Consider the following 127,763-nt stretch of genomic DNA (forward strand, 5'->3'; position numbering starts at 1 on the left):
GTGATGGGCATTGAGGAGGGCACTTGCTGGGATGAACACTGGGTGTTGTATATAAGTGATGAATCAGGGGCGCCTGGGTGGCTCAGTCGGTTAAGCGTCCGACTTCGGCTCAGGTCATGATCTCACGGTCTGTGAGTTCCAGCCCCGCGTCGGGCTCTGTGCTGACAGCTCAGAGCCTGGAGCCTGTTTCAGATTCTGTGTCTCCCTCTCTCTCTGTCCCTCCCCTGTTCACGCTCTGTTTCTCTCTGTCTCAAAAATAAATAAACGTTAAAAAAAAAAAAAAAAAAAATTTATAAGTGATGAATCACTGGAATCTACCCCTGAAACCAAGAGGACACTTGGTGTACTGTATGGTAGCTAACTTGACAATAAATTATATATATAAAATTAATTAATTAAATAAAATTAAATTAAAAAAAAAAGATTCTCTCTCTCTCTCTCTCTCTCTCTGGCCCTCTCCCCCACTCACTCTATCTGTAAAATAAAAAAGTAAAAGTCAACCAATTTGCCAAAAAATTAAAAATAAGAAAAAAACCTTAAAATTGTTATTTTATTTTATTTTATTTTATTTTATTTTATTTTATTTTATTTTATTTTTGAGAGAGAGAGAGGGCACAAGTGAGTGAGGGGCAGAGAGAGAGAGAGAAAGAGGGAGAAGTGGGGCTCACCTGAGGCAAGGCTCATGTTTACCTGATGCAGGACTCGAATTCACGAACTGTGAGATCATGACCTGAGCCGAAGTCAGATGCCTAATGACTGAATCACCCAGGTGCCCCTAAAAAAATTATTAATAGTAAAAAAGACAACAGTGTTGAGAAGCTGGGGCTAGTGTGTTGAATTGAGAATACGCAGATTATGGCACAAGGCCCCTATTCAGTCAGCAGGTAGCTCCCTCAGTATCCAAGCTCCCCACTCTGGGGACATGAAACCCACAGCTGCGCCATTTTGCTCGAAGGTGCAGGGTCAACCATCCACACAAAGGGCAGTCCTCTGTCCCAGGTCAGGTTCCAGTGGGAGATAGAGAACAGAGTAGCAAGCACTTATTATCTATAAGGTGGCTGGGGCAGAGGTCACTTTTTGTGGACTTAACTCTACATGGTTATGCTTTTAAATTATTTAGTATTTTTTAAATGTTTATTTATTTTGACAGAGAGGACATGAGCTGGGGAGGGGGGGAGAGAGAGAGAGAGAGAAAGGGAGAGAGAGAATCCCAAGCAGGCTCCATGATGTCAGCACAGAGCCCGACGCAGGGCTCTATCCTACGAACTCTGAGGTCATGACCTGAGCCAAAATCAAGAGTTGGATGCTTAACCGACTGAACCATCCAGGTGCTCCTCCACATGCTTATTTTAGAAGGTGTCCTGGAAAAACAAAGCAGGAACTTATGGTGGGAATGCTAAACTTAAGTCCTTATCAAAATATCCAGACTCTGGGTGTGAACAGGGTTATCATGCTGTAAAATGCCTGGGCAGCAACTCAGAAAAACAAAAGTTGCTTTTCTCATCAACAGCCCGTCAAAATCACAGACTCTAGAGGTTAAAGCATACTGTCACAAGACATAGCAACAATCACTGAAACCTAGATGTCTTGCAAAACTTTTCAGAAATTGCATTAGCCATGATGGTTTATCTATTTTTACAAATATTCATAGTTTTTTTAAACTTTTTATTACAGAAAATTCTCAGAATCTCCTTGTACCATCAACAACCATCAGACTTTAGCCATTCTTTTTCCACATCCCTCCATTAAGAACATATGAAGCAACAGAAAAACTATGTGATCTTAAACAAATAAAAAGCACGATTTGTCTCATATAACATAAAGTCTAGACATAGGTTCAGTCCAAGCTGTATAATTACATGATGTCTTCAAAAATTGAGCTCTATTGTTTTGGTCTTCCATCTTTAGAATGTGATTGCAAGATGGCTGGTAGGCCTCCAGAAATCACATCCTTGTTGCAGGAAAGAAGAATGAAGAAGGGTGAAAGGGACCCAAGATTATGCCAACACCTTGGGTTCCCTTTGGAAACCTTTTCCAGAAGCTCCACTCAGCAACTTTCACTGACATCCCTTTGGCTGAGACAAGTCACATGGTCTCTACTTGCTACAAGGGAGTGTGAGAGGTAAGCAATTTGAGCCAGGGACATAGTCATTCTGAACTAGATCAGGGTCCTATAGTCAGGAAGAAGAGGCCTTGGTCCTTTTGCCAACGATTGTTGATCTGCTTCCAGTGCTTTCCCTCCATTGACCACCCAGGTTATTACCTTTTTTTTTTTTTTTTTAACAAATATTTACTTGATAATCCCTTCCTGCTAGTCCCATGGCCATTGTCTTTAGAGAATTAAAAAGTAGTGTTTGCTCTTGAAGAGGTCCTAGTCTGATCTGTAGCAAGAGGCCAATACACAATACCTAAGCTTTAATAAAGGCAGAGTCACACAAACACCTTGTTGAAAGACATAGAAGGAACCCCTGAAAGATATAAAACCAGAAATGATTCAAAGGGGTAGGCTGTAGAGACCAGACTGGAACAGAAAGGTACATAGCTGAAGATTGTTGATACTATTATAAGCTCTTGTGTACTTCTTGCTTTTTTTTTTTTTTTAATTGTGTGCCTACATAGCTTTGATAAAACATAAAAAATAATCCTGAAAAATAATACTGCAGTAAGCATCTTTGTGCATAAAGAATGGTTGCCATTTTTGGTTATGTTTGCATGATGTATTCTTAGAATTTCTGTGTCCAAGATCACAGACACAAATTTGTTTCCAGAAAGTGTGCAGGGTTGCTAAAGAGTTTAATGGGGTGATGTATGTAAACTACCAAACACATAGCGGGCACTCAGTACACATTAGTTAGGAACAAGTAAATCACCCAATGTTTTGTCTGGATTCCAATTCCTTCCCAACAGCTGCCGCAAAGAAGAAGTGTAGCTCTCTTGATGATATTCCTTTGGGTCTTTTGCTAATACAAATACTGCTGCAGTGAGCAGTCTTGTGCCAACGTCAATTCGGGGTTTTGCCAGTCTATATTTGGGATAGTTTCCTAGAAATGGGTAAACGTATATGTCATTTTGCTAGATGTTGCCATGTTCCCTCCATAGGGGTCATACCATTTTGCACCCTCCCTAGTAATGTGTGAGTGAGCCTTTCTCTCAAAGCCTCCTAAGGGAAATTGTTGTCCAACTGTGGGATTTATATTCATCTGCTGGGTGAGAAATGATCTCTCAGTGTAGTTTGAATTTGCATATCTAACTGATACTTGTCATCTCCCCCTGACACTGCCCATTCTAAATTTCCCTCGCCCTCAGCCAGCACCTCAGCTGGCCTAGCTGCTTACCAAGGGGATGATCTAGACCTTCGTCCCTGAGGGGTCTGAGTCCTTGGTGACCTTGCCTTTGGTAGGTTATGGATGCCTCAGTTGCCCATGCAGCGTTACTGCTGAGCACAGAAGCAACGAGATGCATCCTAGGGAATCCCCTGAGGTCTGGACATTCTCCTTTCTGGCCCAATGTCAGCAGTTCTGCCTCTTCATGAAAATCAGAGTTGATTTTACCCTGCCACCAATGTAAACCCATTTTTGCCTTCTGAGCCAGGTGGCAGTTATAGCTTCAGGTTGAAGGAACTCTCCTGTGACTCTTGGTGGAAGGGCTCCTCCCTGGAAACCAGGACTTCTTTCCAGCAGAGCTGAAAGTTGTATGATCTTCTACAAGTGGGTCACTGGAAATGATGGGAAGAGGGGCCTCTCCTCTTTCTATCCTTTGTTTCCTGGACCTCTGTATTCCAACCAACAGAAACAGAGTACCACAGGGGCACCTGGGTGGCTCAGTCGGTTAAGTGTCTGACTTTGGCTCAGGTCATGCTCTCACGGTTTGTGAGTTCGAGCCCCGCGTCGGGCTCTGTGCTTTCAGTTCAGAGCCTGGAGCCTGCTTCAGATTCTGTGTCTCCCTCTCTCTCTGCTCCTCCCCCACTCACGCTCTGTCTCTCAAAAAAATGAACAAACGCTAAAAAAAAAGAAAAGAAACAGAGTACCACATAACAGCCATTAGTTCCAATACATACTGCATATCCTCCAGGACGGCACCCAACCCAGCAAGGTGGCATCCCCACGCTCACTGTGAAAAGTAAGGGAGACGATTCATTCTCAGAAATACCAAATAAAAGCTGTGCTGTCTAATTAACAGTAGGTTTACAACCTATTGGAAATATATATGAACCTCCACTCCCCACCATAATGGAGTCACAAACCCTTGGACGCTTCAGTTCCTGGTTCCTCTTCCCTCTCCCTGTTTTTCAGGCTTAGTTTCTCCGCTTTGCAATCAGCATGTGTCAAAGAACAAAGGAGGGACTGAAAGTCTCTGCATCACCTCAGGAAATGAGGCTGATGAGAAATCAGGGGAGGGACTTGCACGCTAGGAGATAAATTGTCTGCTGTAATTGCCCCAAGTTGCCTGCCCATCAGATACCTGCTCTTGTGAGAACATTGATTAAAGCCTCACTTCACTGTGCTCCGAGTCTCTGCGTCTCTCTAATTGGATCAGTGGGCTTATTTCTTATACCAGAGCCCAACACAGGGCTCGAACTCAAGAAACCATGAGACCATGACCTGAGCCGAAACCAAGAGTCTGACCCTCAACATCTGAGTCACCCAGGCACCCCAGGCTCGGTGGATCTTGTGGGAATGTGTCCGTTGTCACATCTTCATCCAAAAGGAGGCCCTTAGGCTAAGGCAGAGCAAGGCAGAGTGCTTTGTCAGGAAATCAGGTATAGGTCACCTTGCATTGGTGCTGGCAGAGGCCCTATAGGTCTAGAAGGCAAACCCACACCCAGAGCTCATTTAAAATTTTTTTTTTAACATTTATTTATTTTTGAGACAGAGAGAGACAGAGCATGAATGGGGGAGGGGCAGAGAGAGAGGGAGACACAGAATCGGAAGCAGGCTCCGAGCCATCAGCCCAGAGCCCGATGTGGGGCTTGAACTCACGGACCGTGAGATCGTGACCTGAGCCGAAGTCGGACGCCCAACCGACTGAGCCACCCAGGCGCCCTACCCAGAGCTCATTTAAGTTCCTCTAAGGAAGAATCACTTAGAAGTTAGAAGAGATCTGATGTAACCAACTTTTTTGATCTCAAGGGGGTGGAGCCTCACTGGAGACCCTTGGAGGGCAGGAGAGACCCAGCAGAGGCAGTAGCTAGATAGGACTTGGTGAGTGTGAGCCCATGCTGTTGGGCCTGTGCATAGCCTCCAACCCTGCTGCTGTGACTCCTCCACTCATGGTCCACTGCTCCGGCACTAGAGTGGCTAAGGACAGAGGCTGGCTGACACGTGCCAGAGGGAATGATCCTGTCCACCTGATTGTCGAGTGCTTCTTCTGAGGTGGATGCTTCCTAGGGAACATAGATGTGAGACACAAACATCTTGACATTCCACTCCTTTTGCCCTCCCCTAGGTCGTCCTCCTGCCTCTTTCCTGTCTTCTGCTGATGCTTCTTTTGGGCCCCTGACCAGCAAGCCAGTGATTCACCACTGCTCAGAAGTGCGTATCTTTATCTTTGTCAAATCTTACTCCTTATAATGCTTACAGCTGACAGCACTGCTTGGTGTTCTGCCCACTAAGAGGATCTTCCTTCTATACTAGCTTTTAGGGCCATGACTGCTTGGGGCTACAGTGTGGCAACAGTCCGTTTTTGGCCCACATCAACTTACAGGTGAGCCTACCCATATGTGAACCAGATGTGGATGTTTTCTTTCTCTATTGTCTGGGCATAGGGAAGCCCCCATGAGGCCATGAGTTTGAGGGCAGGAGAGACATCAGCGCAACAGATTACTGACATGGGGCTCTGATCCACCTGCTCGTATGACTCACACTCGTATGTGTCTTATAGACTTCCTTAGGCCTGAATGTACCATTTCCATCATACAGTGGGTTGCTACTGTGCCTGTCTGCTCTGGCTATGATTTGATGGATCTAATTAACACCCAGCTCGTGATAGCTCCTCTCTCCTAATCATTTACTGTCCATCCCGTGGCCAGTCTCTACAAGGGCCCAGCAGTCTGTCAGGATCTGCTTTTCAAATATACAGTTCTCTGATGCAGAAGGCATGGCCTAGCTAGAGGGTCTGTGCCATGCATCTCCTGTGGGGCTTGCCAGGGACTCCATCCAGCATCTAATTTCCATGGACACCTCTAACACTATATCCAAGGGGTAAAGCAGCTTATACTGCAACCCGGTCCTAATGCAGAGTCCTCTCTTCCTCTGGGCCTCACTTGAAATTGTTAGACTTCTGACTACCTGATAAATGGATTGGGGCAGTATTCTCAATATGGCATATACTGCCTCCAAATTCCAAAGGACCCATCAAACATGCATATCTCGCTTAGCAATAAGGAATATAAGGTGTAATAATTTGTTCTTTGCCTCAGAAGGGATGGCCCAGCATGTCTCAGACCTAGTCCCCCCTAAAAGCTTCACCTATATAACAGGCCAATGAAACTTTGTAGGGTTTTTCTCACACCCTCTGGCACATATGTGTCTTATTCAGACATTCAGAGTGACACCGTATTCCTGTTTACCAGGTGCAATTAGCATGACCCCATTAATATGGTGGACCAGAGTGATGTTCTGCAGTAAGTCAAGGTGACCAAGGTCTTTGTGACAGAGAAGGAGAGTTATAGTCTTGGGAGCAAGACTGTAAATGAGTACTACTGCTCATTTATTTGTGAACTGCTTTTGGATCTCTTTACTAATGGGGACTGGAAAGAACACACTGACAGAATTGAAGGCAAACGCCAGAGATTGTGCTGATCTATTCCAATAAAGATATTACATCCAGCATAAGAGCTGCATTTGAAGTTATCATTTGTGGTTATCCCATCATCCAACATGAGCCACATGGTTTTTGCAGACCCTAATACAGGTAGAATAAATGGGGGATATAATGGGAACCACCACCCTCTATCCTTTTAGTCTTTAAAAAAAAATTTTTAATGTTTATTTATTTTTAAGAGAGAGAGAAGGAGAGCAGGAGAGGAGAAGGGGCAGAGAGAGAGGGAGACACAGAATCTGAAGCAGGCTCCAGGCTCTGAGCTGTCAGCACAGAGCCTGATGTGGGGCTCAAACTCACAAGCTGTGAGATCATGACCTGAGCCGAAGTCGGACGCTTAACCGACTAAGCCACCCAGGCACCCCATATCCTTTTAGTCTTCAAGGGAGACAATTTCTGAGCCGCCCCCCCCCCCCCCCGCAAATTGCCAACCTACATATTTGGAGACTAAATATATGGTTCTTGTTTTAAGCTACTAATTTTGGGCATGGTTGTCATGTAGCTAAAGCTCCATTCAAAATGCAGGCCAGGAATATAGAAAAGAGATCTGAACGAGGCCTATAGGTTTAGGAGTCATACAATGGTAACTGACATGGATGAGATTGTCCTGGAAATTCATGTGGAGTAGGAACAGCTTGAGGCCCCCGAAGTCAACATTACCAAACTAAGTTCAGTGATTCCTATCTCACAAAATGGCACCGCCATCTACCCAGGCGCCCAAGCTGGAGACCTGAGCCTCTAGCAGCAGACATCATGCATTTCATGATCTGGCCCTGCCAGCCTCCTCTCTCTCCACCAGGCATCCTACACGCTGGCAAAACAGGACTTTGTGATGCTCCTCAACTGCACTGTGCTCTCTTCCCCGCACTGTGCCTCTGCCTATGCGCTTTCTGCCATCTGGAACGCCCTGCCAGCCCCTTCCTCATATCCTTAACCGCCACTTCAACCCCATGTGTCACTACTTCTGGGCAGCCTTCCCTGACCACCCCCAACCACAGTTAGACTCTCCTCCTCTCCTACCTTTCTATGCACAAGCCATAGCACACATTCCTGAGATGATGGCTCTATCTCTGCCAGGCCTTCACATCCTCACCATCTGACTGTGTGGCTCTGAAAGTCAGGGGCTATGCCTTTTATGTCTGTAAGTATCTGTGTTTATGTATAGCCGAGAACGTAGAGTGTCTCCCGGGGAACAAACCAATCTAAGCAGGGTCCTGCGTGGGATGAAGAGATTTCAGAATAGCTGGTCTGAGTGAATGACAAATCTGATGATTTTTTCTCTCTCTTCCTTCTATAGCTTATATAGCAAACACCCTTGGTGGGCTAATGCAACACTCATTCTCAAACCACTTTTCCTTTGTCCCCTAACTATAAAGTCTGGAAAACCTAGTTGTTTTCTCAGATTATTTTATTTAGTGTGACCAATAAAATGAAACAGAAGTCCACTAGAGGCTTCTGGGAAAGCCTTCACTTTTTTTTTAAATGCTTTATTTATTTTTGAGAGTGAGAGAATGCAAGTAGATAAGGGACAGAGAGAGAGGGAGACACAGAATCTGAAGCAGGCTCCAGGCTCTGAGCTGTCAGCACAGAGCCCAACATGGGGTTCAAACCCACGAACTGTGAGATCATGACCTGAACCGAAGACAGATGCCCAACTGACTGAGCCACCCAGGCGCCCCTTGCTTTTCTTATCAAAAGAACACTTGGGCTAGAAGATGGGCTCTTTCTCCCATCTTCCTGCCTGAAATATAGATGTGAAGCTTAAAACTTCATCTTGTACCATGAAGCAACAAGCCAGCATGCTAAAGGTGGCAGAGCCGGAAGCCACGTTGGGTCTGCTGGCATCGTTGAAGCCCTGCCCCAGCCTGCCTCCAGCCCTCTCCTCGTGTGAGATAATTAAGTGACCTGATTGTTTAAGACACTGCTTGTCAGGTGTTCTATTCCAGAGGAGAAAGCATTCCTCACTGAGGCAGAATACACAGAATGGCAGGACTGCCGGAAGAGTGGTCCGAGTCAAGGTCAGGCTGGAACCAGTGTTAAAGATAAACCCATCAAGTAACAAATGCAGAGTTGCTTTTCTTCATTTTTGTTCTTTTCAGCTCTTGGTGCTGTGGGGGAGACTTGGAAACAGTGATGTAGCCTCTGTTCTTAGAGTGTTTACAGTCAAGTGGGAGGAGGTCTGATGAAATACCACACTGAACAGCATGCAGCTGAGAGCTGGATTTTATAAAGCTTGGAGGAGAGGAAGCCCAGTGAAGGGGAAGTGGCTGAGATGGAGAAGTTTCCTGCAGGATGAGGGGCTTCAACGGGGCCTCGGAAGAGGAATGGGATTTGCTGACTTGTCATTAGCCCCTCCGTGATCTCTGCCACGCAGGTGAGCTAAAGGAGATGCCTGCTGGCAAGCCCCCAGTGCACAGTAGAGGCTCATTAAGTCTTAATGCCCTTCTGATTTAGAAAGATATTTTCCTCCCTCTCATGCATTTATTCAACACATATTTATTGAGCCTTTGCTATGGATGGGGAACTGCTCCAGGTGCTACGGATACAAGTGTGAGCGGAACACACACAGTACCTGACCTCAAAGAGCATCAGTTCCAATGAGGGACACAGACGACAAACAAAAGAAAAACGTGGGACTGGAGGGGACAGGATTAACAAACTCAGGACTGGGTCACGTCCTTCCCTTCCTTTAGGCCTCTGCCTTCCCAAATGGACTATACATCCGGTTCCCCTTGTCCAAGCCACTCATTAGACAGCCCTGCTTCCTGGAGTAGGTAGCAGTACTGGCCCAAGGGGACACCTGCTGTGGGTGCTGTGCGGCCTCCGGGCCCAGGCCACCCCCATGTCTCTGCAGCCTGCAAGCCTCTGCCATTCCTCTCTGCCCACCCAGGCTAATGGCCCTGTACCCACCCCCATCTCCCTTTCTGAATCACACACACGGCACATGCCACAGCTTAACTCCATACCCCTCAGTCTTTTGGCCACACGGTGCCCTCGCCCCAGCCCCAGCCCCAGCCCCAGCCAGGACACTCTGGCCTTACCTTTCTGCTGGAAGGCTGAGGAGACATGGCTCTCGCATCCTGAAGAGCCCCTTACTTCCTCCTCTCTCAGGAAGCCCTCCTCACCTGGAGCCAGGTGATCACATAGTTGATCATCCTAACTTGGAAGGCTCTCAAGAGGGGAGGGGCCACTATTGGTAATCACATCTGATCACAAGCAAACCGAGGGATGTGGTCTCCTAACCAGAGCCCGAAGCTGAGGTCTCATGCTCCAGTCATCCTCTTCGTCGGTTACCTCACCATTTCCCAAACTGTGTTCCGTGGAACACCTGAGAGAGTCACAAAACCAAAACAGAAACTAAAAATTCCACATTGGGGGCGCCTGGGTGGCTCAGTCGGTTAAGCGTCCGACTTCAGCTCAGGTCACGATCTCACGGTCTGTGAGTTCGAGCCCCGCATCGGGCTCTGGGCTGATGGCTCAGAGCCTGGAGCCTGCTTCCGATTCTGTGTCTCCCTCTCTCTCTGCCCCTCCCCCATTCATGCTCTGTCTCTCTCTGTCTCAAAAATAAATAAAAACGTTAAAAAAAAAATTAAAAAAAAAATTCCACATTGAAGTGACTTTAGGAGACTCTGAATTAACCCAAGATAAACAGATTTCTTTTCTGTAGGACTTCCCCAAATTAATATGTGTTGGTGAGAGTATAACATGTCATGTCCCTCAAGCCCATTTGACCATGGAATCCTTGTGCAGAGAGCATCCCATGGAAGTAACACACTTGATGCAACACTGTCCTAGACAAATGGAGTTGCTCCCAGAACGTATACTTATCTCTGTCCTACAGTTTAGTATTGCGATATGAGCACCAAGACAGAGATGGGTTTAGACCAGCTCTGCCTCTTTGCAGCTGGGTGCCATTTTGCATCAGGATGCTTTTGGGTTTTTTTTTTGTTTGTTTGTTTCTTTGTTTGTTTCTGTTTTTTGAGAGAGAGACAGCACAAGTGTGGAATGGGCAGAGAGAAAGAGGGAGAGAGAGAGAGAGAGAAAGAGAGAATCCCAAGCAGGCTCTGAACCACCAGTGTAGAACCCCATGCGGAGCTCAAACTCATGAACTGCAAGATCATGATTGGAGCCAAAGTTGGATGCTTAACCACCTGAGCCACCCAGGCTCCCCAGGATGCTTTTGGCTGCAAGTAACAGATATTAGCAGGTATTGTAGTTTATTACTGTCATAGCAAGAACTCCTGAGCTTAGCACTTCCATTACAGCAGTGTCCTCAAGGACCCAGGTATTTTCCATTTCTTCACCCTGCCATCTTCAGCATGCTGCTTGTCTCCTCTGGTGGTCACAGGATGGCCACAGCAGCTCCAAGTACAGTACAGAGAAACAAAGACATTCAGCAAAGAAGGCCGTGTTCTCCCGTGTACGTCATTACCATTTATTCTTTTTGTTGTTGTTTTTTTACCACTCATTCTTAACAAGGAAAAAATTTTCCAGACGCACCCCCCCCCCCCATACCCCTGTCCCTGTAGAAGTCTTCTCCTCAGGTCTCTGTGGCCAGTAGGGTGACCAACCATCCTAGTGTGCCCAGGACTGACAGATTTCCAGGGACCCAGCACTACCAGTACTGAAACAGGGACATTCCTGGGCAGCTTCGAAGTTCATAACTGGGTAGGAATGGACCACATAATTGCCTAAATCAGTCATTGGATAGGGGAATGGAATTGCCATGATTAATTTAGACTAATCAGGATTACCCCCTGAGGCAAGAGAGGGGGGCAGCTTTCCTGAATATGGAATGATGAGCACCCAGGCAAATCCTATGAGGAAGAGGGGAAACGCTGTTGGTTGGCTAGGCAATCAGCAGGGCTGCCTTATCCGTAAAATGAGATACAGTGATAATCTCTGCTTAAGAGGTAGTGGTAGAGACTAGATAAAATGACGTATGACCAGGCCTCCCATAGAGAACCAACAATAGCATCTTTTTAGTAAGCACTAACTGTATGCAAAGCACTGTGCTAAAGGCACCACGTGTGTTGTCACTAGAGCCACAGAACATTCTAGGAGACAGGGATGTAAATCTGATTTTACAGATGTTCCTGAGACACCAGAGGTTAGGTGATTTGCCCAAGGTCATACAGTGAGGAAGTTCTAGAGCCAGGTCTCAAAACCAAGTCTGTCGCACATCACGATGCCCATTTTAATCTCTCTAGCCTCTGCTGCCTTACAGAGTTGTGCATCAAATGCTAATTTCCTTCCCTTTCATCTCCAGCTCTTGGCACAGGGCTCAGCATTTAACAAGCATTTATTCAAAAAAATTTTTTAATGAGTAGGTGGTAGCAGCTGATACTCGTTGCAACCATAGAGTTTACAAAGAACTTTGCTTGAATTTAGGGTTCTCTCCTCCAAATCTGGTCCTCTTCCAGGGCGCCTTTTCCCCGCACATGGCACCAACATCCAACTAGGTGCACAAACCAGAAAACTAAAAGTCATCATCAGCCTTCTTTCTCCCTCCCAGTCATCATCTCCAACCCATTGCCAAGGCTGTCTCTCCAACCTGTACACCTCTCTCAGTCCTCTGTGACCTCGGCCCACATTACCATCACGTGCTCACCTGAACTGCTACAAGAGCTCCCTAACTACCCACGGCACCCAGCTTCTCCCCCAGTCTCTTCTCCGTGCACAGCCAGGGTGCTTGTCTCAGTTTCTGACCTGCTCACCTGCCTAATGCAAACCCTGGATATTCATTCCTTTGGGGATAAAGCTCAAACTCCGTAACACAGCCTGGCCTCTGCCTGCCTCCCTTGCCTCATCTTCTGCTGTCTCTGCTCCCTCTCATAGTCCATAGTCTCCCAACCACCTCCTCCCCTGACCTTCCTGAAGTCCCTCCTTCTTGTGCTTCCTCCTGCCTTGGAATCTTTGCACATGCTGTTTCCTCCATTCTCGCTTACCTCGGACCTTAGCCTGGGTGCTCTCCTTCTGCTGAGACTCCCTGACCACCCTGACCAGGTCAAATCCTCTTGTCAGAGGCTCTTACAGCACTACTTTTCCTTAATGGTCCCTTTGGCCCAACTGTCATTTTACATTTGCTTGTGAGTCAGTTTTCATTTATTTATTTATTTATTTATTTAGAGGGAGAGAGGAAGAGAGAGAATCCCAACCAGGCTCCCCACTGTCAGCACAGAGCCCCACGTGGGGCTCAAACCCATGAACCGCAAGCTCACGACCTGAGCTGAACTCAAGAGCAGTCACCCAACTGACTGAGCTACCCAGTCGTCCTTGTGTTTGTTTTTAAAGTAAGCTCTATGCAGGGCTTGAACTCACAACCCTGAGATCGAGTCACAGGCTGTACTGACTGAGCCATCCAGATGTCCCTGCTTGTCAGTCTGTTTGACTGATGTCTATCCCTCAATTAGCCTGTAAGTTGGGTGTCTGATTTTGTTGACCTCTCTACAGCCTCTCCGATGCCCAGCCATGGACATCACATAGTATGTTTTCAACAAATGTGTGTTTCACTATTAACTGGTTGATTAATCAATTAGGGTTTCACCCAGAATTCTCCGAGCTCCCTCTGGGCAGGGCCCTGCCTTAAAGCTTTTGTGTCACCACCGCCCCCAGCAGCTCACACAAGGCTGGGCCTGGGGAAATTTGTAATGAACACTCTGAGTGATGACGACCACGTGGTTGACAGGGATGGGGCTGCTTGTCAGAAACAACCTGTAAGGGAGTGAAGCATGTGGGACAATAAAGGGGAAAGAGCTGAGGATGGGTGTGGTCTCAGGAAACCCTAGTTTTGGTCTGATGAGGGAAGGAAATAAGGAGCATAAATCAAAGATTGCACGGAGGAGTTGTGCCCTCTCTGGGCAAGGAAGCCAGCAGTTTGTGTGTCCCTTCCAGATGGTGGTCAGTGATTGGGCTGTCCTGCCAACTGGACCCAACACACCAAAGGTGAAAAATGTCCCCTCCTCCCTCCAATCCCTGTGCCCTGAGGTACCCCCTCCCTTCCTCAAACCCTCGTGTTGGTGTCCTTGGGCTGCTGAAACAAAGTACCATCAACTGGGTGGCTTCAAACATCAGAAACGTGTTGTCTCACGGTTCCGGAGTCTAGAAGGCTGAAGTGAGTGCTGGCAGGGTCACGCTCTCCCTGAGGGGTCTAGGGGAGGATCTTGCCCTGACTCGCTCCCAGCTTCTGGTGCTGGTGGCAGTCCTTGGTGTGGATTGACTTGTGACATCATCCCATCTCTGCCTCCATCTTCACATGACCTTCTATCTGTGTGTCTCCGTGTCTAAATTTCCTCCTTCTTATAAGGACCTCAGCTTAATCACATCTGCAAAGATCCTATTTCCAGAGAAGGTCATGTTCTCAGTTATCAGGGATTGGGACTTGAACTTACCTTTGGTTGGGGGCAGGGCGTGGACACAATTCAATACACTACCCCAGAATGCCACAGTTAACCTCTTCCAAACCTCTTTTGAACCTGCCCTTTCTGTCTCTGAGGCCAAAGTCCTTTCCCTGGGAGCTCTCTTCTGACCCCTCAGCCTTTGTCAAAGACAAAGTTATGCTCCTCATGCCCAGGAATATGCCCTGATGAAACCCTTCAATTCACACAGCTGGCAGTTTTGACTGGAGCCAAAGGCTTTCACGCCTTTTCTCATTTAATCCTCACGGCAGCCTTGAGGAGGTTTATTATTATCCCCACTTGACAGATGAGGAAATTGAGACCTGGGGAAGGTAAGTCCTTACACAAAGCCACACAGCAAGGAATGGCAGAACACAGAATTCTTATGCCAGATACCATACCCTTAACCACTGCGCTCTTACTACTGAAACACTTCCTTGGTGAGCTATCCACCAGCTGCCAAGAGGGTTCGAGTAAACCCACCTGGCAACTTAGAAGAGTGTCGTGAAAAAACTAAGGGGATAAGAGAGACTACAAAACTGGGGGCCTGTGTTTGGTCACTAGGAGGACCCAGGAATAAGGAGTCACAGATTGCATTAGGAGATGGAAAACAGATGCATAGGAGAAGTTTGGGGTGACATTTCTTTAGGGAGGAATTTTCCATTGGTGATATTTTAAAATTCATTTGATGATGATCTGGTATAAATTCAGTGATTTTTCTCTGTCCTACTTCTACATGCCCCACTCATGGTTAACATCACTGTGTATCCTGGAGCCTGCCAGTGTTCTGGAAGCCAGTTTGTTTTAAATGATGTTCAGCACTGGTCATGCAAGCATGACTCCACCGTGAACATGATTTCCTCTGAAGGGAAGCCTGACTGTTCGTCACGCAGGTGTGGTGATACTGAACAAGCTATTTTCTTCAGTTGAATGAGGTAACTCTTGCACGTCCGTGATCACTACGGAGACACTCCTCAAGACACGCAGGCCAGCCACAGATCCCACGATGGATATGGATGCAGTCACTCGGAGTGGATTTACAACGACTCACTTTTCATTTAAGCATTTTTGCTGAGGGCCTACTCTGTCTTAGGCTCTATGTTGGGTACTAAGGATAGAGAAATAAGCCAGACTTAGTCTCTCCCTTCAAGGGGATCATGTTTTATTGGGGGAGACAGACAATTAAAACCAATGGGATCAATGCTTTGAGAGAACGCTATCAGTTGAGATTCTTAGTTGTACACACCGTAATCTACGCTTAAGTAGAAGGAGAAGAGAATCGGGCTCAGTGCTACACAGCTGAAGGTCAGGGCCAGCCAAAACGCCCAACCCGTTTTCAAGTGGAAACATCACCATGCTGCCACCTGTTGCTTAGCACCTGTGTGAATGGCTGCCTATTAGAAACCCCTCCATGGGCACCTCCATCACAGATGCTTTTCAGGTGATTCTGTCTAACTGCATGCAGTCATCAATGTCCATTCTGTACTTCTACCTCTGTGTCTTATCAAGGACATCTTATTTTTTTAAGGACTTTTTCTCTCTTTTTTTAATGTTCATTTATTTATTTTGAGAGAGAGAGAGAGAGGGCACGAGAGGGGGAAGGGCAGGGAGAGAGGGAGAGAGAGAGAATCCCAACCAGGCTCCACATCGTCAGTTCAGAGCCTGACGTGGGGCTTGATCCCATAAACCATGAGATCATGACCTGAGCCAAAATCAAGAGTCAGACGCTTAACTGACTGAGCCACCCAGGTGCCCCACAAGGACATCTTCTTAATGGAATCTGAGCTGTAGTGGAATGTGGGAAATGTTTTCCAGACTCTATGCCACAGGAAGGCAATCTAGAAGGGGTCAGGCAATTGGATGTTTGTATCTGGGGTTCAGGAAAGATATGTGGACCAGTGAACTGGGCCATGTCACAGAGGGTTTGCCTGGGTGCAAAGATTGGTGAGGATGGTAACCCAGACCAGGTACAAAGGTGCTTCCACTTCAATTCACCACTGAATTCGCCACTGAAACAGCAAATGAGGTGGTAGAGATAGAGACACAGTGTGAAGGTAGCTCCCTGATGCCTGCCTAACTCATACAGGAGTTAGAAAGTGAGAAATCCACCAGGGAAGGGGAATCCTGGCTGCTGCTGGCTACCGTTTAGTTCATTAGGCTAGAACTCTGCACTCAGGGATCTACTGATTGTCACGTAGGCAATTCTGTTCTGATATGGAGAAGTTCTAAACAATGAAATACTGAAGTGTTTTGCATTAAAACATAAGTGTTGATCAGGGGCGAAATTAAACCAGGGAGAAAGACAGAAAGTCTGTCCTTCTCACCAGCCACTAGGCAGAAAGTGGAAAGCCTTGATTCTAGGTAGGGATATCTGGTCAGGGATGGATCCTTGCTTATAGATCAGGAGCTAAGGAGAGAGACAGCCACTGGTGAGTCTTCTCTCCTGAGGAGGGGTATGAGTGTGGACCCCAAGGATAAGAACCTAGCGGTTGATATAAAATAATTTCCTCCATATCTGCATCACTATTTCTCTCTTGTTATCACAGGATTTCAGCAAAATTTTGTAGAATACTTCTTTAGCATGCTTTGGGAACTACTTGTCCCAAAGATAAATGCACTTATCTAGATTTGATGAAGACTGAATTGAGGAAAGGGAAAATCACACGGATTCAAGATGCATTAGAAATCTCAAGCAGGATAAATACAGAGAAAGACATACATAATAAGCACATTGTGATAAAACTGCTGAAAATCAAAAACTAAGAGAAAATCTTAACAGCAGCCACAGAGATGCATTCCACTACTTTCAAAGGAGTAATAACAAGACCAATAGCTGACTTCTCATCAGAACCAATGGAAGTCAAAAGAGAATCATCTCCAAGATGCTCAGAGAAAATACTTCCTAACCTAGAATTCAACAGCTTCAAAAACATCCTAAAAGAATGAAGGAGAAACAGATATCCTCAAACTAGTACAAGCCAGAAGAATTCAGCAGCAGCAGACCTGCGCAAAAGGAGACACTAAAAGGGTGTTTTCAGGAAGAAAGCAAGGGTTCCAGATCATATACCATATGTCAACAGTAGAAACAGATAAACAAATATATTCATAAGATGGGATATTCACAATATATACATACACAAGAATGTCCAGGGAAACATTGTTCTTAATAGCCAAAATATTAATATCCAAATGACTATCAACATTCATACATGCAGTACTAAACTTCAATAAAAGTCAATAGATTTGTACTCCCATCCAAGATGGAGTCATAAAGGCTAGATTTACCCACCTCCTTGAAATAACAACAACAAAATGGACAAAATGTATGATGTAAAGTTTTCAAGAGGTTGGGTACTACTAGGCAAGGAATGGGATCCTAAGAGAAAGGAAAATTGTGGCAAGCTTTACAATTGCCCGGCTGACAGCCTAGAGAGAGTTTCCAGGCCACCGTGCAGGGAGGAGGAATCCCCGGTGAAGCCTGGAAGTCTCCCTGAGTTGAGTGGATGGAGTTGGGAATCTGAAAAGACCCAGTTGGCTAGAGTTTACAGGGCAGAGTGCCAGAGATGAAAGAGCTGCATAGAGAGAGAATTCTGAAGATTTTCAGAGGGTGTCCCTCAAGTGTTCACTTGAGTTGTGATCAATGCACACACTGGAGCCCTGATTCTGTCACTTTCCATCAGTCAACATTCCTGCTTTGAGCACCTACCGTGAACCGAGCCAGAGTCAGGGCAGATCTCTTCCTGCCATTGAGGGGCGCCCAGTCTAAAGGGGGAAAGAAACCACATGCCCCTAAAGGGCACACACTGCCTGCAGAGTCTCAGCTGAGAGCCAGATTGATGTTCAGAAGCAGATGTGGAGATAAAAGAGTGCCTATTGCTCTGACCTGCCTCTCCCCTCTCTGACCCCAGCACCAGGCAGATGCAGGGACACTGTGATGTGGGAGAGACAAACCAGCTCACCAGGGCCATGCCTGCAGGGTGGGGCCTATGTGAAGCCTACCCTCCCTGGGATGGGGAGAGAACCTCGGGCCAGGAAATGGGAGCTGGTACCCAACCCATCCCTGTTTGGCCTCTGTATCATATGATCTTAGAGGGCCCTGTCCTTTCTGGGTTTCCTCATCTGACCCCGGGGATGCTCTATGAGCAACTTTTGCCCTGAGGGAAGTTGCTGCCAGCTGAGTTTCTGAGCCTCAGTTTCCCTTGTCTATAAAGGGGACAATAATTCCCACCCATCCTTGGGAGAACCTCCCAATTAAGAGATTGTTCTTTTCCTCCAGCCATTGCCAAAAGGGGATAAAGAAGCACCAGGGGTTTGTGCAGAGGTGAGGGGACAGGCAACGGTTGACCGTCTAAGGCAACATGGGGTGAGGCAAGTGCTTTCCTCCAATCCAGCTTCTTTTATCTCTCCCCAACTTATCCACCCCACTGCATCCCAGGCTATTTTGTTAGTTCCCAGAATTCCCACGTTCCTCACTCAGTTCTGCAGTTTCTCCAGTGATGACTTGGGAATGGAGAGTGGCAGCCATCTTGGCAGGAATGGCAGCACCTCCCATTTTCACACCTGTCTCACCAATCTTCACACCGGATGGTGTATTCTGCTTCCAATTCGAACCCATCCTTGTAAGCCCTCAGAGAACAGTCTGGCCACAGCATCTATATGCAGATTTCATTCACACACAGCTCCTTAGAAGTAGAGTGGGCTTCCCTCCCAGCACACCCTCCTGAAGGCCTCCAGAGGGGCCTCATCATCCCATTTTGTAGACAGGAAAACCGAGACCAGAGAGGAAGAATCCGAGTGCTCATCCTGCCATGAGAGAAGAGGAAGTCCAGGAGGGATGTGGTGTGTGGTGAGAACTCTTGCTTTGTGTTTCAGGAGAGAGAACATAGCAGTGCGAATTTCTGTCAGATAGGAGGCTTCCCCTCACGTTCTTGATCCTCCCCAAACCAACCATGCCGCTGCCTCCCCCTCCCTCCTCTCATTCTCCCGTTGACCCACTCTCCCTTCTCTTCCAGGCACTGTCCAGAGTCTAGCCTTGGACACACGGCTTGCCCCACTGCCCTGGGGCCCAGCTCCTGCTCAGGCCTCTAACCCCTTCACCTCCCTGCTCAGGGCTCCTTCCAGGAGACTGCAGCTGAGGCTAAGAAAACAGCATCTCCCTGCAGTCCGCGCGCAGCATGTCCCTACGCTGTTGGGCCACCTCATGGCATCCTTGGCTTGCTTGTGCTCCCCACCTCCAGGCCCCACAGTCTCAAGTGGACTGAGCTCTGGGAAGCTGAGCAGTGAGGGAGGGCTGAGGCCTTGGGCACATCCCCTGCGCCTCCCCACCACCCAGCCTGCTTTCCTGGCCTATCTGCAGTGACCTCACCTCCTGTCCCGGTACCCCCCATCCACGTATCAAGACCCTGGAGCCCAGCCTCCTCCTGAGGCCCCTGCACATTCTAGCTAGCTCCTGCTCTGACTTTCCAGCTTCAACAGCACAGGACCAAGTGTGGCAGTGCTGTCTCCCAGTTATTTTACGCCCAGAGGAGGAGTTCCACCTATTCCTGATCACAAAGCTGGTACTGTCTTCCCAGGGATCTTTCCGCAGAGGGGGGCCGCTTAACAGATACCTCCAGGAGACATGGGATCTCACTAAGGTAAGACTGGCAGGCCTCTGTCCTGTTCAGTGAACAGCTAAAGGGGTTTGGAGGCCCCTAAGAAACATTTCCCATTTTCCCTATGAAGTCTGTACAGTGTACCCAGTGTAGACTGTGTAGACTGAAGAGTGTGTCTGCCTATAGGAGAATGAGCGTGTGGGTCTGTGTGTGCATGTCTGTGTGTGAGAAGGTGTCTCTGTAAGTATGAAAGGGGCGTATATGAGTGGGTGGGAAGGAGAGGAACCCCCCCCCCCGCCCCCTCCCCCACACCCTTCTTAGACCTCTGGGGAGGTGAGGAGAGTAAGGATCGAGCGCCATCTGGTGACCATGAGCTGCACTATAGGCCACCAACCACTTCACCTCTTTTCTCTTGCCCCTCCCACTTCCACAACACAGCTACATAGAACTGATCTCAGATCCTTCTTTGGGGCTCCAACCCACTTGCTCACCACTCCTACCCCCCACCACACTCCTGCAGAGACACAGACTCTGACCCCCTGAATCTCTTTCCTCTCTCCCAGAGAAAGAGCCATTGGAGGGATTCAGGTAGGCAGGGCTCACATCTCAAGCTTGCGGATTACTTAACTTCTGTGAATTTCAAGCTACTTGGCTACAGAATGAAATAATGGAATTTACTCCAAAGAATCATTGGAAAGTTTTATGTAAAATGAAATCATTAAGTTGGAAGGGCTGGGCAGCTACAAGAAGCCATGGGGCTAAGCCTAGTGTTCTCAGATCAGGTGGGACCTGCCTTTTGACTCTGTGCAGACCCCCTCCTCCTACCTGTCTTCCCATTCATCCTCCCGCCCCTCCTCCGACCTTCCCCTCCCCTGGCAGCCCCAAACTGCTATTCCTTCCTTCTTCCCAAGGAGTTCATCTCCTGCTAGGGGCTCCACCCCATACCTGGTTGCAGGTTAGAGTAGCAATGAGCAGCCACCTAGGGCTGTTCGTGGGACCGCAGGGACCCACATTCCACCCCCTAGTCCTCCCTCTGTCCTCACCTCCATGAAGTGTTGAATCCCTCCCTCCCTCAGCCAGCCCAGGGCACAGAGCATCAGCTCTAGAATGATCCCTGCCCAACCTCAACCCTGCAGTCCTTTCTCTACTTTCCAGCAGGATCTTTCTAAAATGCATGTCCAAGTCACTCTCCTACTGAAAACGTTCGCTGCCCCCCTACTGCTCACAGAGTAAAGCCAAACTTCACAGCCTGGCATTCGAGGCTTTCCTTGGTCTGGCTGTACTTCCCTGTCTCTTCATTCCCTGTGTGCTGGTCACTCCCCTTTTCTGTGCCTTTAATGAGCAGTTCCTTCCACCAGGAGTGCTTGGCCCCTTCTGCCCACAGGAAAACAATACCTGTTCATCTCCCAAACCTCACTACTTTTCTTCTCAGGGTTATAATCCTGCCTGGAGCCCCATGGCCAAGCATCCCATGGGGTTGTCAGGTCCCATGACCAGATCTTCCTGACCAGGCTGTTAGACTCTCCAGACCAGGGACAAGCACAATTAGCTCTTGGCTAATGTGGTCTTGGCATAGGGTCTTGCATGCACGAGGAAAGACTTGTGAGCTGTCCACTCAGGTGGTGAGAAGGGATGTGTCACACAAGGGCCTCAAGTGGGATTAAATGTCCTCAAGTGTGGGTTGAGCTGGGGACAGACAACAGATGCAGGGAAGGGGAGTGAGGTCCCTGAAGCGTGCACACAGGCTGTCTGTGCTCCTCCTTTGTTCAAGGGCTGGTAGAAGAGAGACACACATTTGAAGTGGGCGGCGGGGGGGGGGGGGGGGTCACAGGCAGAGGAGCACCTATGTCAACCCACACCAATGCTGGTGTTAGCTGCACACCATTACAAGAGCTGTCCCCTGTCCGTCCCTTGTCAGCCTTGGACCCTATCAGGAACTGACCTGCCTCTACCTGGGCGTCCACTGGTCAGCCTGGGTCCTGTGCTGTGAGAGGATAGAGACACATGGGGGGAACCCAAAGCAGGGGCTGGGCAAGGGAGGGGATTGGACCCCAAGTTCTTAAGGGAAGGCTAGCTGCCTGGAGACCATGGCCCAGAAGAGCAGATACCAAACAGTGACAAGCTGTGGAGCAAGAGAAACAGATACGCTCTGTGGTCCCAAAGGCTGGCACCTGGGACATTGTAGGTGTCACAGGATGGCCCCAATCATCTTCTCCCAGTCCTTCTTTCCTCCATCTCCGAGGAAAGGAAATCCCAGTGTTCAGCCCTTAATATATCAACCGTTACTGATCTGGAAGAGATGAACAGGGAGAGGAAATGGGGGGTGGATGTAGGCGAGAGAGGGGGTGGGTCTAGAGACTTTTGCCTGTCAGATCCTCCTTATGGTCCAATCTGGGGTCTGCCCCTCTCTATCTGTGCAGAGGCAAACACTCTCACAACCAGAAGAGCAGGGAACTAACTCCACAGACACAACCCAGGGTTGCATCTGGTGTAGAGTCAGACTCAGGGGACGATTTATGGGGACACAGATAGGGAAGAAAGGAGGGGGTTCAGAGGCCCAGGCCCTGGCTATATGGGTATTCATGACCAGCAAGCTAGAAGACAGAGGGTTTAGGAGGAGCTCTAGGCTGCCTCCTCCAGGCAGCCTCCTTGATTGCTTCAGCCCCTCAATTCTTTTCTTTCTAGTCCACAATCTCTGCCAGCCAACATGCCCTCTCACTGCTCCATGCCCAGGTCTCCTCATCTGCCACCATATCTCTAAGCCCCTACAGTCTGGCACAGGAGGTCTGTGACTCTCCTGTAAGAGGGGCTAGACACAACGGCTGGAGGCTCCAGTAGCCAAGGAGTTCTAAAGGGCATTTGCCTACCCCAGTTCTGTTCCCCTCATCCCCAAGTACAATATCTGGAAATAGCCCCAAGGGGGAGGGTTGGTAGAAAGAAATAGATTTATTCTCATGTACAAAGCGGTCAGCCCACGGGACCATATACAACAGTTGCACAGAATCCTAGAAAAACGCATCTCTCTAAAGGCAACTCAGAATAGGTAAGGCAGGTGGCCCCCCTCCCCCCACCCCACAACACATACAGAACAAAACAGAGAAGGGAGATGCCAGCAGCCGGGCTGACCCAAGAAGCCCGGCCCTATGGGGGGTCTCCCAAGCCCCAGGGCACGGGTAGATATGGCCTTGAAGAAGATAGGAGCCCTGCCAGTCAGCCCTGTCAGGGCTGAGGCAGCCCTCTCTGGCTGCAGGAATGGGGAAGGGGCTTGGACTAAGTGGGGGGGGGGGGGGACACTCAGGGGGCCACTGAAGGACTCAGGGTTGGCTCTTTGCCCTAGGGTGGCAGGGACATTCCATGGCTTCTCCTGGGACTCCACAGAGCCATGGGGACTTTGATCTAAAAGGCGTCTTAGAAAACAGATTGTCCCATTCTCCTGTCTCACCTAGATAGGGGAAATCACTTGCCCAGGGTCACACAGCCAGGAGAATCATTGACTCAATTGGAGCCTGTCTTCCAGCCCTGGGATCCTTCCTGCCCACCATTCCTATCCTGCTTTCTCCCTGACCCCCCTCTGCCCAGAGCACTGAGCTGCCCCTCTGGCAGCTCCCCGGGTCCCAGTGCCCACCATAAGTATGTGGCGATCCTAAGGGGCACCTTCAGTGGCCCCGTGGCTATTTCTAGTTGTCCAGCAGAGCTAATGACTGTTTCTAAGATCTATTCTCTGCTCATTCAGATGTCCCACCCTCTCCTTGCATGAGGACCCTGGAGAGGGAAGAGGGCACAGATCTAATGGGGCAGGAATGGGGCCCAGGAGAGACCATCCAGGCTGCCTCAGAGGAGTGGCTGGGGAGGATTTGCCAAGATGTGGTCAGAAGTGCAGAGCAGGGCTCGCTGCTCATCAGTCACCCCTGTGCTCTCAGAGGACAAAGGACAAAATCTTGGTGAGGCTGGAAGTCTTGCTTCCATTACACAGACAGGAAAGCTGAGGCCCAGAAAGGTCGGTACTTGCTCAGGGTCACATGGTAAGTCCTGGTCTAGAACCTAGGACCCGTGGCTCTGGTCCCAGGGCACCCGGCCAGGCCAGTGGGGGGCTGTGAGAGGAGGCCTGGGCAGGGAAGGGTCCTGGGGAGGGGGGGCGCTCACTCAGCATCAAGGCTGAAACAGCCATTGACAGGGGCCCCAGTGCCATCCAGCTGAGGCACCTCGTACTCCTCATCCAGGAAGTCCAGCGAGTTGTTGCTCGGGAGGCCGCGGATGGTGAATTTGTGAGACACTTTGGTCCAGTGCTCACGGTTAGAGGCCACACGTTCATATAGCTCTGCCGCCTTGGGGAACAGGTCCTGCAGCAGCCTGGGGGTGCAAACGGACATGGACAGGGTCACAAATCAGACTGTGAGTAGCAAGAAGGATTAGGGCTCTACCACAGGAAGAACTTCCACGAGAGTGTGAGGCAAAGGACTGGACGCTCAAGGAGAACATGAAGCGAAGGGCCCGTTTATGGGCCCACAGGAGATAGCACCTGCATCTGCTATGACTGCCACAGCCAGCCCTGTCCCCCCTACCCCCAGCAGACCCCCTGAGCTCTCTCACTTGTAAATAGGCATCGCGATATGCTCCATAAAGCTGATCTGCAGCTCAGGGATGTAGGCCTTCTCCCGGTCCATCATCTCCATCGGTCTGTTGCCCATGGCTTTCTCCTGCGGGCAGTTGAGTCATCAGGCCTGGTCCCCTCCTCCCTCCATCAGGTACCAGGATGAAGCTAACCCAGCCCCTCCCGGCCCCAGCCCAGGATCCCTCTCCCCACAACCTGACACCAGCAGTCACTCCCCACTTACCAAGTCTCCCTGGGAGAAGAACTCTTTGTAGATCAGCTCCTGAAAGGCCAACACTCTCATCACAACTTGTGTGTGGAATCCGTCCACCTGAGCTCCTCTACAGCCCATTCCCAAACTGGCAAACTGAGGCATCCCTCAGCCCTCCTTCAGGGTCTGTCCGCACCATCCCCAGTTTGACAGGGGGTTGGCCCAGATCGGGAGGAGTGGCTGGGTTCTGGCCCACCTTCCGCCAGCCACTGACTTGCTGTGTGACCCCTGGTGAGTCCATGCCCCTTTCTAATCTCCCCATCTGTCACCCTGAGGTGGTCTAGGTTTCTGTCTCCCCAAAATATAGCCAGGCTGAGCTCAGCACAGAGAGGGTGAGCAAGATGCAGGAGCCACACAGAACTTGGCAGGCTGTGCAGCCTGCACCCTCCCAGGGAGGGGCAACACTTACTGCGATCTTCCTCGTAGTCTTCCAGCCCTTGGTCTGGTCAGAGAGGTCACAGGAGGTCATAAGGAGGCAGAGGAGGAGGCTATGGTGTTGCTTGTTCGTTCGGTCATAACCCACTGTTGGGGAGAGCGTGTGGTCAGGGAGAGGAGGCCCCACCCCCTCTCTCTGAGGGCAAGGTCCCCAGGGCCCACCTATGTGGTCCATGAAATTCGGCACCCTGGGTGGGAGCCGAAGGGTCGGTGCTGCATCTGCCTGGGTTTGGTGGGTTGATGCTGGAGAGAGTAGGTCTCTCTCAGCACATCCCCCTCTTGGTGGTCCTTTCCCAACCCCAAGGTCTGGGGTTAAAGACAGGCACCTTCGGCCATCTTCTGGAGGTCCTTGAAGATGCGGAGGTGGTGGGCCAGATCGGTGGCCAAGATGATGTCCCGCATCAGGTCCAGCATACGCTGATAGTCCTGGGCCAGGGTGGGCAGGGGAGCGAGGAGATGTCAGGGCCTCCTGCCAAACGCCCCCACCCACTCCCTCGGCTCCTTCTCCTGCCTCAGGCCAGCTCTGGGCTCCCACTCCCTCACCCCCAACCCTGGCCCCATCACCTTCCGGGAGAAGTGGTCAAAGATGTTGCAACCATGGGTGTTGAGGATGGCGATGGCCTGAGCGAAGTGGTGCCTCTGTGGGGAGAGGAATGATGGGGGCCCAGCTGGGGCCGGGGGCTCTGCTGACCACTGATACCAAGAGAGGAAGCAGGACCGGTGCAGCCCCAGCCCCCAAGGTGAGCAGAGCAGGCAGAAACGGGGAGTCGGGGGTCCTAGTTCCCTTTCTGGGTTCTGTTTCAGCCCTCTGTGTGACCCCGGGCAAGTCCTCGCAGGCTCTGAGCTTCAGATCCCTCAGCTGTCACATGAAGGGACATGACAAGGCAAGCTCTGAGGACTTCTCAAACCGGAATGATTCTGAAATGATCCATTGGAGTCCTAGACACTAATTCATGCAGCAAACATTTGTTTGCTGACAAAGAAAGGCAGTGATGAGGTGAGGGCAAGGCTCCTGTCTCCAGATGCTGAAGGGCTGTCATTGAGAGAAGGAGCAGGCTGAGCACAGAACGCAGAGGGCAGAAGTGGGGCTGCCACAAGGCCTCGTGGGAGGGAGTGAGCCCCTCATCTCCCAGGGGTATGCAAGCAGGGGCAGTCTCCAGAGGGATGTTGTAGGGGGCAGCAGGGGGCAAGGTGACCTTGTCCCAGGTTTGGCTCCTATTCTGTGCCAGACCCCATGCCAAGTGCAAGGAATTCAGAGAGATCTCAGATTTTGTCCCTGCCCCAAGAGGCTCCCATCCTGGGGTGGGCAGACACAATTCAAACAACCTAAGGCAAAACTGGGTGTGACGGGAGGTGGAGCCATCCCAGGCCTGGTGGAGTGGGGGTGGAACAGGGTGTTCCCAGATATGCCAAGAGAGACATGCTAAATACAAGTTCTTCCTGTGCAAACCTGGGCTCGGGCAGGACCTTCAGGCTGACCCACATCCCCATCCACACCTGCACCCCTCCGAGCCCATCCAGCAAAATGAGCCCGACATGCCCTGGGGTATGGCTACAGCTCTCACAGCCTGTCTGGAGAGCACGGCTTGGGAACAGGAGGAGCTGGGTCATGGTCTAACTAAGTAAGTCATCAGCCTTAAGAGGATGATGGGCACAGGGATATTGGGCAGAATGGTGGTACCTCCATGACAGAGCCCTCGGAGCTGTAGAGAGCAGCCAGCACAGATTTCTGGAAAATCCCGGGAAATCTCCATTACTCCTTACATCCAGATGCAAGTGCCTGCCATATTAGGCTAGGCATTGCCCTGTCCTCCCTGCCCTCACCATTCCCCCATCTCAGAGCCCAGGCAAAGCCTTGGAGAGCCTCCTCCCATCTCCAAACCGGCTCCCGGTCCCACGAGCTCCCATCTCTCCTCAGGCTGGAGGAATGAGACTCCCAGATGCCCTGAGGAGGGTGCCCACTCTGAGGAGGGCAGAATCTTACCGAGGCCACCTGGAAGGAATTGTTTGTGCCTCTGTGGTCCAGGTCATGACACATGCAGGAAATAAACAAGGCGAAGATCTCGATGTCCCTGGTTGGGAGGCAGAGGGGAGAGGGAGATCAGGCCCCTTCCACACATCCAGAGGAAGAATGGCTGCATGAGATGTCCAGGAGCCACCAGACAGGAGCCGGGGACACCCGGGTCCCCTTCTGGGAAAGCAGCCCTGGTTTGGAGTTTGACAGGCTCACTGCTCCATGAGTATGGGACATGTGACTGTGAGCAAGTCCCACCTGGAAAATGGGGCAATGTAGCCTTCCTCAGAACCGTTAAGAGGATCGTGGGAGGTGGTGTATGTAAAGTGCCTGTCATCCTTAGGTGCCTCCCCTATCCCAAAGCAGGGGACTGTAACAGCTGCCAGACTTGGGGGTCAGTGCAGACACTCACTCGAGGTAGTTGGTAAGCTCCAGATTCTTGTAGAGCAGGTAGCAGAAGTGGGAGACAGAAAAGGCATGCATCCAGTTGTGGTAGGGGGGATCCCGGTAGCCCTTCTTCACCATCAAACAGAACCTGGCGGAGGGGAGAGGGCAGCAGAGGGGCCTCAGGCTCTCCTCTTCCAGCAAGCCCTTCAGGCTGTGCCTTGCCCCATTCCTTCCCTTTACTCATGGTCCCAGTGTCTGTGAATTGCCTCTCACTCACGGATCCTCTCCACTCCCACAGACTGGGCCACTCCTAGTCATCCACAGAGACCCCTTCCCAGAATGCTGGGGCAATGGATGTGAGAGTAGAGGACAGAGGGAGGCAAAGACCAGGGCTGCCTGCACGTGGAGGGGAGGGCTGGGGCACACACCGGGCCAGAGTTGGGCAGTCAATTTTGTAGTTATTGATGAAATTCATGTCCTGCAGCATGCTCAGGATGGCCTGGAGAGAGTAGAAGGGAGGATTCAGAGGGACTGTCCGTTTCAAAATGGGTCCCCTGCCTTGCCCCTTCTTGAAGCTTCCAAACTTTTGGAATCTTAGAACTTTAGATCTGAACTGGAGAACCATAAAACGGTAGAGACAAGCATTCTCGGATCCATGAACTTTTAGAAACAGGGGACCGAAGAACTCTTGGAACCAAACTCACACAAAATCTTAGAAAGCTAGGGAGGGAGGCGCCAACCCTGAGGCCACGTGCCCCAGGCATTGTGGGTTCTGGAGCAGCCCTTGGCGATCACCCAGTCCAGCCACGAGCCCTGGGCAGGCCCTGTGGCCCACACCGGCAGACCACATGCCCACTCCATCTCTGAGGGAGGCTCTCTAGCCTTTGGTGATGACTCTGTCTTGCCAGGAAGTTCCTATCCACATCTAACTTAAATCTCTGGCTGTACACCCTCCACCTATGCAGTCAAATGGGGGGAGGGACAGCTCACCATGGAAGTGTCATCCTCGGGCAGAGAGCGAGGGGTATAGATGAAACTGGCAAAGTTGGAGTCAATGGCAGCCACAGGCTGGATCCCATCATGGAGAAGTTTGGTGTATTCATCATCAGAGACCTAGAGGGGAGCAACCAGAGTATTAGAAGATGGCCTCCACCCCCATCCAGTGTCCTCACCCTCAAAATCCCACAGTGGGAGGGAGCGCCCTGGCCCAGAATGCACCCACGGCAGGGCATGGATACTCCAATCCATGGGGTATCACTGGCAGGAGACCACTGTGGTACAGCCCATCTACTGTGCCTCCTCGCCTGTGACACCCCTCGTCTGTGACAGCCTGTCCTCAGCAAAGACAGAGAAACACCACTTCGGGACACCAGCAAACAATGCCAGCCTTTCATAGACACTAACTTGAGGATTCTTTCTTTCAGGGGTAACATCCCAGAGTCTAACCTTAATCCTTCCTATCACAGCTTTGACCCTATCCACAGAGTCTGGGACCTTTTGGTTTGGACACAGGGAAGAGGAAAATGACCACCACACACTCTAAACTAAAGCCCAGGACAGCTTTTCTGAAACAGGGTCTGGGAATGAGACAGATTATCAGCAGACTATGGAGGCGTGCATGACCACTGAATGTAGGCGAGCTGTGGGAAGGGCCCTGAGTAAGCTTCCTAGCCTTCAGTAATTCTCAAGGTGGGAGTCATCACCGGATATGGGGAACACCTGGCCAAACCAAATTCCTCCCCGGGATGGGTCCTGCTGCCAGCCTTGGAGCTGAACCGGAAACTGCTTGGAAGAGGCTGCCCCAGAGGAGAGCAGGAGGCCAGGCATTGCTTTGAATCTATCTTCTTATCTTCAGGAAAGGGTGATCAGAAAACCCAGGCTGGTCCTGGGCCCCCGAGGAACTGGGAGGCAGGGAAGAAATAGGTGGGCTGCAGGGGACCCTGGGATCCTGAGAAGAAGGACAGAAGCTCCGTGCAGGCCTCACCTTCATGTGGTACATCATCATCTCATTGGCTAGGTGGCTGCGATACTGGGCCTCATTCACTTTCTTGTATAGGAGGGACTAGGAGAGAGAGGGAAAGGTGGGGCTCAAACTAGGTGGCTATGAAATCTCAGAATGCCCAGGACTGGGACAAAAGGATCATATAGCGCCCCCCCCCCCCCCCCCCCGCCCCGTTCCTATCCCATGCTGGCTCTAGTTCAAGCTTTCAAGCTCCAGCCAGAGTAGGGACACCCCTCCGACTTTCACCCATACCTTCCCCCCTTGCCCCTCCTCCCCAGGTCCTCTCAGCATTTGATCCGGCACTTTGCACCCCCTCCTGAGCCTGCCCCAGTCTTCAGTCATGGAGCCTGAGTCCCACAGCAGAGACAGAGATGCAAGGAATGGGTTAGCCTCAGGAACCTAGTGGTTGGATTCCTGGCTCAGAGCCAACTCTGGACAATGAGACCCAACATTTCCCAAAAAGAAGCTGATCAGGGGCTTGGGTTGAGGCTGCTTGGCAAAGAGGGTGGGTATTAATGACAATTGGGGTTTCCCCCTGATCCCAGGAGGCTAACTTGGCAAGATAGGAAATAGTATCCCCAATTTTCAGATGGGAATCTGAGGCTAGAGGTGACCAGCAGGAACTGAAGGCTGCACAGCAACCGAGCAACAGAGCTCAGACTCACAGTGCCCGTCTGGACACAGCCAATGTGAAGGTGAACAGAGGGTCCTGCACCGACCCTGCCCTTTCCCCACTCACATGGGCTATGCTGATGCCACAGTAGATGGAGAAGGCGGTTGCCAAGTCCTCGTCGAACTTGCTGAACCATGGTCCGTTAATCTTGTTCACCAGCTCGGCCACACCGATGACCTCTGGGGGCCGGAGAGGGGCTAGGACCGGCTGCTGGATGTGTCCGGCGGCGTCCGCCCTCCCAGGGTGTCCTCAAGGGACGTCCCAGCCAGGGTAGTCCCGTCCTGTCCTTTCTGCTTCCTGACGCTAAGGCGGTGGGGAAGGGTCGCCGACCCTCCGCTCGGCTCCGCCCCATCCTGCTCAGGCCCCGCCCCCGCCCGAGCCCGCCCCACTTCCCGGAGCTGCCCGGAGCTCGCACCCTGGTTCTCGTTCTTGATGGGAAAGCAGAGGATGTTGCGCGTGCGGAAGCCGGTGCTGTCGTCCACACCACGGTAGAAAAGCGGATGCGCGTACGCGTCCGGGATGTTCAGGATCTGGCCGGTGGTTGCCACGTGGCCCGCAATGCCCTGGTCAGCCGGGATGCGGATCTCGTAGCTCTGCCAGGGCAGTGATGGAGTAGAGAGGAAGTCAGCGGCCGGCCACAGAACGGACCATGGACTGTCCCACTTCCTCCTCCTTGGGCGCCTTGTGGACTCCCGGCCCCCAGGACTACGGCCACACACTCCCTCCGCGCGCCCGTGCCTCACCTCGTCATCCACCACGCCCCCGTCGAACACCTTGGCCACCAGCTCATTCTGATCCAGCAGGAACACGGAGCAGCTGTGGGGAGACAGCCACGGTCCACAGGACCCTGACAGCCCTCTCCCACCACCCCCACTTCTCACGACTTTAGGCAAAGCCTAGATTTCTGAAGCCTGAAAGGTGCTATCCGTTATGAGAGACCCTCCTGAGGGCTGGCTGACTCCAGACATTAGTTAATCCCAATGATTTTTTTTCTTGTAGTGCCTACTATGTGCCAGGCACTGTGTTAGGGGCTGGGGACCCAGGGCCAACAAAGTGAGCCCTGCCCCTGCTATCATTGAACGTTATTAGTGAGGGTCACAGGCATGAAATAAAGGATCACACAAAACATGATAGGGTCCCGCAAGAAGGCAGTGGAGGGGAAAAAAGAAGCGAAGAAGGAAGGGGATGAGGACCCAGGACTGGGGCCTCTCTCACCTTACCCTGGGGTAGACTGACTTACATCTCAGCATTGCTGAGGTTTCTGGCCTCTGTGATGATCTCCTGGAGCAGGACAGAGACATCATCTGTGGGAGGGAGAAGTATGGAGGGCATTGGTGAGACCAGGCTAGAATGCCGAGGCCAAGCCCTGCCACCTCTCTTCCCCAAAATGCCAGTCCCCGCTCCCACCCACAGCCAGGCATGGAGGCCAGTTCACTCACCCAGGTGAGTGAAGAGGTTCTTTGCCACTTGGAGAAGAGCCTGGAATGGAGGAGATGAAAATCATAGGGGTTCACATTGCAGAGGTCACACCTTCCATCCCCCTGCTTCCAACAGCTCCAGGGTCTTCTCATGCCCCCTTTAGGGCTCTCTGGACAGGCTGGGGACTGGCACAGTCTAGTTATATCATTTGGCTACCAAGTGAAGGAGTGGAAGTATAGCCCCAGTGAAGGTGCACAGTAATCTTGAATCTCAGATGCTCATTCACCACTGCTCTAGCTGCCCAGATGTTGCTGTAGTACCCAAGTTGAACACTAGAGGACGGTCACATACAGTGCCTGCAGCCAGCGGCGCTGTCCTGAGGACCCACCGACATCCCTCTTTAAGAAGCCTCCAGGGCACTAGGTAACCTTCCTGCCATGGGTCCAGAAAGACATGGGCTTTTCCCTTATGGATGATGCTCTGGGGCTGAGAGCTGGGCGACCCCTTCCCCAGAGTGGCTCCTAGAAGGTCACTCACCTGGCACTCACACTTGAGCTTTTGCTCTTTCTGGAAGGCCAGGGTGCTGGTGAGCACCGTGCTAGTGTAGTGGAAGCAGTGCTGGATCACATGCTCATCCTGGTCCGTGAACCTGGGGCAGAGGGCAGAGGTCACTGGAGAGGCAGTGGACAATGGATTTCTCCCTGTTTCTCCTTACTTCCATTTCTCCAGGAAGCCCACTCAGAGACACAGTAGCTAACCATCACTCCCCTCTACTGGGGCTGTTCCCTGCACAGGCAGCTGGGCCAGCTTCCCCCTCAGACTTGGGGCTCCCTGAGGGGAGGACTCTAATCCTCCTCAGACTATTGTTGATTGAAGCCAGAGCCATGTCTCTATCCTCTGACTTCAGATTTATCCAGACTGAGGCTGGGTCTCTTCTCTCGGACTAGAGACTTGCCCAGGCCAGAGGTGGATACTCTCCTGCTCTTCCCAGGGGCCCTTCTGGCCTCACGAAGTACCCTGTCTTGTCCAGCTCCTGCCACTGTCCTACTCACCCTGAGTCTGCAGGCCCTGATCTGGTGCCTCCATAAATCCTGAGGTGTTTGTGAGGAGGGTAGTGCCCACCTTACTCAGACAGCTAGCTCTCAGCTGAAAAGATAGCCCCAAATCCTTTTTGAGGTTATTCAATCTGGCCACCAAATGACTCATCACTAGGGAGTTTTGTGGGGCCGGATGGACCAAGTTGGGGCAGGACCTGCTCTGGGGAGATGGGTTAGCCTCTCCATGTGGGGGTCTTCGGAGTGAGGGGGAGCAGGGAACACACCTCAAAGATCTTGACCTTCTCTCTGTCCCCAGATTTCCCTGCCTAGGCTTCTTCCCATTTTATGGCTGGTCTCAGTGCTCCTCTGCCAGGATATCCCCCACTCATGCTTGTTGCCCAATGATTTGGGTCTACATCCCCATCCCCACCAGCCTGTGTCTGTCTCCCCACCTTCCCTACCAGCCTGTGTCTGTCTCCCCCTTCCCTACCACGACATTTGAGGCCCCTCAGTCTGGTCCCACTCACCTCTCTCCCCTAATCTATGGGTATCTCTCATACTAAGCCATACTAAGATCCTCCTCATTCTGAGAAAACCTCAGTCTCTTTCACACCTTCACGCTTTTCCCCACACTGTTCTCTCTGCCTAGAATACCTTTCCCACCCTCCTCCTTCTTGGCCCTGAAAATAAACTCCAAGTCTTGAAGGCAGGGACCATGACTGTACCACCCAGTGCAGAGCCTGGTAGCAGGGAGTTATATGGGAGGTGTTTGCTGAATGTTTTAACTATACTCTACCTCTGCCCTGGCCACCAGCCTCATCACACGCCCAGCTCAAGGGACTCTGGAGTCCCCGTTCTCTGGGCTCCAGGCAGCTTGTCTGCAGTCACTGCTCTGAGCTGAACCCCACCTTGGCTCATGCAATCATTCAGCACTCACTCCCTGAAATATGTGGGACCCAGAGATGGCCACAAAGTTGTCACCAAGGCCCCTTCTCATTTCCCTTCTGACACCACCTTTCCTCCAGGTTTAGGGCCATCTCAGAACCCAGTCTCACAGACAGCAGCCCCTAATGAGCCCCTTCCCTCTGTACTCCCCTCCCCAAAGGCCTTTCCGGGGCCACCTGACCAATGCAGGGCTGGATACAGTAGGTGCCCAACTTGTGTTTATTGAATGGTGTAAATGCTCCCACCGCTAGGATACCAACCACAGATGACACAGATCCACATCCTCCCTGCCTCAGTGAGTTCTACTTCATCTCTGTCTTCACTTCCCCAGGCCTGTCCAACTGCCTACAGAGAGCTCTGTGCTGGTGGGTCCTGCTACTCAGGCCTATGACTTTTATATCTCTGCCCCACCTATGCAGACTCTGTCCCTGTGCTTCTGACATCTCTATAGTCCCAATATCCCGGTCTCCACTTTCTGCAGGACCTCCAGGCCCTCAAACCCAGTCTGCTTGCTTGAGCCCCAGGGGCCAAGCTCTTTGTCAGTATCTCTCTGCATCCCAGAATCAGGACCCACCCCTCACCTGCCTGCTTCTCCCTCCCTATATGATCCAGGCACAAACTGCTAGACCATCTGGACCAACTCTGGCAGCATTCACATACTGAACCTGCACCCAGGATAGACATGGCTAATCAATCACAGCATTGTTTCTCACTAAACTAATATTCATTCTCAACCCACTGTTTCAGGCAGCTACCACCAAGTAATGAGTTGGAGTAGAACACCAAATCTATTTGTGATACTACTTTTAGACCCCAATCTGACCTCAGTTCTTGCAAAATGCTTCCTAAGCCTCTTTACCTGACTCTGCCCTGCCCCTCCGTTTCAAATGATTCTTATAGCTTCCCTATCAGTGTCTCTAAAGCCCCTTAGCTTAGCCCAGCCCCCCAGCCTATTCCCTTTAGCCCTTTCCCACAGTGTGATTCATGCTCTGCGGGTCCCAAGGAGTTCACCCATCCCAGAACTTACCACCCCTCCATCAGCCAATTCCCAGCAGAAAAGCCAAAACAGGGTGATGGCAAGTGGGGAAAAGACCAGTACTCTAGCAGTGGATAGCCCAAACTGGGGGAAGTGGGCAGAGAGAAGGGGAACTCATTTGGACCTCAACATGATTTTAAATAAGCCAAAATGGGTGATGGAGAGTCAACAATTACCTGCGCCCCAGCCAGCAGCTGCAAGGGTCTGGCACCTTCACAATCCCATAGTCTCTTGCAGCAACGAACCATTTGACCCACCACTGTTGGGGCAGTATCCCCTGCCTGGTGCCCTTCCCTGTTACCCTAGTAGAGAGCCCTGCCCAGTCTTTCAGCTTCTGATCCACTTCACCCCACCAAGACTCACAAGTCTCCTCCGAGCTTGTTGAAGGCGCAGGCCAAGGCCACCACCTGGTCAGTGGCCCGGCTGATGACAGGAACGCAGAGCATTGCCTGCAGCTCACAGCCCAACATGCTTTGCAGCTGTTGTACATCCTCCTGCAAAGGGGGAGGTGTGTCAGGGCAGGGAAGGAGGGAGGGACTATGCTTCCCTCCCCTAGCCCTCCACCACACTCTGCAACAGGCAGTTCTAAGGGACCTCTGTGAGATGGGAAACCCTAGGACATGGGTATGGGTTGGGAGAAGGTCCCTGGGGCTTGTTTCCCCCATTCTCAGGCTGTCTTGTCCCAGAGACCCTGTCCCTTTGCCTCCTCCCCTGGTCCAGCCAGGCCATGGCTTACAGAGGTGAGATCCTTCAGCTGGATAGACTTCTTATCTTCCACCACCTGGCCCAGGCGTCCTGTCGTCAACTGGAGAGTGAAGAGAGGCTGAGCCAGGGCCTAGTTCTCTCTAAGGTCAGGTGACCTCAGACTCAACCCCCCTCCCAAGTCTGGAAGTTTCCAGACCTTCCAGACACCTTCTTCAGTAAGTCCAAATGGTGGGTAGAGTCAACACTGGGGGGCGGGGGTGGAGGGTGGGGTGGGGTGAGGGTCTGCTCTTGACTAGAATCCCCTTTGGATGACTTTAGGGTCTTCCCTAATTAGGAATGAGAAAAGCAAACCCCAAGGATTCTCATTGATTTCAAAGATCCTGAGAGAGCCAAATCCAGAAATGTTCCAAGAGAAGTGAACTGGCCCCAAGTAAGCTTTCTATAGATTGTAAGAGAGCACTCCTAATGGATCCTGTTCATGAAAGATCGTGACCTCTCATAAGATTTCTTAATAGATCCCAAGATCCAGATAATTCCATCAGATTCCAAGAGATTCTAGTAGAGACCCCAGTCTCTCTGGGCAGATCCCTGGAGTGCGTAGCTGGCCTTAACTGCTCCCACAGAATCCAATACAGAGGACGGTCGCAAGACTCACCGGAAAGCTGGTTTCTTCCTCCAGCACTTTATCTCCGATGACCTGAGCGGCAGAGCGGGGGTGGGGGTGGGGGCAGTTAAAGGGTGGGCAAGGCTGTTCCCCTCGGAGACCTGAGTCCCCCCCCCCCCCCCCCCCCCCGCCCAGCCCCATAGTGGACCTGGGCCCTCACCTTGCAGGAAAGCTGGAGATTATCCTCGGACACCAGCAGGAGGCAGCAGCGGGATGCCTGGGTCTCCTGCTGCAGCTGAAATGCAGGGACCGAGAGGGGCTGACGGCGGATCTAGGGCCACCCCCACTCCCCAGCTCTCGCCTCTCTGAGGCTCCTCAGGTAGAAGGAGGAGAGAGGAGGGGCAGGGCGTCGGAATCTGAATTGAGAAGGAGGGCTCACTGGGACCTAGGTCCCTGGAGGATCACAGGGGGAGAGGCACGGGCACTCACGTATTGGAGGACTTTGAGCTGGAGGGACGAGGCATCCAGGTCGTAGAGTTCCCCTGCAGTGGCGACGCGCCGGTCAGAGAGAAGGCTCACAGACTTCCCCAGAGGTGCTCCACCTGCCCACCCAGCCCATGGACCTCCCTTCCAGTTGCCACCTGGCTCCCCAACCCAGACCGCACCCCCTCCAAGAGGCCCCTCCCTTCCAGGTTAGACCCGCTGGGCGGGGTCCTTACCGCACAGCTGCAGGATCTTTTGGTCCTGGTCGGTGTGAGCCACACCGCCCTTCTGGTCTCCCGCCACCCCCGCCGGGGGGTTCGCCACCCCCGCTGGGGGGTTCCGGACTGCTGCCGAGGCGGCGCCAGGCCCCCGGGGCTGCAGAGCCTGCACCCTTCGCAGGGCCACCAGAGCCTGGGACGAGCAGGGCGGTCAGCGAGTCACTCGTCCCACCCTCACCGCACACACCGCGTTGGCACCCTCGCCCTTGCTCAAACCGTTCTCCCTCCCGGCGAGCCCACCACCCCCATCCCGGTCCCAAACAAGGCAGCCCTCAGCGCTCCACCCTGCCTGTGGGCTCCCACTGCCCCAGGAGCATCCTTCCGCCCTTGAACAGCTAAGTACTGGGTTGTCTCCCCCGCCTGCCCCCAGGCTCTTACAAGACAGGGCAGGGTCAGATTTCTCAGTGTCTCTAGCACTCACGGGAGTAAAATCCCAGGAAAGAGCCTCATTATCGTGAAGGGCATGGTCTTTCCTAAGTATTGACAAGGTGTTTGTGTTGCCTCATCTCACCGGTACCATAAGCAGGTCAGTGCTATCCTTATCCTCATTTTCAGATGTGAAACTGAGGTTCAGAGAGGTTAAGTGACTTGCTCAAGGTCATACAGCCCAAAGATGCTGCACTGCTTGTCCAGCTCCCTGGCCAGATCATCTCCCCACCGGCTATGATGAGGGCCTTCAGCAGCCCCCATCCTACCTCAGCCCTACCCTCACTCACATGCTTCTCCACGGCTTGCAGGCTCCACTCTTCACTGTCACTCAGCTGGCCACAGTGCACCTGGAGGAATATGAGAGGGGGACCAGCTGTGACCTCCCCTAGCCTCCTGTCTCTGCCAGAGTGCCCTCCTCATGCCCAGCACACGCTTGTCCCCACCAACACATACACACTCCAGTCTGTGGGCCTCAATGAGAAGCCCATCCTTCTGACCAAGCAGATAGCTCCTCCTTCCTCCAGGTAGCCTTCTGGGGCTAACCCAAAGAAATAGAACTTTTCTGATCTCTGCCTTTTCAGTCACTGTCCCATCAACAACACAGTCCAGGTGTTTAGTGAGGAAGGGGGTTACCTTGGACCCTCTTCCATCTCTCAGCCCATAGAAACCTTAAGCCCTGATTATGGAATCAGTGGTATTAGTCTCAGCCTCCAGCTCCACCTTTTCTGAGTTGGGGTTTGAGCCACCCCAAAGTCTGAAGTAAGGGAAGAGGTTCAACATTTAGGATGCACCTGCTGTGCCTAAAGAACTTGAGAGGAAGATGGGTGAATGAATGAAAGGAGAAAGAAAGTGCTTGCCTTCCATGTGATTCTCTCACTAGCCCACAAGGCAAGCTTCTACCCTGCATATAAAGCAAGGCCCAGAAAGGTGGCATTGCCTTGGCCAAGGTTACATGGCAGGAAGTGGCAGAGTTGGGACAGCACCACCTACTCCCTCCCCTCCTCTGCCTATACCTTCCCCTCTTTGGATCCACTCTCACCCCTCCCATCCCCCAACCTCCACCAGCCTGTCCCTCTCCAACTTCCCTGTGTCAGTCACCAGGAATATCCTCAGCCCATCTTATCTCTGTGAAGGCCCTTCCCGCCACCCCTGTTTGGGCAGTTTGTAAGAAAAATGAGAGACAGAGACAGAGAGACAATGAGAGAGAGAGAGAGAGAGAGAGAGAGAGAGAGAGAGGTGGTAGTCTGGGGCCCCATTGCAGGCCCTGCCAGCCAGGCTCCCCACCTTGTCACCAGCTTCCTGCGCTGACTCAGGGCAGCTCACCACCTGCAGGGCTCCCCACAGTGCCTGCATGGGGTCCCTCCTTCATCCTCAGCTCCCCACTCGGCAGCCCCTGCCCGCCTTGCCTCTGCTCTAGGTACCCTGCCTGGAGCAGATGGAGAGGAGGAGCCCAGCAGGTTCTCAGAAAGCTCACAGTCTGGCGGGGCGGGGCGGAGTGGGGGATACAATTGGAGGGGTGCAGAACCTCATACCTGAGGAAGTAGGAGAGGGCAGACTGTGTGGGTGAGAACCGAAGGCTTGTGGGAACTCAGAGGGGGAGGGCATCTGGGAGGCTTCCAGAACTGGCACTGAAGTATGAGGAGAAAATGTGGGGCCTGAAGAGGGGGGACACTGCAGGCAGGGGCTGTCCTGGCAGTCCTGGCTGGTAGGTGGGCTGGGGATATGAGGACCAGGGCCGGGGTGGGGTCCATGGTGCTGCAGGGGGAAGAGTCTTGAATGCAAGCCTAAGGAATTGGACTTTAGCTTAATTGTACTGGGGACCCATGGGGCAGACTTTAGCATCTGTGGACCAAAAATGGTATTGAAGGCTAAGCTCTGGATGAAGTGCCATCTATGACTCCCATAGGACAGGGAGTTGAAAGAGACTGAGGGCATGATTTATTTGTGTATGCTTACATAAACATGTTGGTATTTTACTGTGCTATCCTTTTTGTCCTTCTGCCTTGACCCATTTCTCAGGAAAAGGGAAGACTGGGACCCCCCCACCCCACCGCAGGGCTGTGGGCACAACTAGTTCCTGGGTTGGCAATACAGCCTGGTGCCAATCAATACAGAGCTGGTAGACTGAAGGAGAGCTTCAGGAGGGCTGGAGAAAATGAAGGAATCGCAGAGCCCACCCCCACCCACTGGACCCCACCCACCCAGCACACGCTCCTGGGCTGCCTCAGCCCATCCCCACCCAGCATGTGCACAAGCCCACATACACAGTCTCATGAAAACCCTCCGCACTGCCCATACACTCGCTTTGCCATGGAGATACTCAGGCGTGTGTGCACACATGCGCACACAGAGTACAGTCCCAGACTCAAAGACATCCGCACACGCACACTCACAGCATCTACACCATCCATACGTGCACATGCGCACCTGTACACAGGATACTTGGGTCCACACACCCAAGAGCCACGCACACACTTCTGGCCCCCCACTTGCAAACACACAATCACCAACATCCACACGTGGCTTTTTGCTCACCAACAGGAACACACACTTGCAAACTACTCTTTCTTGTTAGTTAGGGAATGTGTCTGGGGTCCAGCGGAACACTCAGGAGTGGGCACTGGGGCTGTGGAGAGGGTTGAGAGCCCAGCACAGCCCCTATAACCCTCACCCACACGAAGTTCAACATGGCTAATTGCATGAACACCTCATCCTCATGTAAGGAGCTGGTGTGACTGGCACAGCTGAAGAGAAGAATGGGCATAAATCACGCATCAAATGCTAGAGACCAAGGGCCGCCCACTCCTGGGACTTATTATCCCAGAACTGAAAAATAGAGCTAAAGACTCTTTCCACACGAAGAATCTGCAATCAAAGCACCTTGAACTACAGGGTGCAGAGGCCCAGCACTCAGCCAGGCAGCCCGGCACCTGGCTGGCATATTCCTCAGAGAGCCCTCCATTGACCGTTTCTCCATCAGGCTCCAATATTGCAGGGCTCCCTGTTTCCTTGCTAGCATTCGCCATCATTTCTAATTCTATCCTTATTTCGCTCACTTGTTTGAGGTCTGTCTCCCAACCCCTCCAGACTGTACGGTCTGTGAAAGCAGGGGTCAGTCACTGCTGTTTGCAGCACCTATAGCACACAATGCCTGGCGGTGCTCAAGAAATATGTCTTCCAGGGGCGCCTGGGTGGCTCAGTCGGTTAAGCGTCCGACTTCGGCTCAGGTCACGATCTCGCGGTCCGGTCCGTGAGTTTGAGCCCCGCGTCAGGCTCTGGGCTGATGGCTCAGAGCCTGGAGCCTGCTTCCGATTCTGTGTCTCCCTCTCTCTCTGCCCCTCCCCCGTTCAGGCTCTGTCTCTCTCTGTCTCAAAAATAATAAAATAAACATTAAAAAAAAATTAAAAAAAAAAAAGAAATATGTCTTCCATTGATGGATGCATGGATGGGTGGATGGAAGGACAGCTGGAAGGACGGGTAAATGGATACCAAGAGCAAACAAAGACTCCTAGAGGGGAATGGGGCTTGTGGAGGAAGTAGCTGGTGAGTCAGCCCTCCCAAAATATCTGCCTTGTGGCACTCCTTTTACCCTTTGTACCCTCTGCCCTGAGGATCTGGTAGCAGTTAGGAGGGCTGTGGCTGCCTGGGCTGCCTCTCGAAGGACGTGAGATCCACATCAGATGTGTATGTGTCGGGGAGAGGGGTGTCCTGGGGAAGTTCATTTCTACCTGAGTTGGAAGGCACAGGCTTGGAGTAGAGGTGGACTGTGAATAATCTAAACACCTGTCAAGAGCTCCTAAAAAAACCACAAACTCTTCACTGCCCAGGGTATTTGAGGAGGTGGGCAGACAGTTGTCAGGAACTCCTCCTAACAGCCAAAGCCCCAGGTAACATCTTGCTCAACAGCACACACTCCACACCTCAGCCTCACCTGGATCGAGCTCTTTTTCCAACCACCCTGCTCCCCACCCTGCCTCGGCTCATGCTGTTCCCTCCTCTTAGGATACCCTTTCTAGTCTTCTCTGCCTGTCAACCTCCCCCCTACTCCCCAAAGCCCCACTCAAATGCTGCCTCCACCACGAGGCACCCCTTGTTGCCCCAGCCTCTACCCCTGGAGCACCTGCTGGCAGCATTTATTCCATTTGGCCAGTTGTAGCCTGAGGCTGTACCTGCCTTCCCCCAGACTGAGCTTCTAGAAGGCAGAAATGGGTCTCACTCCTCTTTCTGCCACCCTCCCTACACCCAGCTGGGATACCTAGAGCAGGGTTTTTGCTAGGGTGAATTAAATTTAATGTGGCCCCTCTGCCTCCCCAGCACACAACACACACATACACACTGGCCTTCCCCCTCCCCGCCCCCCCCCCCCCCCCCAGGAGAAAGCAGAAGCCTGGACTCCCAGCTCAACCTGAGCCAAGGTGAGCAGTGGTCATGGCAGCCATCCTCCTGCCCGCAAGATGAGCAAACTCCAAATGTCCTCCTCTTGCTGGAGTTGCTGCCCTTCTGACCCAGCCCCTCCATAGGAGATCCTTCTCAGGGACCCCCAGACTCTTCTCCCTCCACAGAAGTGGGGAACGAATTACCACCACCTCCCGCTGCCCACCGCTGCACATTGCCCCTGGCCCTGGTCCTCTTCCAAGCCACCAGCTCTGGCACAGATTGGGACCAAAAGAGGGAGGGAAGCGGTGCTGAGAACTCTGTGCCAACAGCAGATCCATCCCCTGCGGGAACAGAAGCTGGGGGTGGGGGAGCAGCTTGCCGGAGAAACCGAGGGGCCGGCAGCTCCCTCAGTCAGGCAGATGGGGCTTCTAGGAGACCAAGCCAAGCACTCCTTCCTTCCTCTCCTCTCCTGCCCCCCACCGCGGCCGCCCCCCCACTCCCACCGCCCTCCCCCGCCAGCAGCTCAGGAAAGGTCAGGCGCCTCAGAAACCTTTAATTCCGTTTTAATGAGCTCTGGAGGAGTCCCACGGGCTCAGGAGGACCCACTCTTCATCTGCCCACGCCCCCTAGTCTGTGCCTTATTGAGGTGGTGCGGTGGAAGCGGACCCCCAATAGTGGCGATTTGGGGGCGCTAAACCTCGGTTTCTAGGACAGGACAATGATTTTGAATGCCCACCTCCCGTATGGGAGAGCAGGAAAGAGAGGCTGAACCAGCCCCACCAGGGTCAGCCAAACCCTGCCGGTGGAGCAGAAACCCGATGAGCTCCGCCAGGGGGCAGCAGAGGGCAGGGGGCGTCTCGGCCTGGGTTCTCTGCCTGACTGCACCCCCCCAACCCCGCCCCCCTGCCCAGGCCTGGCATCCCCACTTCCCACAAAAGCCCCTTCCCCCTCCATCTCCCTCTCCAGGAAGCCCGCCCTGGTCAGCCATGGGGCTGGATGCCTTCCCAGGCAGACCCTCCGGGTGGGCCTCCCTCCCTCCTGCTCTTGAGCTCTGGCCACCGGAATCTGACTGAACTTCTCATACTATCTCTACTTGTCAGGGCCATGTCCATCCATCATTCCTCAGTGTCTTTCAGGCCCTCTGTGGACAAAGCTCTTGGCCCCCAACCCAGCCGGGAGGATGCCAAAGAGGAAGTAAGGTCAGGGTTGCACCAACAGCTCCATGGGGCTGAGAAGTGCAAAAGGGACTTGCACATGTCTCTGGAAGTTGCTGACTGGGCCAGTGACTGCGTCCTGCCCATTCAAGGTAGGGCAGAGTGCTGGGGTGTGGGAGAAGCCAGACTCCTCCTAGACCCCATTTCCTCAACTCCAGCCCAGCTTGCTGTAACACACACACACACACACACACACACACACACACACACCCTAGACAGGCTCCATCCGCTATCCCTCCCTTGGTCTCCACTCCCCCATCCCACCCCACACTGTTCTTACCAAGATGACGGCTGCCACAGCCCCAGCCTCCTTGTCCACCAGCGGCATGACCAGCACTGAGGGGGAGAGGGCAATGAGGTGGTCCTGTGGGGCCAATGAGGCTCAGAGATATGGAGCCAAGCCCCAGGGTGGGGGAGACAAAGACACAGACAGAGAGGCCGGGACAGAGACACAGAAAGACCCAGAGACCCAGAGAGATGGGGGGTCCTGAGGCGGCAACAGAACAACCACAGCAATGTCCCCTGCATGGAAGGAAGCCCCCTCATGTTACAACTCTCCTGTGACCACCCCCAGCAACCCTGAGAGAGCAGGAGGCAGGTAAGGCTGAGCACCCCTATTTTACAGATTGGGAAACTGAGGTCCAGAAAGGGGAAGTGACTTGCCCAAGATCACACAGCAAGTCAGGTCTCCTGACTCCCAGTCTTGTGCACTTTCCACATCGAGACAGAGGACACAGACCTAGAGAGACTGAGACACGAGGCAGAGAGACATGGCGGACAGGGGGTGTGGAGAGGAAGAGAAAGAAAAATAGAGACAGTGACAGAGAAAGCATGACAACAACACAGCCCATCTAGCATGAGACACAAGCACGTGACCACTGCGGCCACTGGCCACTGAGCCCTAGTATGTGCCCGGCCTTTAACATGCGTTATCTCATTTGCTCCTCCTCAAAACACCCCCTCAAGGTAGGTTCTCTCATCCCCATTTTATAGATCAGAAAATCGAGGCTCAGAGAAGTTAGTAGCACAATAGAGAATTAGATGAGGGGATTGCCGAAGACACAGAGCAAGAGGAAAAAGGAGACAGAGAGATGAAGACAGGGATAGAAGACAGATGGGATCTGGGGAGCAGGGGCACGGTCCCTCCCTGCCCCTGCCCAGTTCCCAGTCCTTACCTTGGGTATCAGGAGCCAGTGGGGCCATCAGTCTGGCCAACGGCTTCCCCAGCAGGTCCGAGGGGCCCAGTCCATTGCAGCCCAACCGCTTCCGGGAGATCACAGCCTCTCTGAAAAGAGGATGTATGTGATCCTACCTCTCAGTCCCTGGATCAAAAAGGTGCAGGCCCCAACCTGGGGATACACAGCAGGCTGGACTCTGCACATCTGCAAGGATCTAGACAAGCTGACCGGCCATAGGGCGGACATGAGGAGGACACAAATAAAAGAGATAGGAACCCTGACCTGTCATGTGGAAGAGGCAGGCAGCCACAGTCTGGCCTCTGGTGCCTCTTTGCTGGTGGGTATGTGAAAGTACCCTGGGGCCCCGTGCAGGTCCCCTAGGGCAAGTAAAGCAAGGGCTCAGAGCTTTACTTTAAAAGGCTGCCTCTTTTAAATCCTGCTGTGGCCACTACTTAACCTTGGGCAAGTGGCCTACCTCTCTGAGCCTCCCAGGGAGAAAGAGTGTGGGGAAGAGGAGAACCCTAACCAACTCAATCCTCAGGAAAGCCATTCTATACACCTGAAACTAGTGTTACACTGCATGTCAACCATACTTTAATTAAAAGAAGGGGGGGGGAACATTCTAGAGCAACTTTCAGCACTAAGCACAGGAGGGAGGACTCCAGAGGTAATCGTCGTAACTAAAGTACCCTCCATTCCCTATGTGCCATGCACCATCCAAGCAACTCATAGAGATTGACTCAGAATTCCCAACAATCCTATGAATTAAATATTATCATCATTTCCATTTTCAGGCAGAGACACTAAGGCACTGGGAGTTAGGAACCTATCCAAGATCCCATGGTTAATAAGTGGTAGAGTCAGGATTTGAACCCAGGCAATTGGCACCAGAGCCCATACTCCTAACTGGCTGGTGTGTTTGAACCTTCCTAAAGACCTGAGGGGATGTGAGTTTCCAACGGGATTGGTATGAATGGGTGTAGGTGTGATGGAGGGGCAGCGGGGGGTAGGTGATGTAGGAAGAATGAGTCTCTCTCTGCCCTCACTACACATACCACCCTACCCCCACAACCCGCCTCTAGCTCTTCCTGCTGAATTAAGTGCCTGATTTTTCACCAACTGTCACTCCCTGAGGATTAATTGTCCTGGGTTCCTCATCCCTCATGCTGCCTCCACTTAATTGTGTTTGTAGGAACTGCCTGGCCTGAAGAGAAGAGAAGCCTTGGGAGGCTGGGACTCCAGTGTGTGCATGTGGGGTCACTAAGGGGAGCCAAGCAAAGGCCAGATGAGGAAAAGAGAGGAGGTGGCCTACAAGCCTCCTGATTAGGAGGTCACGGCCTCTAGAGAAATTGAGGACTAAGAGGTTGAGCTTCTTGGTAAAGTTCACGCCACATTCTGAACTGGATCCATTCACTCCTGGCCTCTTGGTTCAAAATCTACAAGACCCAGTGGTGTGTCCCACCTTCTAGCCCTCACACGCTGGGCTATTAGGCTCCGGGAGTGCTAGGCCCCAGCTCTGCCCTGTCCAACTGTGCCAATCACCCCAGGAAGGAATAGGAATCTAGGGTGGCAGGAGGGCAATGCAGCCATGGTCCTGGAGACTAAATTGATAAAGGCGGGGTCTTCATGGAGGCAGGGGCCAGGCCACCTGGAGGCAGGTGACCCTCAGCCAATCCCCTCTTGTCGAACCCACCCAGCCACTTGGCCTCCCACCGTCTGGTTACTAGGCAACCACAAGGTGGCGCTGGTCCCTCCGTTGCTGGTCAGTAAAGGCTGTAGTTTCATCTCTCTGACCCCTGACACCCCTCTTCCCCCAACCCTGCCCCAACCAGGGGCTGGCTGCCTTGGCTTTGCCCTCTACCCCACACCCCAGGAACCTGATGAAGCCTTTCTTCTTTTCTGCACAAAACTCCCTCCTCTGTGCTCATGGCTCCATGACTCTCCAGCCCCAACTCTATGAGCTCCAGACCCCAGATACCCAAAGTCCTCCTGTAAACCTGCCCTGGATGTCCCGAGGTTGTCAAAGGCACCCAGTCCCAACCTGAATTTATTCTCTCCACCACCAAAAAGTGGCACAACCATCCCCTGGGTCCCTTGTGGCTTGTCCACAAACTGTCCCAGCTACCTCCCTCTTCCTCACTTCCCCCATTCAATGAGTGAATCACCTCCCATGCATCTCTCACAACTGTTCCCCATGGAATTAGTATCAAAGAAGGCTTCCTGGAGGAGGTGATGCTGAGTTGGGTCAAGGCAGGCAGGAAGGGATGTGCAAGCAGATGGAACTGCATGTGTAGAGGCTCAGAGGAAAGAAAGAACATGTGTCTGCCGGATGGCCCAACTGCAAGAAGGTTAGTGTGTCTGGACGGCTTGGAGCGAGGCTGGAGAGAGCCCTGAGGAGCTGGGCATGATCCTGAGGGCAGTGGGAGCACCAGGAAGGACTTGAGTTGGGGAAAGTAAAGGTCAGGTTTGCTTTCAGGTGCATCAGTTTAGCTGCTGGGTAAAACTCTCACTACAGAGGGAGAATCTGAGAGACTGGAAACCTCTTGTAAGGGAGGGCCTCTGGTCTCAGTGGTCCCTGGTCAGCAGAGGAGAGGCGGGGCTTGGGCAGATCAACCTTGACTGAGCCCACATCTCTCACTGAACACTGGGGCCTCCCGGGAGGTTAAACCCTCAGAAATCCTTAACCTTGGCACCTTGCTCTGCAACCTGCCTCCCCTGGCCTGGCCACATCCCGAGGTCCCAGGCAGGTCTGTGCCGGGCCATGCTCACCTCAGCCCACCCCCCATGCAAGCCCTTTGCCTCTGCTGCACCCTTCCCAGAACTGTTGTCCCCTGGGAAGTTTTAAAGACACCCACAGACTGGAAGGGGAAGGGGAGGGCCCAGGCTGAGTCTCCTCCACCCAGATGAGGGTGGGTGTTTGTCTACCCTCACACCCCAATGGCTCCTCCCTCAATTTAGGACCCTCTGCCCTGCCTCATCTCCCCTCCTGACGACTCCAGCCTCCTACCTCCACCTGCCAAGCTGATGGTGGGGGTGAGGGGACTTCACGCCAGGGGCCAGCTGTACAGGTTGAAGGCTAATGACTCAGCCCTGGTGCCTGGGTGGTCATGGCTGTCCCAGTGGCGATAAAGACAGATGGGCACAGAGTGAGGAGAGGAACGGGCGTGTACTTTATGACGGTTCTGTTCCTTTAACAATTATTTGTTTAGTGGCAAGAGTGGAGAAAAAGGCTCTCTGTTGGTAGGGTCAAATGGCCTGGAAAGAGCTGAGTGCCCAGGCCCTCTTCTACTCCTCTGAGCCCCTTCTTTGGTGAGGCCCCATCCCCTTTACTGAGCACCCCCCCACCCCACTTCCTAGGGCCTAAATCTCTCTGTGACCTTTCATCTCTCTAGGGGACAAATTATGATTCAGCCCAGAACCTGGACCCTCCCCTCCCCTTCCCTCTCCCAGAATGTGAGACTCCGGAGATGGGAAGAGACTATTTCCTGTGTCCTTTGAGACAAATCAGAGGAACACAGATTCTGTGGTAAAAAAGGACCAGGTCAGCTCTGAGGAAGGAATGTGTCAAGGTTGGGCCCTGGGACCCCCAAATGGTAGCAGAGGGAGACAAGCAGCTGGGGCGGGTGTGGGTGGTGTCTCCGTGGCAGCTGAAAGGCCCCAGACTCTGCCACACTCAGCATTGGGTCGTGAGAGGCTTCAAGGTGGCAGGAGACACAATAAGAAGAGGAAGGTGGCAGGGCTGGGGACTGAAATAGGCTGGGAGGTTGAGGGGGCTCCAACAAGAGAGAGACGAAGACTTCCAGGAGGTTCTCCCCTCCAGTTCTTGGAATTCAGAGCTGGACCAGCCCTCAGACATTGTAGTGTCTTACTGTCTCCCAGGAGTGGACAGGGGCCCAGCGCGATCTCAGGACACCCCCCTGGATCCCAGGTCTCCTGACTCCCAGCTCGTGTTTCTTCTTGTGGAAAGACCCATCCCTGAGGTAGGCCGTCATGGCCAGACACCTTTTCTGGAAATTGGATCTTCCTTAGTGTCAGGGAACTATGGAGCGGGCCTCCTAGAGCGCCTCCAGCTGGGCTGTGGGAGATTAGGGAAATGTGGCCGGTTGAGATGGAGCCACACAGGGAAGGGCTTTGCTAGGGACAAGAGGGCATGAGCCAGCACGAGGGGGGCAGGGAACCCAAAACACTTTGTGAGGATGAAACTGGGCACCTGCGAGCCCACAGGGGTAAGGGGGCAGTGGCAGGAGGGGCCTCCCCATTGTCCCTTGGATGTCTCCCCTGCCTCCCTCATACTACCCTGAGCCCATCCTCTGCCCCTTACCCCCGGGTCCTTATCTGTCTTTATGACCCGACTCTATTCACACCTGCTGCTGTTTGCCAGCCCTGCCAGCCCTCCAGGGTTTCCTGGAGCAGGGCCCCCTCCACTGGGCATCTGCCTCAGCCTTAGCCTGAGGCAGGTGCCCAGTGTGCTGCTGGGGCCAGAACTGCAAAGGTCACCATTGGAAGGACCCTGTACCAAGCCCCATCCATTTTATAGAAAAAGACTGAATGAAGCAAGAAGGGAAGTAATTTTCTCAAGGTCACCCAGATGGGGAAATTGAGACTTGGGGGTGGAGGGCAGCCAGCAACCACTGAGCTCTGACTGTGTACGGGGCACTGTGTATCCATTACATCATGACACCAAAAGACAGGTCCTACTGTTACCTCTGTTTTAGGGATAAGAAAACAGTCTTGGAAGTGGACACAGGGAGGCAGCAATGGGGCCAGGGTAGGATCCAGGCCTATCTGACTCCCATTCCAGTGTTCTTCCCTCTTCCACATACCGAGCTAAGTCTTAGCCCTTGTCTAGGGGGTGGGCTCAACACCAGACACGGAGAGGGCAAGCGTAGCACAGATTTCAGAAGACGGGACTGACCTCAACCTTCACCCCCCATCCTTACCAGATTGAAGGAGCTTTGATCTCTGTGTCCCCTGGGATGTGTACTGCCTCACCCCTCTTGCCCCTTACCAGCCTCTCCTCCTCTGACTTGTCTGATTTCTGAGCCCTGTCTCCCAGCAGGCACTCACCTCCCCATCTCCACTGAACTCTGGGCCAATTGCATTGGAACATTCACTTTTTTTTTTTAATTTTTTTAATGTTTATTTATATCTGAGACAGAGAGAGAGAGAGAGACAGAGCATGAGTGGGGGAGGGGCAGAGAGAGAGGGAGACACAGAATCCAAAGCAGGCTCCAGGCTCTGAGCTGTCAGCACAGAGCCCGATGTGGGGCTCGAACCCACAAACTGTGAGATCGTGACCTGAGCTGGAGTTGGTCACTCAACCGACTGAGCCCCCCAGGCACCCCAAGGAACATTCACTTTTAATTGCCTTTTATTTCTTTTTCTTCTTCCCTTCCCCTTCCCCTCTCCTTTCCCCTTCCCCTCCCCTCCCCCCATCCTCTCCCCTCCCTTCCCTTCCCCTCCCCTCCCCTCTCCTCTTTCCTTTCCTTTCCTTTCCCTCTCCCCCCCCCCCCCCGTCCCCTCCCCTCCCATTCCCTTCCCTTTCCTTCTTGTTACTTTTTCCAAAGGCTTTACTGAGTCTGAAGTGGTTGTGGGGGCAGGGGGTCAGGGGATACTGAAAGAGCTGCTGATGCAAAAGATCTGAGACCTCTCCAAGATGCCTGGACCAAAGACACCCCATCCACCCCACCTCACAGCAGAAAACCTAAGGGGAACGTTTGCAGGCTCAGAAGGGGTGGAGTAAACCCATCATGCTCCCCTCCTGCTTTCTGAGCCCATGATCCTGCAACCCTCTCCCAGGAAGGCCTTCCTGGGCCACTTTGAGGAAACTTCTTGGACGGAGCAAGCTCATATGAAGCAAAGTTCTTAGCAGTAGGTGTGCTGGCTCAGAGGAGAAAGGGGATTATTACAGCATTCTTTTTCCTCAAGATTCCAAAGACCTTCCAGCCCTATTTTACAGTCTTACAGAAGGGACAGTAGAAGCCAGAGAAGGCATGGCCGGCTTGGTTCACACAGTCCTTGAAGGGAGGAGTTATCAGGAGATAACTGAAGGGGAGAGTGTCACTCACCACCCACACCATGGGGGAGCCAAATGGGAGAACAGGAGGTGGGAAAGCTCTTGGGTTGTTGGAGAGGCACCGGCCCCTTCCATGGGGAAGGGCTAGAGAGAGGCCAGCATCCAGGAATCCAGGGTCCCAAGTACCAGGAGGAGCCTCAAAACCACCCACATCCCTAGCCTCAGGAACCTCTGGCATCCCTAAACAGCAATTCTTTCCATGGCTTCTGTGAAAGGAGAGCGTCTCGCCAGTCTCAGCTACCACCTGAAAAAGCCACATTGCTGGACTGCTTGGCCTGTTGGAAAAGCCCTCCTCTTCTAGTAACACCCCCACTGGTGCCCACTGGGCCCTCAGCTCCCAGCCTAGTGCTCCCTGGGCCCATGATGGCCCTGCAGTGCTTACGAGGCAGTGACCATGCCCTCCGTGGCCTGCCTTCCTCTGGACCAGCACTCTTGCCTGTCAACACTTTCTCATCTGACAAGCTCCACTTCCCCTCGCTGTCTCCCAAATGGCCAGGAGCCAGGAGACAGTGTCCCAGGCCTGCCTCTGTCTCACACCAGGTATGTGGCCTTGGACACGTCTCATGATGTTTGCCCATCTGGAAGATAAGGAGGTTGAATTCAATAGGCTCAGAGGTATCAGGGGACCACAGAGCACTGAGCCCGATGTTCCTAAAGTCAGCGATTCCAACATTCTATCATAACAAAAGTAAAACCAGACCTTTAGCACTTCTTATGGATTCAGTTTTAAGGGCTGTGTTAAGCTCATTTAATTCACCCCCAACAACCCCATGAGATAAGTACTATTATTATTGCCATTTACAAACAAGAAAACGGAGGCACAGAGAGGTTGAGTACCTTGCCCTAGGCTATACAGCTAGTAAAAGGGAACTGGGATTTGAACCCAGGCAGTCAGGCTCAGAACCCACAGCAGGACACTGTCTCTGATCTCCTTCTCCCTGCTCTCACATACGGGGTTGACACCGTGTGCTCCCGCAGGTCCAGCATTCTGTGATTCTGTGAGAACTTCCCAGGCAGTTCTCATAGCCTGCTGGGTTCTAACTGATAAACTGCAGCCCTGACCTTCTGAGACTGGGCTCTGAGGAGGCTACAGCAATTTAGAAGAGCTCCCCAGGTTTCTAGAAGAAAACCTACCAGTTGGCCCTTTCCCTGTGCTGTCCACTGCCCCAACACAACATGAGAAAAGACACTGCTTCTCCCCTCTGGGGGGTGTCAGTGACCCAGCCAAGGAACCCCAGCTGGCAGGGAAGCTGAGGTCAAGGTCAGGTGGGGGAGATCAGACTGGATGACTTTGGAAGGTCCCCCAGGCCTGAGATCCTTGACTGTGCTAGAGGCAGTGGGGTGCAAAATAGCTCACCGGACTTTCCCCTCCTGGGGCAGCTCGTGGGGGGGGTCCTCACACACCAGCCGGGACTCCCCATCCAGCAGGTAGGTGTAGACAGTCTCCTAGGACAGAAGGCACTCATGAGACCCTATACAGAGCCCTCCCAGCCGCCCTGTCCCAGCCCAGACATGGATCTGGGTGACAAGGTCACAGACCCTCTAGGAGTGGGATCAAGCATCTGTTTGTTTTTACTCCCCAGGTGATTCTAACATGTAGCCATGGTGGAAAAAGTCCCTTATGAACTTATACCTCGCCCTCTCCTCTTGGAGGGGGTTCTCTGGGCAGGCAGTGACCCGTGACCCTGCAGGCTTTCCTTGTCTATCACCCCAAATCCAAAGTGCTGGGGAAAGAGTCTAAAGGACTGAAGGTGCAGACAAATCTCACCCACCACCCACCTCAGTTTGCTGGGACTCTAGCCTCAGCAAACAACTGAGTGGTCTACTCAGGGCTAAATGCCAAGAGGGGCTCAGAACACCCTGGAAGAGTCCCTCCTACCTCAGAGACACAAATAATTCTACAAGAAACCACACACTGTGACTCAAGCCAGAAGGACTTCCCGGAGGAAGTGACCTTACATCTGTAACTACAGTAAAAATGAAACACATTCTGGGAGTCGGTGAGGCACAAAGAGTGGCTTCTGGGCCAAGTAGCAGGCAGGCAGTGTAAAGAGCACAGAGCATTTATGGAACTGACAGGGGAGGCAGGGGACACAGGAGGTTGTCTTAGGGTCAGCAGGGCCTATAAACATTTGGAGGAGACTGCTGTGAGCCCTGAGAGAGAGGAGCAGGTGCGCATTTTGGAGTGATCACTCCCCAGAGTGAGATCAAAGCTCTCTTCGAAGCTTGTCAACTCTTCAGCTTGTCAGTCTGCCTTCCCCAAGGGCCCAGAGCCATTTTGGCCTCGGTTGTAGGCCATGTCTTGGCAGAAGTGGTTGCCCTCACGGCAACCCCACTGCCCCACGGGTGAAAAATCGACATCCCCTCCAAACAGGACTGGTCACCCCGAGGGATCCGTAACCAGCTCATTCAGCCCAGCCTCACTGAGCGCCCCACCATGCACACTCTGGGTGCGGAGGGAGGGAGACCCAGAGGCCGGTGCTGTCCAGAAGACCCCGAGGGGTACCCACACGCCCAGGTAAGTATCCCGAGGAGCGCTGTTTTCTTGGTGCGGGCAGGCAGGTCTCTCCTCTCTGCTGCGCTACCAGGGAGGGCTTCTGGAGGAGATGACACTGGAGCCAGGCGCTGAAGGCCCACCCGTAGTAAGTGTGCCAGTAAGTGTGGAATCCCTCTCAGCTGAAGTAACGGCCCTTCTGCCACTGTGGGTGTCCACAGTCCTGCCAGCCACTCTTGTTGTTTTTGGCTGCCCCCACCTCCCAGCCCCAGTTCCAGTCCTGCTTCCAGAGAACCTGAACCAGTTCATTGGTGGTATGGGCTGGGGATGATAGGGCCTGAGAAGGGTGACAGGGGCAAGTCACAGGCCAGAACTGGAGGCCCCTTGTCCTCCAGGGTAAGGGTCTAGGCTGGGAGTTTAGGGATGGAGAAATCAGTGGGAGGGAGGCCTCTCCTCATCTATATCCAGCCTCCTTCTTGTCCTCCAATCCTTGCAGCAGCCTGGGAGGGGCCTGAGGGATTTGGCCCAAAGAGGTTAAGAGACCACCCGGCACATAGGGTCACACAGTGAGTCTTCCCCGGGCAGAGAGAGAGGTGGGTACACAAGGGGTGGGGAGCCTGGGAGGACAGATCCTCATCACTTCCGGATGTCCCTCTATCTCCCACCCCCTCACTCTCAGCCCTCTGGGTTAAAATTAGCTGAGTTTATTGGAGAGAAGGAGGGAACCATTTCAGACACATCAGCACCATCTGCATTCGGGGCTGCCTGCCACAATGGGTGCTGATGAGGGAGCCAGGTGCCAGAGGCTCTCCTCACCAAGGAGGAGTATGGAGACCCCTCCCCCAGCGCCCCACCCCTCCCTGGGGGCTGAGCTGACACCTCCATCTCCCTCCCTCCTCTGAGGACTGAGTAGACCGCCCATCTGCCCTTCCCCCCCACCCCCACTCCACTGGGGGTGGGGGGGGGCAGACCAGACCCACCCCTTCCAGTCCCTGCCCCCATTCTCTGGGAGCAGACCAGACCTTCCATCTCACCCCATTTCCTGGGGGCAGAGCAGACCCTCCCATCTTCCCCTACTTCCAGGCAACAGGCCAGATGTCCCCTCCCCATCCCTGCCCCCACTGTCTGGGGGCAGACTGGACCTCTCACCTACCCACCTCTCCCTGGGTGCAGATCCTCCCATCTCCCCCCACTTCCTGGGGACAGGTCAGATGCCCCCCCCCCCATCCCTGCTCCCACTCCCTGGGGACAGACTAGACCTCTTGCCTACCCACCCCTCCCTGGGTGCAGATCACACCTCCCATCTCCCCACCCCTCCTGGGTGTGTGTGGGGGGGGAGGGGAGGGACTGAGACACTCCATGCAATTAAAGCAGGGCTGCCCAAAGTCAGGGCTTCCCTAGCTCATACAGGTCTCTTGGATGAGTTGAGGTAGACGTGTCCCGTTGTCCCAGGAACCTAACTGTCTGAACGACAGCTGTCTCCCAAACCCCCAGCTTTGGAAATACAATTAATCCAGTACAGGGCATCTACACTGGCACAACCACCAGGCACCCTGCCTATGAAGATGTAGCCAGTCACCTCCTCTTACCCCTCCCAGGACAGTCTCAATGGCCACAGAGGGGCCCAGGGCAGCCTTACAGATGCTGACCTGCTAACCTCTCCACCCCCTCCTTTCCAGATGTTTCTCCACCCCAGGCCAGATGTTGCCTCAGTCCTACCCTTCTCTGGGAGGATTTATTTTTGGGCTCAAACACACCACCCACTTCCTACCAATTTCACACTCAATAAAGCTCACTCATTAGCCCTCCTCCAGGGCTCTGAACTTCTAGAAGGTTTGAGAAGGCAGAGCAGAGGAGAGAGAATGGGGATGCTTAGGTGCCAATACCCCTTTGTCCCTGTCATGCTGTGTGACCTTGGGTGAGGTGCCTTCCCTCTCTGGGCCTCTAGTGGTTCATCCATCAAGTAGATTCAGATATGATAGGCTTGCAGGGGTGGAGGTGGGGGTGGAGGATGTCACGTTTTGGCAGAGGCTGACTCTGGCTGGTGTCTAGAGTAGGGGAGAGAGGATTCCAGGCTGTGGGACCCAGTTGAGGCATCTCTTCCTCCTGGAAGTCTTTAGTGCTCCTTTGGCAGGTTCAGACGGTGCTCCCCTTCCCCCCACTAGGCTGACAGCTGAGATAGTGCTGCTCCAGGTCTTCAGGGCAAGTTTACTTGTCCTACAGCCTAAGGTGTGAGCAGTAGCCACTGGAGCCAGGTTGGGGAATGACTGGGGGGCAGCTCAGGAGGGGCACAGTTCCCTTACCAAGGCACTCTGAGCCCAGACAACCAAGGGGACCAGGGCCCAAGCAGCCACCCTCCACCTGCCCCTAATCTGCAATCATCCGTGGTATTGGGGCAGGTGAGAGAGAAGCCTAAAGGTTTCTAGAGGTCACCTTGTCCAGCTTCCTATCTCCAGGCAGGACACTTTAACTTCACACGACTCACTCAATAAAGCTGAGCCTCATTCTAGCACCTCTGGAATGGGATCTGGGATCAAGGAAGTTCTTCTGCATGTCTACCCTCAACCCCTCCAGCTATATATTTTAAAGCCCACTTGACTCCACTATGTTCTAGCTGTTATCCTAGGAGAATCCTTTCCATTGTCTGAGACATGATCTTTCCAATGAAGTTCTAAGTCCCTTTCTGTCTCTGATATTCCAGAATTCCCATGTAAGTTCATTCTTTGGGACTTAGCTTCAGCCCTTCTCTTCCAGAATGCCCTCTCAGAACACTTACCCAAACCCTTCCCTTCCCTGCGAGAATCCTCTGGGCAGGGATCCTGCCTCTTCCTACTCAACTCTGTGTGAGGTACACAGTAAGGAGCTGGGCAAAGATTTGGGAGGTGGGGAAAGTGTGGGGCAAGGCACCTACCACTTTGGGGAGCACAGCTGAAAGGGCCTCCTTGACAGCCCGCTGGAAGCCCGCGATGTGGATGACAGAGCCCAGGCTCAGCAAAGCATCCTGGAAGAGAGAAAAGGGCAGTGAGGGTTTTCTCCAGGCAGGCCAGGGCAGCCCCATCTGCCCAGACAGCTATGAGGACAAAGTCCCAGCTTAAACCAGAGCCCAAGTCTCTCAGACACTTAAATCCCAGGATCTTAAAATCTCAGAATCCAACAAGTCTTATGGCCCTAGAGTATCCAGGTCCACTCATCTTACAGATGGGAAAAGGGGGCTCAGAGAAGGGCCAGGGGCTTAGCATGCTCACAGTGAGTCAAGAGGCCAAGTTTAGATTAGCTCCCAGGCCTCTTGTCCTTTAGCCAAGGACAACTCTGGCATAGTAGGGAAAGCACAATCTTCCATATTAAAACAAAGCAAAACAAGCAAACAAATAAAACCTCAATTTGAATCCTGGGAGCTAGAGAGAGCCCATGGGGTGCATGAGCCCACAAGGTGAGAGAAATACAGTTGGGCCAGCCGCTGGCAAGACAGTGGGGGAAGGAGAAGTCAGCCTTGACTGCCTCACAGCTTTCCCATCCCAGGAACAGGCCTTGTCCTTGGAGAGCCGGAACAGAAGAAAGGTCCACGCTTCTCACTCTATTAACTTGGCCAAGCCACAGGGATCAAAAAGAAAGGTAATGGAACAGGGGATCCAGGGCCAAGGCAGGCTCATGACTCATACCGTCCACTCAGCCATGCCCTCCCCACAAGCCCTTGAAGTTCCTTTCTGTGGATGGCTGGGTCTGTGTTCAAAAAGCAAAATAGTTAACTGTAGGAGGAAGGCGACATGGCTTGGCCCCCATTCATATAAAAATGTTACGAGGTTGAGGGTCTTAGTGAACCACAAACTCAGTCTGAGCCCATAGTGTATGTGTGGCTGGTAATAAATTAAAATGCTGACACTGCAGGCCATATTAATAAAGATCTGTTATCCCAAATAGGGAAGATAACAGTTCTCCCACCTCTATTGGCTGATTAGATCATCCCCAGCGCATTGTGTCCCTCCCAAGTGAGGACAAGATGAGACTCATTCACAGGTGACCCATGTAAGGAGGGAACTAGAAACCAAGTTTTGCATGTGCCTGAGACTGGAGAGTCTGGGGGTGCCCAGCCTACAGCAGAGCAGACCCATGGGTCACAATCTTTGACTCCAAATCTGTCAGGCTGTCCTGAGCAGGGGACAGGACTCCATGGCCCCAGGGACAGCCTGGAGACCCATAGGTTTAAAAGAGGCTGGCCTTGACCCAATGGGATGAAGGACTTTTATCTACGCAGAGCCATGCTACATAGGCATCAGCCACCAGGAGACAAGGAGGAAGTAAGCTGCCTATCCCTAAGGGTGTGAAAGAATGGACGAAGTGCCCATCTTTCAGAGAGGCCACAGATGGGAGTCCTGTACCGGGGTCCAGGCTTCAGCTACAGGTTTCACCCTTGCATGTTCTTGGCTTCGGTTTTCTCCCTCATTCCCATGGCCACCCAGTCCTGTTTCCACGAATGGGCGGCAGGGATGGACTCACTCCCTGAATGCTCACTTGGCATTACTGTCCCCAAACCCCAGCCTCCCTCTGATCCCTCCCACTGCTCAAGAATGAAGACACATCTTGGTCACAGAGATCCATTGCTGCTGTTGGACATCAGAAGCTGCTGATTCCAAACATTATAATCCCCAAATTGGGTTAATTGTCCTTTAACCCTTAGGCACTCCTCATCCCAGTTCACACACTCTCAGCACCACCTATACCCGGCCACACAGCCACAGATTTCCACATCTCTGCAGGAACACCCAACATGCCTTCAGATACCTCCAGGCACACACAAAGGTGCAGCTACTTCCTTATGTGTTCACAGGGCCAGGACTTAGTAACAGCCGCACACACAATATACACGTAAGCTAGCGTGGCCTTTCGAGGTTAATTCTGCAGACTAAAGAAGGGAGAAAGGGCTCATGTCCCAAATAATCCCCAAATTAAGTCTGCCAACCCAGGCTCCTCAGGCTGAGGCTCCCAGGGCAGGACCCCAGAAGGTGGTGCTGATTTAGGTCTGTTCCTGCCTGGAGGTGGGGGGATTAGGAGGTGGAGGGTAGTCGAGCTGAGCCCTGAGGGGCCTTGACCTCCAGTGCAGTTTGATTAAGTATATGCCATAGAAGTTGGAGAAGTGGGGCCAAGCTCTGCTGTGGGGGCAGAAACTGTTCAAAGCCATTATCTTGGGACAGCTAAGTCTTCCCATTTGACAGATGAGGAAACCAAGACTCAAAGAGAAGGAATGTCCCATTGGTGGTCAGCCAGACCATCAGGCAGCACAAGGTCCACAGCACAAGTCTCTGCCTGTCCAGCCCCGGTCTGGCTCCTGCTCTGCACCCGCCCCCCAGCTCCCTTCCCAGGGGGCTTAGAGAGAATAGTCTGTCCTTTGTTCCAATTGGTGGGCACCTCCACCTGCCCTTTACTTGGATTGGGGAATGCCCTGACCTGTCCTTTACTGGAATTGGTGGGTGCCTGTCTGGCCTTTGTTCAGATTGGTCAGCTTTCTATGACTTTTCAGACTAAGGGCAGGATAATGGTGGTGACGGGGGCACAGGAAAGGAAGGTTGGGGCAGCAGCAGAAAGGGGCTTCACATCCTTGGCCATCGTCTTTGGCCAGAGTGGGCAGGAAGCAGACATGGCTGATGAAGCCTGAGGCTCTCTGCCTGGCATCCTTCTGTCCATCTGCCTCCTGGCCCAGCCCTGCCCAGCCTGCCTCAGGAGGGGGGGTGCTGGGAAGACCACTTTCATACCTGACTCTCAAGGGGGCCTTCAAGCTTGCTCAAATGCCACCTCCTCCCTGAATCCTTCCCAGATCTCCAAACAACTTCACCTCCACTGCATCAACTCAGGGAAGGAAATAGCTCAAATTCCAAAGCCCATGATGCAAAGGACTCCGAGAGCAAAGTGGCTGCCTCCGTGAAGGGAGGACAGAATCAGTAGAGCAGCTGAGAATGCACACGCCTCTGTCCAACACGCATGCACACAGCCTCACACAAACAAGCACGCACATAGATAAAAACACAACCATATATATAATGCACACACACGCACACACACACAGAGCCCAGGCTCAGAGTGGAGTGAAGGAGGTCACATTTCCGGCCCTCTCAGTTTTTTTTTTTTTTGAACAAACACCAATATAAATATCAGCATAACAACAATTTCCCAGACCCCAGGGGAGAATTTGTGGTGTGTAGAAAACAGCAGCAATTTCCAGTCCTGTCCCAGATTGACTACAGAAACTCTGTGGCCTTAGCAGGCCCCTTTCTTCTGAGTCTCAGCTTTCTCATTAGTAAAAATGGGTCCTTCCAGCTCTGCACATATAGTTCTATGGTTTTGTAGTTTAACACGTTGTGGATGGATGGGTGGATGGATGGAGTCTCCCTGCTTTCGCTGGCTTCCTACCTGCAACTCTGTGGTTGGAGATAGGGCCAGTCAGCACTGTAGACAGTGCTGCTCTGGGAGCAGGTACCAACCCAGGTACCAAGAAAGGGGAGTCTGTTATGAGTCAGGGCTCTTCCGGAGCGAGTAATGTGGCTAGATCGGCATCTCTATACTTATTTGAGCAGGGGAAGGGTCTAGACTAAATTACTTCTGATTCCTTCTTAGTGCCTAGGATTGTAAAAGCCAGAGACCTTGGCCTTAGCCCTTCTGGTGCTACTTGTGCAGAGACTGATACCCATCCTGAGGGTCAGCATCACTGTCACAAGCTGCCCTCCTCTCTCGTCTTTATGAGTCTCTATGTCTTTTCCCACCACTTTAGACCCTTCTATTGCTCTTCCCACTGCCTGGAACCTAGAGCCTACCTCTCCCTCTGTGGAAGGAAGCCTCACAGTGCCCCTCTTGGTGGCCTACAAGGTAATAGCATCAAACCCAATGGCCAAGTCCCTCCTAAGACTCAAGTTGTATTACTAGGACTGGCCATAAGGACTGACTCATCCAACTCTGCTTGTGCTAGGTATCCTGTGTGGCCTGGTGGGGGTGGGGGGTGTCTCTCTGTGGGCCTCAGTATCCCCTTCTCTGAAGCATGGGTGTTCTTCAAGATCCCCAGGGCCCTGGAGCCCCTCTTTGCCTCTATCCTTCTTTCTTTCCCTCTGGGCTGTGTGTCTCTCTCAGGCCCTGTCTCTCCCAATCTCTCTAAGTGGATCTCTCTTCTCTCCATGCCTCCCTTAGTTGATGCCCATTTCTGTCACAGGCTGCTCTCCTGTCATAGCCCCATGAGGGTCAACATCTTTTCCCACCCCAAGTCTTCTCTCCTCTCAGATGGCTTCTCTTCCCATCTCTCCCCTGCACACTCCAGCCCCCACCCACTCCTCCTGCAAAACCTCCAAGCAGTCCCCCTTGAGAACTTCGGGAGAGAGCACCTGACCCATGATGGGTACCCACAGAATGGGAGGGACCCAGGGAGACAGCCCAAGATGGGGGAAATCAGGGGTGCCAGGGCAGATGCCATCTACATTCTCCTGCTTCCTGACCCCTGTTTTGGTGATCTATATACACAGTCTCTTATTTTCCTGGACAATGGGGCCCTTCTAGGGCAAAGAAGAGTTTGTCCATCTCTGTGCCCAGCACTGACAAGCCAAGCTGCCATATGAGGGTGACCGACAGAACTCCCCAGAGGAAGCCTCCCAGGGGTTCAGAGCATGGAAGCCCCCTTTGGCTGGGCCTCAGACCCCAGCCTGGGCTCCAGCACCCCAACCTGACTCTGCGGCTCCCCACAGCCCTCACAGCGTGCCCAGCCCTGCAGAGTTAAGAGATGTCAAGGAAGAACAAGAGGCAGGCCCTCCTCCCTTCTTCCGCTTCTACCCATGCCTGCCGCCTGCCCAAGAAACCGCCTCTAACAGACACTCATGCCTCAAATACTCACAGAAGAGCTGCACCTTGGATGCTAGGTCTTGCACCCCCAGACCTCCCTTAACAAGCCTGAGCTGGGTCAGGAGCAAGGGAATAGGGAAAAGAGGCTTGGTGATCATTGGGAGACCTGATCAGAAGGATGAGGCAGGACAGAGACCCAGGCCACAGTTGGAATAACACAAATGTCAGAGCCTGGCTTGACTGGGGCGTCGGACTTGGGGAAAGGGATGGCATCTTTTTCAAACACCTGCTGCGAGCTGGCCACCAGTGGCTCTCAAACATCTGTGCCCACCAGCATCCCCTGGAGGGCTGGCTATTGTACAGATCGCTGGCCTCGCCCCCAGAGTTTCTGATACAGTATGTCTGGGATGATGCCAAGTATTTCCATTTCCAACACATTTATAGCTGCGGCTGCAGCTGCTGTTGGCCCAGGGACCGCACTTTGAGACTCAGGGACATACATTATCACTAATCCTCCTGCGAGCCCTGGGAGGGGTTTGTTTTGTTTTACTGCTGAATAGTCAACATACACTATTACATTAGTTTCAGGTGCACAACATTGTGATCTGCCAATTACATACATTACAAAACGCTCATCCCGATAAGTGTAGTCACCATCTGTCACCATACTATGTCAGTACATATTATGGAAGGTGCCTGTTTTGATCATCCTGTTTTGATCATCCTTGCTCAGGTGAGACCCGCCCAGCCTCTGAGGACAGCCTCCCAGTGGCTCCTGCCCCTCTGTCGGGGGGCGGGGGGAATGGAACCCCCTCATGGAAGGTCCCAAAGAAGGGGAGAAGCGGGTTTGCTGGAAGCAGAGGGTGAGGTGGGACTGAGGGGTGGCTTGAGACAAAGGCCACCTGGAGCTCAGGAGCCCAGCCTAGAGTAAAGGCCTGTCCTCCGCCCCTCTCTTCTCACCTTTCTCCGTTGTTTACCCTTTTCCCCTCCCCCTCCCCTGCTCCTCCCCCCCTCCCCCCCACTCTTTGCAGACTCCGGCTGCAGTTGTTACTCCAACAGGGCCGCGTCTCCAGCCTCCGAGCCACACTGGAGACACGTGCACTGTAGAATACACCTGAGCCCAGTCCTGGCGCCCGCACCCCGTGGGCGCTCCACCTCCCGGATGAGCTCGGCCCCCTCCTGCTGGCCCTTCCCCTTCAGTATGCCCAACTAGCTCCTTCTAGGCCCCTCACCGTCAGCTTCTACTCCAGAGCCTGCCTCCCCCAACACGCCCTCCAATTGTCCCAGGCCCCCCTAGATCCCTCAGGGGCTAGGTTTGAGGATGGATGAAGGACAGGAGGATGGAAGGAGTTGGGGAGAGAAGGTAGGCTTGTGTGAACAATCAGCTCTCTGCAGTCTGACTCCCTGGAACCTCTCAGTCTCTAGCACAGGGTCTGGGGTCAGGGAAGGAGGGTTGAAGGGAATAACCAGAGCAGGCAGAGGAAGGGAGGCAAAGCTGAATGTGTGGCGGGGAAGATGGCCCTGGGAGGCAGACATCAGACCAAGGGGGGCCAGGACAGGCTCCTGGATTCCCTACCTTTAACTGCTTCATCCACATGGCAGGGTCAAGAGTGATCTCAATCTTCGTGGCCCACATTCTCCTTGACGCCACAGCCTTCCTCCCCAGCATATCACCAGTGTCCCCCTCATCACAGCTGTCCCAGTCATTCTGATTTTTTTTTTAATGTTTATTTATTTTGAGAGAGAGAAAAAGCACAAGTGTGTGAGCTGCGTAGGGTCAGAGAGAGAGGGAGAGAGAGTCCCAAGCAGGCCCTGCACTATCAGCGCAGAGCTGGTCACGGGGCTCAAATTCGCCAACCGTGAGGTCGTGACCTGAGCTGAAATCAAGAGTCAGAGGCCTAACCTACTGAGCCACCCAGGCACCCTTCTGTCTTGGTCATTATAATTACCTGGTGCCTCTTCATCCTCCTCCACTCCTGGCATAGTGAGGTAATCAAAAGGAAGCAGATGTAAACTCACTGGGAGTCAGTTATGCCATAAGAGAGAAGCCTGGGAAGGAGGAAGGGGTGAGCTCCCTGTCCCCAAGGATGTACTAACAAGGATGGGGGCCATGGGGGAAGGGCTTGGTGAGCTTGGTCCGTCTCCAGCTCTGGGTTCCTTGGCCCTAGATGTCTTCAAACCTTCCTCAGCCTCACCTCTCACACAGTCTTCTTGATGGGTTGGGAGCTGGACAAAGAAAATCCAGGAGCCTCTGAAAGGCAGACACAGTGTCTAGAGCAGAAGAGGAGGATGGAGAGGAGTGACCCACTGGGCCAGTGTCAGAGAAGTTTCTGTCTCTGAGGAAATAATGACCAAAGGATCAACTGGGTACATGAATGGATGGACAAATGAATGAATGAACAAATGAATGAATGAGTGACCCACATCCCTACTCTGGGCCTCTGTCCAGGAACTTTTCATTGTTGCTGCCTTTCTCAGGCAAATCTGACCCTCCCACCGGCCCTCGTGCAGTCCTGCGCTCTCCCCATCCGGGCATGGCATGTGCTGATGCATTGCCACTATTTCCCATCTGGCTCCCCCAGCAGACTGGGAGCTTTTAGAGGCCAGAGGTTGTGTCCTGTTCCTCCCCAAGTCCCCAGCTTCATCCAGCTCATCACAGGTGTCAGGAGATATTTGCTGAGCTACAAAAGGATCAGTTGGACTCCTGAGTGCCCAGACCTGTTGGGCTGTGAGGGGGTACATGCCATCACTGAGTAGATGGTGGACCCCATGCCCTCTGAAGGCTCCCAGGCCGGGAAGATAGCTGAGAGCTCTCAAAGTTCCCCAAGTCTGGCACAGTAACTGTCTTAGAGAAGGAGCCTGAGGAATGAGAGTACCTTGTGTTGACAGCTTTTAGAAACTTTTCTAAGGCAACTCCATGGACCAGAAGGTCCTCTATGCTTCAGGATCATCTCCCAGTGCAGATGAGGCTGGGGACAGCATGTCAGGATGGAGGAGCTCTTCCCCCAAAGGAGCACTATCACTGTCACCTTCTTTCATGACTGAGGTCACTTCCTCCAGGCAGCCTTCCTGGGTGGGTCACTTGTCTTCCTCCCAGGCCTCCTGAGAATTCTTGCAGGACCAGTGCCTAGAGGGCCCTAGGCCTCAAGGAGCCTAATCCCCAGCTTGATGGGGGTAGCCTAGGGCCAGGGGAAGAAAGAAAGCATCTGCCAGGGCCTCACAAGGAGTCAAGAGGTCCATGGCCAAGCTCAGGGCACTTCAAGATACACTAGGCTCCCTCCCTTCTGGCACTGTTTGCCTTTGGGGCCCCCCTAATTCCCGGCTTTGGCCAGGGAATGGGCTGAGCCCCTCTCAGATGTGGGGTGGGGCTGGGTGTCTTTCTCTAGGCCAGAGGCAGGGTTTCTCGTCTCCCCTTCTGTGGCAGACACAGTGCCCAGAGTGGGAGGTAAATCCTGGGCGGCACTAGCCTGGCATATAGGGTTAGTGTGGGCCTGCAGAGGGCAGGGTGCTGGTGGGAGGTAGAGGGAGGGTGAGCCTGGCAGAGCGTCTCCTCTGGGACAAGTCAGAGAGCAGGACACAGAGCCCCTGCCACCACCATCACCATTGAGGCCTGCCTTGGGGCTTTCCCTGACTCTGTCCAAAGCTCCCTCCCTGCCTCTCGGCCTCCCCAGGCTCTCTGTGTCTGTCCCTCTACTTACTGTCTGTCTATTCTCTGGTATGCACTTCTCCCACAGCCTCACTGCTGGTCCCATGACTGTATTTGGCTCAATCTTCGGGGCCTGGCCCATCCCAGCTGTTCCCCAGATCCCAAGGGGGTGGGGCGCGGGGGGGGGGCGTGGTATGAGAAAGACACTGGGACAGAGACAAGTTCAGAGGCAGTGGGACAGACACAAGAGCGAAGAGGGGACCCTGGGGACAGGGCTGGGGAGGCAGGGCTAACAGGGTTATAAAGCCTCCCCAGCCACTGACGGGGAGACCCTGAAGACAAAGTCAGAATTGGAGGGAAGACTGGTGTCAGCCCTTTCCCTCTGCACAGGCTCCTGCCCACCCCCTTCCTTCTCCTGCCCCTGCAGGAATGTGTGAGCACTTTCATTGTTCCTAAAAATAGCTCTTCTTTATTGGGGGTTGGAGTGAGGAATCTTCTGGGCTGGGTTCATCTCAGGCATGCCCCTGCCTCTGGGCTCCCATCTACTGTGTGGGGCCTCTCTGAGTTGCCCTGGCCCTTACCCGTGGTGCTTCATTAAAAGGGAAACCTGACTGTATCCTTCCCTTGCATTAAGACTGCCATGGCTTCTGGGCCCAGGATAGGCTCTGAGCTCCCAGGCCTGTTGGGAGCTATTTGTCGAGTGCTCAGTATCTCATAGTGGGGCCACTGCCTGCTCCTACTGGTTCCCAGGCTCTAACTTCTACCCAACTCTCCAACCTCACTCTCCCCACCCCTAAGTCCCTCCACCTCCAGGCCTCTCTTCCCCCTCCTGTCCTTTGAGGCCTCGCTCAGGTCTGCTGTGCTCACAACTCATCCCTACCGCCAACCCTGCCCCCCTCAGCAGCTCAACAAGGGCTGGGCCTCAGGGGCCCCCAGCGGATGCAGGCTCTGAGGTGCAGCCCTTCTCCAGGGAAGGGGAGACTGGTGGGGAGACAGTGCAAGCTCTGACACCCCTGAGCCCTCCCTGAACCCTGGGCCCTACTGGCCCTTCCATCTCCTGTCCCCAGCTTTAGTTTTCTTTTCTGCACCCTAGGCCTGGAATGTCTCTCTCAATATCAGTCTCCAAGGGGAAGCCCATCCAGTCTCACCTCCTCCCTGCCTCCATTTCTCAGATGGGGAAATTGAGCCTCCGACAGGGGAGACGATGGGCCTGCAAGCTCATGGAAAGGTGGCCACAGGCCACGGGCCTCAGTCACTCTGCCTCGTCTTGCAAGGCCCCAGTCAGCGGGGCTCTAGAGGCAGAAGCAGGCACTTCACACAACCCACCCACCCCGCCCCCGCCCAGGGAAGGCAGGCAGGCTGGCATCCAAAGCTATTTGCCTTTGGAGGGCCCAGGAAGCTAGAAAACAAACATCCGGAGTCTCTGGAACTTCTACTCTCTCTCCTCACATCCCAAGGATCCGGGAGCCACCAAGAGGGTATGCCAGTACGTGCGCAAACACACGCACGCACACTCACACACAGCCCCGGACTGGGTGAACACGTGAGCCCAGAAGATCTCTTGGGATTGTGTGCTTGTGAATCTGTGCAGGTCCTTTAGCGACCCAAAACCCTGAAAAGATGATGAGTCCCTACCCCTGACCTTATATTAATTTTATCTTGGGAAAAAAAAATTAAAATCGCTTTTGTGTGACTTTTCTGATGGCAAATTCTGTATATGCTCATCAAAACTAATCTTTTTTTGTGGTGCCTGGGTGGCTCAGTCAGGTGGCACCTGACTCTTGGTTTCTGCTCAGGTCATGATCTCATGGTTGGGAGTTCGAGCCCCACATTGGGCTCTGCGCTCAGAGCTGAGCCTGCTTGGGATTCTCTCCCTGTCTCTGCCCCTTCCCACCCCCCAAAATAAATAAATAAACTAAAAAAAAAAACTATTTTTTTCTTTCACTTTGTGGGCAGTTTCCACTTTGCCAGTGACCTAAGCAGGTGTGTGGCCTGCCTCTTAGTCGTCCGTCACGCACGTCCCTGTGGCCCAGTAGGTGACCACGGCAGACTATGCCCCGTGGGTCACTAGGAGAATGTCTGTGTGAAAGCACATGGATCTGTGATTCTGTGAGGGAGTGTGTGTGAGCATGACCGTGTGAGCACCCCTGTGTCCACGTCTGTGCCTGAGCCATCTGCGTGCACAGGTGACCGTCGTGGGCTGTGTCCATGCATGTGTGATGTGAGCCTGCATGTGCCAAGGGAGTGTGTGGCTGCTTTTGTCTCTGAATGAGTGTATGACTGAGAGGGTTGGTGTCTGCACAAGTGGGGGGTCTGATTCTCTGCTTCCGTGCACCCCCATCACTGCTTCCACCACTCATGCCAGACCAGGGCTCACATCCCTACCCTGATGCATGTCACCTGTGTGGCACTGGACAAGTCTTTTCCCCTTCCTGGGCTCAGTTTCCCCATCTATCGGATGGCACCTTCTCCCAGAGCTGCTGAGAGGACGGAAATGATACCATAAAAGCCTGCCTATGCTGGCTCCCAGCAGGGGGCGAGGCCACTTCTGCACAAGTCAGACAGGGGTGACCCCAACTCTCTGAGCAATTGCAGCCCTGAGGGGCGTGGAATGGTGGAGGAGGGCGGGCTGGGTTTCAGCATCACCCCACCTCTGTGCAAGGTACAAGGCATGAGGTGAGAGGCAGTGGCCCTGCAGGTGACTGAAAAATAGCAGCTCCCTTTCCTCAGCCCCTGCTCCAGGTGTGCAGCCTGGGACTAAAGGGTCTCTGACTCTGCGTGAGTGGGGTGGCCATGTTTCAGATGAGGCTCTGAGGACACCCACCCCCTTCTTCCCCTGGGGCTCTGTCCCCTTGACCAGCCCTCCAGCTCTGCCTCTCTAAAGCCCCAAAGGGAAGCCATGAGGGGACTGACTGGACCTGACCTGCAGACACCAGCTAGGCTGGCCAGATGCTCAGAGACACCCCCACCCTCAGTCCATCTCCCATTATTGGAGAGGGTGACTGAGACATGGAGATGGTCAGGGAACCTCCCAGGGACACAAGTGAACCCAGTCAGGCCAAGCTCCTGTCTCAAGATCTCTGTAGAACAGACACAGCTGGGGAGACCCAAGCTTTGGACTCTGTTGGCTACTGAATGGGGTCCAAGGGAGCAGGTGGGGGTCCTGAGAGACAGGCACAACTACACCTGGGCCCTTAGCTGCTGGTGTGGACCTCCTGCCCATCCCCACCCGGGTCCAGATCCCCTACTGGTGTGATTAAGCAAATTATAGGGTTTTTTCTTGAGAAAATTGCATCGGCCTAATTGAATGAGGCTGCAGGAGCCTGGGCTGGAGGCTGACAGTGGGTGAGGATGGCAGGAGCTGGGGGGGTGGGGGCAAGATGCAGGGGGCAAGCTGGCAACGCTAAGCAGGGGACAGAAGGAGCAAGGAAGGCGGGGGGGGGGAAGGAGGGCCGTGGGCACAGGAGGACAGGATACCACTCATTCAGCACACCCATTCTGCACACCCGGAAGTGTGGGAGCACTAGGTGCCTGGGCACAGGACATGACGAGTGGTGCTCCCCTAGAGACCACCAAGCGACTGCTTAGTGCCAGGTACTGCATTCATTTAAAAGTGCTGTTTCAATTTTTTAAATGTTTTTACTGATTTTTGAGACAGAGAGAGACAGAGCATGAGCAGGGGAGGGGCAGAGAGAGAGGGAGACACAGAATCCGAAGCAGGGTCCAGGCTCTGAGCTGTCAGCACAGAGCTCCACACGGGGCTCGAACTCACAGACTGTGAGATCATGACCTGAGCTCAAGTCAGACGCTCAACCGACTGAGCCACCCAGGCGCCCCCCCAACAGCTGTATTTTATATGTGAGGGGATTGAGGCTCAAGACATAAAATGACTTTTGCTAAAAGTCAGAGCCAGACAGGACTCTCTGACACCACAGCCCTTGCTCTTAACTGGTACCTGCTCTTCCTGCTGAACTGCTACCATCCTGCCCTGGGAAGCCTTCCTAGGGAGTTCAGAGAACGGAGGGGGCCTCATACCAACTCACACTTGGCCCAGACAGCATTTCGGTCCAGACAGGGCATTTCTCCTCATCTACACTATGATGTCTGTCCTGTCTCCGATGGTCAGCAGCTGAGGCTGGGCTGATCCCACATGGATTCCACACACCCCCATTGCCCACAGCACACTCATGACCCCTTTCACTCCCATGCAGTGTCCTGTTCTGTGTCACACTCATCACCCCAGGATGACACACAGAGACAGGATCACTGTCACTTGCACATGGCATGTCTCACATACTCAGTGATTCAGTCATTCCATGGTTTCTACGTTGTCACACATCACTGAGTGTCACAGGGCCACTCACAGTGAAACTATCACTGTACCCTCACTCAGGGTAGCCCATCCTCAGTGTCAGATACCATGTTCCCAATGCTCCACACTGTCACCCTCATATAGTGTCAAACACACACTTCCAAGCTGGCTCTATGTTGCACTGTCACATTTCAGCATCAACTAGGACCTTCTGACATTAAAAAAAAAATCCACCTTTGGTGAAATGACATCATGTCTGGGATTTGCTTTAAAATACTTCAGCAAAGGGGCGCCTGGGTGGCTCAGTCGGTAGGGCAGCTGACTTCAGCTCAGGTCATGATCTCGCGGTCTGTGAGTTCGAGCCCCACGTCGGGCTCTGTGCTGACAGCTCAGAGCCTGGAGCCTGTTTCAGATTCTGTGTCTCCCTCTCTCTGACCCTCCCCCGTTCATGCTCTGTCTCTCTCTGTCTCAAAAATAAATAAACGTTAAAAAAAAATAAAATACTTCAGCAAAGCAACCTATTGGATGAGAGAAAATATTTGCAAATCGTGTATCTGATTAGGGGGTAATATCCAGAATATATAAAGAAGTCCTACAACTCAACCACAAAATAAACAACCTGATTTAAAAATGGGCAAAGAACTTGAATAGACATTTTCTAAAGAAGACATACAAATGGTGAACAAGCACATGGAAAGATGTTTAACATCACGAATCATTAGGGAAATGCAAATCAAAACCACAGTAAGATATGACCTTTCCCCAGTCTTCCACCTGTTAGGATGGGAAAGAGAAAAGGAAGGAAGGGAGGGAGGGAGGGAGGGAGAGGAGCACCTGGGTGGCTCAGGTGGTTAAGTGTCTGACTCTTGACTGGTTTCAGCTCAGGTCATGATCTTGTGGTTCCTGAGTTTGAGCCCCACACGATGGACTCTGCTCTGCACTGACAGTGCAGAACCTGCTTGGGATTCTCTATCTCCCTTCTCTTCCCCTCCCCCACTCACACTCTATCTCTCTCTCAAAATAAATAAACATTTTTTAAAAAAGAAGAAAGAAAGAGGGGAAAGGAAAGGAAAGGAAAGGAAAGGAAAGGAAAGGAAAGGAAAGAAGTGTTGGGGAGGATGTGGGGAAATTAGAATACTGGTGCACTGTTGGTGGGAACATAAAATGGCATAGCTGTTGTGGAAAACAGTATGGTGGTTCCCAAAAATTAAAAATAAAGATTACCATATGATCCAACAATTCACTTCTGGGTATATATCTAAAAGAACTGAAAGCAGGATCTTGAAGAGATACTTGTATGCCCATGCTCACAGCAGCATTATTCACAATAGCCAAAAGTTGGAAGCAATGCAAGTGTCCATCAATAGATGAATGGATAAACAAAATGTGGCATATAAAAGCAATAGAATATTATTTAGCCTCAAAAGGGAAGGAAATGTTCATACAGCATGGATGAATCTTGAGGATATTATGTTGAGTGAAATACACCAGTCACAAAAAGATAAACACTGTATGATTCCACATATCGGAGGTACCTAGAGTAGCCAAACTCACAGACAGAAAGCAGAAAGATGGATTTCAAGAGCTGGGGGGATAGGGAGTTGTTTAAAGGGTAAAGGTTTCAGTTTTCAAAGTGCAAAAGATCTGGAGAATGGTTGCACATCAACGTGAACATACTTAACACTACTGAAGGATACGCTTAAAAATGGTTAAGATGGTAAATTTTATGGGGCTCCTGCATGGCTCAGTTGGTTGAGTGGCCGACTTCGGTTCAGCTCATGATCTCACGGTTCATGAGTTCGAGCTCCGTGCTGGGCTCCGTGCTGACAGCTCAGAGCCTGGAGCCTGCTTTGGATTCCGTGTCTCCCTCTCTCTCTGCCCCTTCCCTGCTCATGCTGTCTCTCTCTCTCTCTCTCTCTCTCTCTCTCTCTCTCAAACAAAACAAAACTCCAAAAACTTTATTAAAAATATAGTAAACTTTGTTATGTATATTTCAGAATAATTAAAAGCAAAAAAAAAATACTTCAGGAAAAAAAATGAAAAAAAAGGGGGGGTGGGGTGGGGAGGGGTAGATGTATTAAATGTGCCCAAATCTTGGTAACTGTTAGATTTGGGTGATGGGTATATGGCAAGTTTATTGTATTATTCTCCCCACTATTGTGTGTATTTCAAATATTCCATAATTTAAAAAGTTTACTTTCCCTTGACCTCACACCTTTTCCAGTGGCCACGCCCCTTCATATCCCTTAGAGCCAAAGGTCTCCAAAGTGTTGACGATGCTCCGTCTTCACCCCAGACTCAGCACCCCCCCAGGCCTGCTGGCTTCGGGCCCCACCCGGTCACTGACTTGGTTCCCGTCAGGCTGACTAATGCCTGGACCCAGTCCTGCACTGTCTCCCCTGGCTCACTCCTCACTCCACACTCCTCACTCCTCACTCCACACTCTCAGTATCCTCCACCTCCCTGGCCACTCCTCCTCTGTCTCCTTGGTGCTCCTCCTCACCTCCCAGGCCTCTAGCTGATGGAGTCTGCAGGTCTGGGGCCAGGGCTCAGTCCTCACCTCACTCTCCTTGAGCTCTCTCCCTAGGTCATCCTAGCCACACCTACTGCCCCCCAAATATATATCCCCAGCCTGGCCTCTGCTGCCCACTGGACACATTCATCTGGATGTTTGACTTCTGTCCAAAACAGATCTCTTAATTTCTTCCTCCTTGTCCTCTCTCATGCCCCTAACCTTGACCTCCCGCTATTCTTCACTCATCTCAGTAGCGACTCTACTATCCATTACTTGGTTCCTCAAACCAGAGACCGGAAGCCACGGTCCACTTCTCCCTCCAGCTCATCCTCTTATTCATCAGCAAGTTCTGTCATCGCAACCTCCCATCTATCTCCAAAGTTCATCCGTTTCTCTGCGATTCATCCGCATCCCCATAGCCCGGGCACCACTATCTCCTGCCTGGGTGGCTGCTGCGGCCTCCAGTTTGTCTGCTCACCTCCTCTCTGCCCCTCCAACTCACACTCCAACTGGCCCTCCCCCCCCCCCCCCCCCCCCCCCCGCCAAACACTACAGCTAGAGCAATCTCAAAATCATGCGTTAGACTGTGTCACTTCCCTGTCTGAACCCACCGGAGTCTTCCTGGGACTGTGTCATACACAGTGTCGTGTGGTCACGTCTCACATTATCACACATTCAGCCAACAGTGGACTTAGAGTCGCTTAGTGACACTTGATGTCACTCCATGTCACACCCTTGGTTACACACTCAGCCTCACTATAGCATACGCTTGGGGGACACACTTGGTTTCACAATTCAGTGTCAGACACTTGAGCCACAAGGACCACACCTGTTATTGCACAATGTCATTCATCTGTGTTTACATATTTGACCCTTATGGTGTCAGAGCCTCAGCGTCACAGACCTAGTATCACTTAGCGTCATACAATCAATATTACACAGTATCAAAGTGTGCTCGGTGCCACATACATGGTCTCACAGTCTTTGATCAGTGGTGTCACACATTTGGTATCCTTTGGTGTCACGCACTCAGTGTCACACTCAGTGACTCACTCACTGTCCACACGGTATCCCAAGATTCAGGTCACATGCTCGATAACACATAACGTCACAAGATCAGTGTCACATATTCAGTAGAATGCCCACTGCCCCACGATCAGCATCTCAGTGTCACCCTGGGTCCCATAAGCTTCCGCCCACCCCACCCCACTGGGCACAGTCGCCTGAGCTGCTGCCCCATGTCAAGGCTGTTTCCTGTTGTTGTGTTCAGAGTCCTTAGCCACTGCTTGTTCCTTCAAGGATTTCCTGTTGTCAGGGCCCCAGTCAGGCCTGGCCCAGCCTGGGACACACAGCCCAAAGCCCAAGGGCCACCCAGTGGGAACCCTGCGCCTCCTGCCCCCCCATCATTCTGGTTGGGCCCCGTGGGATATTCCCCCCATTCAATCAACCTGGATTCCCCACGTGCCTGGGCTCATGCCCTGTCCACTGAAAGGAGGTGGCCTCTGGGCCCTGCCCCACCCACTCCCAGGATGACCAGGAAGGGGACTCGAGGGCTGTCTGGAAGAGGCTGTCTACACTGGTCTATGAGGCTCAGTCTGAAGCTGCTGGGAGCCGGAAGAGAAGGACAGAAGGTGGAAGAGGAGGACAAAAGCTTAGGGGGTTAGAGAATCAGGGAAGCCTTCCCAGAGGAAGCCAGCTGAGAGCTGGCAAATATGAAGACAAGGAAGAAAATGCATCTGAGGTGGGGGCACCAGACAGGAGCAAACACTTGGAGGTAGGAACCAGGAAGAGACAGGGCTGCCAGAGACGAAGACAAGAACATGGGAGACAGGCAAATTATGCTGTGGGATTTGGAGAAAAACAGACTTCTCTGCTATCCTTCCCCCCCTCCCCCATTCCAGCATTTAGATTCTGGCTCCAAGAGGAGCCTCCGGGCACTCCCTTCCTGGCCCTGCCTTCGGCCCCCGGCCCCGCAGACTGCCCCCCATGGCTGCCAGGCCCCCTCACCTCCCTCCCGCCCCAGGCCAGCCTGCAGGAAGGACACAGGGAGGCCAGCACACGCTCCCCACACGGCCTGAGATAAATATTTCCCAGGAAACGGAACTTGTTCTCTCAGTGTTTACAGCCAAGGACCAGGCAGGGTGGTGGGGGAGGGGCCCGCCTGAGGAACCTTGTTCTGGGGCTCACAGCATCTACCCCCAACACCACCTCAGACCTGCTGCGTGCCTCTGAGCCAGTCTCTGCCTCTCTCTGAGCCTCCATTCCAAGCCTTCAAGGGGGCTGACCTCCCTGGGCCTTGGCCTGCCTAATGCCCAGCACAGTCTGAGCTTATGTCTTTTCTGGGTATAAATCCCTGGTACTTGATGCCTCCTCCTTTAGACTAAGCTTCTCGGATTGCAGGACCCATGCCTGCCCATCTCCACCTGGTCCTTGTTTGGGCGGGGGTGTGGACAAATGGATGGACAGACAGACGGACTGGGTGGCAGCTGAGACCACCTCCCTGGCCCCAAGTCCCTACACAGCCCAAGCCTGTGCGGTCCAACAGGTGGGCACAGGCAGATGGCAGGGCCTCGGGGCCCCTATAGAGGCCGGATGCTATGGCCAACTAGCTGCGGGCAGCTCCCTTGGGGCCATGGGGCATCACTGAGGCCACTTAATCCTGACGTGGAGAACCCAGGAGGAGGCTGGCACACCTGCCAGTTAGGAGCACTCACTCAAGAATTTTAAACAGGCCAGAAAGTGTTGCCTGCTGGAAAGCAGCCCTTCCAGCCGCATCCAGGTGCTCCCTGCCCATTGCCTGGGCTGCACTGACGTGCTGGGCCTTCTCTCACGGAGACCCAGGGCATCCTGCCCACACGGCCTGGCCCCAGCGGCTCCTTCTATGTGTGAAGACTTTCTCAGCTCCCACAGCAATCTTACCTTACAGGATCACCCCAGCTCCTGCCTAGCCCTATGCCTAGTCCTGCCTATCACTAGCCTGCCACACTGGGCCCATTTACTCACCATTGGTGGCCTCAGCCTCACCCCAGACTCTGGGACCACGCATTCCTCAGGCCAGGGCCCAGGGGCAGAGGGGTTTTTGGATCTGGTTTCTCAGCACCAAGCCAGCCTCCCACAGTCCCCTCTGGGGCTGAGTCTTTGTTTCAGGCTCTCCATCTGCTTGTTCCCAGTCCTGGGCTGGACCTTGTTGTCCTCATGTAGTTTTCTCAAAAGCTGGCCACATGGACCTCTCCGACTATCTAGCTGATCTTTGGCTTCATCAGTCCACGGCCTTGACCCGCCCCATCCTTCACAGTTCCAAGGCCACCTCCTCCAGAAAGTCTCCAAGACTCTCCCCAATCCAGCAATTGCCCTTTCTTGGAACTCCTCCAACACTTCACACAGCCATTCTCCTTTAATCAAGAAACATTAATTGGGCACCTACTATGTACGAGGCCTTGCCAGGTCCCATGCGGGCTCAGGAGAGACAAAGGAGACTCAGCCTTGGTTCCTATCCCCCATGTGTTTACAACTAGGTGGGAAAGGATATGCAACCACATGGGCTAACAAGTTACCCAACTAGAGCTCAGGGAAGCTTGGGAGCTGTGAGTGCCCAGGAAAGAGGGGAGACTGACTTGACCTGAGTGGAGGGAGCAATCTGGGAGGACTCTACAGAAGAGGTGACCTCTAACCTGAGGCTTAAAAAGGGAGTAGGCAGAGAAAAAAGGGAAAAGCATTCCAGAGAAAGGGGTCGGTGCAAACAAAGGCAGGGAGGCCAGGAAGAGCTGGTGTCCTGGGGAGTAATAAGCACTGCCAAGTCCGGGAGCAAGGGGTAGCCCTGAGGGGGCCCAGCAGGCAGGGCCGACAATGCCAAGGGGTGTGGCCTCTATTTATCCCATGAGCAGCGACAGAGGAGCCAGTGCTGGGCAGAGCATTAGCGTGCTTAGTGGGGATACCTGCGCCATTGTCTACGTCTGCCTCTCCCCCAGCCTCTGCCCTAGCTACTGCTCCCAAGATCCATCTGGGCCCCGAGAACCAGCACAGAGAGGGCATGGAACCAACGCGCTCAGTTCACTACTTGAACTGCCTCCACCCCAACATCCAGACAGCAATGGCCCTGGCCCTGAAGGAGGATTCCAGGCTGAGTGTGAAGAGCCCTCCCCCAAGCTGGCGGGTTGGCACAGGAGCCAGGGAGCCATCCCAAGAGGGTGTGCTGAACAGATGCCCGCCATAGGGATGGGTGCTGGCAGCCCTGCTCCCCTGGCTGTCAAGCTGCCAGTGCCAGGAGAACGTGCCGTGCCCACAGAACCTCCATTAACCCTGGCCCAGCCCCAAGGTGCACCCTGTCAGCCTAGGCCTGGCTCCAAGGATCTCACCCTTGTGGGAAGCAGGGAGGGAGCCAGCTCCCTCTAAGGACCTGCTGTGGGCCAGGCCCGGGCCAGGCAGCTCACACATACTTTGTAACATGCCCTAGCAGCTCTGCTGTGATTACGTCCAATAATGATGGATCTTCTTATCCCCTTTGACAGGTGAAGAAACTGATGCTCAGGCTGGTTAAGGGACTGGCCCAAGCTCACACTCTTAGAAAGCAGTGAAACTGGGACTTGGACACATGCCCATCTGACCCATAGTCAGTCTGCTAGATGAGGCCTTGTCTCTAGCTTCCACCCTGGCAGGGGGAGGGGGGGTCCTTCTCAGTCACCCCATCCCTCTTCCCTCTTTCCGCCCCGCTGTCCCTGTAGTATGACCATATCCTAGGGTCCCTGCTCTCTCTGGTCCTGTCCTTTTTATGTTGGGGAGTGCCTGGCACTCTCTCCCAGCAGAGCTGAGCATGGGCCTAGGCACTTGGGATGGGGTGCTAACTAAGCCCAGAGATAGAGTAGGCTCTGCCCAGAGGCCAGGCAGACAGCTGCCATCTTCAGGGTGGATGTGAGGCTGGGGGACAGGCCAGAGCTGAGAGCTGAGGGGCTCACAGCCTAAGACCCTCCCTCTGAGGGAGGAGGCAGCAGGACCCAGACAAAGGAAACGGGGAGACAGAACAGAAGCAAAGGGATCCAATGGGTATGATCGGGAGAGGCCTCCTGCTGGGGCTCGGTGGAGCTAGACAGGAGGGGCAGGACTTGCACTTGTAGGGAACTGGGCCCAGGCCTAGGCAAAGAAGGTGGTACACAGAGGTATATATAAATGAGGAGCCTGGGACTGGCTCCTTCCCCTGGGGCCTAGCTCCCAGCACCAAGGCGGGTCTCAGCTTCTCCAAAGCCGTGTCCCCCCATGGCTTCCTGGGAGGATGACAAATCCAGGCTTTCCTGGCAGGTGGCGGTGGCTGCCGAGACACTGCTGGCTCCCAGGAACACCATCTGTCCCAGCTCTGGGTGGGGGGAGCCCCTGCCCCATGGGGAATGCCATGATCATAAATAAATTAATAATGACTTTCTGGGTGCCCCCTCCTCTCTCCCTTTCCCAACTCCCGGCTGTAGGGACATTCTCAGGGCTTGGCCCCCACGTCCCGGCAGTGAGTCCATGCTGAGCCCTGCTGTGCGCCAGGCCATGTGTGAGCGTCTTCTTTCCCATGTTACCGGAGGGCAGGGAGAGAGCAAGTGGCGGGCATGAGACGCATCTGGGATCCACACTCAGATCTGCCCCATTTGCTCACTGTGTGACCTCACTGGGCCTCAGCTTCCTCAAAGGAGAATAATAACAGCTGCTGTTTCACTGGGGGGTCATGAGGATTGAACAAGGAAGTGTGTCTAATTCTTCTGACACAGAGGAGGCTCCCCTTTCTCTCAGCCGGGCCTGGGTACAAGAGAAGGCTCATGCTGGTCTTGCTGCTCGGTCTGACGTTACACACAACCTTCCTCTGTGCCACTCCACCCAGTCTGCAGCCCACCCCATTTCTGCTGCTCAAGGCCCCTCTGAGCGCTGAATACTGCGAGGCACCCCAAAGGCATGGCCGGGGTGTGGATGGCATCCCTCACATCAAAGGAAATGCACTCACCGGGCCCTCACCAGGCACCCTTTGGAAGGAGGTGGGAGACTCAGGAATGAAAGAGGCACAGTCCCCAGGCTAAGGAGCTCACAGTTCAAGGGGGGAAGACCTACAGAGTCACATAATGGAGAAAATAGAGTGCTAATGGCACAGACACCAGAATGCCCCCGTCTGACTAGGCAGGAGAGCTCAGAGGAGGGAGCATGAGGGGCAGGGAGGGCTTCCTGGAGGAGGGGAGGCTAGAGCTGAGCCCAGAAAGATTTGGGAAGCTGAGGGAGAAGAGAGTGGCAGGAGTGGTTCTGGGGAGGCAGGACGGATAAACGGGGGACTGTAGCCTGGTGGGGACTGCAGAGGGAGCAGGAGGATGGGAAGCATCGATTTTTGAGCAGAAAAGTGACAAATTCAGGTATGCGTGTTAGAAAGAGCCTCCTGGCAGCCACATGGAGAGTGGGGCAACTGAAAGCAGTGAGCCAGTGAGCCGTGCAGGGGAAAGATGACCAGTGCCGGACTGGGGCAGGCAGCAGGAGTGGAGAGGACGAGGGGAATTCAGAAAACACCTAGGGCAGAAAATCAACAGGGAATCATTGGGTGAGGGTGGGGAGGCCTAGGGAGGAGTCTGAAATGATTCCCCGGTGACTTGGGAGGAGTATGAATCCTCAATGGGAGAGGACCCCAGGCAGGAATAGGGCAAGGAAGGTGATCTTGGTGTGGGGTGACCCTAGGCTGGTGGGGGCAGGGGTGGGATTCGGCTCCAGCCTCCCAGTCCTCCCAGGGGTGGGGACAATGCTCAGACTGACCCCCAGTCTGTGCCCCCACCCCTCCAAGCCCACCCACGCCTCCCTCCACTGAGCTCTCACCTCCAGTCCGGCATCTCTACTCTCTGGGGGGACTGGCTTCTGTGCAAGTAGGTCCCAGCCGGCTGCAGAGACAAGAAGGCCAGGGGCTGAGGCTTGCCAGGCCTTCTCCCCTTCTTCCCAGCCTACCCCCGCCCACCCAGTCCCCAGCAGGCCCAGGGCTTCCTCTTCCCCACAAGTGGCCCCCTCCAGGAAGCCTCGCGTGATTTCACCCTGCTCTCCCCTCACCCTCCCTTCTTACTCCCTACTTCAGGTGGACACCACTTCTCTGGGAACAGAGTCGAGCTCTTTTGTTCAACCAGGACCTCCTCAGGAGGGGAACAACCACATTTTTACCCTTTCTGATGCCTTCTCCACTTCCGCTTCTCTCCAGGAAACTTCACTACCCTTCTCTAATCCTCAGTTTCCCCATCTGCAAAATGGGGTTTGTCCTATCTAGCTCACACAGCCACGGGGTCGGGCTCCCAGCTGGTGCCCCAACCCTGGCCTGGTGCTCAGTCATCTGGGCTCTAGTCAGACCCCACAGCGCCTCATAATGCTGGCAGACACCAGGGAGCTGCTCAGCTCACTCATTCTCCAGGAGCCTACCACCCAGGTGGCCTCCAGAAACCCCAGCCTCTCGAAGGCACTGCCCAGGGGCTGGCTGCCCCTCCCCACCCCCACCCGACAAGCACACCCAAGCATTGGACAGGCACAGGCGGCGGGATATTCTGAGCCTGGCTTCCTTCCAGTCAGCTGCTGGCCGCCATGCCAGCCTGGCGCGGGCGCAGGGGCTGATTTGATTTGGCAGCTTTGGAAGCGTGTGGTGGGGACGGGAGGGGGAGAGGGATGAGACACCCATCTCTGCTAGGAAATAAACAGCCTTGGGCGCTCAGCGAGCTGGGGGGAGGGCACAGTCTGGCATTGGTGGGGGGGTTCTGCGTCTCCTGCCTGGTGGTCCCCTCTTCTCATCCAGGTTCTGGATGCCTGCCCATGACTGTTGGAATTTATGGCTTTCCTTGGGTCACCATAGGGGTGACAGGAGCTTCACCTGGTATGTGGATACTTGTGGTGTGGCTGTGGCAGGGTGTCTGTTTGTCCCACATGTCCCCGTGTCCTATGGGATCTCCCGACTCAGCCATGCCTGAGTGTCGCCCAGGAAGACTGGGTCTGCGTGTGGAGCGGTGGTCTAGATGTGGCCATCTCCACGGGTGACTATGGTCCGCACGGACTGACTGCAGCCCAGGGTGTGACGAGGTCACCCATGTGTGCGAGTCTACTGTAGGGCATTGGTCCCGGCCTGTTCCTTCCCTCTGTGCGATGACCCTGCTAACCCGGCCATGTCCGGCAGAGGAAATGACAAGGGCTGAGCTAAATACCTCACCCCAAGCCCATCCCTTTTGTCCACAGGCCTCAGCCTTCTTTTCCACCCAGGCCTCCGATGGTCCACCCAACTCTCTCTCCCTCCCGTGACAGGAGGCAGTGCTAGTTATGATTCTCCAAATACCCTCCCGCCTCTCTACCCCTCCCTGGAGAGGCCCCTGCTCTCTGGCTCCCCAGCACCAGCTGCCAGCATGGGGAAGGTAGGCTGGAAAAGGGGAGTCTCAGCAAGGCATTCACAGCTCCCCCATAATCCCACCCAGCCGCAGTGTTTACCACACCCCTGCCTACCCCCCAGGCAGGGAGGTCCAGCTCACCCCTCCTGGGAGTCTGCAGCACCCATTATTATGCTGCTGACACCCTGGGGACCTGGGCTTCACAACCTCCAGTTAGAGAACTGCTGAGTGGGATCGTGGTTATGATTCTCTGACCTCTACGCTGACAGGTCAAGGCTGTGGGGTCAGACGAGGACCCTAGTCCTAAGAGTCGTGCCCCAGACACCAGCCAGGAGGTTAGGGTAGGGTGGAGCCTGCTTTGGGGAAGACACAATGTCTCATCTGTCACGGCCTCCTCATTGTCCCACTGTCCTCTGGGGACCTCAAGGCTCTCCCCACCCAGCCACAGGAAGCTGAGCCCCTCTTGGAGACAGAAGGAAGGGACACTGAAGGAGGGGCTTTAGGACTAGGAGGAGACTCACCCATGACCTTGGGATCACAGTGGAGGAACCTAGGATCGTAGAACCCAGCTGTCATAAAGAGGCTAGTGAGATGGAGACAATATGCAGAGAGGTCCTGGAGGGCTTCCTAGAGGAGGTGTGTGGTGCCTCACAAGAAGAGAACACCAGGTTCCAGAACAGCCTCCTAACTATGAGATATAGGTTTTCACCTGGGACTTATATGTTCTCATGTATGCATTTGCATGTGTCTGTGTGTCCGTGTGGGCATGGGTGTCATCCCAGTCACAGAGTCCTGAGCTCCAGTCTATGTCCCGAGGGAAGGTTCTGCCAAAGGTAGGGGTCAGCTAGGCGGCAGGCACAGTGGCAGACAAGACAGTAGTCTGAGTAAAGAAGAGGGCTAACAACTCAGGGCTGAAAGAGAAGCCCGTTGTGGGTCATGACCTCAGTTCACACCCTAGCCGCCTGACACCGAGGGCAGTGTGCTTCCGTGACGTGGGCCCAGCATAGGACCTTCCCTCTCTGAGCTACTTTCCTCTTCTGAAGAATAAAAGCATGGGACTCGATCTCCTAGGGCCCGTCCAAGTCTAATGATCTTTGGAGGGAGGCTGACACACACACGCAGCCAGCCAGAGATGGAGACTTGCAGGGTGGGGAGAGAGCCCGAGTGAAGGGGCAGGAGAGCCCAGGAGGCTCACTGTGGGTCGGGTGGCTGGGGACCCTATCCTCAGGGCCAAGACAGGATGCGGTAGACAATGGAACCTTGGGGATGACAGGGAGCAGCTGCCGCCACCCTACCTGCCTTCTGGCCTGTGGGAGGAGAAAGATGGAGGAGTGATCGACAAGGGCTCTTCCCCCTAACAGGAGTCCTGCCTCAGCTCCTGTTCCCCAGGTGTTACAGGGGAAAGGGGGAAGCTGCAGACAATGGGGAGCACCCAGGACTGGGACTCAGGAAGCTGGGTTTCAGGTCCTGCTCTGCTGTGCGACCTGGGCCAGCTCCTGGTCTCCCTCACCTGATCTTTGAGCCCACCATGCTGGGACTCCTGCAGCGGCACCAGGCTTCTGAGGAACCCAGTCGGAGCGAGCTCTCTAGAGGACAAAGATACTTCTCTCCTGCCTAGGGGATCCCCCCCACCCAACTCTGGCACAGGTGCTGAGACAAGTGCAGAAGCCAAGAGGCAGCAAGCCGCCCGGCCTGTGCCACAAGGGAGCACCCACCGGTCATCCATCTCCAGGCGACTTGGCCTTGGACCTCCCTTCCTTAAGCTCTTCTCACAGCCACCTCCAGGGCACAAGCAGGGTCCTCCCTCCTTGGCCTGTGCTCAAGAGGTGCTGATGGGTCACCAGCCAATGCCCACACTGCTCCTCTGGCTGCCCTGCCCTCTGCCCCAGTCGGAGGCCCTTTGTACTTGGGGCCCTCACAAGCAAGTGTTCGTGCATTTCCACGTCTGTGTCCAGGAAGTGTTCATGTCCTGTTTTCCCCCTCAGGCCAGGGTTGGTGGGGAAGGGGGGTAGGTGGTAAGCAGGCCTCTCTTTCCTCCTCTGTCGACATTTCTGCCCAGAGACTTTAGTGGCTGGGAGGAAAGGGCACTCCTCTCTCTGCTATAATCCGAAATAGTTGAAGGATGGAGGCAGGGGGATGAAGGAAATGACCCCTTATCCTGCAAGCTTAGGGAGTGGCAGATCTCACACGTGCACAGACATCACTTCTGTTGGGGCAGGAGAATCTGCCCATGTGACCCAGGTGGAGAGGGGTCTGGGTCCCCCAACACCGGCTCAGCCCTCCTCCCCTCTCACTGGGGGTGGGGCCACCCTCCATCCTGAGCTGTCTCCGTTGCTTCTCCTTATGTTTTTAATAACCTAACATCGACATTAACAAGGAAGGTGGTTGCAGCTCTTCCCAGCAGCCCCATTTAGAATCATTGAATCATCAAATCATCAAATCCTAGAATCCTGGATTCACAGAATGCCCGCCTATTTGGCTCCTGGAGTCTCAGCAACTTCAAGTTGCAGAATGTCGGAATCGCACAACCCAGCTTGCACACGGCTCTGTCTGGAAGCTAAGAGTCATGGAAGGCTAGAAGCCCACGAACTGACACTGCCGGATTCTTAGAGTCATGCATCCCTAGAGCTGGTGCTCTTACACTCCTTGGAGATACTACCCCTACTTCCTTCTTCCCGCCCCCCGCCCCCGCCCGCCGTGAGAAAACGCAGCCCAGAAAATGGCCTCGTGCAAGATGACCGGAGAGTGCAAGCCAAGCAATGCCCACCCCTGAGATGGCAAAACGGGACCACAACATTCGGGTGTTCCAGAAATGGTGTCACTTTTACATTAGGAAATAGCTGTGTTTATGCTGGAGTGGGGCCGCTCTGTGAGTTTTGCTCACTTCCCCTCATGCCCCCTCCTGGCCCTCCCCCAGTCCTCCTGTGCCCCCACACCACCCCCACTGAGCACTGTAGCTGAGTATCTCTCAGCCCCCTCACCCTCCTCCAATCTGGGTGCAACTCTCTCGCCCATCCCTCCTCTAGGTCTACACCTGGGCCCCCTAAATAAAGACAACCACAGATGGGGCCAACTCCCTCAGGGTGGAGGACAGGAAAAGCAAAAGGCCTGCCACCTGAAGCTAACAGCCAGAGGGCGGGCTCCCCAGAGGAGGTGCCTTGAACTCAAGACTGGAAGCCTGGGGGGAGGGGGGGGGAGAGAAGGGGGGGGCTGTTGGCCACCCCTGAGGCAGCAGCAGCTTCAGGGGAGTCTGATCTGAAGTGGAGGGAAGCAAATGAGACCTACATTTGATATTAGAACCATCAAGTATGTTTAGCATTTTCATAAATTTACATTTTAACTCATTTTGGAATGTGCTCATACAGTTTTGGATTTGAATTTTATTAAATATTACGTTTCACAGATTGTTTTAATTTTTGAATTCTGAACACTCTTTGCCCAGGGCAGTTCCCGAGTCCCCACACTCCTGGAGAGGATACTGCAGCTCTGAGTGGGGGCCAGGTCTCCTGGTCTCTGCTTAGCCTCCAAGCTCCTGACCTGGGAGACCTTCCTGAGACCTTTCAGTCCTTAGAGGACCCTGACACAGGCCCAGACATCTGCCCTCATGCCCAGTCTTCCCTCAGGAGCCCAACCAGACACGCAGGGAGGTGCTCCCTCTCTTTCTACCTCCATAGCTGAGCGGCTCCCTCTTCACCCCTCGAAGGTCTGTCTCCTCCCCTCCATCCTGACCATCTTCCTGCCCGTGCCTCCTCGCCCTTCTCTGGACCACACTGAACCAGCCTCCAGCAAGGCCAGCCCAGCCTCCTGCCGCACCCCTTCCGTGTGCTCTCCAGCCATGGCCCAGGTTTCCTAATAAGCAGGTCTGAGCAGTCCCTGCCCTGCTTTCAACTCCCCACCTAGTGCCCAGTTCCTTCTGGGAAAAGTCCACAAATCCCTTCACTTGGGAGTCCTGCACAATTTGGCCCCTGCAGACATCACCAGCCTTGTCACCAGCTTCACACACACACACACACACACACACACACACACACACACACACCAGATCCCACCCTAGGACTCGGCCACCCTGGCAGTCCAGGATCCAGCTACACAGAACTACAGAACCACACTTCCTTCCCTCTGTCTGTCACCAGCAAGGCTTCACGTGTGCCATTCACTCCTTCTCTGTGTCCAGAACTTTCTCCTAGTTCATCCCTTAACTCTCAGATTAGATACATTTCCTCCTGGAAGCTCCCCGACTTGCCCCTCCCTCCTACTCTGGGCTGAATCAGGGGTTGCTGCTCTGTCCCACCATGGCCTCCTACTTTCTCTCCAGCACTGCCCTCACCACACCACCTACCAGCATCAGTCTTTGTGCCTCCTCCCCGACCCCATCACCTGGCTGCCATCAGCCCTCGTACCTAGGTGTGTTTACCTGCCATGGGGCAGACACGTTGCTGCTCAGACATGGGGCAGTGTGTGGCAGAGCTTTAAAGTCCACACTGTGCTCACTTCTACCTCCCCTCTCTGTGGGACACATAGTAGGTACTCACTAAATGTCCACCTAGGAAGGCCTGGCAGTATATAGTGTGTGGCATGGACAGGCAGGCCGGGGTGCTTAGGATAAGTGAGAGTCCCTGGGTTGGGCTGGGGACTTCTTGGAGGAGGCATCCGGGAGGATCCTCCAAGTGTCAGTCTTTTTTTTTTTTTTTAATTTTTTAACATTTATTCATTTTTTAGATACAGAGAGACAGAGCATGAGCAGGGGAGGGGCAGAGAGAGAGGGAGACAAGGAATCCAAAGCAGGCTCCAGGCTCTGAGTTGTCAGCACAGAGCCCGATATGGGGCTTGAACTGATGGACTGTGAGATCATGACCTGAGCCAAAGTTGGAAGCTTAACCGACTGAGCCACCTAGGCACCCCTTTAAAGTGTCAGTCTTTTTTTTTAAATTTTTTTAATGTTTATTCATTTTTTAGAGACAGAGAGAGACAGAGCATGAGTGGGGAGGGGCAGAGAGAGAGGGAGACACAGAATCTGAAACAGGCTCCAGGCTCTGAGCTGTCAGCACAGAGCCCGACGCGGGGCTCGAACTCAAGAACTGTGAGATCATGACCTGAGCTGAAGTCAGACACTCAACCGACTGAGCCACCCAGGCGCCCCGAAAGTGTCAGTCTTAAGACAACAATTGAGGACAGGCCACGGGAAGTCCCCAGCCCAGACTTAGGGCCATCAGAGTGGGAGCGAAGTCTGCAGTGAGGGAGATGAAGCAGCCAGGGTCCAGGCCAGGGTTGCTGGAGGGCCTACAGGTGCATTCAGAGAAGGCTTCCAGGAGGAGGGGCTGCTTCTGGCTGGTCTGGGGCAGGGAAGAAGGTGGAGATGAATCAAGTTGGAGAAAGTGGTGAGACAGAGATGTTGTTCAGAAAGCTCTGTCTCTTCTTGTCCTTTAGCCCTGAGAGGAAAAGGATGCGGGAGGCGGATGGGCAGGAGGAGCGAGGAAGGCTGGGGCAGAATGGAGATAACATCCGTGCTGACACCAGGGCCGGGGTGGGTATGGATGGCTGGGGCTGGCAGGGAGCATGTCCCCAGCTGTGGCTGGGAAACGTTTCCTGTCTCCTTGCCAGGGGGGTCATTAATAATCGTTCACCCGCCACAGGCAGCACGGAGGCCAGCCAGGGAGCTGCATGGTGCTGGGGCTGGAGTCCAGCCTGCTGACCAGTAGAGCTGCTTTCTGGGAAATAGAAAATTGCTGTGTTCTGTCACCTTGCTGTGAAACCTGGACAAATCACCTGACCTCTCTGGTCTCTGAGAACACTGGCAATAGGAGGGTCTAAGAAGGAGACTTCCTAAAATCCCCTCCCTGCTCTGGGCCTCGGTTTTTCTGGACGGCACATGGGCTGCCAACCCCACAAGGGTATATGGACATCTGATGATCGATGTGGCCATCTGGACTGTGCCGAGCCCAGCTCAGGACACGCGGGATGGGCAGACCTGGCCCAGCTTCTGAAGAGCTCGCATTCCGGTGAGCCCAACACCATGGGGTGCACACCTGGAGCCTCACAGAATCAAGTGTACATCAGGCCGGGGTAACACAGGAGGGAGGGTCATGTGCCCGGGGCCTAAGGGGCCGACAGTGTGGCCGAGCTGGGAAGATGGGTTTTCTCAGGCAAAGGACACGGGAGCCCCAGGAAGCCTGTTTGGTCACTGCTGTGACCCCAGCACTTAAGTGCCTGCCTAGTGTGTAGCAGGTGCACAATAAATGCTTTAGACAAGTGAATGAGTCAATCTGTTAGATGAGACTTCTCTGAAAGGAGGTTGGAATCTGGAAAGAGCTGCCTAAAAGATGATGATGACGATGACGATCATTCTGGCCAAAGACAAGGGGAAGGGAAGAGGTGATGTGAAAGCTCGAGAAGGCTGGAGGCCCAGGGATGGCCATCCAAGGCTAGACAGTATTTCTTGGGAAGGATCAAATGCCGTCAAGATGTGTTTTTGAATTTTCCAGTTGAGAATTTTCCAGTTGAATTTTCCAGTTGAGAATCTTCCTCAGCCCCAGGCCACATTGCTCTGCCTACTCAACACCCCCATCAAGGCCCAGCTTATTAAGCCCACTCACCGCAGAGAACCTTTTGGAGGGTGATGCTGGGGCGCTGCCCAGCCACCTCCCCTGACTGACTCTGGTAGTCTCTGTGCTTCCAACTGCCAGGAGCCCTGGCCTTTCATCCTCTCAAATACCTGTCAGCAGGCTGCCCACTAAGGTTCCCCCGTTGCTTTCTCTGGAGGGTGTGACCTGGGTCCTCCTCCTGACTGGCATCTCCCCTATCAGACTAGAGAGTCCCCAAAGTGTCACCACGCTTCCTTTCTCAGATAAGGGTCTCTGTGAGGGCAGGGACTCTTCCTCCTGTCAGATGGGAGGTCAACAAAAGGAGATACATTGAGGCCTTCCTGGTTGACCCCCAGCCCAGTAGGGACACTCCCTGAGGGCCACACAGAGAAGGGAAGAGGGACAGGCTGGCAGGCAGAAGAGGGCCCCTGACTGCTCAGCATCCTGGAGACACGTGTGCCAGAAGGGGTACTGGGCCACCCATGGGACTAATCCCTCATGGTGGCAAACTCACCCAGAAACCATTCCTGACCCAAGCCCGCTCTTTTTTTATTTTTTTATTATGTTTTTAATGTTTATTTATTTTTGAGAGAGAGAGACAGAGACAGAGTGCAAGCAGGGGAGGGGCAGAGAGAGAGAGACACACACATAGAATCAGAAGCAGGCTCCAGGCTCCGAGCTGTCAGCCCAGAGCCCGACACGGGGCTTTAACCCACGAACTGTGAGATCACGACCTGTGTCAAAGTCAGATTCTTAACCGACGGAGCCACTCAGACGCCCCTCAAGCCTGCTCTTGAGCCAAGAAGGCACCACTGGGGATGCCACCCGGGCCTCACGGCCTGTGCCTGAACCCCTCCCCGCTGTGGAGCATTGTGAGGTGGTAGTAAACACAGTGACCCTGCAACACGTGCATCCTCTCCCCGCCCTCCTCATATCCCAGCCCAAAACACGACACAGACCAAGAGGAAAAGAACAAAGGTTCCCAGACCACAACATCACCCGCCGCCTGCCTGTCCAGCGCCTGCTCAGCCGGAAACCCAAGACAAAGGCCTTGGTCAAAGTGAGGAGGATGAAGGGCAAAGGGTAGAGGCAGCTTAGCTTGGGGTGGGCCATGAGAGGACGTCACTGGGCATCTCTGGGGACCTAACTGGGAGGGGAGCAAGGACAAGATGGCAGCCAAGCCCTCCCTGCACACACACGCACACCCTTCCACGAACATTTATGGGACACCTGCTGTATCCCCCATGCCCCAAACATTGACTGCCTCGTCCCTCACCCCACACACCGTGTGCACACACTTCCTTACCCCTGCAGAACATTCCACAGCCCTTAACACTGCCTCACCCCACACACACATCGCTAGCTCACTGGACACCCTTTCCACACTCCTCACCACACACCACACATAAACAGCTCACAGGGAGAAAAGATCACATAATCCACGCGTCACACTGAAAAGTCACACAGCTCACACACCCACACCTCACACCACACTCACACTCAACCTCCCACCATGCACCTCACACACCCCACACTCACCTCCCCAACCACAGGCACACACACACGTCCAATTAAATTCAACACACACACCATCTAGACGAGACACACCCTGCATAGATAATGTGCACGCCTAATGTCACATGTTTGTGGCCACACACAGCCCCTCGGCATACACAATCCTGCCTGCACATTGCCTCCTCCCCCCCATGTGCATGTGGGTGTGCGCGCGCACGCACACACACACACACACACACACACACACACACACACAGAGTCAACCTTGCCTGGGACTCCTCGGCCCTGGCTGCTGCACTCTCCCCTACCCAGAGTTGCACAAACAGCCATCACACGGACATATGATGCTCAAACACCAACACACAGGTCCTAATACATTTCCCAAGCAAGCCTAGGATGTACCACAGAGAGTCTAAGCCACCTAGGCTGCGAACACACTCGGGCACACACAACGCCCCCACCCCACTCCCCTCCACCACGACGTCCAATGAAACCCCTTCATCAGGCCCCCACAGTGGCTCTTCTGGGATACACACAAGAGCCAATAACATACGCAACCACACACGCAATCCCCCAGGCAGGCTGCCCCTACAACAACTCCACCCCAGGGAGACAGACACACCACATACACACATGTCCCCTACACATACAACACTCATGCACACGGCACCACTCCCCACTCACAACACAAACATCCTAGCCATGCACCGCATGCAATGACACACACTCACAATCTTCACACTCACCATAAGCCCCCACAACCCCCCCCCCCAAATAATCCCCCTGGTGGTGCCACACACAATATTACATGACACATCACACATGATCACGCACAAGGCACACCCAACACATGCAACGTGGGCCATCCTACACAAATACATACATCTCAGACTCACCCAGTCCTGGAACCCTCCCACCACAGGTAACTGACACCAGATTGCAGTCTACTCCCCTCTCTCCAATCCCACACCCCCAGCTGCTCCCAGTCAAGACCAGGACAGTGGGGATGGGGGGTTTACAAGTTATGAACCCCAGTGCCACTGCACAATCCCCACCCACCTTAGATCCCTGGGCACCACCCAAAGGCTGTACCCTCCATGTTTAGCCCCTTCTACGAGCGCCCACACCATGCCATGCCTGACAACATGGGGCAGGTGGAGGTCCTGCAGACACCAGCCCAGCACTCTGAGCCTGCCCCTTCCTCACTGGAAAGCAGAGGCAGATATAGGGGGAGGGGATGATCACAGAGTGAGACCCTAGAACAAAGACAGAGACCTAGAGAAATAGAGGGGACAAACTGAGAAGATGAAAAGGGCAGAGGGGACCAAGAAAGAGAAATGGAGGGGCAGAGAGAGAGGAGGCCCAGAAGGACTCGGAGAAGCCAGGGGAGAAACCAGAGAATAAAGTGGGACTACCACACCTGGAGAGAAACAAGAGGAGAGGGTGAGACTCCTAAGAGACTAGGGGACCTCCTATACAGAAGGGAGGGAGGGAAGGAAAGCAGGAGGCAGGTGGGAGGGGGTCCTGCAGAGAAGGAGACAAGCTATGAGGAAAAGCTGCGTTTTGACCCTGGGGTAGGGTCCCAGGCGAGGATCAAAGTCCAGATGCTGGAGTGGGAATCTGGATGGGGGCACAGACGAGGTTGTGGAGTAGAGGTTCAGGGGTTGGGGTGAGGCTCCAGCACTGAGGGGGAGTCCTGGCTGAAAGCTGAGGGTTCAGGTGTTATGGGTGTACCCGGAGTCTGAAATATATAGTGGGTGTTTGGGGATTGGGGCAGGGGTCATCCGTTGATCTGGGAGGCAAGGGGTTCCAGGTTTAAAGAGCTCTCGGTGGGGACTGGCGCCCGGCTGGGGTCCTACTGTGAACTCCCTATTGGGAGTTCAGTGCTTGGAGTGGAGTCCCAGATCCGAAAGGGGATCAGAGTCTGGGGTGAGGTTTCAACTGTGAGCTGGGGATTCAAGGGCTCCGGGTATGGGCTGCAGTCCCAGCACAGGAGTGGAATTCAGAGCTAGGGGAGGGGGCCCACCTTGAGGAGGGTTCAGGGGCAGAGTGGACTACGGAGCCGGCGCCTGCACTCTCCGTGGAGGACCCAGCCAGGCGCTCGCCCGGCACCCCGTCCTCCTCGTGCCCAGTGCTGGGGGCCCCCCTACCTGCAGGCTGTCGGCGCATGGCTGCGGCGGCGGCGGCGGCTCGTCCGGCTTGAGGAAGACCTGCTGGCCCCGCCTGAGGAATTGGACAACAGCGATGAGGATGTGGTGCAACACCAGGACCATGCTAGCAGCCGCCCGCCCGCCCGCCGGCCCGGCCGCTGCGCTCGGTCAGCGCGTCCGCGACAGCTCCGCCGGGTCCGCGCGAGGGTCCGCCCCGGCCCCGCCCCGGCCCGCCCACTCCCCGCCCCCGACCGCGCAGCCCCGCCTACCCTCCCGCCACCGCGGGCTGCACCTCTCGGCTAGTCGGACGTGCGGACCCCCCTGGGCCCCCCCCACCCCAGCTCTCACCTCCCTTCTCTCTCTGCTCTCAAGACTCTTCCAGCTTGTCCGCTATTAGGATCGCCCACCAGGTAGCCGGTTCTCAGCCTCCACTCCCTCCTCTGGCCCCTCGCCCCTACTGTAGCTACCTCGTCTCTCAGAACCTCTCTTCAGATCACATCCTCTTCCCCCACTTAGAAAGTCCTGGGGCCCGGCCAGAGCTCCAAGCCAGAGACCAGCGCAGTGACGGGAGGGGCGGAGAGGTGGGGGATAGGGGACTAGGGGCCGCTGACCCGATGCCAGGAGCCGCGGGCTGACTCCTCTTCAGGAGAAATGGGGAAGTCGGGGAGAATTTTAGAGGTCGCCCAGCGACGGACAGGCCTGGGGGGCAATAGCCAATCTGTGCGGGGGACACGTGCGCACGGACACACGAGCGCACACACGGGCAGGCGCACCACTCCTGAGTGCGGGGTAGGGGCGCCGGGCCCCCAGCACCGGACGGGCAGGTCTGCGTTGGCGTCCCCGGAAGCCGGAGATGGTGCAGGCCCCAGGGCCACACAGTTCACAGTTCGGCGGTGGGACCCGCGCATCCGGAGCGCAGTTCCCCGCAGCGCGGCCTCTGTGCTCAGGCGCCTGCGGCAGCCGTGACGCTTCTACGCCCCCTGCTGTCCTTTCGCGGCAGCGCCGCCTGGGCCTATTTGCCATCTGCGGGGCGAGGGAAATGGGGGCGGGCAGAGGGAGGAAGGATCACCTGGGCCAGCTCCCTGCCTGGACCCACTAGTTCCTCGCCTCCATTTAGCATGAGATCCGCTGGGGTGGTAGGACGTGTCTGGACTAGAGGGTGCGCTTTGGATCATGTCAGGCCTTTGCCGGCGACTTGCTGCTTGACCTTGGTCAGATTCCCTCCCGTTTGTGGGCCTCAGTTATCCCATCTCTTTCACAAGACTGCCAGGACAGTCAACCCCGACAATGGTGGGAAGTCAGCCAGTCTCCCGACAGCCCTTGCTGTGGACTGACCTGAATCCTGACCGCTGCACTGCTGGCCCCTTTCTCTGCAACACCCCCCTTCCCCACTTGGAGGGTGACTCAGTGAGCCCCCAGCCTCCCCTCCTCACTGGGCTGATTCATCTGGGCCCTTTCTCCCTGGGGAGTGATTTCCTCAACGTTGAGTCACTGAGCCCAGTCCTGGACACAGTCCAGGCACCTGGCACACAGGCTGGGCGGAGCCCTGGCTGTGCCATCAGCTCAGGAGGAGGCCCTCCAAACCCGGATTTCTCCCACCTCTGTTTCCGAGGCGCAGCTCTGCACGTGCTTCTGCCTCTGCTCAGACACCTTTAAAGACTCCCTGCCACAAACACAATAAAGCCCAAATCCTCAGCGTGACATGGCAGACCCTCTATAACTTAGCCCTGATTTATTTACCCAGCTTTGACCCTCTCACCACCATTTCTTAAATTTATACTTCCTCCTCTACGCAGATGAGTGACTGACTCATTCTCACCTCCAGATCTTTACCCATGCCACCCTACCCCAATGCCCACCAGATCCTGTCCACCTGTTTATCATTCAGGTGGACACCTCCTCTAGGAGACCTTCCCTTGATGCTACCTTAGTCCTCTGGGTCCCCTTCTTGAGTTTTTCCTGGGAATCATGTCTGGGGACATGGGGAGGAGTGGGAAGCTTTTCTGTCACTAAGTGATCCAGGCCCAGTTGATGTATTTTACTTCATCTTCAAATTAGGGGCAATGTGGCCTACTTTTTAACACTGTAGAAAACTACATGGGCTAAGATGGTGTAAAGGTTCTGACCCAGAAAAGGGCCTCCCTTCCTTTTTTGGCCTCAGTTTCCTGCTCTATAAAGGGGGGTGACCGATGTAAGGGCTATTCTAAGCACCGAGTCTGAGCCCAGTGCACAAATCCCTTGGCAAATCCTGAGTACCTGTCAATCCCGGGCTTTTATAGCCTGGATGGGACACAGGTACCCAGGAGGTGTCTGTTAAGGCCACTGGCCAGACCTATTTGTTCTGAAGTCATCTCATACCCTGCAGTCAAGAGCCAACCCTGGCCTGGCATAGCCACCATCTCTTGGGCTCTCAGCTCTAAGCAGGACCTCCACAGCACTCACCTCATGACAAGTTATTTCTTAAATCTTACTTGGTTATCTTACACTGCAGCTCAGTGGCTGGAACCCCAGGGACATGCTCTACGTCTCCCTCAACTCAGAGAGATTCATTCTGCATCCATCCTTCAGATTCAACCATTCCTCCAAGGGTTTCAGTCCTAACTCTGCCACAGACTTGCTGTGTGATTCTGAGCAGGACACTGAACATCTCTGGACCTCATTTTTCCCATCTGTGAAATGTTAATACACTAGATTCAATAAACAAACATTTTTTCTTTCGATGTTTGGCAGGATACAGAGATTCTTTCAAAAACATCCCCCCGATGTGATCCTTGAAATTCTCCATCCAGCCCCCTCCCAGAAGAGGCAGTCAAGGCTCCTTGAGATGCCAAAATGATAGGCCATGCGCAAACGCTCCTTGCCAGGAAGTGACCCTTCCTCCAAAGCTAGGGCTCCTCCGCTCCCCTATAGGTCCCTGTCTTCCAGGGTCTACGTTCTGTGATTCTATGTTAGGTTCTCACCCTTGCTCATGCCTGGGACTCCCCCATCCCAGATATTTTAAATGTTCCCAGGTGATTCTAATTTGCTGCCAGGTTTGAGAACCCTGGATTAGATGTATCTTGTTCCTGGCTGACATCAGTCCCGTGGAATCGACGGTCACAGCTGGCCCCTAAAAGTCTGAGTGTGTATATCTGGAGCTGGGGGCCTCTGTGTCCGAGGGGCTTTAACATTTATTGAGCCCTTACTATGTGCCTCGCATTTCACCTTCTCAACAACAGTATAAAGTTGGATCTATTATTAGCCACATTTTATACGTATGGAAAACTGAGGCACAGAGAGACCAAGTAATTTGTCCACAGTCACACAGCTAGTAAGTAATGGAGCCAAAATTCAAACTCAGACCATCTGGCTCCAATCTGTGTCCTAAATTCATGCTCCTTATCTTGAGGAAAGGCATGTGAGAAGAACAGATTTTCCTACCTCTCCTTTTGTCCCCAACGATGCAGTGACTGAGGGTCCTATGCTCCCAGTCCCTGAACCCTCTGCCCATCTCTGCCACAAGAAAACCCAGCCCCAGGAATGCCTGGCCCAGCCCCTCTAGACACTTCCTTTTGTCTCCCCACCTTACCGGCCGCTCTAACTGCCCAGTGGCCCAGCTACTGAGTATTTTAGGAAAAGGTGAGTCAGCTGACAGCCTGTCAACCTGGGTACCAGGCCTACCAGACCTCAGGCCCTGTCCAGAAACCAGCCCTCTGTTGTTCCCAATAATAATGACACTCCTGTGGGCCATGGTGCTCACAAAGCACTTCCTCATCCAGGCTGGGAGAGCAGACTTCCTGCTCGCCATCTCTCCAGGTGACAGAGTGGCACCAGCAGACACCCAGTAGACCCCACATCTGCTCTCATCCCCCATGCCCACCTGTCTTACTTCCATAAGCCTGTCTGGTGCCTGACATGCATTTATCCCGTCACTGCTAACCACGGTCATACTCCTGGAAGCCCAGGTTCGAATCTGCACCCTGCCTTGACATACTGGGTGACCGCAGGCAAACTTCTGGCCCTCTCTGTCTTCAGACTCCTCAGCAACTATAGAAGTTGGCCTGGTTCTCGTTGAGGGCTCAGGCAGATCAGGTGGAAGGAGGCAGGATCCAGGTAGGCCTAGCTGGGTACAAGGCAGCTTTCTTGGGCAGGCAGGCCTGCCTGGGCATGCCAGACCCAAGGACTATGAACAAGGACCAGATCTCAGTATGGGAGGCTCCTCTGGAGAGAGTGTGTATGACTCAGTCAGAGTATGACTTGGGGTGTGGAGCCCACAGACTGACAGAGGGCTCTACTATCCTAGGGGCCCTGCAAAGGGACAATCCAAGAAGCGTCCTGGAGGAATCTGACATCTCTGTGGGTTCTGTGTCCATCTACAGCCTGTCCTCAATGCTTCAGCCCTGGAGAGAGCATGGGTATAGACCACCCTTCGGTAGCCGTGTGTGTGCACAGGTGGGTAAGGCCTTGCACCCAGGACTGTGAGCATGGTGTGGATAAAGGCAGGAGAGGGTATGACTAGAGGTTTGTAAGTTTATTTCTTTGTGAGGATGTGTGATACTTTCACAGTATAGCTGAATTTGTGTGTGTGTACATCTATGGAATGTGCATATGCATATGTGTGTGCACACAGGTGTGTGTATGCACACTTGCAGATATGTGTGAACAGTTGTAGGTGTGCACATGGGTCCAGGTATGGCAAATATGTGCATTTGTGTGTGACTGTGTGTGAAAATGCATGAGTATGTATATATTCAAATTCACACCCAAAGGAGGTGCCGCCATGGCCACTAGCCTGGATCAGCTCTGGCTGTGGCCCCAGATGTGGGGGTAGCCCTCACAGAGAAAGGATCTGGCCATAGGCACTTATTGGGGAAATATGGATTTTGGCTTTGGGTGGGCAGGACCTGCTCCCAGAGGCCCAGCAGCAGCTGAGGGGGGAAGAGCTCAGGTTGAGTAACTCAAGCCCAGAGGATGTGGGAATAGGGGTGGGTCATCCACAGGTCTCATCCATTTCCATGTTATTTGTATGCACATTTATCTTGTCGTCAGCAGGTGGCCAGGTCCACGACCCTAGAGGGGTAAGGGAATCCATAGCATTCTGGTCCAGACTGGTCCAGACTAGTCCAGGACCTATCGGCTCACAGCCAGGCTGAGGTCCACGGGACTCAGGCATTGGCACATGTTAAGTCTTGGTTATCTGCTCCTTATCATCTGCAAACCCCAAGATCCTTCCACCACACAAGGCTGCCCCAGGCCACCATAATCATACACAGTCGTCGTCCTCCCATAGAGGATGTCCTCCTGCACACAAACACATACTCCTATACCTGGAAACGTGTTCACACAACTCTTATACACAGAAGCACAGGTGGGCAAGTCTGCCCTAGGGGGACCACTATGCCTCCTTCCCAAGCTCCATACCTGCTGGGGTCATCTTTTCTTCAGCCTCACACACATTCACAGAGTTTGCAATTGCCTGCAGGATAAAGCTGGAGCTGTTCAAAGCCCTTAACCTATACCACCAACAAACTTCCTTTCAGGCCACACCTACACTGCCTTCTGGCCACTCCTCATGCGATCCATGAGGATTCCACAGATCCATCCACCAACCAGCACTCCCCATCACTCCGCGCTTTGCCAGGTAGGTAGTTGGCCTCTCCACTATGCTGTCAACTCCAGGGGACAGGGCTCTTTGTGTTTTGTTCATCGCTGTGACCCTAGCACCTAGAACAAGGCTCAACTCAGAAGAATTGCTCAAAAAGACATCTATTGACCATACAAATAAATGATAGAATCTTCCTTCCAGCCTGGTCTGCCCCATTATGTAAGATTTACCCAACTGTGTTTATTTTCTTGTGTGCCTCCCCGATCAGACCCGCTGACCCTCCAGGAAGAGACTGGGTGTGATTCAGCTTCGTGTGTGTATGTCCAGCTCAGGGCCAGGCACAGAGAGCAGGGGTGGGGGATAGGTCTGGGGGGCAGATCCCAAGGCATCATGACCCCCTCAATAAGGCACAGGGATATCTGGAATGTGGGGCCACCTGGGCCAATCACACAAAGCCTACGTGTCCCAGGGAAGAGGCCTCCCAATCGCCTTCCCTCATCTGAGTCCCTTTCTAAAGCTACCTCGACTGGTGATCCAGCCTCTGCTTGCACACTCCTAGAGACAGGGAGCTCACTTTCTTAGCAGCCAACCCCTTCCCGTGTGGGATGGATGGCTCTGCCTGATGCTGACTCCTCCCATAGCACCATCCTATTAAACCCTGATCATCCCGAGCCACGATTCCCATGGAAACCAGGAAGGAAGATGAGCAAAAGGAGAGGCAGATCCCAGCTTTCTCAGCAGCTCTACCAACCTCCCCAGCTTTGGGTCGAGGTGAGAAAAGGAGCTCTTGGCTCTCAGCCTACCCTAGGGAAAGGGGAGTGGTTTTAAGGTGCTCGGTCTCCCCTACTGCCAACCACCATCCTCAGGAGCCCAGGGTGGTGCAGAGACAATGCATTGCCAAGAAACTCTCTAGCAACCTCCACTGAGCCCCATCCCCCCTCACTGAACTTCCACCCTCCTCGCTGAAGCCTTGGCCCTTCATTAAGCTCCATCCCCCATACTGAGCCCCCTCCTCTCATCCCCCATGCCCCTACCCACACCCCATCTCCTCCTCTCCCTGGAGCCTCCTGCCTTCCAGTCTGCAGGACCATGAGGGGTGCTCTGACTCCAGCGCTAGGAGTGGCACATAGAGACGCTTCCTCCCGAGCCCTGGCTTGCAGGCTGGGTGGATGAGGGAGGGCAAGCTGGTCCTCAGCCAAGGGTGGCTGCCCAGACTCCCACCCAGCCCCGCCTGAACAGCTGCAGCCCAGCTTTCCTCTGTCAGCTACTCCTGGGCTGGCCCTGCTCCAGAGGTGCGTCAGGGTGCAGTCGATCACTGACCCCAGCCCCCAATACACACACACACACACACACACACACACACACACACACACACACGTACACACACACCAGGACAGCTCAGAGCCAAGCCCCTGAGGGATACTGAGGCACAAGAAAGTCTAAGTAACAGGGACCCAAGGCCCCAGGCTCTGAAAACTCCCTGCCAGCTCAGAAACCATCATAGAGGGAGGCCCCTATCTATGGCTTTGAGGTTCCAAGAACTCCCAGAGCTTTGTGTTCTAAGAAAATCAAGCCTCTATTATAATGTCCCTTTATTCCAAGAGTCTATGCTTCTTATATTCCATGAACGCAAGAGCCTGGAGTCCTGAGAATGTAGGAGTCCAGGATTCTATTATTCTAACTGCCTGACAAGCCAGGACTCCACCAGGGTTTCCACACCCCTCAGAGCCTGATGGTGTGCGGGCTTGAGTCTCTCTGAATACCAGGTAAGAGAGACGGCCCCAGCGAACCCCTGCATCTGTGAGGTGCATTCCAGCCTCCACCTTTTTGCTAACACCACTGTGCATCACCCTCCTCTCTGCTAATTAAATCTCAGACAACTTTAAAGAGGAAGGGAGGGGACTGCCATCAAGGACTACCTTCTAAAAGCCAGGCCCACCTGGTTGATTCTCTCATTTTAATCCTCATGATATTACTAGCCCAACTTTACAGTTGATAAAACTGAGGTCCCGGGGCATGAGGTCATTTGTCTAAAGTCACATAGCTAGAAATAGTAGAACAGTAATCCAAACAGGGCCCTTGGCAAACCCAATGCCTCCCAGTAGCAGGCTGACTCCTGAGAAAAGCCCAGGGGGCCTCCTTCCGGGCTCCCTCCTTGGCCCAGGGCCTCACTGCCCGCCTCAAGCTCCAGAAGGCAGAGACTGTGGCTACTTCTCCTCTCGCCTCCCCAAGCTGGAGGCAGCCTAGAGCCGGCCACATTTCCTGTCCTGATTGATCGAAAAGCAAAGCGCTCGATCCGCAAAGACTCCGTAGTGGGACCCGGAGATGTGGCGTTTCGTTTCTAAGCACCCGTCGCTATGGAAGCCAGGTGCTGCCTGCCCAAGGCTTAGCAACGGGCCCAGGAGGGCGGGGCGGAGGGCATTGTCAGGGGCTTCCAAGGCAGCCAGCAAAAGAGGGGGCGTAGGCTACGTTCTCCAGGCAGGAGGGCTGGAACTGTTGCCTTGGCTGGGCATGCAGGGAAGGAGGCGCAGGGGCTGGACCATGTGGGCTCTAAAGAACAGAGACCCAGAGGTAAGGGCAGAGAGAAACTTGCAGAGACAAAGGGAGTCCAGAGACAGTGAAAGGCAGAGACACTGTCTCTGAGAAAGGAGATGTGGGAAGGTGGAAGAAGACAAGAGCTGGTCAGAGTCACAGAGACCACTTACTTAGACAGTTGGCAAGAAAAGACTGACTCCCAGACAGGCCTGACTCCTGGGGAAGGGAGCCAGTGTGCCAGAGAGCAGGAGGAAGCTGCAGGGAATGACAGAGATGGATGGATACGTGACAGGAGGAGATAAGCCTGAGGCAGGAGGCAATATAGAGTCAGATAATAAAGGAAAAGAGGACTACGAATGGAGGGGCAGAAGGGGCAGTAAGAGGACAAGGGCACCAAAGTCACAGGAGTCCTGAGCTGGCCCCTCTTCCTGGGTCTGCCCATCCATGGCATGGGCCTCACCAGCTTTGTACCACCACCCCACCACCCAGCCTCTCCTGCGGAACAGAGTCGTCTGGGCCCTCAAGAAGGAGGCTGGTCAGAGTTCCCATGTCTCTCCAACCCTCCAGGGACAGGTCTTGCCCAAGATCAGCCAGTGAGGCACTGTGTGAAACGCTAGGAAGGCAGGCCCTGGGAATCCCAGTCCAGACCCCCTCCCCACCCTCACCTGACCACTCCTTGGTTACCCATGGACGTACAGTCAGTACGGAGAGGCACACGTGTCCCCCCACCAGAGTGAAGAAGATGACAGAACCTAAGATGGGACCCCCTTCATTTCCTTCCTCAACAACCCTGTGTCCCGGCGCTGGGGACCCACGGGTGGAGCAGACAGCATCTGGTGGAGAGACGGCCCATACCTGTCTCTCTCCGGGGTGTGACTAGGGAAGGCAGACTCCGGGGAACCCAAAGTGGCCCGGCTCCTTGGGGAGAGGGAAGCGGCAGGCACTTAACAGGCGACATCTCACTTGATGTTCACCGGAACCTGTTACAGAGAAGACTGAGGCCCCCAAAAGGCAAGTGACTCACCCCAGCTAATCACCACCAGCCAGCCAGTGCCCGAAATGCGGCCTGACCCCAGGTCTCGTGGGGCCAGTGCAAGTTGGAGGGACTGGTGGAAACCTCTCTGCCAGGGCGGAGGCAGCTGCTCCAGGAAGGGGGGTGCGATCCAGGCCTGCTCAGCGGCCCCTCCCAGGGGGAGGGGGGGAAGGTCTCAAGCCCGGCTCTGGCCACCAGTCCTCCTGGCACCAGACACCCTCCCCCGACGTCAGAATGGGTAACAGTGCCTCTGTCGGGTGTCAGGTACTAATCTCTCTCTCTCTCCCCCTCTCTCTCCCCGCTAATTGCTCCTGGCATTGTTAACACCGTCAGCTGCACCTGACAGCCTCTGTGGGAGCTCGTGTGCCTTCAGAGGTGCCCCATCCGCCCCCATCAGCACCAGCCTTGCTCTCGCCACACTCCTGAGGGAGGAACAAGACAAAGTCTAATTAAGCACCTACTATGTGCCCCCTGGTGGTGCGAAGCAGTTGACATTCATTATCTCATTAAATTGTCTCCTAGGGCTCTGAGGGCTCATCCCCACCTCCTGCAGCTCCTGGCCTCTGGCCTTTCTGCTTGCCCTCCCCACACCTCACAGCACTCGCCCTGGAAACAGCCTCTGGGCCAGGGTGACCCCAGAGCAGAAGGTGAACATAGGCGCCTGGGAACTGGTACTTTGATTCTCAGAGGCAGTGCCCATGATGAGGGGCAGAAAGGGGAGTTGGGGTGAGGTGTGGGACGACAGGGGGAAGGGCAAAGAAAGAAGGAAGGGCACACGGAACTGGGGGGCGCAGAGATGGCAGGCTGTGAGCCACACTCCACATACACATGCATGCATGCTGGGCCTGGGCTGCAGCCCAGATGATCGACCCTCAGCGCCACGTTCCCTGGAGCCCCAGTCCCGGGAAGGTGGTGCCACAGGCATTATCGATTGATTGCCTCCCAGCCTCCTGTTCCTGATGCCTGGAGGCTGCCTCCTCCATGCAGCCCTCCAGCTGCTCAATGTCACCGCCAGGGTGAGTCTGGGGGCAGCCTGGGGACAATGAGCAGGGACTCCTCATCTCTCCCTCAGCCCAGCACTCTCCCGACTCCTCAGGAGCCTGGTCCAGGTAGATGGGTAGTGCAAGGTCTGACATTGAGGCTCGTGGTCATACATGCACATGTGTGCACGTGTACATGTATTTGTGTGTGCATGTGTGCATGAATAAGTAAGTCAGTATAGCACAAGAGTTGCAAATACAAGATGTAAGCTATACAACTTGGGTTCAAATCCCCCTCCTCCATTTCCTGGACATGTGACTCTGTGCAAGTCCCTTCACTTCTCTGAGCCTCAGTTCCCTTATCTATACAGTGTGGTTACCAATAGTACCCAACTAATAGGATAAATGAGAGTACACATGCATAACTCTGGCACAATGCTTGACATATAGTATTTTTTGATACATGATAGGTTTTTTTCTTTAAAAATTTTTAACGTTTATTTTTGAGAGAGAGTCAGAATGTGAGCGGGGGAGGGCAGAGAGAGAGGGAGACACAGAATCCCAAGCAGGCTCCAGGCTCTGAGCTGTCAGCACAGAGCCCGATGCGGGCCTTGAACTCACGAACCGTGAGATCATGACTTGGGCCGAAGTCGGACGCTCAACCGACTGAGCCACCCAGGCACCCCAATATATGAAAGTTTGTTTTTATCGTTACTGTGAGCATGTATGCATGTATGCATGTGTAGATACCCTTGGAAGGAGGGATTTGTGGCGCTCCAGCAAGGGGGTGTAGGCTGCTCCCTAACCCTCGACTCAGCCACACTCTCGGCCCAACCTCAGAGAAGGGGGAACTGCTGCATTGCTCCTCCCCCCACAAAACCCTACCTGTGCTGGGTGAAGCTGTGGGGGGGCAGGGGGGAGATGGATGGCTTGGCAGCTACCAGGCAGGACTGGTGATTAGAAGGCTAACAGCCCAGCATCCGGAAAAGAATGGGAGGGAGGCTGAGCTGTGGGGCCATCCATCAAAGCTGGCAGGCCCAGCAACGCTGCAGAGTAGGGTGAAAGCAAGGCAAGGGGACAGCTGTGAGGTGGGGGGAGTGTAGACAGGCTAAGGGCCAGGCAGCCAGGCCCAGCCCAGCACTGACCTGTTCAGCAACCCTGAGTGAGTCACTGTTGCCCTGGGACAATGGGGCTAAAATGGCTCTCTCTGCCCTGATAAGTTCCGGCCACATCAGGCCCAATATCAGGCCGAACGTGAGGGCCCCAGAGATGCCCTTTCCTCCTATTGGTGCCCAATTTGGCCAAAGATTCCTGGGGGTGCAAAGTAAGGGGATGTGGCACAGTGCCTGGGCTGGGAGACCAAACACCCAAGTTTCTGACCCTAATCACTTGCTGATCCCACCCAAGCCCCTGGCTTCCCAGGTCCTTCCTTGAATGCCCTCCCCCACTACCCCCACCACACAAGAGGCAGGGGATGGCGCATAAGCACAGCTCTTGCCGTCTCAAATTTCATTCAAACTAGGGGCGGGTCACCCATGGGCCCTCCTCACCTTTGGGAAGTGGTGGTTACCTGGAAAACTCCTGGCCAGCAAGTCTGGGGCAAGAGGTCCTAGCTGGGGTCTATAGAGTAGGATCCGGACAGAGCCCACAGACTCAGTCTGTCTTTAATGACCTCAGTGAGCTTGATCAAGTCACTTTCTCTCCCTGGGCCTCAATTTTCCCATCCCGAAAATCAAACAAGCAACAAGAACAAAAATTCTTCAGGGGCTCCTTTTTCCCTATGGGACACCCTGCAAGCTGCTCATTGCAGCCATTCCCTCTCAGTCCTTCCCCAGGCTTCAGTCCTCCTCTGTGCCCTGCTACACTCCTGCATGTTGGCTGCTCTGCATTTTTGTCAACCCCCCACCCCTCTTTATATTTCACCTCTGGACTCATGGTTTACCTGTTCTCCTCTGATCCTCTGCCTCTGCACTGGAAAATATCCTCACTCAACAGGGCCAGAAGTATCACTCCCTCTGCAAAGCTGTTTGCACAGCCTCTGGCTAAGTCAGCCCCCCTTGCAGAGCCACCAGTGGCTCCCACACACCTTCTCTGAAGCCAAGACCAGGATTGGTCTATGTCCCCATCTCACTCTGGGCTCCTAAGAGTGAGGGCTGGGCTGGGCCTGATTCCCAGGATAGGGGAAAGAGGTGGGCAGCTCAGGGCCTTGAACAGGGATGAGGCTTAGAGAAAATGGAAGGAAAGAAAGGAGGAGGAAGGGAGAGAGGAATGAAAAGAAAGAGAAAGCAGGGAGGAAGAGAAACAACTGTCCCTAAGGTTCCTTTGGATCTAACAATCTGAAGGAATGTTCATCTACTCCAGATGGAGTCCCCATGCCCTGGTCTCTGCTCCATCCCTTGCTCTCCTCCCCCCTGCTCCCCCTTTGGGCCCCAGCCCCATCACACACAACAGTACAAAGGCTCAGAGCCAAAGGGGTCTCTGGCCTCTGCCGCTGCACCCTGACTGGAGGCTAAGAACATGCCTGGTCGTCATAGTGATGGTGCAAAGCTGTCATCACTAATTCATCGCCAGAGCCCTGAGAGGCCAGCGAGGTGTGAGGAGAGCTAGTCAAAACTGATCAGAGCGGCCACTAGGGGCAGGAGTCTTGGGGCTATGGGCCTAGGGGAGGACCAGGGATTAAACTCCATCACCCCAACCCTGCCATGTCTTTCCCTCAGCCTCCCAATGCCCTGATAGGAAGGAGGATTGCAGACCGTCCCTCAGTCTGTCTTGTGCACCTACTATGTGTCCAGCTCAGTCAGAGCTGGGGGTCAGTGAAGGCTAGAATAGGAATCCCCATACCCCAGCATCTCTGAGCAGTTATCCAGGTCCTGCTGTCCCCAACAGGACAGAGGGATGTCCCTCCTCAAATCACAGGCATTGAGAAGGGGTGGAGGGAAGCAGGAAGAAATAAGCCCCTATGTTGTACCCTCTCCAAGCAGGCAGGTGCCAGGCATTCCTTAAAAGTAATTCATTCAATCCTCTTGGAAAATCTATAGGATCAAAATTATTATTTCATTTTACAGGCACCTGGATATTCTCTCTGCCTAAATCTTCCCAGGCAATCCCATCCCCTCCTCCAGGAAGCTTTCAGGATGCCCCATCTCACACTCATCCTCCTTCCCCTGAACTCCCAATGACGGTGGGTGAGGGTCCTGGTCTCTCCAGTCAGACTGGACTGCAGTTGAGGGTAGCCTGGGTGGACCCTCCCAGCCCAGCCCAGCTTCAGGCAACCAGGAGACTAAGCCCATTAGCCCAGGCTGGAGCTGTCCATGGTTCCAAACTCTCCCTGGCCAGTCTCTGGAAGTCTGGTCTTTTTATGTTCTAAGTCATCTGTTTCTCAGCTTGGGGGAGAAAAGCCAGTCTCCACCTGAGAGGCACCCCTGCCCTCCACTCATTTAGTTCCTTCATCCACAAACCTTGAAACAAGGACCCATTTGAAGTAGGAGAATGGGAATGAAACTAACAAGCACTCACTCAACAGGCATTTATTGAACACTTACTACGTGTGGCCCCGTGAATACAGCTTGGGATAAAACAGTGAACAAAACAGACCCACTCCCTGTCTTCTTGGAGATTTTTGTCCTGTTAAGTCAGTACTGGAGTCTGTGTTAGTTACACACATTAACCCACTTGATCCTTACAATATGTGTGAAGGTGGATATTATTATGCCCATTTGACAGTGAAGGAAACTGAAGCTTGGGGTGACAAAGGAACCACACAGCTAGTAACCAGTAAAGGTGGGAAGGTGGATCACAGACCTAGTCCCTGCCCTCAAAGAGTTCATAACCTAATTTTTCTGTTCCCAGTTCTCCAATAAGCACCTCTGGAAAGTGTTCCTTGGGTCTGATCTGAATCCCTCTTGCCTCAGCTCTGACTTGGCCTGTCTTTGTTGAGACCTCAGCGGGATGGAGGATTGGCTTTCATCTCCTTGAAGACACCTGGGGTGCTTCTATGAGCTCCCAGCCTTTTCTCCACCCCCACCTTGCACAGAGGCCTCCCCCCCCCCAGGAGGGAGTGAGGTGTGTGCTCTAAAAATACCTTAATCCCTCCCTGCTCTCACTCTAATTAAGCTGAGTGAGTCACTACTTTAAGTAATTTATTGCTAGTTACATAATTGCTTTAATATTTGGTTCTAGAACTGGGGAACAAAAGTGCCCCCCTTCTTTTCAGGGAATTGCTAATCCACGGAGGGGTTTACAGCTCTTGGAAGGGGGAGACAGGAAGACATGTGGAGTCATATTGGGTAGGCCCCTGCTCCAGTCTGGACCAACACATAGCCATTCCCATCAGGGCCACAGGGCTCACCTACCTGATCAAGAGGCAGGTTTATGGGAACACCAACTCTCTACTTTGTCACCCACTCTGTGCATTTCTGAGGCCACCACTTCCAACTGACCTGGCTCTCAGACCCAGAGTCTCCCTTCAGGAGATCACAGCCTGAGCATCCCTTCCCCTCTTTGGCCTCATTACCTCTGCCAGTCTACAGGAACCAAGGGCCAGAAAGGGCGGGCAGTTCCTTGGCATCTCCCAGCATGTTAGAAGCATCCCAGTCTATGTGCCCAGGTTGTCAGCTCAAGGAAAACCCGGGACCTCTCACAGCCCTGTAAAAAGTCACCCCCCAAAGAGATTGACTGCAAAGGGCACAGGGAAGTTTGGGGGGGGGGGGAATACTGTTCTATTCTTGATTGAAATGGTAGTTATATGACTGTATACATTTACTAAAACTCATCGAATCATACCCTTTAAAGTGGCGATTTTATTGTATGTAAATTATACTTTAATAAAATGGACATAAAAAATTAAATTTAAAAAAAGAAGTCACGCCCCCACCTGCTGAGCCCCCCCCCCCCCCATAGCAAAACAACAGTTCAGGCTCAGCAGTCACACAGAAACTGAGGGGGGAGGGTACAAAGAACCAGTCATGGAGGGCACATAGTAGGTACTCACAGGGATGTTTGTTTCACTCAGTTCCAATTAGCAAGGACTCACTAGGCACCTCCCGGGTGCACTTGCACGTCCTTGATCTCATTAGCTCTCCCTCAGCTCTCACGCAGCCCAAAGGGGAGCCAAACTGCATGCCACATACATCACACACTTGTCTCATTTAATCCTTGCAGCAGCCCTAATGAGGTGGGCTCTATTAGCGTGCCCCTTTTACAGATGAGGGAACAAAGGTGGCAGAACTCACACACGTCCTGCTGCCAAGAAGTGGAGGAGCTGATACTTGAATGAGGAGACAGTCCCCAAGGCTTGTGCTCATAACCACTCCCCTCTACACCTCCCTTTATCAAGCTAAATGGCATGGGTTAGGAGACCATGTATGGAGGATGTGCCTCCGACCCCAGGCCTTGAATCATGAGGTTCTCCCCAGGCTTAGAAGTAGAGGCAGGGTACACCCAAGCGAAGAGGGCGAGTGAGCATGTGTGAGCGCAGAGAGGTGGCAAGAGGCAGGACTGGCTTTGGGAAAGGAGGGAACTGGGTTGGGCAGCAAGCCTAGAAGAAACACAAAAGAAAAAAAAATGAGGCAGAGGACATCTGGCTATGCCAGCCTGTGGGTTAAATGCCTGCTCACACCCTGAGCAGCCAGGACTCCTCATTGTTATTCCTGACTCAGTGCCCCTGAAATTTGTCTTTGTTTGGCTCCCGATGGCCCAGTCACAACCCCAATCACCACCTCACCAGGCACAGGCAAAAGTTTCATCCCCAAGCTTGTCAAAGATGGGTTGGAAAACAGTCAGGGATGCCATGTAGCAGGGGACAGCTCCAAGGTTGGGGAGTATGGAAGGGAGGCCAAGAACTAAAGAACGATAGGAATTAACCCAGTGAAGGGAGGGAGCATCCAGGAAGAGTATTCTAGACAAAGGAACAGCATATGCCCAGAGGGCAGAGAGGCTGCACAAGTGGAGAACCAAAGGTAGCTTGGTCTGGCTTCCTGATAGGCGGTCTGTATTTATGCCAAGTGTGTGTTTCTGTGTGCTAAATCCACATCTGTGTTGCTCGTGTGTATACCTGGGTTGGAAAGTCAGTTTTTTTGGTTTTTTTTTTATGTTTATTTATTTTTGAGACAGAGAGAAACAGAACATGAGTGAGGAAGGGGCAGAGAGAGAGGGAGACACAGAATCTGAAGCAGGCTCCAGGCTCCGAGCTGTCAGCACAGAGCCCGATGCAGGGCTCGAACCCACAAGCCGCAAGATCATGGTCTGAGCTGAAGTCGGACGCTCAACCGACTGAGCCGCCCAGATGCCCCTTCTCTCTCCTCTCTCTCTGCCTCTACACCTGCTCACGCATGCTCTCTCTGTCTCTCTCAGAATAAACAAACATTAAAAGAAAAAAAAAAAAGATTTGTCCTGTCTCCGTTCCTCAGTATATATTGATGTCTGTGTTCATTGTGGGTCTCTCCATGTCTTTGTACTGTGGTCTGCTTCTCTGTGTGTGGGCTTCTGTGTCTGCTGAGCTTTTCTCTTGTTTGTTTGTTTCTCCACACCTGGAGCTGTATGTTTGTGGCTGGGACGCTTGGTGGCTTGGCTCAGGCAGCTAGAACCAGAAGCCTGGGGCAGGAGGGTGCAAGAGGTGGAATCCAGTCGCACACAATAGCACCTCGTGACTGTCAAGCGCTTAGTGGGGTGGAAGGCCGCACTGGAGATGCCAATTAACGCTGATAACAAGTCAAGGACCTGAGGCCCAGCGGAGGCTGAAGTGGGTCCCCACTGGCACTCAGGCACACGGATGAGTTGGCTTGGCCAAAGCCCATAACTGCCCCCAGCACCAGGAGGGAGCCATCTCATTGACTCATTTCCCAGGGAGTCCAAGGCCCAGGCTCTGGACAGCAAGAGGGATTGAGATCAAACTCCAGGATGAAGCTTTTTTTTTTTTTTTTTTTTTTTTTGAGAGAGAGAGAGAGAGAGAGAGAGAGAGAAGGCACAAGTGAGTGAGGGGCAGAGAGAGAATCCCAAAAGGGGCAGGGAGAGGGGGCTGGGAGAGAGAGAGAGAGAGAGAGAGAGAGAGAGAGAGAAGCGGGACTCACCCAAAGTGGGCTTGTGTTTTTTTTAATCCAAAGTGCGGTGCAAGCTCACCCGACGTGGGACTCAAACTCACAAACCGTGAGACCATGACCTGAGCCGAAGTCAGATCTTAACGACTGAGCCACCCAGGCACCCCATGATGATGGTCTTAAAAGGGAGGATTTTATCAGACTTCGCAGCGGGCAAGTCATACATGTTATCAAGAGATGAGGCGGCAGGGACACGGCTTTGCTCTTGGGGGCTATGGTCTGCAGCGTGGCCAGTGGCTGCCATGGACGGGTGCTCTGGGGTGCGGAAGCCACAGGCAGGATGAGGCAGGGAAGGGTGCTCCTGGAAGAGAGTCTAGAGTTGTCACCCATCCCTGCATTAGTGGGCGGACACTGCAGAACTAGGGCCATAGCTCAGATGGGTGAGCCAGGGGTTGGGGACTGTCACTCCTCCTCTGACCTGTCTACACAGCTCACTTGTCCTCAGACACCTGCATCGTGGCCATCTTGCCTCTCACCTGGGTCTCCACACCAGCCTCCTCACTGGCCCCTCTAATGCACCCTTCACTTGGGGCTTCCTAAACCCAAAGCTAACCGTGACCCTGCTTACGCCCTCCCTGGCTTCCCTACATGAGCTGGGCCTCCACCACAGGACCTTCCTCCAGCCCAGCAGCCCTGGCCCCGCCACCCTGACTTCCTGCTGTCGTTCGTCACACCTTTGCTTGTGCTGGCTGTTTGCCTAGAATCACCTTCCTCTCCTCCCTCACCTGGAAAACTCACATTCATTTTTCAGGGCCGAGACCCATCATCACCTCCTCAGAGAAGTCTCCAAGCAGTGGCCCCAGCATGGGCTTTCCTCCTTCCCTGCACTCGCCCCATAAGGTTCACTGCCTGCTTCTAGCAAAGGGGAGGGCAAGGACCGTCCCGTCCATCTCCATGGCCAGGGTGACAAGCACAAGGCAGGGCACGTGAGGGCATCCTTGAGGAGGGGTGGGGTCAATGAGCAGATGATGGTTCAGTGGGGGCCCAGGGCACACCGAATCCTGAGAATGACATTCTTCAGAGCCCCAGTGCAGCTCAGGTAGGGAGCAGGGCAGAAGGAGGTAGGGAGCAGTTGGCACCCTCTCTGAGCTTCAGGTTCCCATCAACCATTTGCCCCTTGTCCCTCCAGACCTCCACTCGTCTCCTTTGACAGCCTCCTCCTCTGCAGAGCAGCCCTTTATTCATGCCCCTGGCTCTCAGATCTGTAGCACTCTCTCTGCCCCGCAGGCCTCGTGGATGCTGGTCCAGGGGACCTCACCATGCCCTGTTGCATCCCTTCATCCTACCCCGTCTCCAAGATGCTTGCTTCATCAAACTGCCTTCAATTAAACCACGTAAGTGTGTCGTCTGTTTCCCCTCTACAAAATAGTGCAAGCTCCTTGAAGGATTGTTGAGGTGATTAAACAAGGTAATTTGAAAAATATAAAGGGTACTCTGTAATTGTCAGTTCTCTCCATCTAGCCCGCAGACTACACCCTACTTGGAGTTTTAAGACGACTCTGAATTCTCTGGCATGGGAAGGATGCAGTGCCCGGCTGTCTGCTTCTCTTCTCTTCTCCCCAATCCCTGCCCAGTCCACAGCACCAGAAAGCCTCTGCCCTCACACCACCTGGAACCCAGCTCTGAACCTCTCACAATGGGCCTCCAACCTTAGAGCCCCCCACAACTCGGCTCAACAGAAGCTAGCTGGGGGCGCCTGGGTGGCTCAGTCGGTTAAGCGTCTGACTTCAGCTCAGGTCATGATCTTACAGTTCACGAGTTCAAGTCCCGTGTCAGGCTCTGTGTTGACAGCACAGAGCCTGGAACCCACTTCAAGTTCTGTGTCTCTCGCTCTCTCTCGGCCCCTCCCCTGCCCCTGCTCACTCACTCTCTCTCTCTCAAAAATAAATAAACATGAATTTTTTTTAAAAAAAGGAAGCTAGCTGCCTGTCTGCCCCCTCCCTGCCAGTGTTGCCAGCAAAGCCACCATCTCCTACCCATCACACCCCTGGCTCCACCGGTGTCTTCAAATCCAGCCCCCCGCCTCCAATCCCAAACCTCCAGGAAGATGACGTCTTTCCAGTTTCCCTGGAAAGGGGATCTCCTGTTTGCATCTTCTCACTGCCCAGGCCACTGGGAAAAGCACTGTGGGGCTCAAACTTCCCCATACTGAGTGGGCACCTTCTCTGGCACCTCCATGGCAGCTACACTTTGAAAGGACTTCAGAGAGTTCGCAGCCAGCTTCTCTGCTGGGACAGGAGTCTCTTCCGCAGTCTCCCTAGCCAGGCTGCCCAGTGCCCCTGCACTATGGGCAGGAAGCTCATCCCTCCCCCTTAGGGGAGCCCCTTCCCTGTGGGACTGCCCTGCCCCCTCTCTTTGAGCCAAGCCCGGCTTCCAGGACTCCCCAGCAACCCCAGCACCGTTTCAGCACTAAGAGCCCAAGGAGGGATTATGCGGAACGCCTTAAATTTTAGAATAGTAGAAACCTAGAAAAGCATCTGATGCAAAGATGAGGCCCCTCCCCAGGTCCCGCTCCACTGCTGTACTCCTCTCCATGGAATCACCATGCTCCACGGAATGACAGACTTCACAAGTTCCCGGGAGGAGCCTCACAGCCGGCAGACACTCTGGTAGAAACTTCAAAGGAATCATCCAAGGCTCAGGAGGAGCGAGAATGCCCAGGTGCAGGAGGGGGCCTCGTGCCACAGAAATGGATCTCTACTCTGAGCTCCCCATCTGCTCCAGAGGCCGGAGAGAGGCTGTCTAGGCCAGACCCACCCCTCTTTGTGCTCTGGGACTTGCCATCTCACCCTGGATCCTGCTGTGACGCTGAGTCGACCGTTACCCCTCTCTGGGCTTCAGGAGCTGCATCTATACAAGAGGACTGGGTGGGGGGGGGGTCCCTGGAACTCTTAGCGGGGTACAGGTATGGCCATGTCCAGCATCTCCATGTGATAGCCCTGGATCCTGGTTAGCCCAGTCTCAGCTTGAATACAAGACACCGTGCTCCTCTAGAGCCCTCACTGACTAGTAGGGGGCTCCGGCGTCTCCTGAGGGAAGCCCAGCCCTACACATGACAGCCCCTCCAGCCCAAGCCCATACACATCTTGTCTCTATCTTCAGGCAGGTGGGAGTCAGAAGAGAAAGTATTGAAAGTCCAGACCTTGGGCGTGGCTTTGCTGGGTCAGTGCCTTCACACACATTCACTCATCCGTGCCTTTACACCCAAGCACGGACAGCCACATACACAGAGTTACGCACCCACACACAGTTTTATTAGAGCACATGTACATAACACCGTACACATAGGTGCACACACACTCACATACACATAAGCATTTACCAATAATCAGGCATAAAAATAGACACTCACATATTCACACATAGGAATGTGTCCACACTTTTATACAAACACTGACCCACACACTCTTACATTCTCAGACCCATAAACATACATACGCAACTGGAAGTTCACATTTAGGCACAAGCACGCGCGCGCACACACACACACACACACAAACACAAATAAACCAACTAATCTTACCCCTCATCTCAGCATCAAGTAAATCACAATCCAATAGAAACTCAGACTCCAACTGCAATGTCATTCCAGATCCATTTCCAAATCTAAGCCTGTCCCAGAACTGTGAGAAGAAAATATCTCGTCCCCTGGCTTAATCCCTTTAAAATGTCTGTCCCTGCTGTGTGCAGTCCAGTCTCTCCTCAGTCCTCCTTCCTCCCTGTGTCATTTCAGTAGGGCCCTCTCCCCCTCTGCCAGAACAATGGGCTACCCTTGCTCCACTCTTCATCTCTGCTCTTTGTCCAGGCTTTTCCTCCCGCTGGCCCTTCAAACACAAGGAAGATCCAGGCTGCAACTGATTGTGTGTGACAGCACCCCCTGCTGGAGACAGGGGGCATTACAGCACAGCTCTAAGGTACACAGTCCTCCCTCCCCAGGCTGGGGTGGAGGGGAGTAGGGTAGAAGTGGGAGGAAGAAGAGGAAGAGGAGGAATAAGTTGGGAAGAAGTTCGAGCAAAGTTCTGGGAGCACCACGGATGGACTTCAGAAGCCTCAGGCTGTCTTGTTTCTCCACTCCTAATCATTCAGCCCAGACTGCAACATCAATCAATCTTTCCAAAGTCCAGCCCTAATCAGGACCTGCCCCTGCTCAAAACTCCTGGGAAGATCCTGGTGGGCTGTGGTAAGAAGTCCAAATTCCCAGCCTGGGATTAGTTGCCTGGGGTCTGCCTAGTCCACCTCTTAGCCTTATATCCCAAGGGGCTCAGCCTTTGCTTTCTGTTCCTTGAGTCGGGTCTTTGTTCCTCGGTCCTCTGCTGAGATGTCTAATTGTCTGTATCTTGCCTGTCCTTCAACGCCTGGCCTTTGCCATCTGGAACAATAACCCATGGAAAGAGCAGGAACTTTGGGGGCAGACAGACATGTGCTCCAAGCCTGGCTCCATCAGTCACCGGCTGAATACCTCTGGACAAGTTATTTCCCGTCTCAGATCCTCTGTTTCTTGATCCAGAAAACAGGAGTCTCTTGGGTTTGTGGTGAGGATTAAATGAGATCATAGATGTGAAAACAGTGTTCTGGAAGCTGTAAACTTCTGTGTGGATGTGTGAAGAGTCCTAATTATGGCTTAATCCTTTTATCCCTACCCCCACCTGCACTGCCCAACATGAAGCAGGCTGAGGGGTCCCTGGGGAGGGAGCGAAGCTGCTCCACTTTTGGGCCCTGCATCCCCCAGCACCCTCCAGGGCCTGTCCCCAGCCTGCCTCAGCAGCAGAGTGTGGATTTGGATCCAAGGAGGCCGTACTAAGTCTACTTACTGCAAATTCACGCCAGACTACAACTCCCAGAATGACTCGCAGACTGCCATGGGTGTGGCCACTGGTTTAACCTCTTCCTCATGGAGCCCTTTCCTCCATTGTATTCCCTGGGGATTAGTCCCTGACCAGTCAGGGCAGCTGAGGGAGGTGGTCACATGTCTCTGAGGGCCCCTCCCACAGAGCATCCACACTGCTCACCATTCCCACCACCGCGGCTCCATTTCAGACCTCCTCGTGTCTCCCACACGATGACAGCTTCTGGGCTCTTAGCTCTGGTCTCTCCCCCTCCAGCCCCCCACTGAATCTTTCTAAAAGTGTAGGTGAGTGTGGGTGGTTTATAATGGCAACAGCTAACCTTTATGAGCACCTGCTGCATGCCTGCCATGAAGCTCTCCACTTCCAGATTCTTCATGGTGATCCTGCCAGGAAAGTATTATTGTTCCCACTTCACTATTCACATGGGGTTCAGAGAAGCTAAGTAGCTTGCCCAGGACCACATAGCTACAGAGTAATGGTGCTGATATCTGAACTTCCACCTGTCTACCGCCTTCTCTGTCCTATTCTCAAAGCCTCCTCTGGCTTTGAACCCAGGTAGCCATCTAAAAGGTGAGAACCCAGAAGCCTCAGGGTCCATGTCTTTCAGCAACTACACTGTTGGGAAGTCCTTCCAGATATCTGACTTAAATCCCTTCTGCTGCACCAAGCCCCAGTTGCCTCCTGTTTTTCAGGGAGGGCAGTGAAAAGGGACTTCAGGGAATTCAAAAAGTGGGTCATGTCACTGGGGACCTGGCCTTTCCCAGGGAGCGGGCAGCTGAACAATGGGAGATAAATGTGTTGAAAACATCCGTTACTAAATATATCGACTTCCCGAGAAGATGGGGGTGCTGACAGGGAGCCCATGGTCCCCGACTGAGAGGCCACAATCTTGTGGTTCACACAAGCTAGGGCAGTCGAAGCAGCAGACAAGGCTGTTCTGGCTGTTCTGGGGGTGGGGAGGAGTGGGGGGCTGGGGCAGAGGAGGTGGGAGGCCAGCGTGGAAGGGGGTGGTGTCTCATCCTCCCAGACAAAGCTGCCAAGCCTAAGCTGGCTTATTTGCATATTACTTTGCATTCATTTGCATGCCACTTTCTGGAAGGGGCTCACATTCAACTGCTGCCGCTCCCCCATTTTCAGGGTCTCTGTTCACTGAACATCCCATTCTCAAGCAAGGAGGAGCCCCTCCGCAGGCCCTGATGGGGGCACTGGGAGAGACCAAGAAGTTGCAAATTCACAATGACGCCTCCAAGTCAAAGCTGCTGGCGGCACCTTGGTCACAGAAAGTGCTTCCTATAGTCTAACCTCAATTCCCTCACTTGTCTCCTTCTCCTTCTCTGCCCAGACCTTCCCCTACCCTTGCACTTCATGATTAGGCCACTCTGAATTCCTACAGTCCTTACATAAACAAAACCATGCTTGCTTTCCCTTCGAGGCCTTTGCACATGGTATGTGCTCTTCCTGTGGGGCTGTCAATTCTGCCTCATGAAGGAATTGTTCCTTCTAAGGCTAGCTCCAAGAGCCCCTCTTCTTAAATAACTTCCTGCCACTGGCAGAGGTAGGGGAGATCATGGGCATCCCTCCGTGTGGTCACTGTTCTATCTCCCCACAGAGCTGGTACGTCTGGTCGGGCAGCAACCCAGTAAATGTCAGATAAATGGATGAATGAATCCTGATCCCCCTCCCCTATCTCTTTCAGCCCCTGCAGTCCCCCTCTCCCTGGAAGACTTCCCTCACCTGCAGGAGGGGCAGAAGTGAGTGCCTCAGTCTCCAGCTCTCCCTCCTGTCCCGGAAGACATGCCCACTCCCTCCTGTCCCTCATGCCCACTCTCACAGAGTCAGGAGATTCCACACCTCTCTGGGCTGTTAGGAAGTTCTTCCCATTGTCTATCCTCATCCCCTTTCTTGGCCATGCCTGCTTCCTTATCATTCCTTTTGGAGAGGGGTCAGGGACTGGCCCATCTCAGTTTGACCATCTGTAGTTGGAATAAGGGCTGCTTATCTCTCTCTATTCTCTGCCCACGATGTGTTCATACCACTCCTGAACCATTATGCCCCAGCTTGGCCCTGCTGAGGGGGAAGGACAGTGACCCAGGATGGAGAAAGGGCACAAGGCCAAGTAGCCAGGCCTTGTAAAGGAGTCCAGGACAGATAAAACCACTCCAAGGGAAGGGCTGCCCAAGAGGGAAGGGATGAGCATCCCGTCCCGGGGGTATGTAAGCAGGGCTGATCAGATCTGTGGGCAGGTTGCAGGAAGGAGTAAAGCAACTGCTAGGAGGTGGCCCAGATGCTCTTCATGTCCTCTCCCACTGGGAGGCTGCACTGAGCCTAGGTGCCCAGCCCTGTGCTGGGAAGCATGAGGGGGTGGCTCTTGCCTTAGAGTTGCTCCTTAGCTGGCTGGGTAAAGGACCTCACACACGGGGGCATCACAGGGAAAGACCAACTCTGGGCCACATTCTTTTTTCTTTTTTTAAATAGGCTCCATGGCCAACATGGGCTCAAACTCATGATCCTGAGATCAAGAGTCACATGCTCTCTGCCTGAGCCAACTGTGTGCCCCTGGGCCACATTCTTGATGCTGTACTATCAGGGAGACCTCAGGGTGGATCACGGGGTCAGAGGGAGGGGGAACCAAGGAGGGCTTCCTAGGGGAGGCTTCCTTTTCAAAACTTTTCCTCAGCAACCCAGTCCTAAGAGGGGAACCCAAGCCCCTTAGTCTGGCATTTGAGACTACAGAATCTGGCTCTTCCTGCCCTTTCTTCCTCTTCTCCACTCCCTTCTTCATCCTGCCAACCCAACCCCTTTCTGTTCCTTGATCACACAGCACTTTCACATCGGATTTCCATGCTGTTCCCTCTGCTCTTCCCATGGGCAATCCCCATCCATCCTTCAAGATGCAGCTCAAGTGACTCATCCTCTGAAGCCCCGGCTTGGTGTGGGTCCCACAGTTCCAGGGGCTTCCCTCTGCACAGCACTGTTCACACTGCAAGGTTATAGGTCTCCACTCCTGCCTCCCTCATCAGACCGGGAGTCCCTGAGAGCAGGGTCTGGGTCTGGGTCCATTCTGTGTCCCCAGTGACCAGCCCCGTGGGCACCAAGCAGGCATTGGAGAGTCGCTGTTGAGTGAATCAATGAATGGATGGACACAGAAATGCAGGAACAGGAGCAGGCCAAGTGGGTAGATTGTACAGGCCCAAGCAGCAGGAGCCTGGGGAGCACAGGCCTGACCCGACAGCAGCCCGGCTCAGGGTGAGACTCCCAGGCCATTAAGACCGAAGGCGGGTACTGCTGGGAGCTCTGCCTCCCCTATTTGGCTAGATCCCAGACAAGCCATCAGCAGTCCCCAGGGACAGGAGGCTGGAGTGGGAAGCAGAAAGAGTGGCAGGAGCTGCTTGGTGGGCAGGGGCAACTGGGGGGTGTGGGGAGCATAAAGGCGATTAACCCTCACTGAGCCAACCCAGTTCAGGCAACCAACAGGTCCCCTGCAGGCCCTGAGGAAAGAGGCCTCGGTTTGCCTCTGATAAAGAGCTTCAGCCTCAGCCTCGTAGCCAGAGCAGGTTGACAAAGACATAGCCTCAGTTTCCACGGCTCCTTGATCTCCAACCCTCTTCACCCTGGTCAGAAGTCCTACAGGGGATCGATCTCTCCTGTTACCTCGTTGGCCTGAGCTTTCCAACAGCTTTTCCCTCCAACATCCTGACCCTCTGAGGTCCTGCCACTGCATCTCCCACTTGAGTCCAAGCTGAGCCACCTTGACGTCCCCCATCCCATCGTTTCCTAAGCCCTCCAACCTCTCCCTTCAGAAAGGCCCTGGTCATCTGCCCCTTGGCCCACCTGGCCCCGGACCTCCCTGATGTCCACAGTGGCCTGGCCCCCCTGTCCCGTCTCTCTTTGCTAGTCCAACCTTGACCATGCCACTGAGGAAGCTTTCTCAAACTCCCGGAATTCTGTCCCTCCACCACACAGAACCTTCTTGGCCTCCCTAGGGCCCTCGGGATAGAGCCCAAGAGGCCTGGAGTTCAAAGTCCTGCAGGACCCGGCTGCTACCAACCCGGTCAGCCTCCTCGCTGCTCCAGGGATACAGGGGATTCCCACCCAGGGCCTTTGTTATGCTGCTCCCACTCCACCCCCACCTGTTAGCTAGATCCTGATCTTTAAGCTTAATTATTCTCAAGCCATTTTATGTCTAGGAAGCTTAGGAGGCCCCAGAGGGCAGGGCCATTGTTGCCTATTTCATTTCTGCATCTCCCCACAGGGTGTAGAATGAATTGTCCTGGGCTCACAGAGGTGGTCGCACATTCAGCCACCCCCGCCCTGCCTCGGTGGGTCACAGCGTCCCAGCTGTGTCCTCAACCAGCAGGGGAAGGAAACAGCCACCCACGCACAGTCGGATGAACACACACATAGAGACACACACACGTACACCAGCCACACAGGCACCAATACACACTCAAGCGCACCAGCACACGATCACACACCCACACCCGAACACTTATGCCACACACACACAGCGCAACACTAATATTCACGCATTAACAAATAAGCACACAAACAGGAAGGTGCGTGGAATCGAACAACGTGCTCAGTTTTGAGTCACTTTATTTTGCAGACACGGCACACAGATTAACATGCGTGCCAACACATACGTTCAAACTAACACACACACACCTACACCCACACACACGGCAACCTGCACTCGCACGTGTGCAGATGACCTCTCACAGTCACACAGGTTTGCTCACACATCCTGCCAGGCCACCGCACATTCAGCCACCAAGGACTCTACAGGCCCTTGTACACCCCACAGGTCCCCTTGCACCTCACACCTGTAACACACATACACACACCTTCACGTGCAGGCATAGAACTGCACCTCCACTGACCTGAAGACACACACCCCTTGCCCCCCACCTCAGCGGCCCTCAGATGGTGGAGGGGAGCCTCTATGGAACCCCCCATTCCACTCACCTGCACATGCACCCATGCACGTGGATGCACATGAGGCTGGTGCACAGGGGCCTCATTCAACCAGCCTCGTGGCTCTCTCTGGGACAGATGTTTTGGGGTAAAGTTGCCGAAACTAGTGGCTATGAATCCCAGTCCCACAAAAGGCGGTGGCCCGGGACCCTATTCTGTTCCAGCGCCACTTACTCATTCATATTCATGTTTGTTCTCTCTCTCTCTCTCTCTCTCTCTCTCTCTCTCTCTCTCTCTCTCACACACACACACACACACACACACAACACTGGGTCACAGACATCTCATCCTTCTCTAGGGTCCTGAACCAGTTTATCTCAGCCCCCCAGACCTCCTTGGAACTCCCTGCAGAGACACCCCCCACCCCTAGCCCCTGAAAGGATAATTCAGGTTCATTACCAACCCCTCCCCCAGCCTCTTCTATGGGACACCACCCCCATCACCCCCTAGGTTGATGTCTGAAACCCCCACCCCTGTGCAGAGCCGCCCCCCCTCGCCCCCCGCCCCAGGCTACAGTCCAGCAACGGGGCGCCCAGGAGCAGGATCGATCCTCCCACGTGGCTCAGCTCCACACCAACCCCAGCTCCTCAGCGGCACTCCCAGGACCCTAGTCCCTGGTATGCCTTGCAGCCGCTCACCCAAACCCCAGCCCCTGGATAGTACTCACGGCTCAGCCGGTCGCGCTGCCGGGTACTGCTGGCTCCTGCAGAGGATGGAGTGGCCGCATGCCTGCCCCATCGCTCCTCATCGTCTGCCTCCCCGGCCAGACTAAGGTGGCACCTCGCCCTGTCCACCCTGCCCGGGGTTCCAGGCAGGGTGCCTGGCCCAGTGGGCACAAGGACCAAGAGCAGTAGCCTGTCCCCAACTCAGTCTGGACTCAATACCCCAATCCAGCGCTGCTGCTGCTGCCCCAGTTGCTCCCACCTCTCCTGCTGCCACTGCCTCTGCCGGTAGGCTGGCTCCGGGAGGAGGTTGGAGCAGGTCTGATAATGCAGAAGGGGGAGGGAGGAGGGAGGAGGAACAGAGAGGCCCAGACAGAGAGGGAGAGAGGGAGGGAGGGGTAGAGAGAGACTCTGGCTGGGAGAGAGGAAAAGAAAGACTCACACACAGAGGAACAGACAGAGACAGAAACAGAGACAGAGAGAAACAGACAGGAAGGAGAGAAATACATGAAGGAAAGAAGAAAGGGAGCAGAGCTCCAGAGAGATCAAGATGGAAATATAAAGAGATCAGAGAGGCATAGGGAAAACACACACAGAGGAACAAAGACAGAAAAGAAAAGAAAAGAAAAGAAAAGAAAAGAAAAGAAAAGAAAAGAAGAAAAAAAAAAAGCAGAGATGGAAATGGGGGAGGGGAGAGAGGGAGACAGACAGACAGACAGACAGAGGAACCCAGAGAGGTACGAGGATGAAGGATTTGCACTGTGCACGGACTAGAATGGGAGCTGGGGTGAGGGGAAGATGGACGGAACCCAGACCCTGTGCTACCCCATTACAGAGGCTCTCAGGGTCAGGGGACACTTCTCACCCTCCTCAAGACAGGAAGGGCTAGGCCTCCAGGCAGAATCAGTTCCTCTGGGCTTCCTGAGTCGGTATCATGTACAGGGGGTGCATCCCCAGCATAGAGCTGGGGATGCAGGAGGCTCTGGGTGCTTTGAACTCAGAGCTTTGTCACTGAGTCTACCTGTTGGTGGCTCTGCTCAGCTGGGACACTGTGGGAGCTGACGCTGAAGCATGCACTTTTTTAAAAAAATATTTTTTTAAGTTGATTTCTTTATTTTGAGGGTGGGGGAGGGTCAGAGAGAGAGGGAGAGAGACAGAATCCCAAGCAGGCTTCACACTGTCAGCACAGAGCCCGATGTGGGGCTCGAACTCACGAACCGTGAGATCGTGATCTGAGCCGAAATCAAGAGTTGGACGCTCAACCAACTGAGCCATCCAGGCGCCTCCAAGATTTTATTTTTAATCTCTACACCCAACATGGGACTCAAACTCACAACCCTGATGAGTCACATGCTCTACTGAATGAGCCATCCAGGCGCCCAGAAACATGCACTTGTACTAGGAGTTGTGGGCACAACTTGCCCACGTGGTTTTCAGTGTCCACAGGTTATAGGTATGGGAAGAGGCCTGCTGTACCTCTGCCCTGTTGCCAGAGAGGACTCCTCAGGAGGAAGCCTTAACCCAATGGAATTGGGGCATTTTAGGCAATGGACAGGTAGGGAGTTGTCTCAGCAGAGGGCCTGTTGGACATAAAAGAAAATGCTCCACACCTTGAGGCGGGAAATGGGGGTTCAAATGCTGGCTCCTCCACTAACTTATTCATTTGTTCACAAACACCTGTCATTGGCCACCTTCATTAAATATGACTCAGATGGCTCCTTGCCTTGGAGAAGCACCCAGTCAAGGTGTGTGTGTGGTGGGGGGGGGGGGGGGGGGAGGCAGGAGATGAAATGACTTGTAGTGTGACAGAGGGAAGCACAGAGTATGTAGTACCCAAACAGGGCCTCTGACCCAGTCTGGGGTTGGTAAGCATTCCTGTAGAAGAGAATATCAGCTGAGTCTTTAAAAGGAGGAGACCCCAGGAAAAGCAGGTATATTCCAGGCTATGGGGGCCATGTGTAATCCTCACCAATAACCTCACTTCTCTGACCTGTGGGGACAAGGACCCCTGCCACACACAACAGGATCCATGCAGAAGCGCCCATGAGACTGAGTGAAAACCTACTCCCTGTTAACAGGCACGGAGGTGCAGCAGTGGTGGGATGGACAGGAATGATGCAGCTTGTGCAGGAGGCCTGTCCAGGCTGACAGAAAGCAGTTTTCTCATGGCTTACTGTCAGGAAAGAAACTATGAGGGAGCTTTTGCTTCCCACTGTGGCCCCAGAAGGTCTAGTTTCAGATCTCTGAAAGCTCTGGGCAAACTGTTTTCTCAGCCTGACCCATACCTGGGACCTTACTGCTCCATGCCTGCTGGCTAGGAAGGCATTTCTCGGGCCCAGAAAGCCAAGGCCCTGGATCATGTCCAGGCTTGGCCTCTCACAACTCCCCTTCACGCCCCAAGGAGCCTGGCATTAAGAAGCTGAGTCAGAGGAGCTCAAAGGAGGGTACCTGCCGGGCACAGGAGAAGCTGGTGCGTTGAAGCCTCACCTGCCCCTCAGCCTTTCTGCCCTCTCACTCTGGAAATGATGGTGGAGGCCTCATCTTCAGAAACCTCCTGGGAATATACCCAAGCAAGACAGGTAGGAGGGAAGGTCTCCTCCCATCCCACTACCACACCAGACTCCACAGTTACCCCAGAACAAAGGAGTCTGCAGGAATGAGGTGCAAGATCCAGGACTACTGGGTACTCTGGTACTCTAGGACTTACAGCCAGGCAGGTAGAGGGTCAAATCCCAGCTCTGCCATCCATGCACCCTGGGCAAGTTATTTAACTTCTCTGAACTTCAGTTCAGCTTTCTCATCTGAAAGGAGAGGTCACAAATTCCAAGCTCAAAGAGTTGTAAGGCTTTGGAAATGTCTGTAAAGTTCCCAGTAAAAAGCCGTCGTCCTCTCCTCCCTTCCCTTTTCCTAAAGAGGTTGAATTGGTGGGGCTGAGGGAGTAACAGCCTGAAATGCTGGGGTAGGGGCTCCTGTAGGGCACTGCCGGAATGGTGGGGTTGGGGGTGGGGGGTGCTTCTGAAAGGGGAGAGGGGCCGGTGTCCTGGCCTGCTCTTCCCACCTCCACCTCCATCTGGCCTGCTAGGCCGGCGGCAGGAACCGAGGGCCCGGAGCGATCACCGCGAAGCCCCGCCCCGCCGCAGGCCCCGGCCGCTCTCCCGGGTGCTGATCGGGGCGTGCCGCGTTCACGGGCCCTGGCCCGCCGCCCTGCAGCCGGTCAGTAGACACCGGTTTTTGCTAGTTGGGGATCTGGCAGGAGGTGAGAGGAAGCTGGGAGGCGGGTGGGCGCCCGAAGCGACGGGAAGATGCAGCCTCTGAGATCCAGCCTCCGCCCTGCGCCCACTGCCTCGCGAGGACTGCAGGCTCCAGCTACCTCCTCGTTGCCAAAGAAGGCGGCTTCTTCTCAGCGCCCTCTCCCGCCGCCTTCCTGCTCGGCTGTTTCCCTCCCACCTTCCAGACGGCCCCTCCTCTGTCTCTCTCGCTGGCTCATCCTATTTTTGCCCCCTCAACATGGGTGCTCTTCACAGGGGCACCGCGCCCTGTCTCTCTCCTCTTTCTCCACCCCACCTTCAGGGAGCTTGGAGCCTTCCCCAAACGCACCAACTTCTAGTGCCTCCCCACCCCCACCCCCACCCAGGCCCAGCCCTGTTTCTGGGGCTCCAGACAACCAATACAGGTTGCCTCCTGGACATCTGTGGGAACATCCCAGAGGCCCCCATACACCTGAATATTCACATCCAACGTATCTTTTGTCTCTATCAAAGGCATCAGCAAACTTCAAATCCCCAGTCTAGAAACTACAAAGTCGCTTTGCCTCTTCCTTCTCCTGCACCTCCTGTATCAAATCTATCACCGCCAATTCTCCCTCTGTAATTCTCTCCCATGTATTCACTCCCTCCTTCACCCCCCTGGCCCTGCTTACTTCCTCCTCCTCTGGTCTTTCTCCAGCCCCCTACCCCAATTCAACTCCTCTATTCCACTCCACCCTGCACCGAGCACTATCTATATGGTCAGGTAACTCCTCAGAATCCTTGCATGGCTCCCCAGTGGCTTCAGGATAAAGGCCAAGCTCCTCAGCCTGATACCTGAAATCTCTCAGGATAGGCCCTGAGGTCTCCATCCTCTGCTCCACATACAGCAGGGTCCAGTCCTTAAGCCAGTCCTTTCTTCCCCTTTGACTTGGTACCACCTGTTTCCCAGGCTCACTTCCCTCTCCTCTTTCTTTTCTCTGCCCATTCCAAATCCTGGCCTATCCTTCCTGGACCAGTTCAGCCCACACCCTGCCCTTACCCACAGGGGACAGGGTGGGCAGGAGGGGTCACTGGGTTCTGGGCTGAGCAGCCTCTGGCTGCCTTGCTCTTCCCTGTCATCTGCCCTATTACCTCACCCCCCCCCACCCCCCCACTCCCGCTCAGGTTCACCTAATTTCTTCTACTGGATCACCCTTTCCTCAAGAACAGGCCAAAATCCTATTCACCTCAGCCCCAGTCCCCAGCCTTTGGGCAGCCTAACCAGGGACAAGTGAGAAATGTTGATGAAGTAAAGTAGGAAGGAGGGAGACATAGGTGAGTGTGGAAACGAAATGGTGCGCTCTGGAGCTCAGTGCAAAATCACATCAGAGCAAGCCTTCAATAAAAGGCTGCAGGTGGATGGGGAGACACAGGTAGATGAGGGGTCCTCACTGACCCGCTCTGTGCAAACCACCCCCCACCCCTGTCCAAGGGCAGACTGAGACCATAGAGTATCTCTCAGCCTTCTCAGGGGAAGGCTGGTAATTGGTGGAACATGGATTTCACGGAGCATTGGCCTGAAAACCCCTGGATGACTCCCTCTGGCTGGGGACCAGGATGGGCCCACATCTGGCTCTTGGCAACAGACGCCTGGGGGTGGGGAGAGCGGGAAGCTCAGGGAGCCATCTCACTGTGCTTCTCTGCCTCTTCCTCAGCCAGGAAGCTGCCACCTGTGACTCCAAGCATAATGACCGAAGGAGCACCAAGTCCATTCCAAGGGCCTGGCATAGTTCCCTGTGTTCCCACACTAAGCACAGACCCGATCACACCATGGGTGACAAGGCCCTTGCTGACAAAGGAGCAAAAAGCCACCCCAAGCTCCAGAACAGCTGTAAGGTGGTATGGCTTCTTCACCTCAGCAAGGTGGTTTTGGGGACCCAGGCCTGAGGGTTGAGGTGTTGTGGGCCTGCTTCAGGTCCAGGATCTGTCAGAACTGCCCTATGAAAGAAGGGGTGACCTCACACAGAGGTAGGAAGCTCCCCATTCCTGTTGGGCAGGGGGATGAAGTGGTGGAACAGACGGCCAGTGCAGGAAGGGAAGAGACAGCCAAGGCTTATCCCCTCAGGCCAGAACCCAGCGATCCTTCCTGTCTACACTGCCCTGTGGATGGGGTGGGGGAGCAGGGGGTGCTGAACTGGCCCATGGAGGATGGACAGATTTGGGGTGGGCAGAGAACAGAAAGAGAGGCAAGTCAGCCTGGGATGGGGCTAGACCAGACACTTGGAAGTGTCTTCTGCCTAAGGTTGAAGTCATCCCCAGAAATATGGACCAGGCAGCACAAGATGCCAGAGCCAGTGGAATCCCATCCCTCATGGTGCAGAGGGGGAAAAGAAGGCAGAAACATGCCTAGGCCACACAGGGAGTAAAGGGCAGGGCTAGAACTAGGACCAGGGACTCCTGGCCACCGCCCCCCTCCACTGCCTCATTTTCTTTGTAATCTTCCGCCTCTCCTTCCTCCTCACCTCTTCCACCTGGGGACAAGGCTAGGAAAGAAGGCTGTTGATACAACTCATGACCCTGTGGAAGCATCCCCATGGATGGGGAGCTTCAGCAGAGATAGGTCAGAACAGAAGTGCGCCCTGTGGCTTCATACTCTGGGGAAGGTTTTACTCTCCCTGGGGTCCTGGCCCCAGCTCCCTCACCTCCACTACCCTCCAGTGCAGCACACCTGGATGCTCCTTGCCATGAGGCCCTGAGCTGCCCACTCAGCCCTAATCTACCTCTTCCCCCTTAACTCCCCGCACCTGACTGGGGGCGGGAGGGGGTGTGACTCAGTGGGATAAAGGTAGCTGCTATATTTGAATGATTACATAAGCCAGGAGGGAGGCAACTGCACTGTGACTCCATCCAGGTTGGTAGACAAGCTGAGGCTGGGCCCGGGAGGCAGGGTCTCCTCCCTCCATCACACAGCTCCAGCCTGGACTTGGACAGGACTCTACAAGGACCTGGGATTTGTGAACATGCGTTGCTGGACTACGAGGCAGGTCTTCCCTAGGGCTAACCACACTAGGAAGGCTCTGGTCCCTCTCCACCTTCTTAGAAAAATAACCCCCTGGCTTCTAGAAACCCTAAGGCCAAACTTAGACTAAGCCCGAGGTCCTCCCCATGGACTCTCTCCAGAAGGAAAGACAGAACTGAAAACACAGTTTGTCAGTGATTTTGAAAAAGAGTGCCTGCTGGGGAGGGCACCAGGCATGAAGCTGGGGCTCACCAGCACCATCTGGGAAGGACCTGTGTTTCTTCTCAGCCACACCACTTATTAGTCACCTGACATTGTCAAGTCCATGCCTTGGTTTCTTCACCTATAAAATGAGAACAAGAGGTATCTTCCTCATGGTGTTTGTTGTAAGGATTAAATGAGAAAACACTTGTAAAGCCCCAGCCCAGGAGGCTGTGGGTGCTTCACGGTGGCTCAACATTCTCATTTGCATCATTATCATTGCCGATACTAAGGACGGGCTAGAGACCTCCCGGGGGGAGGGCCGGACCCCAGGTTGGAATGACCCCTTTTGGTCCAGTGACCACTGACCTGGGTGGAAGGTGGGAGACCAGAGAACTGATGTCTGAGAGTCAGGAGCCTAGCCAGACTTGCTGGGTTCCCCTAAGCAAGCCCCTGACCTCTGGCCCTCAGTCAGTAAAAGACCCTCAGGTCCCCAGCTCTGGAGTTCATGCTTGGATGAGAATCCTCCCTGCCCCCGCCATGTTCCACCATGGGGATTAGTGACTTGTGGCATTGGAAGCTGGGGTACAAGTACGGATGGTCAGGATGGGGGTACCCTGGCCTGGTATGAGCTGGGGATGGGCACTAAAACAAGGCCCATCTCCTCAGGGCCTGTTGGCAGTTCCTAGGGGATCACAGGGGGGCTCTAGGAGGAGGAAGGCTGTGCCCACCCAGGCTGTGTTGCCATGACGCTAGTCTCCATGGTGCCAGGCACACAGTTCTCCCCTCACCCAGGAGGAGGGGCTGAAAGTGACAGGATACGAGGCAGCTCAGGTCCCTGGGTCCCCTAGGCCTATCCCTGTCTCCGTAAGCTCCCCCCCACACACACAAGGTCCCCATCCTGAGACCCTCAGGAGGGAGGGCAGGGAGGAAGCACAATTTCTACCTCAGAGGGCCAAGAGTGACAAGAGAGGACTCAGAATGACTGAGGTGCAGGAAGACACAGACAGGAGCACAGAAAAGTGGCAGAGGGAAGGATAGAGAAGCTGAGGAGAGATGGAGAGAAAAGCGGGCAGTGGGGAAGAAGGGGTGGGAGGGAGGATGCTGTAGTTACGGAGGCGGATGTGCCTCCCAGGCTGACAAATGGTGGGAGGGCCGTCCAGCCCATCTCTTTGGTCTCAGTGTTTTGAGGTGGGCGGTGGTGGGAAGAGAGTGGAGGAGGGGGAGCAGGGGAGGGGCAATTTTCCTAGAGAGCTCTGTGGTGGGGGCGTTTAGACACGTGCCATGCATGTGTCTGTGTTCGCGCACGTGCGGGCGTGTGTGCATCTGGAAGTGCAGGCTGAGGTGTGCAGGCACGTGTGTATAGGGCATGAGTGTGTGTGTGGCATGTGTATGCCTGTGCCACTGTGTCTCCAGGGTGATAAATACAGCAGTAGGAGCTGTAACCAGGGCAAAGAAATTGTGGAAATTTCCACAAGCTGAAAGTGGCATGGGAGAGGGGACACGCTAGGGCTGGACCAGCTCGGGCTGACCAGGGGACCTTGCTCTGATAGCTCTTCCCCGGGCCAGTCCCTAGATGGGTGCAAGTGACCTGGCCATGTGAACACACATTCTAAGTGCACACAGTATAGCAAGATGGAAGAACAGTCCAGAAGAGCTTCCTGAAAGAAGTGTCACATTGGAGGAGAGGCTGGGAGGTTCATGTTAGCTGTACTTATTATGTGTGTGTATGTGAGACAGACAGACGTTTCCCAGGTGCGAGCCTGGGATCACTTAGGCCACAGAGCTAGCTAAAGGACTAGGAGCTATTCCTTTTTCTGGCTGGGGAAGACCCCGAGGACTCCATTTGTCTGGAATGTAGTTGTATTTCAGAGGCAAGAAAGGCAAAACCCCCAATACCAGAGGCACTGGGGACAGGCCCTGGGGCACTCAGCTGCAACCACACAGGCTGCTTACTGCAGGCTCACATCACCTTGCCTCTGGTTCATGCCATTCCCTCTTCTGAAGACACCTTTCCCTCTTAACTCCACCCACAGAAATATGCTGGTCTTTTTAGCCTCACCCCCTCTGTGGAGTCTTTCCTGATCAATACACCTACCGGAAGGGCTTCTTCCTTCCCCCACAGCATTTACTCATCTGCTCCCCCTCATGGTTCAGTAAAGCACTGCACACAGTAGGTGTTCAAGAAGTGCTTGTTGAAGTAAAATATATCGGACCTAGGGGTGCCTGGGCGACTCAGTTGGTTGAGCATCAGACTTTGGCTCAGGTCATGGTTTCGTGGTTTGTGAGTTGAAGCCCTGTATCGGGCTCTGGGCTGACAGTTCGGAGCCTGGAGCTTGCTTCAGATTCTGTGTCTCCTTCTCTCTCTGCCCCCCGTCCCCGCCCCCCGCCCCTGCCCTTCTCTCTCAAAAATAAATAAACGTTTAAAAAAAATTAAAAAATATATATATATGGGGCCTGAAGACTCTGGATGATAGGTCTCCCCAGACATGTTTGAGAAGGGGATTATCAGGGGACAGTGTTAGGTACTTCACACTTACTAGCTCATTTAATCCTCCCATTAGTAGGTACTATTAATATCTCCAAAGCAGATGAGAACAGTGAGGATCAGAGACCTCAGGAACTCAGCCAAAGCTCCAGAGCTCATAGATGGGAGTGTCGGCATCTGCCCAGCTGGCATCCACACCCATGCTTTTCCAAAACAGCAAGCTGTGGGCAGGGGGCTCAGGAGCCACCAGAGCTTGAGGCCAGAAGAGAAGGCCTTAGCTCCAGGTCCCCCCGCCCCCAAGATCTGGGGGAAGCAGGGAGGAGGCAGGGCTCCTTCCCAGTCCCATTGATTTCTTGCAGAGCCTGGGGATCTCCTGAGGTCCAGAGGCCCTCGAAGGCTGCTGAACACTTTTCAGGGTGGGCAAGTTGAACAGGAAGGAGATGGCATCCCATATCCCATCCCATCTCCCAGCCCTTCCCCCGTTCTGTCCCTACTCTCCATCCACAAAGCCCTCACCACCCAGGCTGACTTGCCACAGCCTTCTCTCCCAGGGCTCACTGTGGTCCCCTGCAATCAGACCCAGACTTGGGTCACCCAGTCCTCTTCTCCCAGCATCTCAACCTACCCTCACACCAACTTGCACCCCTCCCAACCATGTGCACCTGGCAAGGCTTCCACCTTTCAGGCCCAGCTTTGGGGAACCTCAAAGAAAGCCTCCTCCCTCTCCAAGAGTTGCTCCCTACTTTTCAGCAGGTCCAGCTCTGGGCTCTTCATACATCTACCCTCCACCCCCCCCACCCCCCCCACCCCCCCCCGCCCAGCCTCAAATAATATGTGAAAAAACCACTCGAGGTCCCAAGAAGCCCCATTTCTAGGAATCCTTGTGGCCACAACCAGCAGAGCCTCCTGGCATAACCCACCCATCACACTGCTGTCATTGCCACAATGCATTAAAGTTCAGGCCTGAAGGCTCCTGTTGGGATGCTATCCCTGATCCCAAGGGTTAGCACTTTAAGCTATCATTAACTCCTGACAGTACAGATCCCCTTCCCCAGGGGACATACCAAGTGGAGAGAGCAGAGTTGGACATGCCAAGTGGAGAGAGCAGAGCTGAAGTCAGGAGGGGTGTGGAAGAGGGAGACACCCCTCTCCCCTACAAAGTGGGATAGTAGAAATGGACCCCAGCCCTGATTCAGGAGAGTTATGGGCCCTCGGGCAAGTTGGCTCACCTCTCTGAGCCTTTCTTCCTCTGCCAGGAGGAGACAGTGCATAGAGCACAGGTGCTGACCCACAGTGGGTACTTGGAAAAGAGCTATTCTCTCCTCCTGGCTCCTAGATCTTGGGAGTCCAAAGCACTGTGCTGCCTTCCAGAATATCACTAGTCTTGGGGTTAAAGGTTCCACCCCACACTCCAAGAGAGCAAGGTCTGGGTCAGCACCGCCACACTGGGGCCCCCAGAACCTGTCCTGGGACCAGCCACATTGAGCTATCCACGGCTGCCCCCTGGTGGCCCAATTCAGTCACTGCAGCCAGTCCCTGAGCCTGTCAGTGACACTGGCAGCCTAGCATGGGGCACTTCTAAGTCTCACCCACCCTCTCTCTGCACCTCAAAACTAGCTGGTCAGTCTGAAGTCAGATCCTGGGAAGAATTCCAGCCCGTGAGCACTTGGACAACAGTCTTGGCCTAGCTGCAGGCAGGCAGAATGGTCATTCAATCTGTCAGCCTGGCCTGGAGCAGCCCGGTTAGGGCAGGATAAGAGTGGGAGACTCCAGGGG

At 53.8% G+C, this 127,763-nt stretch overlaps 1 protein-coding gene across 3 annotated transcripts; it reads right to left on the reverse strand.

Moving 5' to 3' along the window:
- Window positions 1-11,789: 11,789 nt before the first annotated feature.
- On the reverse strand, window positions 11,790-117,644 carry PDE2A (phosphodiesterase 2A). 3 transcript variants are annotated; one of them, XM_078433120.2, is made up of 32 exons: window positions 117,058-117,644; window positions 89,344-89,416; window positions 55,370-55,459; window positions 51,322-51,410; window positions 43,886-43,995; window positions 42,991-43,046; window positions 37,407-37,466; window positions 36,649-36,823; window positions 36,419-36,471; window positions 36,150-36,224; window positions 35,981-36,022; window positions 35,357-35,425; window positions 34,984-35,114; window positions 32,140-32,251; window positions 31,623-31,662; window positions 31,424-31,487; window positions 30,927-30,999; window positions 30,599-30,776; window positions 30,250-30,362; window positions 29,493-29,570; window positions 28,499-28,621; window positions 27,937-28,007; window positions 27,534-27,656; window positions 27,092-27,179; window positions 26,789-26,836; window positions 25,672-25,746; window positions 25,434-25,533; window positions 25,082-25,194; window positions 24,646-24,684; window positions 24,401-24,507; window positions 24,013-24,160; window positions 11,790-22,100 (listed from the first exon to the last, which is right to left on the reverse strand). In XM_078433120.2, exons 1-32 carry the CDS (start codon window positions 117,126-117,128, stop codon window positions 22,086-22,088), a joined length of 2,802 nt encoding a protein of 933 aa, XP_078289246.2. In that variant the 5' UTR covers window positions 117,129-117,644; the 3' UTR covers window positions 11,790-22,085. The 3 variants fall into 3 exon arrangements, with proteins under 3 accessions (XP_078289246.2, XP_078289247.2, XP_078289245.2); XM_078433121.2 differs by lacking the exon at window positions 11,790-22,100 and adding an exon at window positions 77,566-77,627 and having other exon boundaries at window positions 22,738-24,160; window positions 117,058-117,643; XM_078433119.2 differs by lacking the exon at window positions 11,790-22,100 and having other exon boundaries at window positions 22,738-24,160; window positions 117,058-117,643.
- Window positions 117,645-127,763: the final 10,119 nt, after the last annotated feature.

Source organism: Panthera onca, chromosome D1, assembly GCF_046562875.1.
Source record: "Panthera onca isolate mPanOnc1 chromosome D1, mPanOnc1 haplotype 2, whole genome shotgun sequence".
Lineage (NCBI taxonomy): Eukaryota > Metazoa > Chordata > Mammalia > Carnivora > Felidae > Panthera > Panthera onca.

Coding starts and splice junctions, on each gene's coding strand:
- PDE2A (XM_078433119.2), bottom strand. CDS start 117,128: ATGGGGCAGGCATGCGGCCACTCCATCCTCTGCAGGAGCCAGCAGTAC. Junction 36,472..36,648: donor AAAGATCCTGCAGCTGTGCG/GTAAGGACCCCG, acceptor TCGCCACTGCAG/GGGAACTCTACGACCTGGAT. Junction 24,161..24,400: donor ATCGCGATGCCTATTTACAA/GTGAGAGAGCTC, acceptor TTGCACCCCCAG/GCTGCTGCAGGACCTGTTCC.